This window comes from Talpa occidentalis, unplaced genomic scaffold (genome assembly GCF_014898055.3).
Source record: "Talpa occidentalis isolate TD23 unplaced genomic scaffold, MPIMG_talOcc4v2.1 talOcc4.4, whole genome shotgun sequence".
NCBI lineage: Eukaryota > Metazoa > Chordata > Mammalia > Eulipotyphla > Talpidae > Talpa > Talpa occidentalis.
In genome coordinates, this window is record NW_023604295.1 from 29,319,436 (window position 1) to 29,463,614 (window position 144,179).

Here is a 144,179-nt window from a genome sequence, read left to right on the forward strand (position 1 = left end):
TTTTGTTAGAGGTTTATTTTTCTCATGTCAAAAATATGAAATTATATTGTAAAGGAAGTAGTAAAACCTATATAGCTCAGAGTCTTGTGGATGTACCCACGTGTTCCCACATGCTCAACAGTTATTGAAAGTGTGATTCTCATTTTACCTCTTAATCCAATACTTGGATGTATTCAACAAGGAGCTTAGCCTTCTCCTCAGTTCTGATTTATGAGCAATTGGAGAGAACACATTCTCCTGCAAAAACAAAAAAACAAACAAACAAACAAAAACCCCAAAACTCAAATGCTTATAATTCTGGAATTTATTTTATGACCACAGTGTTTTATGTGGCTCATCCTTTCTAGAATGAAGCAATAATTTCTGATTAATAGACATGAATATACATTTTTAACTTAATTTTTCCTTAAAGGGAATTCGGGAAATACCTATAATGTGTATATATCATTGATATACATTTTTAAGAGGTGTTGTGATATATGATAATAATGAAAACAGATTTTTCTAGATAATGGAGATAGTTTTGATATTGAGAGTAAAGCAACTTTAGCTCTACTTTCCCAGATAATGGGTTGAATTATTATTCTCCTGCTGTATTGTACACAGATTTATTTTATTTTAATTAATTAGTTTTCTTACATCATTGTTCATTTTTGTACAGTATTTGTTTTCTCCCCTGGGTTCTCCCACCACCATAGCACCCATGACCCATCTCCCCCATCCCTTGTGCTCTTCCTTCCCCTATTTTGTCCTCTTCCCCTGCTGTATACCCCAGATCTATGGTCAGCTTGCAAATTTTACAGATTTAAATTTGGGCTTTTGAGTGGAAGATGGAAAGAAAATATATATGTTCGTTGCAGTGTAAATGATCACAAAATAGAAGTTAATCTTTAATTTTTATGGTACTTAAAAAAATTAAGTATATTAGAATTTTATTTAAAAAAAAAAAGGACCTCTTGTTGATTTTCAGGGTCCAGGATTTTAGGACTAAGCAGATCATTTTATGTGGAGAGAAGGAGGCATCAGTAAGGCAAGGCTGACCTGACTTGTGGACAACTCTTCTACTGATTTGAAAAGGAACTTCAAGTTCTTTCAAGAGCTATCAGTGGTATTAGTAATCATAAAATACATTAAAATTATGCTTTACATGGATGTAGTACTCAGATTCCTGTGGTTTTGCATTTGTGTTATTTCTGAATTTAAGAGCACTAGTATACCTTAAACTTTCCATATAGTTGCAAGACTAAAACAAAAAGAAAAAATTGTCTTGAACTAAACAGCCATTCTAACTGAATTTTCATCTTCATCGGGTATTAAAAAGCACTGGTGGATGAATCATGCTTTTTGCATATCATTTCCTTAAGAGATAAAATAAAGATGGTCATTTTTGCTTATTTGGGGGCTTTGTCAAAGAAGCATGCTGTAACAATAGGCCTAACCACTTGGGACCAATCTTACCAAATGGATGTTCTGAGCACACTGTTGATTCAGGCTGAAGCATTCACTCGCTTAGTGATTATCTGGCATTATCTCAGTGGATAATGATTTTAATACTTCATAACACTCATTATGGTATTAGTGGGTTCATATTAATAAGATATTAGTTTGGTTATTCAGGGAATCTAATACATGAAAGCAAAAAAACAAACAAAAAAAAATCACCTTAAAGCTTCTGTCATCCAACAGGGTTTTCGTTTGTTAATATGGTTTTCTCCATGATTCTGTCTCATGATTCTTAGTGTTCATATATCTTGTTCTTTGACATCTTGATCCTTTTGACTGTCATACATTGCATTTAGCTATAGTTGATTCAGAGTAAAATGTTAGATTACCTTATTTTATCTTCTTAGTTTGTTTATGCAAAATGACTTGATCTTAATGCTTATCTTTCATTTTGTGCTGTGCAGATTCATTGTAAAATGTACACTAGATCAAAAAGCAAAATTTTAGCAATAGTATCTTTTATTTGGGACCCAGTGGCTTTCAAAGGTTATGAATTAACAGAAAGTCCTTTAATATACTGTCACCCATCTTGTCCTCATGATGAAGCATGAAAATTGACACAGGAGAGTGTCATGTCAAGGTTTATAAAGGGTCTGTCAATGTGGATAAGGACTTTTACTGTAAAGACTTGGGAAAATTGCCTGAGGAGAAGTCTTCCTTTAAACCATAATGTTTTCCAAAGACTTTTAGACTTCTGAATTTAATCCCAAATCCAGAAGATGTGTGATTTGTATAAATTCCTGAAGGAAAATATAAATCTTCATAGCTCAAGTTAAGAGTACAGCTCTAATAATTAGGTTAAGATGTCTAACACACAGTTATAAATAAAAAGGGACTGGTTCATTCATTCAACAAATAGCTCTTGGGGGTTTGCTATATGCCTAATGCTGGACTAGAAGTTAGGAATAGGGATATTGAAAAAGACAGAGTTCTTTCCTCTGGGAGATTTTTATTTATATAGTTATTTGTCACATGTAATAGCATAGATCTAATTTTCCAATAAGTGATAATTGTAGATTTTACGTCTTTTTCATTCTAGGTACAACATTTCCATAATGAGCACACAATGAATAATTTTGTATGTCAGGAAGTCTGATATAGAAAATAATATTATAAATAACAACTTAAAATTATGAAAGTATGATTCTTTTGTTATCAACTGGGAAAATGAAGAATTGATACTTCTGACAAAATTTTTGGAAGTGCATTAAAAAATGTTTGGTTTAACAAAACCAATTTTAATTACTTTTATTTAACCCTCCAGTTTCTTATTTTACCCATTTCTTCTAATAACAATGGAAAAATACACTCTCAGGGAAATTTGATTTTGTTTCAAGTGACTCATGACAAAGCCTAAGGGGACTTATAAAAAGGATTTACTTTTTCATGTGGGGTTTTTTTTTTTTTTTTTTTTGGCAACTGAATCAAAAACTTTGAAAATGCAGAATGAACAACAAATTCACACCTCTGAGGGCAGAAACATATATGAGCAACTCAGAAATTTTGTTTTTTTATATCTTGTATTTGGTAAAGTACTGATTTGGGGGGAGATTTTAGTGTATGTAAACAACAAACCATTGTTAATGTGTGATTTTACAGAAAATGTAAAACAGATTTTTCAATTTTGAAGTTTTAGGAAAGCAGTCATTTAAATTTTTAACATTAAGTGTGGGACATGTGTAAATGAACCCATGTCATGTTAAGAACCATTGTCATGGAAACTTTAAAAAGTGGGCAAGCGTTCTAAATGTATCTGATAACTCTTGATATTATACTAAGTGCACTTTGAGATCACACTACTGCACTCTAAACAAAGAAAACAGGTATTAATGTTTTCTGTAGCATTTTTCTGTTTTATTTTCAGTTGAAGCATTGAAGACATTAAAAATGTCAAACTGATTCAAGAATGGATCAGAACCTTTCTATACTCCAAAGGGAGCTAGAGAATGAATATAATTCACCCCTGCAAATTTAAAGTTACATATATCAGACATTGGCTCTGGGCCTTTTGCCAGTAGACACAACTGATATTTGAGATGAACTGATGCCACTCGTTACTTCAAGGTAACTGGACAGTTTCTCATAATCCCCAAAACCAGCATAGTAGCCCCAACACAGTACGCCATGTTTGCCAGTGTCTAGAGCACCAAACAACATGATTTGACAATTCTCTGTGAGTCATGGAGATCACGACTTGGCTTTCTACTTGTAACTGAGCCTATAATTTTGAATTTATTTTCCCCCCACTCTGGGGGGAAGATTTTAATATGAATCTTCTGGCAGAGAAGACGTGTATGTATTTCAACAATATTAACTCTCCCAGTGTTCTCAGTTTTAGTCCACACATAAATATGAATACTAATACTCCCCAATTACTGTGGCCTGGAAATCTCCCAAAGTATCTTTCTTAACACCAAAGTAAAGAATAAGTTAGAAGAGTAGCACTGTTTTCCTACAACTACCACCAAATCCATCTTTGCATATATTACAACAGGCCCTTATCTCTGGCACTTAGCCCAAAAGTTTTCTATCTATGACAGAATGATATAACGGTGTATGTCAAAACTCTCAATTAGTGCTAAATCATTCCTTTGACTAAAATTATCATACCGAAGCCTCAGAATTAAATATGTGAAGTTTCATATAGTTTTCCATGTTTTAGATGAAGCAAAAACAACCCAATGGGAAATTTGGGTGATATATGCATGAAAAAATTTTTTGAATAAATCTTCCACATTAGGTATAATAAACATATGTAAGTGAGTTCCAAAATCTAAAATTTAGGTTGCCCTTTCCTATTGGAAATCAGTGGCAATAATGTGGGAATTATGCCACTGGAAAGTATCATTTCTGTGAGCAACCCTGGCTGTCGAATTCTGATCTAGTTGCAACCTGGGCTCAATAGCTTGGAAAATAGCAAACCAGTAATTGTGTGAATCCAATCAGGGAACAAAATCACAGAATATTTCAGTAAGTAAGAAAATGGAGTTGTAAATATCAGCCTTGTTTATTTCCCATTACCACAGCTGGAGGCAAGAAAAGAACATGGGTTAGTATAATACAGTCAGGTAGGAATTATCACACACAATGAGGTTGAAAATTCTAGAGAAAAATATTGGAAAAAGAAAGCACAGCACCTTCATGAAACAAGGTTGGGTGTGGCAACCCTGTCCTATTGCCCCATTTAAAAATCACTCCTAGTTTAAAACAAAATTATTTTGAAACTTATAACAACTTGCCTTTTTCTGCCCAAGAGAAATTATCAGAGCATCTTTGTGAACCAATATTATTTTTTTTTAAATGGATCTCTTCATATGATAAGCCTTGATGATAATTTTTTTCAGAACACTCTAACGCCTGAGCTGTTATTAACAAACAAGGGTGGCTGATGCTCAGAGTAGAACTTTTATATTATTCTGCAAGTAGCTTGGGAACAAATTTGTGTAACAACCCATTATGTGTGCACCATTCACAAATGCTGACATGAGGTAGCCGGCATCAGCCAGTATTGACAGCCAGACTTTGTCTGTAAGGGGAGCTGCCAAAGTGTCCCCTTTGTGAGTGCAGAGCTAAAGGTCTTTCAACATGCACATGGGCCTGTGAACTTCACTTTCCCGCAAATGTCCTTCAAAGCCTATGTTTCTCATACTCCTCCTCTTTATTTTTTCCTCTATTGAAATGACTCTCATTTCCTTTGTGATTCTCACAACATGGACATCTTACATTTACAGAAAAAAAAAAAAAAGCCTAACTTCCATCTTTCTATAAATAATGGCAATGAGAAGTCAATTCCTAAGATGCTTTAAAATCTTAGCCTGACAGCAAGTGTTAATCTTTCAGGAAAAATAAAGTAGTAAGGACCACACTAGGAGGACTTATAAGACCATGTTAAGATGGCAGTAAAGCATATACAAAGAGTACGAATTCATCTTATGATAAGTTTGACAAAAAGTTCCACAAACTTACTTCACATAAACAAAATTTCCTGGTATCCTCTATTCATTGTCATAAAGACTAGAAATCAGAGGAAAGAATGCTTATGTCCAAGGGGTACTCTGCCCATGTTTTGATGCAGCTTTCCTTTTCCAGTTGACTCAGGCTCACAAACTAGATGGAATTCATTAAATTAAATGTAGGTGAGAAGAAATAAAAACAAAGATATGAACAAATCAACAACCAAAACAGGAATCAGGCAGGATAAAAATATTTTCCACATAGACTTTTATACTTGCTAAGATTGAGGTATCAAAGTTCCTCGGAGAAATATACCCAATAGAATGTGCTTTCATGCATGCATTCATGTGTGTGTGCGTGTGTGTATGTATAACTTTTATTTTAAGGAATTGGCTAACATGACTTTGGAGATTCTGCAAGTGCAGAATCTGCAGAGTGGGCTGGCAGATTGGAGAACTAGGATAAAGCTGATGTACATCCCAATTCGAGGGCAATGGCCTTCCTTTATTTTGTCCTTTCTCTGTTCCCTTTTGTCAAAGCTGGTAGTGTTTCTGCTGGAGTGTTTCTTCTTGTTGAGATGGCTGACTAGATCCTTAAGTCACAACTTTAGTCCCTTCGTGGGATGATTTTCCAGTAACACCTTGGTGTTCTCGCTAAACCACGCTTCATTATTTTTTATAACATAGATAAGTTAACTTTCAAATCTAATTTGCCTCCTTTTACCTTAAAATCCCTTCAATTCATCTCTCTCCTTAATTTTACTATAAGCAGTAAGGAAGATACAAGCTGCATCTTCAATACATTTTCTAGAAAGTTCTTCCACTAAATATGCAGATACATCACTCATAAATCCTACCTTCCAAAACACACTAGACCACAATTCAGCCAAATTCTCTGCCACATTTAAAAAGGATTGCTTTTCTTCCAGTATCCAATAAACTGTTCCTCATTTCAGTCTGAGGTCTCACCACTATCATCTTTACGGTGCCATATGTCTGCCAACAATCCTTTCAAGACAATCTAACATGCACCTCAAAGCTCCTCCAGTTTCTACCCATTCCTAGTACCAAAACTACTTGCATGTTTTTAGGTATTTGTTCCAGTAACACCCCATTTCTTAGAATCAAAAATTGTATTCATTTGCTAGGGCTTCCAAAACAAAATGCCACAGATTGGGTGGCTTAAAAAACAAAATTGTATTAATGGTTCTAGAGGTTAGAAATGCAAGATCAAGACACCAGCAAGGTTGGTTTCCTCTAAGGTCTCTCATCTGGGCTTGCAGATGCCCTCTTCTTGCTGCCCTCTCACATGGGCTTTTCTCTGTGAATGTGTACCTCTTACGTCTCTCCAATGTTCTAATCTATTCTTGTAAGCACAATCAGTCAGATTGGATTAGGACCTACTCTAAAGGTTTTTAACTTAATCACCTCTTTAGCAGCTCTATCTCCAAATACAGTTACATTCTGTGGTACTGTGTGTTAGGGATTCCACATATGAATTTGAAGGAAATGTGGTTCATCCATAATAGAGGTTTAGGGGAAAATTTAGTCTAAATTCTTTGCCACCAACATGAGTAGGAAAAATTGGTCAATTGCTCTATTCACTGATGCATTGAAAATAGAACTATTACTGAGGAGAACACAGCCCTTACTAACTTTAAGATTTGGCAGAGCATTGTCTCATGAGCAAGCAATTAAAAAGACTACCTCAGTGGACAAAAAATAGGAGCAAATTGGGGCAATATTAAGAGATTTTTTGTTGTTGTAAACTCTCCAAAAATTTTTGTGGAGTCTGGATGTGTGTGGGAAATGTGAGGCAGAGAAAATGGAATTCTAATTTCATATAGATGTGCTAATATTTGAGAAAATGTCCTGTAAGATGAAATAGTGGGTTAAAGATTCAGGCAAAGAAATGGGTCTCAGTGAGAAAAGGTGACAGATGGAACCTAACCTGGGGGAACAGATTCTTTCTCTCTGGAAGAAAGGCCAAATTTCAAAGATAGGGATTTGTCAAGAAAGAGTGGGGAACCTTAAAGGCACTGATTGAAATCAACAGTTCAGCTCAGTGGACTGAGTAAGATGCCTAAGTGGGAAATTTGGAAAATTCTGTAGATAAGAACCAACATCAAGATGGTAATTCAGGAGACTGGAGAAAGTAAATATGGCTTGAAACTGAAGGAAAAATTCTTTAGTTCAGAAAAAGTATTCATTTTTTAGGAGAAATTGTGTGTGTGTGTGTGTGTGTGTGTGTGTGTGTGTCTGTGTCTAGAGAGAGACAGACAGACAGAGAGAGACAAAGAGAGACAGAGCAGAGAGAGAGAGGAGAGAAGGGAGAAGGGAGAGAGGGACTGACTGGTTGGCTGGGTATGAAGTCATCCTTCAGATAAAAAAGAATATAAATGGCAAGTGATTAGAAGATTGATTAATACTTTGATGTACAATTCCTAAACAAAAGTGCAGAAACCGTAATAATAGTATATTGGTTTTAGCAATCACAAGCCTGTTAAATGCACATTAGTTTATTTCAGTCTTGCTAACTTTTTTGAGATCAGTTGGGTAGATAGCATTCCCTTCAATTTGCATTTGAGGAGACTGAGCATCAAAGAAATGACTTTTTAAATCATAAATTTGATGGTAGAAAGGGTCTCCATGCAGACTAGGTCTTTCGAGGACACACCTAGTACTTGCTCTTCTGCACTCAGCTGTGACTCTTAATTGGACTATACTCTATTGTGACTTATGTCATGCCAGTGTGCTAGAGAGTACATGGGTGTGGTTTTTGGAGGAGAAAAAACTCTTTGCCCATATTCCCCCAATCTTCCACCCACATGCACATTTTTGATCTATGGTAGCAGCAGATTATAACCCCAAATGAGCGGTATTTGAGGAATGGCTTGAGGGTGACTATCTGAGGAGGACTTTCTTTGTCACAGCCACTTTAGTAGAGAATAAATAAATTTATTTTTGACTTGAAGGAAGGTAGAAGTAAGGAGAAGCTGATTCAACTGTCTCAAAGTGATTTACAGTAGATGTATATAAGAGCAAAGTCCATTTTTTGCCTTCATAATAACCATAAAGTACACATGAATAGCCTTAGGGAAATTTTAAATTCAAGGTTCTATTTTCAAATGGAAGTCTTCTTTTCTCAGGGTTCAAAGCTTAGCCCATCAGGACAAAGTCCAATGTCAAGTAATAGGAAGATAGTATTGAAAGTGCAAAATTGTTTTGAAAAATTATTAGAACTTATTTATTTAACCCACATTATCTTGCATCTTTGGAGAAGAAAAAGCATTTTTTGCTTAATTTAGCCCAGAATCAGGTAAAGTTATTGCCATTAAAAAAATGTGTTGAGTCAAGAAGTAGTGAAAATATTTATGTGATACATAGAGCATAGATTAGACTAATAACGTGGAATGAAACACAGGTTCTGCTAATTCTTAAACAGCTGTCTTTATATATTTAGTGGATAACTAGAAATGAAATCAAATCTAATAAAGAATAAACTATCTCGTATTTGTTCATCTTATTGACATGAATGAAAATTACTATACTAATTATAAACAAAATTCATATGGCAATAAAGAAATTAAAAATGTATATGCTTCATATATCTTACACTCATGCATTTCTGCACATTCTGCTATTAATACAAAATTATGACAAGTTAAGTAAGTCAGGGGTCTCAAGACCATGTCCAAGTTGGCTTTAAGAGCTCTTCATTTCTCCATGGTTCTCTTGCCTGCTTTATCAGCAGGTACCCCAAAAGGAAACAGATGGCTCACAAATAGATAATTAAGAGAATTAAATAAAGTATTCACAAACATGTGGACAAATGATATTGAAGAGGCTAGTGAGGATAGCAGCAGTAGGAGACTCATCATCCCTAAGCATGAAAGGACAGTATTAGCAATAAGCAAAATACAATACTTTTACACTTAATATGTCATTTAAGATATGCATGCCATATTAAATGTGTGAAATTCAAACAGACAAATGTTATGAGGGTTTCCATTCCCAGGGATAGCTAAAAAAAAACAAAAAAACAAAACAACAAACATGTACACACATTTTAGTGATGTAACTTTTAGCATTTTACATATAGTTTTAATTTTGCTCATTTCTATCATAGTTGAGTACCTTAACTCTCTTAAATATCACATTTGAAGCCAAAGAGTTCCTCTTTTACATGCCTAATGATTTCCAGCTTTTTATCATTTGAATATAACTTATGAAATATATACATCTTATCACTATCATCAGCCCTTTTATTTTTCCATTTTCAGATATCTACATGAAATTCCAAGTGCAAAATATGATAAAATATTCAAATAATTGAGTAACTCTTAAAAGATGTCAGAACTGCTGAAACTCAGTTCTCTTTAAGTAGGTAATATTACCACATAAAAATAATCATTCACTATCTGAGGAACAAAAGTCCAGATTAAGCATGTGGTCAATGTGTATTGATGGACGATAACACTTGTTGAATCTCAAACATGATAATACCTGAGAATCGCCAATATTTATTACGCAAGTTTACATTAAATTCAAAATAAGTGACCATTCAGTAGCCTGATATTAAAGACTGAAATAGAGATGCTACAAAAATCAAACACAAAAAGGAAACAGTCTAGGTTCATTTTGTGGAGATAAATGAACCACTCTTGAGGGCAGCTTACTAAGCATTCTGTATAAGAATAATTCTTGTTATATCAAAGCAATGTTATTTATTTTGTTTAGATTAAAATAAAACATGTGGGAGAAACTTCAATATTATGTTTCAAAAGTGTCTTTTAGATCTGTGTAAACAATAAATTAATAAGATCAATCACTTAGCAAAGTAAACTCCAGTTATATATAAAGAAATTCAAGCATGTCCCTGGTAATCTCCCTGAATCAATGCATGGGCAGGGAAACCCTCAGTGCATATCCTGACAACATGAGTGTGGCCCCTGTATGCTTCCTGAGCAATTGTGAGGATGGAGATGACCCCAGCAGATGCCCTGCTGACATCAGCATGGCCCCAGTGGATTCCTTCAGCAAGCATGAGAGTGAAGCAGCCCCCAGCAGACATCTCACCAACACCAGCATGACCTCATTGTACTTCTTGAATAAACATGAGGGGGAGTCACCTGAGTAGATGCCCTATTCACATTAGAGCAGGCTCAAAATTTCCTTAATTGGACATGAGAACAGAGCCCAATACCAGCATATGTCCTCCCATGCAGGACCTTAAGGGAACTTTGAATGAGGGCAGACCCACCCAAACAAATATCCTTCAGACATTAGAACAGTTTTGGTGAACTCTGGGGAGGGACATGAAGTGAAACAACAATAGCAGACCCCTTACAGAGAGGATGCCTCCCATTTACTGAAGACCCAACTACAAGTTAGTTATCCCTGACATGCAGTACCATCTACTGGAAAAATAGAAGCTCTATGCTCTTAATTTTTAGGAAAATAATGAGCAGACAAAAAAAAAAAATACACAACAAACACCAACCTGAATCCTCAGGGGAATACAACCACAAAGAATAGATATATAGAATTTAATCCCCAAAACATGGAATATCTGTTCTTCCTAGCAGATACAGAGTTCAGAATTTCCATGAAATGGGAGAAAACAAATTCAAAGAAATGGGAGAAAACACAGAAAAGTCAGCCAAAGACATACAAGAAAACTCAGGAAGACAAATGAGAAAATTAATAAACAGATGGTCAAACTGAAGCTTTAAATACCAAAATAATGGAGAGGGAGTTTGAAAGAGAAGATGAAAAATTCTGGAGAAAATTATGGAAATAGAATAGACCAAATGAAAGACAGAGTCAGTTGATCTTGAAGATGAGAATGCACAAAGAATCCAGGTGGAAGAAGAGGAAAAAGAAGAAAAAAAATTATGAAGAAATACCTCGAGAATTATACAACTCCACAAGGAAGGGCAATATAAGAATATTGGAATAGTGGAAGAGAGAGAGTTGGGAATAAAGAACTTATTTAAAGAAATAAAAGTGAAAAATTTCTCAAGCTTGTGAATGGAATTAAATATACAAGTTTAAGATGTAAAAGAACACTAGAGTACCTCAAAATGAGATCTACACCAAGACACATAGTAGTGAAAGTTTTGAGAGGTCAAGACAAAGAAAGACTATTGAGGCAAATAACCTATAAAAGAACCCCTATCAGGCTAAAATCAGATATCTCTGAAGAAACACTATGGAGAGAATGCAATGATACAATCAAAATACTTAAATACAAAAACTGTCCTCCAAGAGTATTCTATCCTACAGGACTCTCCTTCAGATATGAGGGAGAAATAAGGACTTCCTCAGAAAAGTAGAAACTGATGGCATTTTCAAACACTAGAACTCTTGCCCCCAGGAACTGTTGGGAGGAGCTCTTGTATTTTAAAAAAAAGAAAAATATCCACAAAGAACTGAAAAAGGAAATAGAGCCACTAAATTGAGACAAAATGGCAGCAAAAGATTTTTCATATATCAATAATTACTCTAACTGAACTCACCAATTAAAAAGTACAAGATGTCTGACTAGATTAGGAAACATACTCCAACTTTCTTGTTTCCAGGAAATGCATAAGAGCTCCAAAGATAAGCAGGTGCAAAAAAAGGATTAGAAAAAAAATCTTACAAGTAGATGGGTCTCAAAGGAAGGCAGGGTCTACCATAAATATACAGATAAAATAGATTTCCAGCATTAAAATGTACCAAGAGACAGGTATGGACACTATATAATGATTAAGGGAAAAATATACCAGGAAGGCTAAACACTCATCAAGGGGAAATTCTCTAATGAATGAGCATGATAATACATAAGGTAATAACTATCAAATGTGAAAACAGACATTGGAAAGAACACATTCATGGAGGGGGACCTCAATACCCCACTTTCACCAATGGATAGATCAACCAGACAGAAAAAAAATAAGGATATAGTAGCTTTAAACAAAGAGTTATATCACATGGGCTTCATAGACATGTATAGAGAAATACAGTCCCCAAAAGCTGAATGCACATTTTTCTTAAGTGCATATGGAACGTTTTCCAGGTTTGAACACATAGTTCAAGAAAGGTATCAACAAATTCAAAGTTCCTGTCTTCTAATTCACACATTATACTTTGTTTGATCCATTCTGATATTTATTCTCTCTACTACATTTTTTACATCATCCAATGCATTCTTCAGCTCCATAATTTTTGTTTCCTTTTATAATTTCTATCCTTCTGTTGTATTTCTGATTTTGTTCATGTTTTGTTTTCCTTATTTCATTGAACTATCTTTTTTGTGTTTTTGTGTATTTCTTTGAGGTACCCCACTATTTTAAATTGTTTATTGGGTAAATCATAGAACTCTGCTTTGGGGATATATACTGAAAGACTATTTATGATGTCATGTTTCCTTGATATGTCAAATTCCTTGCAGTTTAGCTTTAATGTCTTCATATTTTAAATAGCAGTCACCTCCTCCAGTCTTTACAAAATGTCCTCTTTATTGTATCTAAACCTATAATTTTTTTCTTCAACAGTGTGCTCGAAATTCTCTAAGATATCTGGATTTACCTATGACCATTCATCATTGGATGATTGTTTAAGATGGCATTTTCTAGGGTCTCCTAAACATGACCAAGAGAGACAAACGTTGGTTCATGGGTAACTACAGGGTCTGCAATAGGGACTAAGGTCTGTAAGTCTATTACCTGACACATGGTTGGGTGAGAATCTTCCTGGCTCCCTTGGTATATGGCATGATTATCACAGCTTGCACAAAGGCGCTTTTGTCCATAAATGAATCTCAAATTATTGGTGAGGGAAATGAAGTATGTCTTACTTAGCCATATTGTCCAGATAAGGTTTTTTAAAGCCCTAGTTACAGGCTGTTATCACTAAAAATATGACATTTAATTTTAATATGATTGAACTTTATCAGTGTCAAATTCAAAAATGTCTTAAATGTTATGATTTTGTAAAGTTTCATTTTTAATCAGGAATTAAACTAATGTGCACAGCTGGAATTAAAATAAAGTGCACACCCAGAATTAAAATAATGTGCACATATTGTGATTTGTTGCTGTATCTTTTAAGTCTATTTAATCTGTAGGTTATCTCTCTAGTCCCCCTCCCACCTTTTTTGTAAGCTGCCTTGCATTTCATTGTTGGAGAAACTGTATTATTTGTCTCAGTTTTCCACAAGAGGCATTTTTTATATGATCAGAATTGTGTATGCTTCTATCAAGAGACTTCTATTTAGCTCTCTCTTTCTGATGTTAACAAGAGTTGATGTGCAGTGCTTATCCATTAATTAAAGATTGCTAAATCTATATTTTAATTCTCTTATTCCTTCTCCATTTATTTGTTCAAGTACCTACAAAAATTTGCCTTCATTTCGTTATTCAGTGGTATAGGTAATTTAGGAAAGACAGGATTCTACCCAAATGCTTGATTCTTCCTAGTGTTTATTTTTATTTTTATTGAGGTAACATTTACATTGTTATTTCTATTTTAGAAGTATTGGATCTCCACTCTCAAGTGTTTTTACCACACCACACCCATCACCAAATCACCCATAATCCACCACCATAGTTCATTCCCAGTGCTTTTTAAGATGAATAGGTCACTACACTTTTCATTTACTTTTTCCAAATCAAAAGGATGCCATACTTGTTTTGTTCTAAGTACTTAGCCATATAAATGTTTCCCTTCTGATAGCTTTCCAAGACACTTACCCATTTTCTTTATAAGAACATGTCCAAATTGGAGATATACCAGTTGATATGAGAGAAAGAATTGTGACTTCAAGAAATACTCTGATGTTAAATTGTTAACCCAAAAATTATGAAAGTCATTTGTAAGAAAAAGGATGAGAAATCACATGAGTATAGAGAGAAGTTCTTAATTGAATAATGTAAAATGTAATCAACATACTGAATAGCAAAATTTTCAATACATATACTAAACTATTACTCCCACTTAGATCTTTAAAAAGTGATTTTGGGATGGAGTGGGTACACGAAATTTGTTATTGGCAGAAGATCTGAAGGTGTTTTTGTTTGAATTGGCATTCTACTTTTTAATTGTCTTACAGAGACAAGCTATTTTTGAGATGGAGCTGTCATTCTCTCCCCCTCCTCATACCTTCAGTTCCCTGTTTGCCAGTATTGTAATAAATAATCAAACAATTTGGTCACTTGAGATGCTTCCTTATCTGAATATTGATTCTCTTTGTCCCATGGTCAGGAAATAGTGTCCTTAGATTTGGAATTTATGGTTAGATTACTCTAACCATCAACTTCAGAACTTGATAATATCCCTATTATCTAATGCATTGTTCAAAAATTTATAGTTTATGCTAGAGGTAGTTTAATACTGTAAATATCTAACAAACAGTAAAGGGGCTATTATTATCCTTTGTCAAATAACATTGTGTTTTTCTGGATAAATCTGTGCTTGTATGTATGTGTGTGCCTTTTCTTTTTTTATGTAAGTTTTTTTTTCCCCCCTAATCTCACCAATCTCCTTACTTCAGGGAACTGTAACTGGTGTCAGACCTTTCAAACTTGCTGAGGCCAGGTACCATTTATATAAACCTTTTAAAGATCCACAGTCCTCTGATGAATGTCTTATGTGCATAAAGGAAAGATAGTTGAGCTTTGTAAAGTCAGTTCTGACATAGAATAAATGCTCAAGAAATATTTATTGATTGAACACAATTTAGAATCTTATTGATTTCTTGATATAACATTTGGAACAACTATAGCTGCAAAAAGTGTCATAATAGACATTCAGTTTTCAAGCAAACAATTCCTTCTGTCTCTTTACTTCTCTACCAACCCCTACCTAACCTCCCCAGTCCATCATCTAAATTCTATCATTCTTTCTTAATAAAAGATACCCACTTAAGGAGAAGAAGAAGAAAAAAAAAACAATGACCAAATGCAATTTGAGTTCTTCCCATCCCTACTGTCAGTTTGGTATTTTGTTAAATGTTACTGCTTTTCACTTTCAAAATGGTTTAGCCAACAGTATTCAATCTACTTTCTACCAGGTAAACTTTGTCCACCCCTTAACCTTTAGGTCATTCCAATCATGTTATTTCTCCCATAATACTAGAAGTAATGGAGTAGGCAGGAAGTGAAAGTAGAAGTTATATAGCTCTGCTTGCCTGTCTTTTGTTTGCTTGTCTCTAACTACTTTAAACTACTTCCTTCTCATCTTTTTAACAATAATACAAAATGGTTCTATCTGAATGGTCCTAGAGCCAGCCCAGACTTTTATAACCTATTATTTTGACCTTTCTCTCATCAGTAATTGTTCAACAATTTGTACCTAAAGAAGACTTATAACGTACAATCCCCATGGAAGATATATTGAAAGTGGCATATGGGATGGCTATGGCAGTTATCACATACCAGGATGTTACAGATCATCCAAATGCAAGTGGCTTAGAACACTAAAATACTTGCATAGTGAATTAATCTGACATTTTAAGAGTGATCTCAGTTTTGTATCTGTTATAAAGGTGTGTCCTCTGATAGGATAGTTCAGTTAAGTAGTTTTAAGTATGCTTGCTATAATGTGAAGAAGTTAACATTAAATAAATAAAGAAAATAAAAACAAAAAAGAAAAGGAAACATAGAAAAGGAAAAGGTAGAGAAGGAAACAGCAACATGAAAACACATTTTTGCATTCATCAGTTGATTGTAAATCACATGCTGTCATTTGCCCTGTGTGGTGATAATGGGGAACAGGCAGCACTGAGCAGCAGAGACAAAGCAGCAGTTACTAAACAAATGATTTCTTTATCTTTATGTTCTTTGAGTGCCTCTTTTGTATTCCCCCTCATATAACCCTTATTGTCATTACCTCCCCTCATAGTAAGAACTTTTATAGTCATTGTGCCTGAAATATTTTTATGAACTTAGTGGACATTCAATAAATATTAATTAGTGGCGTGCCATGTGTTGTGGGCTGTGTGCCTTTCTTGGGTCATAACCCATTAACCTGATTTGAGTCACAGAGACCTTATAGAAAGGTTCAACATGTTTAAAGGCAGCCCTTTAAAGATCTGCCTTTGCTTTCATGATATTGAACACTTAGGAGAATTGCTTTATAGCAGTGAAAAATAATTGAAAGAGCATTTGGTAGGAGAAGGTGAGAGGAATTAAGAAACAGAGCAGTGGATGATGTCCTTTAAAGTCCACTTCTTCTAGCAGAATTTGGGATTGTTCTTTGGGTTAACATCACATACTCTTACCATTCAGCTTTCCTGTATGTTCTTGGCAAGTTCCTCTTAATTCGTTCTATTTGTGTTTGTTGATTATGGTTATTTGCCCCTAGGCAGTGAAAGTTAAAATAAACCAGAAAATTCTCTTTGAGTCTCTAAAGATATATCCACCAGTGGCTGCTCAAGTAGGCTAAGCACCCCAGGGATATGCAAAGTCATCAAGGAGTGGTCCTTCTACTACTAAATTATTTTAATACTATTCTTTATATCACTCTTTTGTTTATATTTTCTTTTGCATATAGCATATAGTAATTGAAGTATATATATTTGAGTTATCATAATCAATAGACAAAAAATTTCGAGACAAGGTAACATAATGTGATGAAATAACATATTAGTGCTGAGATGAGGAGATAATGAAATATGCTTGTTTCAAAATAAGCAATCCCTGGCTCTTGAAACTAGGAAATATTTTAGATTGTATTTATACTCTTGAAGAGAAAGAAAGGTAGGCAAGTAAAGGGATGAATTTCTTTGCTCTCATTCTGGCTGGTTTTGTGCAGGCTTTCCTCCTTTCTTCACAGAGATTGGAATGGTATGGAATGCTTGCACTTTACAAACCAAAAAAGCAATTAAGTTTAGCTAAGATGGGTGTATTATATCTATAAACACGGTCCCTTTGAATATGTAGAAAGTGCTTTTCTTAAGAACTTCCAATCTGAAAGTATTCACAGGCAGGAACCAAGTCATGGTTCCTGTGGGGATTTCAACTCTGAACGCGTTAATGGCACAGTCAAAGCAAGACAATGACAGTTTATTATTCTCAGTGATTGGGCATAGCTTTGAGATGTTTCACCAGAATTATTTACCCCATCATATCAAACTAAGTACAAAAGTAATGAGATTGTAAAATTACTGATAAGATGGAAAAAATAAAAATTTTTGAGAACAGTCAAACAACTAAAAGTGGGAAGATAGTGATGGTTGTTCTTGGGGTGAATCTTGGTGTAGATAAATTATTCAAAGGGGCAGTGATTTACCTAAAAGAGTTTCTATGTGAGTTACAGTAATGAAAGGCAAAATCATTAGGTGGTGCCTAGGAAATAGGTGTCAAACCTTTACAAACAATAAGTTATCAACTCTGTATCTCAAATACACTTGTATTTATTTATTGCTCATAATTTATAAATTCAACTATCATTAGTTAATATCTCAGGGACAATATACTTAAGGCAAAATTATTCATTGATAACAGTGGGTATAAAGTCAGATCTCAAAAAGCCTTTTTGATGATAATTTATTTTTCTGAAAAATGTCAATGTCTTGTCAGATCTGATAAGGTCATCATAAAATTTTTCATTGTAGTATGATTAATGAAATATACTAAAAGTAGGAGAAGTGCCATTTCTGCTGTTTTCTTATTGTTTATATGTGCTTACAAAAGATTCATTTCGATTCACAACACTTTTCGTGACAAAAATAGCCAGGTTTCCATTTAGAGAGGTTATTCCTCAATCAGAAGATATAACCTGGAAATGCACCAAACTGGGCATGCACATTGCAGTAACTTGCAATGTGTCAAAGTGAGAAGGAAGAGAGAGGGTGCAACCATCAATCTCTTCATGCTACAAACTGTCTCTTCTTCTCTCAGGATATGTAAGCCAAGGATATAAGTGTCAATGTTGTATTAAATATTAGTGACTGTTAATTACTTTTTTTATTTTTAAGGAAAAAATATTGTTATTGAAAATTCTAGCAATTTTCTCTGACCTGCAGTGGATCATCTGATGTACTCTAAGAGGTATATACATCTTATTTGGAAAACACCTCAATTTACACGGTCAACATCAATTTCAGACATCTACTTACTTGATATTACTCTATAGAGGGATCATTTGTTCAAGAAATTAAAGGACAAAATGGGGGTAAAAGCTTTTGTAAACCTTTGTGCCAAAGCTTGTTAGAATTTATGCAACATTGAAATGTTTGCATTCTAAATAAAACAATATGAAATACTCTATAAACTTGGGAAGAGTATATCATCCCTAACATATTTTGATATATTTTGATTTAAGAAATTTCAGGCAGCAAGAATTAAGGAAAAGAATTAAGGAAAAGACTGGTTTTAAAGTGATGAAGGACAACTGTATTTCCAACTTGGAAATTCATTATGAATTTCAAGTCTATCAGACTTGGCTGACTATCCTGTTAAATTATATAAATTCTGTATAAAAATATGTGTTTAAAAATGCTGATGAACTAGCAAGATGAGGATTCCCGAGAAGTCAAATACTAAGTGAAAGTAGGAATCCACAGGCAAGCTGAACACATGGAAGATGACTGAAGCTCAATAAACTTGACTTTCAGTTGTTACACTGTGTACAGGTGGATTTAATTAGGAGACCTCTGACATAAGCTAAAGCTTCAAGGGTTGTAGTGTTACAGTAAGGGTAAAAATAGAAAAACCTGAATTCTCTGAAGGAAGTAAGAAAAACAATCTCTTTGAAGTGTTGGTGCTGGGAAGAAGAGAAAGCAAATTGCCCGAGTTTCTTCAACTACCAGTGAGTACTCACCTAATAACCCACAAAACATTGTAGCTGGGTTGGCTAAAAATCCTGAAGCCAGTATTTAGGTTTAAAAGGATATTAGATGAGCCATGTCCAGCTGCCTATGAATTGGAAACAAAAATATCTGGAAAAACTCACCTACAACACAGACCCAAATAATTCCCTTAGATTAAACTTCTGAAAAATATGGACTCATAGTCAAAAATCAAATAATACCTCTGGAAATGAGATATCATAAACTGGAATCAACAGATTCAACTGGCAAAAGTTTCAGGATTGATTGGAATCATTGACACAAATGTAAAATAAATTGTAGGGTAAGGTAAAAGGTATCAGGCTTTTCTGCCCTCCAGCCATCAGGATAGATGAGGGAACCCTGTGATCCTGAATGCATGCCTGATGGCGGGTACCTGAAGTGGATACACCTGCGCTAAGACTGTGCTTTTAAGGGCGGCGTCACAGGGATGCCAGAAGAAGCAGAGAAGCAGCAGAAGCCGAAAGAGAAGAAGCCCAAAGCAGAAGCAGAGAACACCAGAGAGCCCAGATAGAGTGAAGATTTGCTGGGGGCTGGGAGGACTGCCAGCCTCCCAGCCCCCCAGCACCCCTGCCTGCCATATGCCTGGTGTACCCCAATAAAAAACCTGCAAAAACCACTGAGGACTCTGACTCCTCCTTTACCCGGTCTGCATGGGATCAGAAAACCTGCACTGGTCCAGTCCTGCCTTTACATAAATGTTTACATATTTGAAGGAATAAAGGAAGAAGATATGATTAAGTTTTAAAGAGCAAGAAACAAAAAATTACAAACATTTACAAGGAATTAGATATGATAATTAAAATGATAACCTCAATAACGGTATTAAAAGTAGATTAGATATAGCTGAAAACATAATAAAGAATAGGAGGAAAGATTCAATGAAATATGTAGAAGGGAGCATGTGACTATAACAACAAACAAACATGTAGTTAAAATTTCAGAAGAGAAGAGAAAATGTATGGGAGAGGTAATAAATGAAGAAATTAAGGCAGGGCTTTTTTCAGAGATTATGATAAACACATATCTTTTTTTTAATTGAAGTAACATTAGTTTATAATATTATATAGGCTTCAGGCACAAAGCATTATAAATCAACACCTGTATATGCTACATTATGTTCACCACTAAAGATCTAGTTTCGATCCTTCACCATACAACTGACCTATTTTTCCTGATTTACAAGCCCCATGCCCCTTTTCTTCCAGTAACCACTTTCTTATAGTCTAAAACATTTTATTAGTTTTGGAGATACATATTTCTTTATGTGAGATGTCCAGAGAATTCTCAGGATGATAATTAAAATGTCATCAATATCTAGGTCAATATTAATTAAATTATATGACAATGAACACAAAAAGAGGACCCTAAGGGCAGAGGAATTATATATAGATATGAAAAATAGATTGACAGCCAATTTCTCAACAGCACCAATGGAAACCTGAAAACAGTGGAATAATACTGTCAAGGTAATGAGGAAACCTAGAATTATATGCACCACACAATTATTTTCCAGAAACAAGGATGAAAAAAGTAATCTTCAGAGAAATTTATATTGAGTGAGTTTCCCATCTAATGAATGTACTCAGGCAAAAAGAAAGTGATGCCACAACACTAATGATAAAGAACTAATCACAAAAATCTACAAAGAGCTGATGAGACTCAACAAAAACAAAGAAAATAATTGAGTCAAAAAATGGGCAGAAGAGCTAAAAAGAAATTTCTCTGAAGAAGAAATGCAAATGGCCAACAGGCATATGAAAAAATGTTCAACATCACTTGTAATCAGGGAAATGCATATCAAAACTACAATGAGATACCATCTCACACCAGTGAGAATGGCACATATTAAAAAAACTAGCAACAACAAATGTTGGCGAGGTTGTGGAGAAAAAGGAACTCTCCTGCACTGCTGGTGGGAGTGCCAACTGGTCCAACCACTATGGAGAGTTGTGTGGAGATTTCTTGAACTACTAAACATAGAGCTTCCATATAATCCAGCAGTTCCACTCCAAGGTATTTACCCAAATGACACAGAAACATCAATTCCAAAGGGCACCCGCACCCCTATGTTTATAGCAGCACTATTTACAATAGCTAAGCTATGGAAGCAACCCAAATGCCTGAAAATAGATGACTGGATCAAGAAGATGTGGTACATATACACAATGGAATATTACTCAGCAATCAAAAAAGATAAACACATGCAGTTTGCAGCAACATGGATGGAGCTAGAAGGGATCATGCTCAGCAAAATAAGTCAGAAAGAAAAAGAAAAATACCGGATGGTCTCACTCATAGCAGGAATTTAGAAAACCTAAATAAGAGTCCAGGAAAAAGACTAATCAATACAAAGTAAAAATCAAAATCAACAAGCAACTATAAACCAGAGACACACTATGGGAGGGGGGGGTCAGAAAGGGACAGGGAAAGGAAGGACTAGAGTCAAAATAAGGGAGGGGGTGCAATTGTATGGAGAATATAACCATAATGAAAATGCATACATTGTGCAAAGATGAAAAAAGATGTAAGAATTATATCAAATAAAATATTTAAATAAAGAAAAGGTATTAAAAAAAAGAAAGTGATGCCAACTGTGAAGTATGAGATGCAATAAGGAAGAATTTTAAAAGGCAGTAGATAAGTATATTTAAGTGAACACTGAGTATGTCAAGCAAAAATGATCGATTTATGAAATTAAAGTTAGGACAATAAAAACATAAGTTGTGTAAGTTCAAAAGTTGTTGAAATTAGTATCTTATGGTTTATAGTTTGAGATGTGTATATAATAATATTTTATTTAACCACTCATATAGAATAAAATTAGAGATAAAATATATAACTAAATTAGTAGAGGCAAAAATGGAAAGAAAAAATAACTTAATAAAAATCAATAAGGGAAAGCCAAAAATAATATCTAAATAAAGACAAATAGGGCCTCCCTGGTTGCGCAGGTGGTCGAGCGCCGCACTGTAGAGCTGTCCGCAGCCTCTGCAGCAGGGGTTCAATCCCCGCAAGCTGGGGAGAAACCCACATGGCGCGGCAGAGCTCTCCTGTCTCACCTGCTGCTCCCCTCAGCAGTATATTTCATCAGTCTGCCTGTTCTGTTCCCCGCTCTGTCTCTGGTGAATCCTCTCACCCTCCTGCACATCTTGTATAAATAAATAAATCTTAAAAAAAAATAAAGACAAATAAAAAGAACAAATAAATAAGTAAACCCCAAATAAACCCAAATATCTTAGCAATATCAATGAAGTATGTCAATTTATGTATGATTAGTTTTTTTTTTACGAAAAAAGCCCAACCATATGATATTTACAAGATCTATAGAAAGTATAAGTATACAGAAAAGTTGAAAGTAAAGAGATTAAAAATGAAACTCCCCATAAATATTAACCAAAAGTAAGTAGGCAAAATATAGTAATGTCCAGCAAAATTGTCTTTAAAGCAAAGGCAAAACGGCCACTATAGATGACAAGAACTACTTCATTACACCGGCATGTTTAATCAACCAGGAAAATACAATGCTCTTAAATTTGTGTGTATATAATCATGTAGCCTCAAAAATACATAAAGTAAAAAAATTATGAAGCTGCAAGAAATTATGAATAGATCAATCATCATAGATGAGGACATAATGCACTGTTATATGTAATTAATGGTCAGACAAAAATCAGTAAGACTATAGAAATTTAGACAAATGTAAATAACAAGCTATTCCTAATATATATGTGTGTCTATATATAAAATATACATATATATTGTTTTACACACACACATATATATACACATACATATGGTAAAAGTTTAAAAATAAACAAAAAGCTATAAATTCACAGCTCAGTAGGGTTTTTTTCCTGAGTGGGGAGGAAAGGAAGTTATGCTCAGGTTGTGTAGGTGGATCCAGAGATGCTCACTCTACTGATACTCTTAAGTTTATTAAAGCAACAAGTGGCTAGGAATCCATTGGAATCTCTATCAGTCTTTGTTAAATAGGAATATAGGAAAAAAGTAGATTTTTGCCCACAGGGGTTTTACTCTGGAAGTAGAGTTCTTCTGAAAACATTGCTCATTGAATCATGCAGTCTTCAAGAAATAGAATGACCATAAATTTACTCTGGGATCCTCCTGATCTACAGACTTCCAAAGAAGGGCTTTATTTAGGGGTCAAAAATCCTGAGTAATTCAAGTTCCAGCTCTAATGCTGATCAGTGAATGCCATATTGGTAGGAGGGAGTTTACATAAAGATCTAGTAACGCTTCTAATTTTCTTTGTATGAAATAGTATTATGCCCATTTCACAGATAAGGAATCAGAGACTTGCTCAAAATCCATAGCTGTTAAATTGTAGAACTGAAACTTCTACTAAGTCCACCTGATTCCTCTCACCCAAACCCTTCCTAACCCCCTGAATCTTTGCCGTTTCATGTAATATCTTCCCTCTGTACCTCTCAGTAACTTTCCTCATAGAAACTGTTTTTATGAACACAATCCAGAGCAGTAAATCGGGGAGAGAGGAAACTCACTGTTTCTGCAGGAGATGGGCTGCAGCACACACCCATCTGTTGTTTACTGAGCTGAGAGTGCTGATCGGTTCCCAGCAAGCAGTGTCTGCCTCCTGCATTTTGCCTCTCTGGAAGATGTTTCTTGTCCTGCCCCTCACCACCCACTCGCTTCTGTCTGGTTTCTCTTTTGCTGGCCCTTTTCCCATAGCAGTTAATGTTTGCCCTGCAAGTGCCAGAGCATTCATCCTTTCTTCCTTGAATGATGTGCCCATTTGCATATCATGCAAACAGCCCAGCTGCTGGAGTCCCAGTTAGAGTAAATAACGGTCACAGTGTTTATACTGATTCCTCCTGGGGCCTTCTGGAACCTGCTGCACAACTCCAGGGAGAAAATCGTTTAGTTGGAATCTCTGCTCAGATCTTCTGTCATCATGACTGAACAGTTGTGCTAAAAAGCACATATAACCCTTTCCGTGTAAATATGTACTTTAGAGTTTACTGACAGAGAGATGGAGAGCAATGCTCACTCTATTTATAGCTTGTCTAATTCCATTTATTAACCTTTAGATTTAAAATATGATCTCTAATTATACATTTACTTCTTACAAACGATTCAATGAAAATCTCAAGAATATTTGAGATCTCAGTGGAGATTTAAACTGAGCAGATGTGGTGCTTTCTCCCTGGAGAAACACCTCTCCATGTTTTCTCATTTGGACCTAGACTCCAAATTGGGGGTCTTGTGACTGGATTCCCTGCAAAGAGAAGTTCTAAAACCACAGGAAGAATGCATTTCAATTTGGAACCCTTGTCTGCCTCTGGAAATGGGGAACTGACTGTCAGACCTGATATCCATCCTGGCCAGCTTGCCTTCATTTTAGTTCTTCCACCCTGGTACCTTGGGTTTGGACTGTGCTGAAAAGGCAACTGTATTATACAGGCTGCAGTTCAATGAATTTATAAATACTGTGCCTACCAAAACATTTAACACTGAAAAAATTAAGGTAATCTTGGGAACTTCAAAAAGTCACTTTTTACTTCTGGGAGGTAGGTGGCCAGGTAAAATCAAGGCTACTCTGGAAGTCATATGCCCGATGCCAAATGGCATTGTGGTTGTTGTAGACTTTTGATGTGGAAAGAATGAAGAAGTCCAAACTGAGCTTCATAAAATAACTAGGAATTCAGAAAAATCAAGCAGTCTCTGTACTTAGAGTTGCTAATACACAAATCTGAGTATCTCATTATCCCTTACAAAAGTTGAGAAATTATTAGCAGTGGATGAACTGAGCTCAATGACTCTCTGGTATTTGCAGACTACCTGTGCAATCATAGGAGATGGATTAAAGGAAGGACTTGAGAAACAATATAATATGATTATTAAAAGAAGAAAAATGTTGTGACAACAAAAAAGGAAAAGAATGGTAATAACATCTGTGTGGAATAAGTTTCCTCTGTCCTGATTTTGACAAGTGGAAGTGGCTACAGGCTGATTTGCCTGCCTGCCACCTTGGATGTTGTTAAAGCTTCGTTTTGCTGAACAATCAGATGCCCAACTCTATTGCCTGTGGAAAATAAGTGAAGGCAATGCTTCTTCAAGTAATCTTTTCTCTCTATTCACAAATCTTTTAGTACTACCACATAGGGAAACCAAGCAAGAATAGTAAATTCACCAGACAACAGTTGTTGAAGATTGAAAAAAAAATAAAGAATTTACATTTATTATTTTCAAATGAAATCAATTACACTCTTTAAAAATCTAATCAGTTATAACATCATAAGTAAAGAAATGGCAACAAATAAAAAAAAAAACAATTGGTAAACTCACCATGAAATATACCACAAAATTCTGATACCATATGTTTATTTTTTTTAATTTTCTCTATTCCTTTTAATTATTTTTTTCCCTTAGGTATACAATTTATATACCCAACCCCAATACAGAGTTACTTTAGCTGGATCAGTTGAAGCTTTAGAATTATCCAGGAGGGTGCACATGCCTACATAGTCTGTCCTTAACAATTGAACTGCTTGATTTATTGCTCTGAACCAATCAATAGATTTTGTTTTTTTGTGACACCAATCAGAACTGCCTCAGTGGTGCTTGTTTTGAGACTTGTAATTTTGCAATCTAGCCTCGTGTATCTATTTTGCAATTTTTTTAATGCACCAGTTACGATTTATAGTTTCTTAATATGCACATATATGTTTGGATGCATATTTCTATACTTGTTAAGGTTATCTGTGCATTTAAAAATTATTCATTTAATAAATCCCTAAAAATCTGATTATTAGTCATATAGAGTCAGTCTAGGTGAAGTCTTGTAATGAACTGTCAGATTGTAACAGCTACATTGTGCCTGAAAAAACTAATGGAAATGTCAAATTATTTGTACTTTATTGGCACTTATATACTGGTTTATATAACTCACTGCACTAGAATTTTTCTTTTTTACCAACAACTGTTTGAATTGTAAGACTTGAATGTAGAAATTTCAGGTACAAAGAAAGTAAAATTTAACCATGACTCACCAAACTGGTACATAAGGAGCTTCTCCTCATCACTTCCAAACTGCCTCTTCCTAGAGTTTTCATTTCATCCAATATCAACCCCATTCTAGTAGTTCAAGATCTAAAACCTCAGTGTCATTCTTTACTCCTGTTTTTCTCTGCCATCCCATGTCTAATCTGTTAGCGAATTCTCTTGGCAAAACAGATCCAACACTCCTGCACTTTCACCTCCTCCGCTATGACCATTTTGTAGAAATTACTACCATCTCTCACCTACTTTTTGTGAATAACCTTCCAACTTATTTCTCTGCTTCTGCCACTATCTTCCTGATCTCCCTTTTTGATGTGGCACCCATCAAAAATCCATCCTCAAAGAAGAGAGAAATGGTATAATTCAAATTGTATAGTTCAAATCATGTAACTCTGCCACTCATCCTATAGTGGTCCTCCATTTCATTTAAAGGAAAAACCAAAATCTTTCTGATGGTCTACAAATATGCCACTACCACCTCTTTGACCTTGTCTCCCTATTGCCACACTGGTCTAGCAATTCTTTGAACTCCCCAGGCACTCTCCTGTCCCAGGACTTTTGTTCTTTCTATGGTCGCTTTCTGAAATCACTTTCCTTCAATAGTCTCAATGCTAACTCTTTTATTTCCTTCAGGTTTACTCAAAAGTTATTTTGTCAGTGAAATCTTCCCTGGGAACCCTAACTAAAATTTAGGGTTCTCTCAACTGTCATATTCTCCCTCTGCTTAATTTTTCCTCCTTCACAATTATCACTGATATCTCAAATATTTTACTTATTTATAATCCATCTTACCTACTAAATTATAGTTTCCCAGAAGACAATAATTTTTGTTTTGTTCATTACTGTGTCCATTGGTTTGACTAATCTCTGAAGATAGTTGGTACTCAGTATTAGTTGAAGGAAAGAATGAACAAATAGTGAATGAATAACTGATCTCATTCTTATTGTAGTATTGGTGATTTCAACTATTTGAAATCAGATCTTCCTGTCATTAGCTGGTTGCATGAAGTATCAAGTTTCACCTACCCTTATTATATTTGACTAATCCTTCTGATCCTGGGTGACACGTCATTTGATTTTTGCTGTGGCTCTTTGCAGAATCTGCTCTCCTGCACTCAGCAGGATAATGGCTGAGTGACAAGTCTCCAGGGCCGTCAGTTCAGGACAGATCCAACCAACTATTCCTACTTGTTTATCTGATGAAGCAGAGGGAAGGAACAGACCCATCAGGCATGTGACTCAAGACCAGGGAGCAACTCACCTTGCTGTTGTTCTGAAGGCAAGACTGATCTTTCTGTTGCCCCAGATTTTAGCAGAAACACCCAAACCTCATCTATTTCAGTCATACTGCCTAAGGGCACAGCCAATGAGAGAGTGAATTTTAACACCTAAGTTTTGCAGGTTATTCCCATTGTTTTCATACTGGATCTTTTCTTAGCTATCATTAAGATAGAGGAGGATTTTAAAAAGAGGAGGATTCTTTTGAGGAGGGAAAGTTACTTTAACACATCATAGTTAACTTTTAGAATTCTGTCCTAAAGAAATAATGACAAAAAAAAATCCATGAATGGAGAGATTAGTCTCAGCATTTATTATGATGAAAATTAGAAAGCTAATTATTTATAAGAGGAAAATGTTAAGTGGGATATTTTATGACAATTAGATTCGTTGCACAAGTTTCTAAGGCAGGATATTTAAAAGTTTCTTGAGGTGTGATTTACCATATTGGGAACAATAAAGAAAGAAAAGAACATCTTAACCAGTTTATGAACTGCAAGTGCTTTGAGAAAAAAGGCAAAGTAACAGCCTTTAACTGGCCAGCAAACATTCACCATGATAATGATCTGGTCCCAGCCTTGTTAAATATTGTGATTCTATGCAAGAGAACAGTTGATTCATTAATAAGATCTCTACTTCAATAACAAGGTCTTAGACTTACTTATCCTTCTTAGGAAGAAATTGGTGAGAATTAAGCTCCATTTCTGATATATGAATCAGAGAACGGGGAAGGAGGGAGTCCTACATATTAGAGCCCATATAATTTATTGTTCAAACTAGAATGCTTCTGTGAGCAAACAATGACATTATTATTAATAACATATGCCAGAACAACATGTCCAGGTATTAGCAGACATCACATATTGTCATCTCCTGACCTAAGGAATCTGATTTTGCTCAGAGAACACCCTGCAGACTCTCTGGAGCCTGGTATCAAGTGATGTTAACTATCTTGGCCCTTCCTTCCTTCTGGAGAATGTCTAGAGCACTAGAGAATTCTCCTTTGAAGTCAGGCCTGGGACCTTAAGGACAGCTAGGCCAATGGAATCACTTCCTTAATTTCCAATGCACTCAATTTTCCACTTTTATAAGATTGCTGCCTTTAATACAAATAGATGAGAGGGTTGGGAAAATTTAAACTGTTTTGTCTGTTCAGAAATCACCTAAATATCTGAATACTATTAAATTAGTGTTTCTCAAACGTCTTTCTTTGCATGCATAAATCATTGAGCAGGGAGTAGCTTTCACAAAAACCAAATCTTGAGCCGCATCTCAGACTTGGTGGACTGGTTCTTTTTTGGAGAATTCTGAAAGTTTTATATTTTAAGCAAACTCTTCAGGTTATTTAATAAGCAAGTTTGAGAAATGCTATTTTTTTAATTGTGATTAATAATAGGCTTTTATTTTTTATTTATTTATTTTTAAATAAATTTTATTTTTATATTCCCCATAGAATTGCAACCCCCTTATTTTGACCCCAATCCCTCCCCTCCCCGCCCCCCCACCCCCATAGAGTGTCTCTGGTTCATAGTTTTTTTGTTGATTTTGATTTTCACTTTCTTATAGTTATTCATTTTCCTGGTCCCTTATTTAAGTTTTCTAGATTCCTGCTATGAGTGAGGCCATCCGGTATTTTTCTTTTTCTTTCTGGCTTATTTCGCTGAGCATGATCCCTTCCAGCGCTATCCATGTTGCTGCAAATTGCATGTCTTGAAAAATGTAAGGGAGGGTGTGTCTTCAAATATGCAGATAAATATTTTCATATGTATATATATAGATGGATCTAAAGGAAATACAATAAAAGGTTAACATTAACAGAGTGATGATCTCTGAGAGAGGTATTATGTTCTATTGAATTGTCTGTACTTTCTGCAATATTCACAGTGTGTTATAATCAACCATAACAAGAAGCATTATTTTTAAATTATCAGGATATTTCTTAAGCAAATTACAAGCCTGGCTTACTCTTTTTCCTTAATATGTGAGAATATTTTTTTAAAGTTTTTTTTTTTAAGATTTATTTATTTTTATACAAGAGCTGGGGTACAAGCCAGAGGCACAGGAGGGTGAGAGGATTCATGAGAGACAGAGTGGGGAGCAGAACAGGCAGACTGACTGAAATACACTGCTGAGGGGAGTAGCAGGTGAGACAGGAGAGGTCCGCTGCACCATGTGGGTACGTCCCTGACCGGCCAGGAATCGAACCCATGCTGCAGAGGCTGCAGACAGCTTTACAGTGCTGCACTCAACCCACTGCACCACCAGGGAGGCCCTGTAAGTGAGAATATTTTGTATTATGTGGACCAAAGTTGTTTTCCTTAGGTTTCCCCACTCAGGGAACTTCATGTAGATGTGCAATTTGTACCCTGCACAATGCTACAGAGGGCCATTTACCCTGGGTTGTCTTGAATGGCATCTCTTAGAGCTGTGAGTGCACCACTGCCTCATTGCCTGAAAAGTCATTTCTCTTGCATTAATTCTTTACTTAGAGATTATGTGTAGAAAGCAATTATAGATGAATAATAAAATAAGAACTTCATATATACTTGATGATTTATCAAAGCTAATGCATATTTAATTACTTTTATATGAGGAATTAGGGACGATATCACAGATATGAATGAGTCAATGATCATACGGGGAAGATACTTTTATGATGAATTTCAAGTTAAAATACTCTGGTTGCTTTCATAATGGAATTGGTTAAAGCACATTCATTGCCACAAATGATATCCTTAAGCTGCCCAAGGCCTAAGAAAAGAAAATGTGTTGACATAAAAATGTACCTGAAACCTCATTATTTAAATTGCCACCATGTCACCACAATCCTTTCCTTCTCCTGGGTATATTGTGTGGTTTTAGTTTTGTCCATTCAAGTGTATGCATTTTAATTATCTGAAATGAGAAGGAATAAGGGGAACACTTGTTTATTCATTCAAGTAACCAAGACATATATAGAGAACATCTTCTATGTGCTAAGCTCTGGTAGAAGACAGGTAAATCTGACCTGAATCTTGCTATCAAAGTTGTGACAACATAGGAAAAAATAAGACTAGTGTATATAACTAATTAAAATGTATGGAGAAAATAATAAATGGCCCATTATATAGAACTCAAAAGAAGGAGAGATTTACCTACAACTTGGGACAGGTGTAACAGGAACAAGGGGAACATTTCTGAAAGGGAGCCATTGCAAGAGGACCCTTAAAGATTGGATGGATTTGAGGACCATTCTCATTTAGAAGTATGAAATAATCAGTATGGCATGCTTAAGTATGAATAAAGGCCCAGAAGCAGGAGATGTAAAGATGGCATAAATGACTGCACTGGTGGGAATGTAGGGCAGTGTATTGGGAGGCAGAAGCTGAACTGGCAGACTTAAGTCATCTGGCACAGTTAGGAAGAAGCCAAGACTGAAGCATTACTTCCCCATTAAAAAGGTCAATGCTTTCTGTTCATATTTTCAAAAAGGCAGTCAGTTAACTCCAGAAAGCAGATCTTAGGGTCACAGCTGAGCTGCTTACACAACCTCTCAAAGAGCAAAGCCCCATTACCTTCTTGGTCATTGGGCATGAAGGTTAAACATTTTATATTAGGAAGTGAATGTGACATGCAGAAGTGTCCAAAGCTCTGTTTCATTGAGTTATTTTATTATTCATACAAACTTGGTAACATTAAGATTGTATATATGTGTACTGTGTGTATACATAATTGATATAGGTCATTAGGGATATGGAGCAAGATATACCTTTTACACAGATTTTCCTTTGCAGTATACTTTCTGTAAAAGTATCCTACCTATTTATCTGAGAATTATTTTTTTCATTCTCACATCTGCAAAGAGCAAAATGACTTAAATCTGATGTGCATTTGTGTTGTAGTTTTGGTGGTGTTGGTATAATAAGTATTGCTGCTCAATTTACTCATATTTGTAGTGAGTCAAAAAATATGGGTCAACTAATGATGTATGAGTAGATGGTGATTAATGCTGATTCTAAATGTGAGGGGTAGAGGACTGTAAGGACACAAAATAAGGGGTTCTGAATGGAAAAATACAATAGACTTTCAGCTGTCTGGTCATCTGGTAAAGATGACAACTTAACCTTATCTCAGTAACTCTGTAATCAGGAAACCCTGCTCTGAACCCCATTTTTTCCTTGCTAAATTTGTCATCATATTTTACTACATGGAATTAATAAGAGGATAATTAGTCTAAAAGTAAAAGTGCTCTATAATGCAAGCTAGTAATACTAATTCTTGCTGTGATCTATGGAATACCTAATATGCATTGGGTGCTTTAAAGTCATTACTTTAAACCTTCAAAATATCATTTCAAGGTAATATTAACTCTTTAATAGATAAGGAAAAAGATTCAGAGAGGTTAAGTGACTTGCTCAACATCACAAAGCCTGGTAAAATATCTGAATAAAGATTTCTATCCGGGCTTGTTTGACTCTCAAGTCTTTGTTCTTTGGCATTTGAACTTTTTTTCCCCCCCTTGGGCAGAAAAGCGAGTGATTTATTGGCAGATGAGAAGGGCAGGAAAATTCTTTGAGACGAGAGGGGTTCTGAACGGATTGCCTCGAACTGTTTTTGACTTAATTGTTTTCATTAATCACTGAAGTTTCTCTTTGAAAATAAAGTGTTGTTAATAATAGTCATAATAATAACAATATAAAATATTTATTGACTATTATGTGATTTAATAGGGACTTAGCATTTAATAGCCCATTTAATCTTTATAACCCCATGAATAGGTGATATTATTATCTCCATTTTATAGATGAGAAAATTGAGACCCAGAGTGGTTAATTAACTTGCCCAAACTCATACATGACTTTGCTAAAATTCAAGGTCAGACACTTAAGTGATTAAATTATTTAAGACAAATGATTGGAACGCAAGGTGGGTTTTTCTGAATTTCGGTGATATAATAATGCATAAAGTAAGGCTTTTTCTAGTGGGTACCATTCACACAAAGATTAATGTACAATATGTGTTTATATTCCAAAGCCTTGTCAAAACTGTTTCTATTTTGGGCTTATTTTGTCTATCATGAAATGAAGTTCAAGAATATGTCACATTGATGAGCATATCTATACATTTAACTCTACAAAATTCACTCTTATTGTAAGTCTATAATCACAAGAATGGTAAACTGACAAAATGTCTCCTTTTAATTTTGGTCTCAACTTTGAAAGCCGTATAACTACTTTCTTTGCTTATTAATTTTCCAAAAGTGTTTAAGATATGGTAGCTTGTTGAAACAAATCTTTTTAGCAAGATTAATTTTAAAGTTAGACATTATGAGTATCAAATTAAGCTGTCAGCCCGTGAAATGATACTGAGAAAGATGTGTTACAACTGCCCTTCCACCCCCACTCAACCTCTGTAGAGAGTGTAAGTATGAACAGGAATACCATAGGCCAGGAATCACATTTTAGTAATTCTTTTCTAGTTATGTCAGATTTCTAGCATGCTATTAGAGACACATGTGTCATCCTCACCATCAACCAACATATCATTGCTGTTTCAAACTGTTACTAGAGTTGTTGACACAGAATATTGTGTCTGTCGACAGCTCCAATTAGCTGGCGTGTCTGACGGGTGACAGCATGGTCTACTTTTGTTTATGGGGACAGTGGGAGCTGTATCTCCATCTCCCAACCTCCAGTGGCAGACAGATGGATCGAACTATATAATCATCAATGGAAGCATGTGATATTCTGTCTTCACAAACCATCATGCGGAGCAGAACCAACGGCCCCTTTGTCTGCATTTAGAATAACTGCAAGATTATTGTCATCTGTCAAGTTACAAAGGTGAATATATATGTAAAATATATCACATATATATTATATATATACACATATATGTGCATGTGTGTGTGTCTGTATGTGTGTGTAGAACACATCAGATTGGGATATGAGGAAAAATAGAGCAAAGCAAACATAAAAGCCAGTGTCATATTTATTTTTTTATCATGTCAGTATTGAAGATATTTTTGCCTCAGCACTATGTTTAAATTTTAAATTTTTAAGTTTTCTTGTTACATATGACTCATAACTAGCAATTATGTTGCTGGAACCAATTGACTTGATTCATCACTTCATCTCCTATCCTCAGATAACAACTCATTCTTTACATTTCAACTCAAATGCTACTTGCCTGAAAAAACATTCCCAAGACCACCATTACACATATTCACAACGGTATTCTTTCCTTTTTAGTATTTATTACAGTTTGGATTATTCATTGTACAATTATTAGATTAACACCTACTTCTCCATTAGGTTCCATGAGGGCAGAGAACAGGTTGGTGTTGCTTGCCATTGATTCTCTGGTGCCCAGGACAGTGCCTGGTACTCAGCTAGGGCCAATATAGATGTGTTAGGTGAATGCTGTTCAAGTTTACCGATACTGAATCTTTTCAGATAAAGGAAATACTGCTCTTATGGTTTTCTAAGACTAGAACTTCTTAATAGGAAGTGCTTCCTTGCATTTAGTTTATACCTGACAACCTATCTCAGAACTAGAAAAGGTAGGTGGTAGTGGTAGTAGGGCCAAGGGTATGTTCTAAGCAAATGCAATACCATGTGTGAGGTGACTGAATAACTTTATAAGAGTCCAGTTCAATACATGTCAGAATAAAAGGAGAGATTTGAGAAGAGTAAGAGAGAGAGGAAGACTTCCAAACATTGAACCACCTTTAGCTATAGGCCAACCTAAAACTTTGACTTGGAATCCTTGAAGACTTCTTACATTCTTTTCGTGGATGGTAAACATATTAATGTTGGTCTTATCCACACTGTGTCCCAGCACACATGGGAATGAGACTCATTCTCCTGAAACCTGGCTTGACCATGATATCCCACATATCAAGCAAATAGGTGGTATGAAGGAGAAATAAATAGTTGTTGTTTTATGTAACTGAAATCGCAATATTATTTGTTATGGCTGCAGATTGTAGCCTATCCTGACAGATGTAAAAATCTTTACATTATATCAAGTTTTTTATGTACTTTTGCATATAAGACTATAAGGTGAAAAAAACCCACATTTTTACTTCTATATCCCACATTCAATAAGTTGGTTGCCCTTTAGTTGAAACTTGAAACCTTTTTCTGACTAAATGTTTAGAATTTATTCCACTAAAAGCTCATTGAGGGCAGAGGCTATGTATTTTACATTTTTATACCACCCATCAAGTCCTACTCTCTTAACAAATGGCAAGCATTAACTCTTGAGTGAACAGATGACCTCTTAAACATTTCTTTCCCTAGCTGAAGCCTATCAACTAATTTTGCTTTTTTGTATGGGTTCTACTTCCCAAAATTTGCATTTTTGTTCTCCAAATTCTCCTTACTCATTTTGAATTTTAAGAGTCACAAAAGGTCATGGTATGAATACCTACAAACAGCAGGCATGAATATGAGTTAAGTCAGATGTTTTCTTTCCTCTGGATTCAGTTTTGTTACCTTTGCTCAGTCAGACAATTGAGATTTATTATTTGTCAGTTATTCTTCATTTACTTTGGAACTTAGTAGAGACATCTAAGAACTTCTTTTTAGTTTCTAAGATATTTTCATAATTTTCTCATTTGGTCCTACCTAGAAACCTTAGCAAAAATAGATAAGGTAGTAAGTGACTGCAAGTTTCAGAGAGGTCACCTAAGTAGCCAATGGAATTTGTACCACTGAGTCATCAGCAGGAAGTTCTGTTGTGCTAAAATAAGTAAATCATATAAATAATTATCTTGCTCTACTTTACCATCAGCTTGATTTTCTAGAAGGTTGAAGCTACAGCTGCTCTAAACTTAATTCTCATTGACAAGATGATGCTTGTGTAGAACAGAGAATATGTGAGAAAATACATTTTTAGAGTTAAAAATGGTCAAAGAGAAGACTGAGCAAAGTCAAATATATTCTTTACACATTCAGAGTGATCTTCCCCCTAAATCAAAGAAACAACTCGAAGAAATCGCATCATTTTATGAACAGAAACATTAAAAGGAATCATAGCTCAAAGGAGGTACAAGGCTCTGAAAATGTAATTCTGATCATATATTCATGAATAATTCCCATGTGAATAAAGGTAGAAACATCTAAAGAAGCTTTTGTGACTGCCAAGGGGGCTCTCTGATGAGTTTATATTTTAAAAGATTCATAGGAAAGATGGAAGAAGGAAGGTACAGCGATGGGTGAGCTGGTCAGGCAGTGCTATGGACGAGCCCTGGGAGCAGGAAGACTAGATTCCTAGGCTGCTCAGCCATGTGTGGTCATGCATGGGCCATTCCTTGCTCTTGAGAGTGGATCTTCTCTTTCCTAGGCTTAAGATGAAAGATTTATAAATGCTAAACATGCAAAAGAGAGACCCTAAAACAGAAGTTATTCAAATGAAACTACCATAGAATGAGTCAAAGCTAGTAAAAAAAAAAAAAATCTAAATAAGTTTAAAATTGCTTTGAATCAAGAAAAATAAAGAAGAATAAAGCAGAGAACTATGAAGTAAAAGTGGATGGGATGGGTAAACATGTCCTATAAACTGTGGAGAGATACAGAATGTGAAAAGGCCTGGCTCTGATTAATGTTAGCCCCTTCCTTAGGGATTCTTCTTGCTTTGTTATCCAGGATCACTTCTATTTGCCTATAGACTGAGCTAACAAGAAGAATACCCTTCACAATGAGGGGGCAGAACAAACAATGTGAAGAGGAAACAGAGTCAAGAGAGTTGAAGAGAGAAGGCATTAAGTGCCCTTAATCAGAAACCATCTATATTAGTACTGCATCTATATTGAACTGCATCCCTGGACACTGACCTTAAAGATATGATTAAAGAATCAATCTTGCTGCTCACAAGAAACCACAGAGACCAAGAGAAGAGTCAGAAGACAGAAGGACTTATGCCATCAGTTTTCTAAGGAGACAGAAGGCAAATCACTAGTGTGATAAACATAGTGTTGGTCTCTAGCAAAAATAGAGCATATTTTTCAATTGGAGAGTTTGTGAACACATTATAATGAAATCAGCACACATGAAGAGTCAGCACTCTAAGAACAAATTCTAGTTATTCAGCACACACACACAAATACACACATATTATTGAATTGATAAATAGTGGCAGAATCATAGTCAAAGATGTCCTCATGCTCATTCTTGAAACTGTGAGAGTCAGGTTACCTGGCAAAGCTAAATTAAGTTTATAGATGGAATTAAGGCTGCTTATCATCTGAATTTGAATGGGGAGGGATTACCCTAGAGTACCTGGGTGGACCCAATGTAATCTCAAGGAGGAGGGAAGCCAAGAGTCAAGGTCAGAGTGAAGCCCTATATGAAAATCCCCACCAGCCACTGCCACCTTTGGGGACAGAAGGGAGCCACAAGACAAGAAGGGTCACGAAAAGTATTTAGAAAAGGCAAGAAAATAATTCTCCTCTAGATCTTCCAGGAACACCTTACAAACACCTTGATTTTATTATCAGTGAACCCCATTTTGGCCTACTGATCTCCAGAATTATAAAATAATTGATTTGTCTTATTCGAAGCAGAATTTGTGGTCATTTGTTATAGTACCAATAGCAAAGGGAGTCTCTTAACTCCATAATGTTTTCAACAGATTTTTTCCCCAAACTGATGGACAAATGATTAATATTATTTGATGGATTTGCATTTGCTTGAACAGGCAGCCCATGTCATTCTGAGAGAAGCGGCTTTGTGTCTTGCCACAAGACACTGTTCTGGGTTCATTTGCTCATTCACTTATTCAAGTACTTATTGAGCATCTTTTATGTTAATGTCTGAGAATTCAATGGGGAACAAGAAAGCAAGGCCCTTACCCTCAGAGTTTACATTCAAATGAAACAGAGACAAAAAACATAATTTCTAGTACTGATGTGTGCGTTGAAGGAAAACTGTATATATCATTGCTCTTCTAAAAAGTACTGTGAAGTTGATCCTGATCCAATTATTTCATTGAAATTATGGTTATTAAACATGTTAAAGCACATTGCTAAACTCTAGTCCCATTGCATCATGGGCTCCTCAGTGGCAACAAACCTCAGTTGGTACCAATATTGCTGAAATATTAATCACAAATTAGCTATTGCCATGTGCTATATAGATGATATAAACTCATGACAAGAGAGCCCTAAATATTCTCCCTCATCTAGGAATCCATAGGTCTGTTGTTTACAAATGAATTGGATTAAAAACATTATCCAATTATATAAATTTGATGTTTATGCTCTATACATGCAGTAAGTAAATAAGGAAATTCTGTCACCTTTAGAGAATCCTCATTGTTTTTAAATAAAGAGAATGCCATGCATGTGGAGTCCTTGATGATTTGCTCTTTGACTGTGCACTGACTCCTTATAATTCTTGTTTTTTCTTATAGACCTTTTCAAAGCATCTGTTTTGTGACCTCCCTCATCTGCTTCTTTAGCATGATCCTATGAAACTCTTTTCTTTTTCTCAAAATTATGTGGCCATATTGGACTTTTTTCTATGTCTCATACTCACCAAACAATTCTATCTCAGAGCCTTTGCAGCTCTGTTTCCCCTATAAGGAAAAATGTCTTCTCACATTGCTCACCTGACTGATTTCTTGTCAACATTCAGACCTCAGGGAGGCCTTTCCTGAGTTCTCAATCTAAAGTCTCTCTCATCATGCCACAAATGTTTCTATCATACAAGTTCTTAAGCTTGGCTGTGCATCACATCATCTAAGAACTTTTTAAAATACAAATTACTGTGTCAGTTTCTGATTAGTAGGTCTGAGGTAAAGTCTAAGAATTTGCATTTCTAACAGTTTCCCAGGTGATAGTCCAAAAGCCAAACTTTGAGAATAGTTTATCAAATACCAACTTTTACTTTCCTCATTGCACTCATCGCTATTTTCTACAGATATGTTTACTTCTTCATTAGAACGTAGATCCCATGAACACCAAGGATAGTATCAGAATAGTGAAGTTATGAGAATAGCAAATGACTATCTGGCACATAGTTGCCATTGGGTGAATGAACAAATATTGAACAGCTTAAAATATGGAAGGAATTTCCATTAGAATGCGTCTTAGGTTTTGCGGCCGAATTGGAAGATCTATTTTTACTTGTGTTTTTATTAATGGATATTAAAGATTGCCTTGAAAATGTACATTTTAAGCTTTAACTTAAAGCTACTTAAAAGTTAACTTTTGTGACTATAACACATATAACATATAACACATACAACAAAGGGTACCATGATGGTCTTCTGAGGACTCAGGACAAATATAACATTAAACAGGTTAACTTTATAAATATTATATAATAGTGCAGGCATTTCAATAAAAATGTTAAGTTCATTATATTTTAAGGGGGTAGGTTTCAATTTTATTGGGAAAATACCTTTTTTGCTCTTTTTATACTTTTTTCATCTTTCCTTGTCTTACAAGAATACCAAGCATTATGTTTTTGTCCTGACTGTAGACTGACTACATGTCTGTCTTTCTATCCCTGGAGTGTTCCTATCTTTCTCTTTCATTCTGTTATAACTGTGACATTTTTGTTAACATACACTCATCACCAATTGCCTATGACACCTGTGGATACCACATGCAGAATGGAAATCTTTTTAAATGAGCAGCCTGATTAAATAGAATTGATATATGCTAATTATGAGGCATATGCCTTCCAAGTAGGAGAAGCTAGGAAAATTCACTATATATATAAAATAAAATGTGTGTAGGTATGTATATATATAGATATATATATATAGAGAGAGAGAGAGACCCAAAGTAACTGTAAAATTGACTTTCACCAAAGGATATGTTATGTAGATTATGCAGGCATAAATCTAATGAAGTGGAGATTTGGCTTTATCCCCCTGACTTCAACACTGGCTACCCAAGGCCCCAACTCAAAACTTCAGTGGCCCAACTTGACAGTGGTGACAAGATGAACCTGATACCTTCTCACCTCCATCTTATATTGATGAAACATTGCCTTTGGGCAAACTGCAAATATGTATCCTCTGTTCTAAGCAATTTCAGCATGTTGTAGTGTCTGCTGGCTTCTTCATCTCTGAATGAATAGCTTTTGATTGACTAAATTGTAAAGCAAAGTCACAAAATTGTAGGTGTTGTAGTTAGAAATGGCCCTAGAGATTATTACTTTTTAAAGCCTCTCCTTTAAAAGATAAGGATATTGACACCTAGATAAGTAAAGTGATTTTTCCAAGGTCACAGAGTAAGTTAATTGTAGAACTAGGACCATACTCCTGTACCACTAGTGTTCTTTGCCTCTGACACACTTTTCTCCCATCATTCCACATTCCATTTACTATAAGGTGACTTAGAGAAAACCCACTTGACATAAGCTGCCAGCAATTTTTAAAACATGAACATTTGTATACACAAATGTAATACGTTTGTAATCTCATATTTATGTTTAAATTGTATTAGGCTTGTTATAGGCTGAATTGTGCCCCACCTCCAAATTTATATGTTGAAGGCCTGAGTCCTAGTGTGACTATGTTTGGGGATGGGACCTTTCAGGAAGTAATTAAGGTTAAATAAGGTAGAAAGGGTGGGGTCCTTATAAGATAAGGAAAAGGCATCTGTAATACACAAACATAGAAGAAAGGTTATGTGAGGACACAGCAGGAAAGCAGCCACTGAAAGGCAAGGAGAGAGGGCTCAGGAGAAGCCAAACCTTGATCTTGGACTTCCAGCCTTCAGAACTATGAGAAAAAAAATTTCTATTGTTTAGGCTACTCATTCTGTGGTGTTTTGTTATGGCAGCCTTCACCAGCTAATGCAGGACTGGTTCCAGATCAAGTGTTATACCTGGAGAGAGCTTTAGAAATGAGCCCAATAGTTTCCTTGTTTCTACCACTAAGTGCTAGAAATAAAGTGATCACGATTAACCCATAGTGGAACTGGTAAACAACTAGAATTCTAAAACATTCTTAATGAACAAGAAATGTGGTTCTATTTGACTGGACTCACACATCACAAATGAATTGCTGCCACCACAGTAGTGTAACCAGGCAATGGGCCTAAAAAACTGTCACTGTGTCAGAGCCTCTCTCAATGATTCTGCATCCAGTCACTCATCACCACTAGGGCAAACAAAAGGATCTTTGGTATGGCAAAAAAAAAAAAAAAAAGAATAAAGAAAAACCAATTTATTCCAACCAAAAGTAAGAGGGAAGGGAGAACTAGTATGACAGAGGGAGAAGGAGAAGTTCCAATTACTCATCGATGGTATGAGCTACAGGAGCCAGCAGTGTATGACCAAGGTCTGCCACTGCCAAGGACATGGGCTCCTCCCTCTTCTGCCCAGAGTGGGATTTGGGGGTGAGGGTCAACTACCCAGCACTCAGCTACCTTTTGTATCAGCCCTGATGAAAGAGCAAGTCCAAGTACATCACTCCCTATTAAAGGCTCCCCAACTGGCTGCTCTGCTTCATCCCCTTCCAAACAGCCCCTCGATTAGGATGTCATGAGCACAGCCATCGCCCCTCATGCATGGGTGGTGTCCTGGTGTATGGGCAGAGCTCTGCCCTTCTTGTGCAGTGGGGTATTCCAACAACAGGAAGGCCAGATGCCACAGTTCACATCTTAGAACCAATTCCTTCTCCTTTCTTCTTCTTTCTCCGGTCTCTACTACACTGAATTCATTTTACTGTTACATTTTTGTTTTGAGAGGAAAGCATTTTTGTTTTGTGGAGAGAGATAAAGAGGTAGAGGTCCACATTTGACAGGGAGAAACTGTAATTGTGAGTAAAAATGAATGAGCAAAATTTTACTCCAAGTCTGTATTGGAAGATGACTACCACATCAGTGACTTGAATTCATAACATTATCTCTTTCAAATCTTCAGCATATGCACACAATTCATAGTTTAATTGCATGAGTGATTCACCAAAATGAATAGGGTGGGAGAAAGTTTTGAGATGGGGCACAAGTTGGCTGCAGCTTGTAGTCTTGGTTGTGAGTAAAAAGAAGTACTACAATGGCTGAGATTACTTTGAATTGGAGTCTCCATGTGAGTCCCTGTTGCCTACCCCATGAAGTTTTACTCTTTGGTCTGGATTTTGATGCTCCTCTGCTTGTCTGTTCCACCCAGTTCACTTAGAGTTATCTAAAAAGTTCTCTCCAGATCAATTCCACTAATTGGGCTAACCCTTGCTAACCTCCTCCCCAGAAATGCCTTCCTCCTTATCTATGTTCTGCCACCTTTAAAAGCTCACCTTAGGTCCCACCTCTAAGAAAACCATGAAGATATTGAATCCTCTCAATCTTTTCTTTTCCCAAATGCTTTTGCAATTTGTCATTACTACATAATTAGTAGTTTCATTATATACTCTTTGATCCATAAATTGCATGGTTTTTAAAATGTTTTAAGAGATCTAATTGGTTTTATTAAACAATTCACGAATGTGGCAGAATAGCACCAAACTAATAGAAGGGTGCTGCAAATTGTTTTTAACTCTATGTAATGTTGGTATCTACAGTGAGGCAGTCCTACATGCAAGAAAAATTGTGAGTTTTAGAAATAGATTGGAGTTGAAATTCCAGACCCACCACTCAGGAACTGAGGGACTTGACCAAGTTACTTTACTTTTCAAAGTTTCAATTGCTTTGTCTGGTGTATTGATACAGGATAATCGTAACTACTTTTTGTGATCTTGTAAGAATTAAATTAAGTGAGATTATGTATATGGAATGCTTCTTTCATGTATATTAGTATTTTTGATCCATTGTTAAAAACATTAAAAGTCATGGAAACTTTTTAAATTTACAAAGCATTTTTTTTTTAATATTTTATCATAGATGAGCTCATTCCTTTGTGGAATGACTCTGAAGCTCTCTGTGAATAGGAATTAAGTTATCTATGGTTTTTCATACTGAAACAGCCTATGACATACAAAAAAACAATGTCCTAACTGAGGCAGTTTCAAGCAGAAAGCAAGCTGAGACTTCAACTACCCTCTACAGAAGAGAGAAGGAAGCAAGCTACAGTAAAAGGGAATTAGAGAAATGAACAAACTGGATCTTGCAAAATCCTCAGTTTATTCAATACATTGTGCATAGAGTCACCATTTGATCAAGAGCCATACCCTAGCAGGTCTGATCTGGTAGATAGAAAACAGAAATTAGCATCTTAAGGACATTTGTTGCCCCAAATCAGTTGAATGACATCCATATTTAGTCTATCATCCCACTTAAAACAGATACCTTGAAGAAAAGACCCAATAACAGGGTAGGGGCCAACCCATGAAATCTTTAGGAAGGGAATCATCTGGAGTCCAGTCAAGATCTCTGGGGTTGAAGACACATTGCCATTCCCCAGAGAACAGAAAGTTTGACTAAGGTCATGGAGATCACAAAATGTTAGATCTTGGAGGCCAGTTGTGTGCCCAGGCTCTTGGTAGGCAAACCACACAGCAGATCCATGGTAACCAGACTAATTTCAGGTCCTACCAGCTGGTCACCGAGGCCTGTTCTCTTTCTTCTGCTGTATCCCTTTGAAAGCAACTGACCACCTGGTAATCTTGGCTTGAAGTACCAGCCAAAGCAATCAGCAATAGCCTCCGACTCAGGAATGTACCAACTTCTCTCTCACTTACCCTTTTGTTCTCCCTGTATCTCCATGCCTGATAACTCCAACTCTGTTCATATCTCTATTTCTCATTCATCTGTGGATAACTTGCTTGTTTGAATTATCTTTGCAGGCTTAGACCCTCACACATACAAACATGACCCTTGAACCTCTAGACTGTGCACTTAATTTAAAGTAGTGTTTGCTACTTAGAAAAGGAGCTTGCAGCAATTGCCTCTAGTCTTGGCTATGATGCCCTTACCCTCTAAACTATAGCCAGCATTCTGGACAGGCCAAAGCTTGCCCTGCTCTAGTTGGCCCAGAGACCACACAGAGGGTGGGATGAGAGACTGGCTGAACATGCCGTAGAGAACATTACGGACTCCAGCTGGGAGAGCCGGGGCAAGGTCACAACTGACAGACACATAAAAAGCCATCTTGATTCACTTGTTCAGAGACAACCATGAACTTGGGAACAATTATGCTCTTGAGAATGTGGGAGGGAATCATTTTCAGTTTCAGGCTCTTGCCTTGGCTAGTTTCCTTCGTAGCTAAAATAAGCCATCTGCTGAACTCTCTATGCCCACTTGCTTGCTGGAGAAATTGTTTGACTCCCTTCCCACCTGGCTGAAGCTCACAGAGGATACAACTGAAGATGCCCAGGCTCTTTTCTCAGTCTTTCATAAAGAATCAAGAGATTTCAGTATCTGGAAACATGTTTCCTGTCGTATTCCTTAGTCTCTTTGGGAAAACTTTTTGGCATTTTCATTGGTGTCATTTTCTTACTCAGTAAAATGGAAATGGTGTCCTCAGATGAAGAGTAGAGTCAAAAATACACTTATAGATATCTTGAGCCCAAATTTACAATACAATTGAGGTCTACACATGTCCTCACAAATAAAAATTTCAAAGAAATAGGTCCATACAGAATTAAGGTATTACTCGCCTACTGATTTATAGTGAAAATAACTACTTGGTGCTCCCTAGAATGACAACCACATTATCATTCCACACAGAGTGCTTCCAGCACGTTAGAACTGTGTCCCAACGTTTTAAGTCCACAAATTCAAAATAAAAGCCAGAAATTTAAAACAGTACAGCTGGAGAAGGAAAGAATGGGGGAAAGACTCCTCAGCACAAAAACTTCAATGACTCCCTATTCTCCATAGCATTAAATCAGAACTTCTTCCTTAAGCACACAATATCCTTGCCAGTTTCCCCCTTAGGGAATTTTACAGCTTTATCTCTTCACTCTCCTCTCAGGAATTTTTAAATTTCTTTTACTAATACCTCATAGACGGAAAGATGCCCTCCCTGTACTTAAATCACATGTTTAAATGAGTGGTTCATTTCTTGTTAAGATCTTAATACTTCTATATAAACTAGATCAACGGCACTCTCAAACTAGCAATTTCTTCAGAGTGAGACATTCTGGCACAGAGAATATTTTAAGATGTTTTGCATTAAAGAAAGGTCTTGCCCTGGAGCAGAAAGGCAGCTACTCATGAAACCCTGCAAACATACTTTCAGTTGAAGAAAGAAAATCCTGTGAATATCTCTTTCTAAAATTCTCATAGATCTACTCCTTCATACACCAACCTTCCCTCCATTCCAGGGTAAATACTAAAGTATTTAATGAGTTTTTAATTTAAAGTATTTAATGAGTTTTTAAGACCATTATCATATTTGGTTCTGGAAGTCTGTTCCTTCTTCTGAGGGTACAGTCATGAGTATGTGTGTGTCTGTGCATGTGTGTGTATGTGTGAGTGGTTGGTGGGTACAGTTTCATGTATTTGGCCAGGCCCTCATCATCTGTAGAGGCCATATTGCCTGCTGTTACTAATCCTGGGACCTATCCTAATTCTTGGAGTTCTTGCCCCATTTTTCATTGTAGGATAACAAGTATCTTGACTGTAATCTATTAATTGAATAATTGAATAAACTTGTTTCCCTCCAGCGTGAGCATATTGTTTGCACACAGTGTCATCCTGGGCCCTCCAGCTATGGAAGGCCTGCCAGATATGTTTATTAAGCCCCCTGTGCTTGGAAAGAACACAGAAAACTGTCATCTAGAGCAATACAAAAGTGCCTATCTCAGCTGGAGATCTCACTGTTATGAATAAAGGAAGAGTTTGTGGTACAGTTTTGAGATGTAAAGAGAAAAAGCTTCCCTATGGTGCAAATGTGTTGTAACCCTCAGGAGAGAAAAAAATATTGAATTGTTGCTAGCAGTACAATGTAATTATTGAGTTAGCAGCAGCTATGTTTCTAAGCTTCTTAAGGTAAAAATCACATTAATTTGGCCTTCTCCAAAAGACATTCCAGGTTGTTAAATGATAGCGTTGAAACATTTTTCACTAATGAACCTAGCCAATGAACAGTCATTTCCACTGAAGTCAAATACTGGAAAACTTGACAATGAGAAAGAGGATGTGCTACTGGGGAGTCTACCTTTGTTAGCTTGAGGCCACACCACCTCAGGATGTGTTTTCCAAACTCCTGAGCTGTAAGCATTTGACCTATGTGATAAGTGAGTGGGAGGCCTGGCAAAATCACCATGCTGTGCTCAGAAAATTAAGTGAGTCAGAACTTGGCCTCTTTCTGTAGAACAGAACTCCTGATGCCCCCTGTGATGATGGGCATGAACTCTGAGTTTTCCCAGATGTTACCTTCCAGACAAACAAAACACTTGACTCCTGAAAGATGGTGGCATTTGTCCCTTCTCTTTTCCTCAGGCATGAGTAATTTCTGAGTTACTGTAGACCCTGTCCCTTGAATGACACTTCCTCTGCCAGGCTGCAAAAGGAGACTGTGGTGCTCTGCAATCCAAATTCAGATTTGGGTCACCCTCTGGTAGTCAGGTATCACCACACATTATGCACGACGTTGTATTCCTGCAGTTTGGCCCTTCTCCAGAGATCACTGGGGAAAAAAATCTGTGTTTCCTCTTGTTAACACAGGACCCAGCTATGGGAGCCTGGTAGGTTCACTCAGGGTGCCTTGTCTCTTGGATACTACAGGATCATTTTCTTGGCAACCAGGTCAAACTCCTTTGTAGCTTCCTCTTCCTTACTCTACTGGGTGGGGTCAGAGCAATGTACTCAGCAAAGAGGATTAGTAGGTAAGGAAATAAGGTTGAGGATCCCTTGATCCTTTGCTTCGGTATCAACATACAAATGAATTCAAGGAGGGAGTAGTGTAATAGGAAAGAGCAGACCAGGAAGCCACATTGCACTTCATTCAAATTCCTTAGATGTGAGCAAGTCACTTATCCTCTCTGAGCCTCAATTTCAACATCTATAAACTGAGTTTAAACATACCTGATTTGAGAGGATTAGATGTAATATGCAAAGACTCGAATCCTATCTGGCAAAAAACAGAAGCAATGATTCTAGTTATTGCTGTTTTTTTGTTTTGTTTTGTTTTGTTTTTAAATTTTTTTAGTACCTGAAAGACCCAAAAAAGTGAATCCAGGGCTCCCTGGTGATGCAGGCGTTAAGTCTCAATGCGACATGAGTTCGATCTCCAGCCAAGGTGCTAAACCACGTGACGCAGACTGTAGCTCCCACTGTTCCCTTCAGCAGTGTATTTCAGTAAATCTGCCTGCTCTGCTCCCCACTCCGTCTCGGTGAATCCTCTCAACCCCCTCACCTCTGGCCTAGACCCCAGTTTTTGTATGCATAAATTTATTTATTTATTTTAAAGAGTGAATCCAGTTTGCAAGTGTGCTTACTTTGTAAGGAGGTTCATGGGCACATATTTTGGGAAAGTTCTACCTTAGTCTGGAACAATTAGAACCTTGTTTTTAAAGTTCTTGTCTGCAGCGTGGCGTGCTTCTGACACTTCACAGAGCATGAGTCAGCAGACTGAATATTCAACTGACCTTGAGCTTAAAATCGAGGAGTGAAGCTCATGCCAGATCCTTCTCTGGCCTTGAGCTGCCCTTTTTTTTTTTTTTTTTTAACGTAAAAAAAAAAAAAGCTTAGTGGTAAAATTTTTAAAGTGCTTTCAAAATATGAAGCCTAACACCAACTTTAGACGGAATGTTTTTACTGGGGAGGTGACCTGTATTTTTAAGTCATTCCTTTGGGCAAAAGGAAGGAGTGATCCAGAGGGCTAAGAGATGTTAGGAGAAAGAGGAAGAATGGCAAAGGAATAAGTCTTCCATTTATGAAATCAACTTGTTCAGAACTCCAGAAAATTGAATTTCTACAATCAGCAATTTTCCTAAAGGTAGAGAATCTCTTCAGATCTTCTGATAGATGCACTATTTTGGTATTTCAGTACTATATCATATATTCTTAGAAGGCAGCACTCTGAATAACATTAACTGACTGTACAATGTGAGGCAGACCATTTGAAGACATTGCCTATTTATTGATCTCACTGGCCCTGCAGGGATGTAGAGGAACATCCCTATTTTAATGATGGACAAACTGTGTTTTAGAGAGGTGAAATGATCTGGTCACTTTCACACAGCTCCTGATGTTTTACTCCAAATTATGATCTTTCCTCAATATCACACCGCCTTTATTAGAGCACAAAGGCAAGTATTTATCCTCCTTACATCTTGGTGGGAGCTTCCCAGCATGCTTTGCAGCATGGAGTGTAACAATAGTCCACCCTCAAGGGAACAAAAGCTGGGAGAACTGTGTTATGTACCTTGGTATTATTTGCGTGGCCAAATAAAGCTATCTCAATACAGATGTAACCTTCGATAATTTATTGATGTAAAAGTGGCCTCAGGTACCAGGTTTTTGGCAGCTGTTACACTGTGAGAGTACACTGTAGAACATGGCATCCATGAATTTTTTATGTAGAGAAGAAATGGAAAAATACACCTTTCAGTATATCAGTTCCCAGCCCTGATCTTCATTACTGAAATATGAATCGAATCCCATCTTTGAATTTGATCAACCAAAACTGCAAACTGAGAGCTCCCGAAATTGGGTTTCAGCAGTGAAGTGATTTGAGTCCTAATTTCTGTTGAGCAATCAGCTGTTTATGTCAGCCCATCCTGTAGTGGTGGGTTAATGACCTCAGTGATATGTTGGAAGCGACAGACATAACTGTCAATAGCATTGGCTTGGCCCTTTATCCTTCAGCGGCAGATAAATAGAGCCCCATTCAGTCGTTTCTTTGTGTAGGGATTTGTTGGAGTTTTATTTATGCAGATTTGGAAGCAGTTGGAGATCATCAACATCCAATACACCCTCTGTCAAATATTTCTCTTCCATTGTTGGGTTATTAAAATATGGGTTGGGAGGTTGGGGGATTCTGTCCTTTTTAGAAGCAAATACTTAAAAAATAATCAAAAGAGTATTTTAAATTTGTATTTATTTTAAAAAGTATCCAGGGTACCTCTGAACAGTAAATTTTTTTATCTCCAGCCCATCCTCAAAACTGAAAACCAATCCTCCATTTCTCAAGGACTTACCTCTTCTTCATCTGAAGATCAGTAGTTACATGATTTGGATCCACCGAGGAAGGGAGAATGATATCAGTTCAAAAGTATTGGATACCTGTGGAGCGCTTTGCAAAATATTGCAGGATTTTCTGGGCTTTCTATAGAACTACACAGAAGTATTGCTGAGTACTTTGCAATATGAATTCCTGCAATTTGCAGGATTTTGCCATGCTTTTCAGGTGATCATACTAGGTAAGTGCTTCCTTTTTATCTCGATTGGTTGATTTTGTGCTTTCATTCTATTATTGTATTTAAGTTTTGCATACTTGGGGGTTTACTTTTTTTTTTTTTTGACTGATCTTTATTCCCATCACCTCTGATGAGCACCTGACTCAGCCTAGCTATATCTTTAATTGATGTTCTCTTTAACTCTCTGTGCTAAATTGTAATTCCACCATCTAGCTAAAGAGATACAGTTTAATCAATGTACAAGTTACTCTACTTATTTAAAGTAAATGCCTTTCAAACTTTGTAAACACCATTAGGGGAAACACGGATGGTTTAAAATAAGGTAAGTGATTTATGTTTCCTCAAATCAAGCCCTTAAACTCATTTAACTAATGAAATACCTATATGACCTTAGAAAACTTCTTTTTGTGGAAAGTATGCTTCTGTTTTCAGAATTCTATAATTAAGCAAGATTTCTTTATGACAGATTGAAACCTGCACCCTTGTTGGCAGCTGTGAAATCTTCAAGTAATACCCTAAGGTTCTAAATTTAGAATGCTAAGACATCTCTCCTCCCATAATATTTGCTACAATCTAAAATGCATTTATTAAAAGGGAGTAGCTTAATTAACATGACATGTAACATTTGAGAACTAAAACTCTATAGCTTTTTAATTCAGACAAATAAGTAAAGGGAGTAACAAATAATTACTGAATTTTATAAATAAACCAAAATCTTTTATTTAACTTCTAGAACTACCTAACTTGTAGCCAGAAATAAATGCTGATCATGGGAGAATAAAGCTAATCACTTTTCATTTCTAAGTGATAAGCCCCTGAAATTTCCCCTGGCCCACCCCAATGAGAAAGTGATAACTTTCTATCCTACTTTTTTGTGACCAAGTTTTTAAAACTAGCTGGGAGAGTCAGAATTAAAGTTCAAGTCTTCTGCACCTTGTTTGAATGCTCTGTTTCAGCACTGATATGTAACCAAATAAGTTAAACATGAATAATCTATTCATTTTAGAAAAAGAGTGAAAACATGTCCTCTTTCTTACCAATTGGGGAGCTTGATTTATGTGCTGTAGAGCACTGGAGTAGCAGATGGATCAGGAGTAATAAAACTTCAAGTTGTTAAAAAAAAATCATGAATTATCAGTCTCCTTTTGTGAAAGAAACACGGAATGAATTTTTCCCAGGAGATCTAAAGTCAATATTCATTTCTCTTGCTCTCATAAATTTACTGATACTGGTCAGATAATTGGTACAAATTTCTTTATTCAGAAATATAGTTATTTAACTGTAGGGTTCCTCTAAATGTAAGAATCCTCAGTGAAGTTAAACTATTGTTTGATTTAAAAAAAAATCCATACTCACAGAAAATATCTCCTTATCATCTTCATCATTATTAGCATGTACAGCTACAGTTTCACTGCCTGGCACATGCAATGCCTGACAAATTTTGTTAAAAGAACGAACGAACGATAAAGTGTAAGTGCTGCAGTTATCTTTGGTGTTTTCTACTTTTGTTTAAATGCTTTTCTAAAAATCACTTTGTGCTCTTCAAAATATACTAAGGATAAAGATTTTGCTTCTGACAAGACCTGAAATGGAAACATAGAAAAGCTACCCACTGAGTCTGGGGAAGGAGCATAGCAGATCCTACTCCTAGCATTACCCCCAACTCCACCCCCTTTTTAGGAATAACTCTCCAGGATATTTGTGAGGGGGGTCACCTTCCTGAACCCCTCTTTTCCTGGCCATGCTTTCTCTAGCCTGGGATGCTGAATAAAAAGATGGGTGGAAGTGGTGGAGCATATACAATCTGATTGAGATTTCATTAACTTATGTTCATTGTGCCACTTAATTGTGGTCTCAGGCCATCTCTATAAATGTGTTTTCCTAAAAAAAAAAAAAAATCTATATCCAGCAGCCTCAAACTCCCACCATTAGTCAAAATTTGAGTTAAGTCACTGAAAAGCTCTCTTTTAAATGTCAATATAATCATAACAATAATTACCATTTGATGAATGCCTACACAGGGGCAGACTAGGTGCTTTACATATATTACATCTTTAATCCCCAAGTCTGTCATTCAAAGTCTGTATTATTATCCTTATTCTAAAGATAAGGATACGCAACTTGCCCCAGGCCACACAGCTAGTAAGTCCCAGGGCCAAGGCTTGGATCCATGTCTCTGTGTTTCTGGAGACTTTTTTTTTTTTTTTTTAATTTTATTTTTATATTCCCCATACAATTACAACCCCCTGAGACTTTTTTTTTTTTCTGTAAGATAAAGTTAAGAATGCATGAGACAATACTCATCAGTGACACCAAGGCCATGTTGCTATAAAAACAATGCATGTCCTAAAATATTGTCACTAGAAAAGATGCCACAAGATAGACACTTATGCAAGTATAAAAACTTGACTTCATTTCCTCCATAGTTTTACTTCAAATCCAAGGTTTTGCCTCCCTATTTCCCCCACTCTGTATTTGGCATTCTTTGGCTTGCCAGGGTGGAATTGGCTCTTTTTTGTTTACTCCATCTACTGTCCTTCATTCAAATGGATGTTTTGCTATAGAACCAAAGTCTAAGAATTCCAGCAGCAGCGAGTGGACAAAGAAGGAATAGGCAATCACACCTGTCAGGCAGTCACAGAAGAATGACCCCAGCTGAGCCTGTTGTGTTGTGTGCCAGCACATTCCCCTCCCAGGCGAGCCTGGTCCAGGTAACCAGGACACCAGGCTTCTGTGCTGTGATTCAATGTAGGGGTTAGGGTTTCCCACCAAACTTGTATCAGATTTCACAAGTATGATCAGAGCACTCCTGTATCCCAGGAAGGGTGAGATCATTTGTTTGAAAGCATTTTGCAACTTTTTCCACTTGGTGATGGAAGGTTACTGAGGATTGTAGCCTGGGTACTCATAGATCCCCAGACCTGCCTCTGGATCTTTGCACATACTGTTTGTGTTTTCTCTCTCTCGATTAAATTAATGTCTGCATATTCTTCAGGACCTGGCTTAGTTGTTACCTCCTCTGACCCGCAAAAATGGATTTAATGATTTCCCATATGTTCCCATAGCAACCCTGTCCTTTTTGCAGTAGTTATCATTAATCTGAAAATGGCATTTTAAGTGATCTTTCTCTCCTAGAAGGCTAAGTTAACTGAAGGCAGGGAGTTGAAACACTATTCTAATAAAGATGGATTCTTGGGCCTCCCCAGTGGCACAGTGGGTTGAGGGCAGCACTGTGAAGTTTGTCTGTAGCCTCTGCAGAGCCGGTTCGATTCCCGGCCGGTCAGGGACATACCCACATGGCAGGACAGACCTCTCCTGTCTTGCCTGCTGCTCCCCTCAATAATGTACTTCGGTCAGTCTGCCCATTCTGCTCTCTGCTCTGTCTCTGGTGAATTCTCTCAACCTCCCCACGCCTCTGGCCTTTACCCCAGTTCTTATATAAAAATAAATAAATCTCCAAAAAAAAAAAAAATAAAAGATGGACTCTGAAATTAGGCAAAACTAGTTTTATAGCTTGGCTTTAAGTCCTTTACCTACTTTATTTTGGGTAAAATTACTTTGGAATAAAGAACCAACTAGAGTTTTAGTTTCTTCATTATCAAGATTGTGAGAATAACAAAAACTATCTTGTTGAGCTGTTTTGTGGATTAACTGCAATAATGAATCTAAAGTACTTCAATCTGTGCTTGGTATATAATATGTGCAATTAAGGGTACAGATATTCTATTAATTGTTGTACCAAATTTTTACCATAGCACCTGCTTAGTAAATATATTTGGAATTCAGTTGTATTAGAACAATTGAAAAAGACAGAATAATTGAATACGTTTAATATAAAGTTCCACCACTGGATCTTAGAGGGCCTCAGATAATTTGTTGTCTTCTTTTGTGCTGCTATGAATAGTTGATAATTGCTTGTTTAGTGCTAAATCCCCCATCCTCCCCATGCAACATCAACAGTTCCCTGCTTTTTGTTTTAATTTAGCGGGAGAACATGGAGCAAAACATATATGTTACAAGTGAAGATAAACCCAAGGTCCAGGAAGGTACTGAAAGACACACTAATGAGCCCACCGTCCTCACAAGATGTCAACTAAACTGCAAACTCCAAGAGACAATGAATTATAATTTTAGTTTGCTATGACATTGCTAACATACTGTGTAGGCCTGACATATAGTATGTAGGCAATAATTGTTTGCTGAATGAAGTAGCAGACACACCAGAAAGGTTTGAATTGGCCCAATTTCTTTAGGAACCATTGAGCCCTGTAACTCACCAGTTTGGTTAATTTTTCAAACACTTTGCTTACATTTGCATTAGTAATGTGTAAAGAGATGGAGAGAGGACTTTTTCTTACAGAGCTTGTATTTATCTTTCTCAACTCTTTAAAGATTTGCTCTTGTTTTATTATTTTCAGGATTTTATGAACATATTTATGTTAACCATTCTATTTGTGATTTATAGATTTTATTCATATTTTAGCCCATCTAGACTGAAATGTTTAAAAAATTTCAGTTTGGCATGTATAACATACCAGCACATTTCAAATATATTAGTTCAGTCCACTAATAGGATACCTATACCTGTAATTCAGGCACTGTATAAAACACTGAGAATACTGAGACCATTCTCTGGTCTAATCACAATTTTCCTTGAGATCAACTAGTGATCTGAACTTCCCTCTGGGTGCAGTACATTTTAGGATAAGATCATAACTTGTTTCTGGTTTTCCTAATCACTTGCAGATGCCAGATTTGTACTGGCCGTTTGGATGCTTCTGTATGGCTTTCTTGCTCTAACGCTTCTCCCCATGAACATGATCCTCTTCACTGGGCAAAATGGACCCTGGTCCTCTAGCTGCTACAAGGGGAGGCAGCATTATCTCAAGAATCTCAGGTTTTCAACCCACACGGTTATGAGACCAGAATTTTCTCTTTCTAAACATCCAGGGGCCCTGTCCTTGCTCTATTTCTGCATGATGCTGTGGAGAATATTGCATTTGGAGTCAAGAGACTGAGGTTCCAAAGTTAATTCTGCTGTATCTTAATTGCATGGCTTTGGCATTTAGACTCATGTGGTCCTTTATCTGAAAATGAGGTTAAACTTAACTTACTAGTTTTCAGTAAATATTAAGAACTACTACTCATAAAATACCTCATAAATGGAAAAGTGCTCATAAATGTAAGTTATTATTCATTACCATCTGCAATGTCATTTACAGATTTTACATGAACATACTGAGCTATACAATCTTATAGAAACACAGAGTTGAGTGACCAGAGTTTAAATTTTCCAATCTCTCAGTGAGAACTTGACTTAATGATATGTATTTGCTCAAAGATTAACGAAGCTGACTGTACAAAAGGAATGTCAGTTTCTTGAAGGCAAAAACCCCTCATTTTTATGGGTTTATAGTTGGCAATGAAGGAATATTAAAGAAACAAAAGAGAAACCTTAGTCAATGATTTTATTTGGTCTTTCCCAGCTTGTGCTGTAGCTGAACTAGAAAGAATAAAGAATGTTCTCTCTCAGCAATTCAGCCTATAAATGTGTAATTCAATGAACATTTATTGTATGTTTGCTTTGTGGTACTATGCTATTTATCTAGCTATAGTTTTCCAGTTGTTAAATTAGGACTTTTGTATTTATTAATTCAAAAGCACCAAATTCTCAGTCTTTAAAGCCAAAATACAAAGTTAAAAATACCAATCTAGATATGCAAAATGAACAAGATGGAATCCCTGTATTCAAGGCATTAACAATTTATTTGGGATGAGAGATAAGTAAACAACTTACTATAACACAAGCCAAAATAAACAAAAAGATAAAACTTCCAAAGCCTCAATATTATTTCATATAATAAGATGTGTCTGTGACTAAGCAAAATGAGGATGTACATTTCTGGCTAAAAGTGAGACTCTGTGGGTAGGTTCAAAAGATGTGTTTGACAGAAGTGTTGTAGGCCCACTTAGGGGAACAGGGTGATGTGTGGTGTTAACACACTTTGAGAGTCACTTATGGAGTGCTCTCATTGTGCAAAAAGAGAGGTCGACTTTATTCCATGATTGATGGTGACTTAAAGAGGTTGGAAGAAGCATTATATCCTCCAGGGAAAAGCAACTCTGGGGGCAATTTGAAGACTGGATCTAAAAGGTAAGATGAAATGTCAGTGGTGTGAAATTATGAGATGAGAAAGATGATTATACATTAGCAAGGTCAGAAGAGTGCTGGTGTTATTTGTGGTTCTCATATTGAGGATTGGTGGACCAGGCTGATGGTTATCACATCAGCATTTTCTTCCTATGCCTCCATTTTGAACCAGGTCAAACTACACGGTGCTTTATAGAGGTATAGAAAATATAAATCTTCTTTTTTCCTAAAGATTTATTTATTTATGTATACAAGAACTGGGGTATAAGCCAGAGGTGCAGGGGATGAGAGGATTCACCAGAGACAGAGTGGGGAACAGAACAGGCAGATCTACTGAAATACACTGCTGAGGGGAGCAGCAGGCAAGACAGGAGAGGTCTGCTGCGCTATGGCCAACGGGGTGCTGCAGTGGCTGGTGATAGCTTGATAGTGCTGTCTTTAACCCCTGCACCACCAGGGAGACCTGAAAATATAAATCTTTTATTTCAATAGGCTCATTTTAAAGAGGTTGACTTAAAGTGAGAAATGTTGAAATATTGGGTTGTCGACATAGAAAACATACGTCATGACTTTTCTGACAACCCAATATAACCAATTTAAAAATCAAAGGGGCTATTTTGAAGAAGTGGGAGAGCAACTGACATATATGTGCATTAGGTGATGGGGGAGGGACGTGTGTGTGAATGCGTGAATGTGGACATGAGCAGTCAATATTTTTCTCTAGAGACGGGGACTGTAAAGATGCCGATGATGACAAAATACAAATTAGTAGGTAGAACTCTAGAGAATTTAATACCTACATTATCCACAATTGATATTTAATATGGAGTAAAGTCTGTTATTTAGTTTTGTTTTTTTTTATTGAGGTACCATTGTTTTACATCCTGTTAGTGTTTTGACAGTGCAGGATTTCTCCCTCAGATGTAGTCACTGTAGTTTTCCCACAATCAAAGCACCCATAGTCCTCCACCATGGTCCATTGTGTTAGATCTGAGCAATCCAGAGGGAAGAGGAAGGGAGGGCTGAGAAGTTGCTTATTTTTATCTTTTCATAATATTCTGTACATTAGAGAAAACCTTATAATAAATATATAGTTAAACTGTATGTTTCTATAACATTTATTTCAGAAAACAAAATAAAGAAAGAATTATTCGGATATTATCAATCAATCCCATAAATAGTGCTCCTGAAGTTCTTTTAATTGTTTTTGTTTCATTTTTCAACAATCATCGCTATCCTAGGTATGAAAATAAATACATAAAAGAGTTGATATCTCATAGTTGAAATATTTAAATCAAATACCTGATACTTGATTTGTTTAACTATAGGTCTTCAGCTGTGGAGGTCAGGAGTGTGTTTTCTTGCTTACAATGACCTATTTTCTATTCTTTAAACTGCAGTTCAAACCCCACTCACTCCAGGAAGCTTCCTGATTGCCCAAAGCAGAATGCTTCTTGTGTTCTGGGCTGCTTTCAGAGCAAAGTTCTGGGCTTCAACCTTGCCTGGGGCTACCATCTACTTTCAGGCAGAGAGATACACATCAGACTACAATTAGTTCACTGTTCTCAGAAATCCATGGCTGAATGGAACATCCTGAATATTATCACTGGTCAGAGAGGACCATCAACAAGAAAATCAAAGTAGTATACCCAGCACCAAGGCTTGGCAGTACCTTTTTGGGACTTGGATTGTATGCAGTATTATGAAAAGATAGTACAACACCTTATTTTTAATGACAAAGAGAAGATTATAGAAATTGTTGATAAAAGTTATTTTAAATTGCTACAGTCCCATTCCATGTGACTCGGTAATAGTGGTCATTAGAACTGAATGCACAATAATGGAACAGAAGGGAGCCTAGGTCTGTTAGTTACTATTTCAGATTTTAAGAATGTCATTTGAATCTCATCTTTTCCTATCTATGAGCAGGAGATGATGTCTCACTCACAAAGTTGTGAGGGAGCCAATGGAATAACACACATAAAGCACTAAGAATTTACCCAGAACATAGTAAATTCCTGAATACCTAGCAAGTATTAGTTATGAAAAAATGTTTTGAAAATAGGATAGCCCATTAATAATGGTTAATCAACCCATAACCATTATTAAATGTGCTAACTATTCAGCATAAACTGTTAATACTACATACTGGTAAGTATACAATGGTCATGATCTATATATGACTATAATATTATTGTTTTTATTCTATGTATTTGTTTACATTATGCATAGGCAATTCCCTAAATCTTTGGTTTCTCTTTTCTTATTAGGATGGCAGAGATGTTGACTAGTTTAAAAATGATAAAATTCATGAACACTTGTTATTTTAAAGGGATCCTATAGATAGGGTATTTCTCTCCAAAGTGTAAAATAGTTATTATCTTACTTATTGCTCTTTTACATACTGCTCATTTGTAATATACTCTGCCCATAATCCTCAGAACAAAGCATTATGGGCAGCATAATGCAGTTGTTATAGAGCAACCCCGATATTAAACGGGTTCCTGGCTGTGGGTCTTCACCCGCGCACTTTAAAGGGACTTATGAATACTCTACTACAGACACACGCAAAAGGGTTAATAAAAGGTTTATTTACAAGAGAAAAAGAAATAAGGAAAATGTACAACTCAGGGAGAAAATAGGGAAATAAAGTCTTTAATGCGTCCTACCCGATCCGACGACCTGGAAACCCAAAGTCACTCTCAGAGCTAGACGGACGCCGCGAGCTGGCCGAGGGCCCCAAAATGGAGAGCGCCCCAAAGCCCACATGTCTGCCTTTTGTATCCACCTGGCTGCTTAACCCCACCCTCAGGTCCCAGCCACCTTCCCTTGGGTGGTGATGGGATGTAGAGTTCCCAGTGTCTTTGGCTTTGGCCTGGGGTGGGGGTGGAGTCCACAAAGCCTGTATGGAATTTGCTTTGGGGCAGCCTTTTCCCCCTAACACTGGGGTGGGGGTGGAGTCCACAAAGCCTGTATGGAATTAGCTTTGGGACAGCCTTTTTCCCCTAACACATCCAGGCACACCCCTTTTCTGTCTGGGGTACCATCAGTACCCATTCTCTCTGAGCATAGTGTTGCTTTTAGTCCTGTGCAACAGAGACTTGTTCTGATTCTGTCAACTCTGTGTGGCCCCCAGGCCAACTGAGCTTGGCTCATTTTTAGGTTTTGTCAATTGCTTTGTCTGAAAAATGTAAATGGAAAGAGGGATGGGTACAGTGGAAATTTGGGGGAGGGTGAGAAGGAAAGACAATAGACATAAGTGAAGTAATTGCCCTAAATTACACACTCTCTGCTAAATGGCCATGAGGAAGGATCTGAGTGAAAACCTAGACTGTGGTGCTGGGGGTGGGGGAAAGGGTGGGTGGGGGGGTCTGTCTAAAAGGTGGGGGGGTTCCTGTGCACATGGAACAAGGGGGCGGGGCTCCCTGGCTCTGCTACAGCTGGCAGGAAATGCTCCCCTAAAATCCCCAGGGGTTATTTTTCTGAAGATAAATTGTTTGAGGGTCTCTAAATTGAAATTTTTAGGGAATAGAGGGGGAGTTAATTTGACAAATTTATTCCCTCTACCCTTAGTTGAGTAAGGGCAACTGACACCTTGTTCATATTGAGGGTGTGCCAGTTAAACAGAAAGATACATTTCCTGTTGTTGTTGTTGTTGTTATTTTTTGTTTTTATCAATAAATAGTTTGGTATTCCTCAATCCCCAGAAAGATACATTTTTAAATAGTGTGAACTTGTACAAAATTCCATTAAATGCTTTTCCCCCATTGTTAGAAGAAAGATGCTTTTTCTACAAGACATCTCCTTTTACTTTTGTTCCAAGATCATATCTGTTAGTAATGACTTTCCGGTATGATAAAGGAAAGACATAGTTGGTCTTCACTTGAGTGAATTGTGAGATGTGCACTTCAGTTTTACAACAAAGTAGAACTAATCCCAATTCTGACAAAACCCCCAATTTGAGGAGTAAGAAACACTGGAGATGGCAGGGGTTTGAAGACTGACAGGCCTCTGGTTGAATCTGTCCTCAGCCAATCACTGTACGAGCTTGTGCTCCAGGTCTCACTTACTTTGCCTTTAAATGGGCATAAAGCAATAGTATTCATATCAACTAATTTAAAGTGCTAAATCCTATGTCTAACTCATAAGAGGCACTTAATAAGTATTCCTTACTATCTAAAGAGTGAAATTGGCATGAACTTTGTTGAAATAAATATGTCGCATCACTGGAATCTCAAACATAATGCAGGCATTTCTTAAAATGTGGAAAACCCAGGCTGATTCTGCACAGAAGAGCTTGGAACACACAGTCAGGATATCTTTACAACCTGTTTAGCTTTTTTAGGTGATGAGAGGGATTTTGTTGGCAAATTCGATAATATAGGAAGTGTAGTCCTTTGTTTCCGCTACCTAGTTTGGATTCCTGACAAGATCATCCCAGTCAAAACCTGAGTGCAGCACAAAGCAGGTCTAATTCTGAAGAAACCGTGCAGTCCCTTTAACCTGCACAAAAATATTTCAAGGGTAACTAGAAAGTGCGTAAGAGGATTCAGATGTTCCGTGACACACATTTAAAATTCTTCTATTTCCAAATGAGAGCACCATAATATGCAGAAGCAAAGTGCATCAAAAAGATGAGGGTCCTTTGAGGCAGGCGTTTGGAGAGCTGTGTAAGTATTATTTGAAAAATAATCCTCAAAGAAGGATCAGGAGAAGAAAGCATGTAAGTGAGGGGCATAGAGGCTGAGGCTCTGTATTTGCAAATGAGACCGCAATAGGAACTTGACCTGCTCGGGTAATTTTACCAGATTCTAAACCCTGAGTCGAGTACCCTGTTACCCATGCCTCTTACTCAAAGTCTGTGCAAATGCGTTCCCTTCCACATAGTGCAAAACACCAGGGAGCCATGAGCCTGCTTTCTGCCTGCAGGGCTCGTGGATGGAGGGTTAGGAGCCTCTTTCCTGCAGGTGTTCGTCTGATGGGGTATTCTGCAGAATGACCTACCGATCAGGCTCACTCAGTCCACTCAGAAAGTAAATGCCTGCAAGATTACTGCTGAAATAATAGTAGAAGTACTGCCAAATTGTAAGCCAAAAAAGGGCAATACTAATAATAGTAATAATAATAATAATAATTTCTTATTCAAGGAGAACCCACTCTGTACCAAGGACCACTTGACTTTATATATTATTTTGGATTTTGAAACAACTCTGTAAAGAGATATCTATTATTGGTCTCCTTTTATAGATGAGGAAACTGAGGCTCATCAGTTAGTGACTTGATGAGTTCATAGCTAGCTAGTGATGAAACTTTAATTTGAAGTCAGATTCAACCTGCTGCAAAGTCCCTGTGGACTGTATGAACCTAAGACAAAAATAACAACAAAAGAACAAACCATACTTACAATAATAGGTTTTTGCCTCTGACCCCCAAAAGTTTTCTTTGCATTGTAAGGCTCAACTGGCCTAAGAACTATCCCTGACTTAAAAAAAAAAAAAAACTTAAATGGGCCTAATCATTTTTTCCTAATTTTCTGACACAGCCCAACTCTCTTCAGAATAGACTTGAAAAGCAGTATAATCTATCTCTAATCTGCCATTCTTTTACTTCTCCCTAAATGATATTTAATATTTTATTTCCTTCAAAAGCTATTTTCCTTTGTTAACTCCAGAAGTAAGAGTGTGTTAGTTAGGTTGTAGGCTAAGTTGTTGCAGCAAGGTATCTGTGATAAATAATGGCATAAATAAGAGAGAAGTTTTTTTCTCTCTCTTCTAACAGGTCACACCTGAGGCTAGCTCAGCTGTCCTCAACCCCTGTTTCCTTGGTTGTTAGAGCTGCCATCACTTCCCAAGAAACAGGGATGATGCAAGGGGAAATGCAAGGCAAGTGGATACACCTTTAGGGAGATGACCGGGAATTGCACCCATTGAACCGGCTCTTATCCTGTTGGCCTGAATGCAGCGTCAGAAGCATATGTAGTTGCAAGGGGGTATGGGAATTGTGGACAAGAGGTCTTCTATTAACTAAACAGAAAAGCAAGAGAGTAGACAAGTTGCTAACAAATAGGTACAAGTAGCTGACTGTCACACAATCTGTTTCTAGTTTGGTCAACAGACTGTTTCTCACTATTTTTGAGGTGCTGGAAGTATTAATTATTAAGTCTTCAATGTTCCTCTTCTTTATAGTGAGTTGAATGCCAGGAATCTTGAAAGTAAGCAAATAAAATTAAAACAATCTAATGATCAAGTTTGTGGGTCTCTGGGACACTTTGACCTCTTTACCTGTAAAATTTTCATCGTTAGACTTGCATTAAGCTGGTTTGTTGGATTGCCTATTAAAAGTACAGCTGTTGGGGAGAATTGTTTCTAAAGAGAAGCCAATCATTACATTGGTTTCCCAACTTGGATGATGCTTTGGTAATATTAAGCTTCATACCATGAATCAGGGATTTGTTTAAAAATTGTAGAATAAAATTACTGGCAGTGATCTTATCCAACTCCATATATTAACAGTTGAGAAAACTGAAGCTCAAAGTCATTAAATAACTTCTCCAAAGTAACAGAGCTGGCTAATGGCAAAGTATTTTGTGAAATGGTTGCATTTGTAGTTGCACCTATTCAAGACTAATGAAGTGAATGAGTGAATGAATGAATGAATAGTAAACAACTATGAAAGGTAGAACAAGAAGTCATTAAGAAGACTGTAACAAAGAAATTGTCATTGACAAGTAAACAGCTGGTAGATTTAAAAGGACATGAGGCAATCATACTTAAATTTTGAGATTTAGGTTTTAAATGGGACACCCTAAACTAGCCATTTATATTTAATTTTCCCTGGGAACTGTTTTGGCTTTGCCTATAAACACATTATGATGACAGCATGCAGGTTCCCTGTTCTGAAGCTCTGCTTATTCCAGAATTCAATCAGGTTAGGTCAGACACCTTGAAAACCATGAGCAGAGTCTTCAAAAGAAACCTAGCACAACTCTTTGAAAATGTATTTTTCCTATTATTAAGACAGGGCACTGTCTTGCTGAGCTGTTTTTCCCTGTATCTCGACAAGTGTTTCATGAGTCACCTATGCTCAGCCTGACAGCGGAATGGTTCAGAAGGTCACAGCCTTTTTCCTGGCTCTAAAAGCCCTCACATTTCTGGAATGAAGGGCATTGTTTCACTGGTAGGAAGCTAATTAGGTTAAGAGATACATTAATGAGCTTTGCTGTAGTCTATACACAGTAAATAAAGAAAAGAAAGGATAACAAGGAAAAGAAAGTCAAAATACATAATGAAAGCCTTAGAAAGTTGAGTATTCACACATAAAACTATCTGAAGAAAACCAGAAAGAAAAATTAATTTGCTTCTTCAGTCCTTAGAGCACAGATTTCCAGCCTTGGTTTTGTGGCACTCCAGGATGTCCCCAATTATCTCAACAAATGTCATGAAATGTTCCAAAGAATTCTCAAAATGAAATTAGTTTTATTTCATTTAAAAATAGATGGCCAGTAGCTCTTTCAAGAGGAAGGGAGTCAAATGAGCAATTGGCTGCCACCAGCTAAAAAGTTTTCGAAGCCCCAGGTTAGGAATGATGAAAGCTGATATGCTTTTGGAATGGAATTTTTTATACTTCTCTAGACATTTTTATCTTCCAAATCCTTGAGATTTTTTAAAAAAGATTTATTTATTTATACAAGAACTGGGGTACAGAACAGAGGCACAGGAGGGTGAGAGGGTTCACCAGAGACAGAGCAGGAGCAGAACAGCCAAATGGACCAAAAACACTGCTGAGGGGAGCAGTGGGCGAGACAGGAGAGGTCTGACGCACCATGTGGGTATCTCCTTGGCTGGCAGGGAATCAAACCCACGCTGTACAGACTGCGGATAGCTCCACAGTGCTGCGCTCAACCTGCTGGCTACCAGGGAGGCCTGAGATTTCTTTTAAAAAAATACAATAATAAAATGATAATGATGATAATAATAATAATAATAATAATAATAATGGCACTTTTTAGATGCTTACTTCATAAACTGAACATGTAGTGTTATGGAAAGCATTGATGGAGCAAGAGGTTGGGAATCAGATGCTCTTTCTTCTGGTCTGGCTACTTTGTGGAAGAATGTAAGTTTCTTCTACACAATGAGATTGATAGTACTGACCTCTTAGAGGTACTATGGCATGAAATGAGATCACCTAAGTAGCACAGTGACCGCCTCTTCATATCTACTGTGACAGGAATAACTTTCTTACTGCCTTCTGACTTTTGAGATAGAAGAGCAAGCTGATATAAATCTCCCTGATGGAGATTGGTATGATAACATTGGCCCAAGTGTGGGTAATGCCTCCTGTGGAGACAAGCAGAGATCATACTTGGCTTTGCATCTATTTAACAGTGCCTGTGGCAGGAGAGGTGTAAGCCTGAAAAAGCTGTTTTCTGCTCATTCCTATTAGTGAATTGGGATAGCAACCTTTGCATGCCTCTGACATATTTGTACTGTACTTTTTTAAAAGTTGCAGAAAAGCTTCTGTAGTCAAGTCTCAGATTTTTTTGTTGAGATTTAGGCAGCAACAAGAAAGGGAAGAAGTGTTTTTCCTTGGACAGGTGATTATTTTTCTCTGCCTTTTCTTTATTTTTCTATTAAGGCAACATTGGTTTACATTATTGTTGATATTTTTGAAGTATAAAATTCCCTCCACTCAGGTAGTCTCACTGTAGTGCACACATCACCAATTCACCCATAGTCAACCATCATAGTTTATAGTTCTCCCTTCCCTCTTTGTTTTCACTGATACCCCACTATCTCCCCTTGCCTCAATGCTTCAGCTCCATAGTCAGCTTTAAGGTTTAGCAGCTTTTTAAGGTTTTCTTTATCTGACATTTAGTTTGGTTTCTCTATATTCCACATACAAGTGACATTATCTGGTAATTATCTTTCTCCTTCTGACTTATTTTGCTCAGCATTATCCCTTTCAACTCCATTCATGTTGCTGCAAATGGCATGAATTTATCTTTTTTATCCCTGAGTAATATTCCATTGTTTATATATACCACATCTTCTTGATCCACACATCTTTTTTGAGGCACTTAGGTTGTTCCCATAGTTTGGCTATTGTAAATAGCACTGCAACAAGCACGGGAGTGCAAGTTTCCTTTTGAATTAGTATTTTTGAACTTTTGGGATAGATGCCTAGGAGTGGAATTACTGGGTCATATGGCAGATCCATTTTTAATATTTTGAGACACCTCCAAAATGTTTTCCATGGTGGTTGGACCAGTCTGTCTTCCCATAGCCACATCCTCGACAACTTTTATTGTTTATAGTCTTTTCAATATTGACTGTTCTTACAGATGTGAAGGGGTATCTCATTGTGGTGTTGATTTGCATTCCCCTGGTAATAGTGATGATGACCATTTTTTCATGGACTTGTTTGCTGTCTGTGTGTCTTCTTTGGAGAAGTATCTGTTTAGTTCTTTGGGCAGATTTTTACAACATGAGAGCATCCCAAAGGAAATTTGAAGGCAATATTACTCAGTTCCTTTCCTTAAGGAATAAGAAATATGTGGCCAGGAAAGTTGAAGTGGCTTATCCAAAATCACTCTGCAAGTTAGGGTGCTGTTGTCTCCCATTCAACCACACTGCTCTCCTGTATCTTATGGGGTGTATAAAATTCAGAATTGGAAGAATTGAACTTTATCGGTCTCAGCATGCACCCCTGCTATGATTTTCAACTGAGAGAGATAGGTCATCTAATTTTCAAATGGAGAAATTGAGTGGGTAAAGCCTTCTGCCTAACAACACAGAAACTTCAAGAAATGGATTTTGTTTTCAGGTGAGCCTTTAAGTCGTGGTGAGTAGAGAGCTGTCATGAGACAGAAGCATAAAAATAATAAATATAAGTCAAGAATTAAAGCATAAGTGAATCATTGGTCGTAGGTAAAACTCCATTCACCCTTTATTTAAAATCTGACTATTCTGGGAGGAGTTCATGGTAGAACTTTAACAGGCATAGAAATTCAAGTCCATGGCAGAAACTGAGTAGAGCTAAGGTACTAATTAATATTATTCATAACTTACTTGCTTAGAAAATGTGTACATTTTCATTCATATTATTTTATAAATGTTGGCCAAAACAATCTATTTAAGAGTAATGTAAGTGCCATAAATATTTACCTCCCTACCCCTTGTCATGGAATGGAAGCTCAGATTTGAAAAGACCATTTAGTTCTACCTCTTACTCAAAGCAAAAATCCTCTCCCCAGCATTCCAGTCAGCCAGTCTCTGCTTGGCCACACTCATTAACGCAGTAATGCCTGCTCACATAAACTATCTCTAATGGAAAAGAATGCTCAAAAACGGACTTGGAAAAAGAAAGTGTGCATGTACACCTTAAAGACATGTTTTTCCCAATCAAGATCTATTGAATAATAATAAAAATAACATCTTCAGTTCAAGTCTACACACCAGGCACTCTGGAGGATTTCTCCTCCCAGATGCTGTTTACATGTCAGACAAGAGGCCGGGCTGCTGGTGGCCTTTTAGCTGTGTTCAGCATAAATACAGCAGTGTGGGCAAAACAAACAGCAGAAAAACAGAGGCGAATGCAAACAAACAGACTTTGGCTGCACATTTCTGAGGAAAATGCCCCAGGTATGGAAGTGCCTGAAAGGTTAAAAAGTCACATGTCAAACACGTATGTCTGCTCTCCTTAAAAGGGTAATTGTCACAGGTGTTGGAGTAAATTTACTCTTCCAGGAAGAAGCTCTAGTCTTCTTTAACCTGTACGCTCTGTTAATCAAGATGTGGCTGTGCACATCCGCTTGCTGAAACTGAATAGTTTGTTCAGTTCAATATTTTGCCACACTGCAGCCACAATGTCGTCCATCAGCCTAACTCTTGCACATCTCTGAGAAGCTGCATCATCTACATCCTGAAGATGTAGCAGTTTAACATTTTGCAGTATGTGGCTGCAGGCATTATTAAGAATTGGTAACCAAAAGAAGTATTTAAGTTTATACTTTGAACCTCTTGAAGACTAGGATAATTTTTTTAATGTCCTTAGCTAATTTACCTCTCAGCACTCTAAGTGTTGTTTGAGTTTTTAGCAATACCATAGGGTGTCTTGTAGCAATGTTTCTGGATTGTATTCTGAAGCAATTCACAATTCACAACATGGCCTAGTTATTATGTGCCTAGTGCTAGCATATAAATATAGATAAAAGTAATCTCTGGTCTGGAAGACTATGGCAAAGGTGGAAATCAAGAGATGAAAACAAAATTGTATTTCTTCTTCTCTTTAAAAAAATCATATACTCTAAAGTAGATTATGGGAATATTTACCATAATACTCCATGTTCCTTCAAACACACTAACACTAAATAGCTTTATGTATTATATTAACTGCTTTTGTTTCTATTTATATAAGAAAATAGACTTGTGATCGAATGTGGCTTTACTGTTTCTAGCTGTGTCTCTGAGCAAACCTCTTTAACATTGTTGAATCTATAAAGTGGAGTTTGTAATTGTTAACCTTGGAGGCTGGCAAGACTCTAATGTACATGGAGCTACCGTTCAGGGAACCAAAAACAGGTGTTTAGTAAATGGTAACTGTTATTATACTTTATGTTTTAATACTGAGACATGTCCAGCTTCAAGTCCAAAGCATTTGAAAATAAATCATATTTCAGATAACTTTTGGTCATATAAATAGGTCCATTTGGAATTTTTCAAATGTTTTACTATGTCATCATGCCATAATTTTTCAATCATGTAAATATGCAAAGGGACATAGATAACATGTATGTTATAAAATCTATAAAACATGTGAACTAGGCTTTCAAGTTAGAGGATGAAAACATCACAAACAGCACTAAATCTTTTTTGAGATATTTTAATATTAAATATTAGCATTTACTATAAAGTTTATTTATTTTATTACTGAATTTATAATTCTCAAAATTACAGATCAGGGTTTTAATACAGTATTTGTGAGAATGGTAAAAGAAGTAGCAGGAAGAGTGAAATACCTGGGTATGGGGTGGAGGAATTATAAGGAGAGAGACTGTGGCTTTTCTATAACATTAACATTTAATTATGCCCTGAACCATTTATGGGGAGTTTTGGCTGAATCCATTGTCTCTGTGGGAACCATTTTTTTCTCTACAGTTTCATAAAATAAAATAAAATTGCATTTAGTAGCATTTTGTAAATTTAAGTACACCAGGGGAAATTGCCTTATTTTGCATTACTTAGTTACCTGAAAAACACAATGCTAGAAACTAATATTTTTACAAAAGACTGACATTAATGATCGGTTATACTTCCCTTAAGAACTTAATAATCTTTGATGAATAAAAAATTCTCTTTTAAAGAAAAAAATAAGAAAATATTTTAGAAAGAAAACAACAATTGACAGAGGACTCTTGCCCTGTCTAGTAACCCCAAATGACCATCATAAATCACCAATTAGCGTCTGCACAAGTATCTGTCACAGAAGAGAGTTCCAGGGGAGATACAGACTAGATATGTTCAAGGAAAACAGAAATGGCACATCAAACAAGCTTCTCATGCAAGGTTGAGAGATGCCAAAGTGAAAAACATGAAGTATAAAAAAGCTGAAGAAAAAAACATGAATTAAAAAAAAGGCTGGAGTAAAAAGCATGAAGTAAGAGAAGGCTAAAGTGAAAAATATAACGTTGGAAAGAAGATTGATATCTTATTTCATTTTAATGTTAAAAATGAAACAATTTGAATGTGACAAGGCATATGTTTGCTTTTTGGTTGCCTATTGTGGCTGCTAATTAAAATTTTTGTCTTTAGATATCCTCCTGTTTTATACAACTTTTATGAAATGTTTTTTCACTTTGTTTTGTTTTTATGATTCCAACACACTTACAAATAGCTGTGATTTACTCTTTCTTACACCTTAAGCTTAGGAACCCTGAGAGCGCAGGTTCTGTGTGGGATAAATGGTAAACAGCGGCGGGCCTGCGCGGCAATAATACCAGATGTTCATATGCCAGGTTTGGGAACACTGAAACCAAAAAAGATTTCCTGTGGAAATGTGCCCTCGGAAGGCAGAAGGAGCTGAGGACTGGTGGGGGTATTGTTTCTGCTTCTTATCTTTTTTTTTTTTTTTTCTCCTTCTTATCTTAAGCATTCCCCATTTCATTGTTTTGATAAGGAAATGGAACTACAGCTGGAAGTCTTCTTTACTATTATTATTATTGGTGGTGTTGCAGTAACACTGGTTTGCAACACTGTATATGATTAAGGGAATAGCTTCACACCTTCCTCAGATGTACAAAGCATCAGCAATGGATAGAGAATTCTTAATGTATTTATTTTTTCTTAGAAATCCCTTCTTGTACTGCCTCTCCTGATCATCCACTCCCCATCCACACTCCACAACACACTCACACGTTGCTCCTCTGTGTGGCCTACCACATTGCCTCGCGAGCTTGGTATCCTGAAGGGGGTGTGTAAAATTGAAAACAAACATTTTCACAAGGTGTTTACAGCCTTAACAAAGTAAACTAGGCCCTCCAGGTGTCCTTGATGGTAGGAACAAAGGCCTGTGGTGCAGCAAAGAGACCTGGATTTTGAATTACAAGAAACTAAATTTGAATCCCTGCTCCAGGTTCAAGAGCTGTGTGAACTTGGGACATCACTTTCTCTGAGTTTGGGTTTCCACATGAAGAAGTTGGGGGAGTTCTATTTTTTTAGTTACTTTCCATACTTAAGAAAAAATGTCTTAAATGCCCAGAAACCAAAGAATAGAATTTCATTTTATAGAGTCGGAATTGCCTCGGATAATTTTTTCCCTCTTTATTTTGAATAATTAAAAGTTACATTTAAAAACAAGCAAAAATAAAAAAAAATTGCCTTTAGACTTCTCTTTAAAGAAGCCAAAGACAATGATGCTATTTGTTTTCTCTTCAGAGTAAAGAAATGTTTATTTCCTTATTACTCTAAGATCATTCAATTTCCAAGCATTTAATAATACATTCTCCTAAACCACAGTGGTTATAAACGTGGACCATTATTAATTATATCATGCATTTTAGTTTACAAACCTTGCTTTCGTGCCTTATGTCAGGCTGCTCCCGTTCTATTAGCTAGGTAAGGAGTGCCCCAGCCACCCCATCAGCTAGTGGGGAAATTGAGACTCAGAGTGGCTGTGATTTGGCCAAGGCTGCAGAGACCCAGAGAACCGGGACCTGAACTCAGACATCTCCTAGGGTGTGAACCCATATAAATGCTAATGTGATTAAAATTATTTACTTCAAAGCTAGTTTATACATAAAATGACATTTCACCTAAATCAAGTCAAGACATTGATTTACAGATTGAAGTTTAGATGCCTTGAACTTATAAAATGGTTCAACTGGCCATTATTAAGTGAAGAGACTCACATATCATTCAAAGGTTGGGAATGTCCCTTGACAAATAATATAGGTCGAAATAAAAAAGTCATAGGAAAAAAAAAAACAAAAAAGGAGTAAAGCACAGTTCTTCAGAATTTTGGAGCCATTGTCTCTGAATGAAAAATCTAGATGCAGGGATGTGAGAGAGGATACCTTGGACTTGAGCTATGCAGGACTAGGTGGAAATCCTGGTTCTTACAAATCCACTGATACATCTACTAAAGGCTCTGTTTAGTCATCTACTAAAGTGGAGTTAATATAAACATTTAACTTGCCAGGTTGTTTGTAAGCATTAGAAATAAATATATAAAGAACATGTTATATTGTGCTTGACAAAAATCAGCACTTAATACATGGTAGCTATTGTTAATAGGTTTTGTTTCCTTTAAAATTGTTGCTGGGTCTATTTTGTGGTATGTTGTATTATTTAATATAAGAAATCTAATGTAAGTACAGGAGGAGTTCTATCAGTGGAAGGACTGTTGGACTAGATCATCTATGAGCTATCGTGTAACTCTGCTCCTATTAATATAATTTATATTTTCCAACATGTCCTGCCTATTAAAGATACAGATTATGGTAGTGTAATAGAGACTACTCACTTCATGCATGTGATCTGTTATCTGCATATGTGTGTGTCTTGCCAACAACTTTTAAAATCAAAACTGCCCACAAGCATAAAGAAAATAAATTATTAAAGTGAATTTAAAAAACATAAATCTTCCTTTTACAAAAGTGGATAAATAAAATGAGTGTAACGAAAGAACATACTGGCCTTCCTTCATTAAAAACAGTGTTAGAAGAGAACTGGCACTGATAACAATAGGATAACAATGATAACTGATAACAATAGGGTAACACTGATAACAATGCTCATTTCTAAAGCATCTACTGCACGCAGAATAAGTAGGTAGCAAATTGCAGGTAGCAATTGTAGGTAGCAATAAGGAAACTTGACAGTATCTTCAGGATATTGGAGATTGTGACTCATGATAGTGCCAGGCAGGAGTGGGACATTCTGCACACTGTGTGCAGCCATGGTGCCCATGAAAGAGGGCAAGAACTTCTAAGAGGCAGGTGGGTATGTTTTGGAAACTATGTGGTGATTAACATCGTAGGACATGAATCTCTCTCCTATTCATCCTGGATGACTTTTCCAAGTCACAGTCTTTCTCAGGTCGCAGTTTCGCCAACTATGAAAAAGAAATGCTAAAATAATCTCCTTCCAAGTCTACCACCCAATGCACAGATATGGCTTTCAGTTATTTTTTTATAATTTGCCTGAACTCATTGGTTTCTCCTAAATCCATATACTCCTACAGGTGTGTCATTTATTAATTCTTTTTCTTTTTACCCCCACAAAACAACTTCACATCTATTGTTTAGCCTGGATACTTTGGAACATCATACATTTGCATGAAAATCTGAAGTGACTCATAAATATTTCCTAATTTTTAATTGTTTAGTTGCAGAATTTACTCCATCAATTTTCCAATGTTTAAATAGTATTAGAAATAGTATTAGAAAATCAAAACTTTCCACTGAAGAGTGACATTAAAGAAAATCTTTTTTTCCAATTGTGTTTTAATTTCCTATTAACCAACACTGTAATTTTCAGTTTCAAAGCGATCCTTCTCCTATGAATGAAACTGAAGAGTGGGTGTTAGAGATCCAATTACTATGTAGTTAAACACATAAATCCCATGTCTACATGAGATTTTGAACTCTTGACTTGGTCCTTTTCCTGCTTTCTAATGACTCCTAAGGAGAGTGATATATTAAGGAAAAATTCCAATATTGGACAGATATCTTAGAAAGAAAAATGGGAAGAATAAAGGTGGAAAAAAAGTACCAGGCAACAGGGGTAAAAAAAAAAAAAGTCTCTATAAATGTGACAGACATAAAAGAAAGTGAAGGAAAGTTAAAAATTACCATAGGGCAGCAGGACACCTGCTAAAGAACCTACGCTGCCGGTCACAGCTGGAAAGAAAAATGAAAGAGATGCAAACAACTGTCCTGCAAGCATGAAATCATTCTTTTGTCTTTTTTTTCTTATGAACAATTACAGTATGCAAAAATTAAGGGGGGCATCTCAAAGTATTGGGATGAAAATTTCAGCAGGCTCTGCATATAAATAGCAGAAGCATGGAAGTGTGCCTCTTTGAAAACAGGCCGTGTTTGGGAGCTCCCAGCGCATTGAAGAAAGTGGTAATTAATGCATAGTGAGTGACTTTGAATGAAAGATGAATAGGGGGCATAACAATGGGTAGGCTTTTTCTTTCTTTCCTTTTTTTCTTTTTCTTTCTTTCTTTCCCTCTCTCTCTCCCTCTCTCTCCCTCTCTCCCTCTCTCTCCCTCTCTTTCTCTCTTTTTTTTAGGTTAAAGCATTGAAGAAAGAAAGCTGTTAAAAGATGGCAACTGTGAGGCTACAACTTCAATGTCTGTCTTGCATGGCTTTCCTTTCCAGGCTGTGGTGGGAGTTTGTTTTGTATTGCCTTCCTATCACAATGGAGTTAATTTGCACCGATTTCATTTTTGTGCGTGATCCTCAATGTTTTCCTTTCCGCTGGATTTTTTTTTAAAAATATTATTTTGGCAGGGCTTGGTCCTTTGATGATCCTTTTGAGCAAATGGTTTGCCCAAAGTTCAGATAGTGCTGGCTCCGTCTTCTTTTTCATTTACAACATCAAGAGGATTACAGAGAATAACTTTGTTGCCCAACATCAATGATATATCTTCAGGCTACTAGAAAGGTAGTTCTCAGAAAGTGTGTCTTCTAATAGTTTAGAACCTCCACAGGCTTCAGATAAAACAAGTATTAAATACAGAAAGCTCACAAGGAGACCAAGGAAGGTTAAACTCACACAACCTCCTTCATCTCAAACACCTGAAATATATCTTTTTTTTTTTTTTTTTTTTTTTGGGCTGTCGAAGTGTGATCATGGTGAAGATAGCAGTAAGATCTTATATAACAGAAGACAGAAAAAGACAGAGAAGGAATCACGTGGAGATGCACACACACACACACACACATTAGTGAGAGAACACAAAAACAATCCTGCCAAAAGGCAAGTCATTTATAACGGGCCAAAAATTAAACAGAGAATTCGAAGAAGATAGCAGAAACAGGTGCTCACAGCGCAAATTTTCTTTTAGTGAAACCATCTGCCATAAACCAAAATTTAGTTTTAAGGAATTTTGAGGAATTCTCATGACCTTCACATTTAGGAAAGTTCAGAGGATTTCCCCAATGGGGCAGGTAAACTTCCCTGTGTCCACGCCACCCTTTCAGCTGTCCTGGGCATTTCGATGTAGATGATTCCCTCACTACTTCCAGTCCTGTCACTTTCTCTGCTCCTTCTCTGTGAACTAGCTTCTCTCATCTTTTGTTTGCAAAATCTGTGAACAGCTCTAAGGATCCTAGGGTGTACTAGTACCATGACTGGGGAAACTGAGCATCCTGGAAGCGGTAAAATCTCCATGTCACAGAGTCATATTCATTTCAAATGAGTCCATTTTACTGGCTATACTACTGAATATGATTTTGACTTTATACCTTTACATGGTCCTTATACAAATAAATCTGAATCCACAACAATTCCTTGGCGAGATTATAAGCAATAATGCCCTCTTCCTAGATGGGTACTTAGCTACATCAATGATGGCTTCTCCAGAAATAGGACAACTTTAACCATTACAAGTAATTTTACAAACTGAAGTTTAATAATACTATATTTTTGATACATTAAAAACAAAAAGGATTTGAAATTGTGCATAGTGTGATAATTTGATGTGTATATCTGTGATCTGTGAATTTTATCTTTATATCTGTGATTATTCGTAGGTATGTGTGTGTGTTGCCAACAATATTTGAAATAGAACCTGCCCATGAGCATACACAAAATAAATTATAAAAAAATTATGCACCAAATAATTCACAGCTCTTATCTCTGGGATGATGAATGGTGCTTCTTTTCCTATTTGTAAAAAGATTAACATGACTATCAAGTCACGAAAAGACATGGAGGAATCTTAACTGCGTGTTGCTAAGTGAAAGAAGTCAGCCTGAAATGCCTGTATGACTAATATGACATTCTGGAAAAGCCAAAACTATCAAAACAATAAAAAGATTAGTGGTTGCCAGGAGTTTGGGGAAAGGGAGGGAGGTATGAATAGGTGGAGCACAGGAGATTCTTAGGGTGTTGAAACTATTTTGTATATTATAAGGATGAACACATGACACCATGCATTTACAAAAACCATAAAACAGTCCAACATGGAGAGAATCCTCATGTAAACTGAAGTCTTTATTTAATATCAATATTGTATTATTAGTATCAATATTGCTTCATCAATTAGGACAAATGTACCACACTAATACAAAATGTTAATAGGAAAAACTGCACTGAGGGGTGAGGAGCTACATGGGAATTCTGTATTATTTGCTCAATTTTCTCCAAACCAAAAACTGCTCTAAAAAATAAAATCTATTAATTTAACAAAACCGAGTGTGGTATATTTTGTGATAAAAAGAAAAGCATTCTCAAAGTAACTCCCAATATTTCTTTAGTGCTCAAATCAAGTGCTCAAATCCGCCATTAAGTTTACTCTGGTCTTTCAGGGCACGTGCTCTCTTACAGCTGAAGCTCATAATGAGGCTCCAGGACCCACAGAGGCCACAGCCCTTTGAGGAACAGTGTTCCACCCAAGGGCAGGACCTGTGCCAGACCTGTCCCCTCCTCCCAGCACACTATCTGCTGTAGAGAAGATTCTCGAACAAGGCAAGGGTGCAGATAAATACATGAGTCCATGGAAAAAGGCAAAAATGAACAAATACATAGCAAAATCTACAGAGATTGCACATTATCCATATTTTGAAAATATTAGTTCCACCTTTGAAAGAGTCATCTACTTGTGCAGGATTTATGATGATTTGGGCTCTTCAAGGGGAAAATTACTTATATAATTGGTCTTTCTCATAATATCTCTGTTAAGTGATACCAGTTAAAAACGTTAGTGCTTTAAAGCTTGGATAATCACCAGTAGCTTACCAAATATATGGCTCTTTTTTTATTAGCATGATTTTACTAGAGCCATTGTAAAAGCTTTTTCTCCAATTTTCCCCTAAATATATAATCCAGAGCTTTCAACACGCATAAAAGTGCTAAAAAAAATCATTTAACCTCTTTGAATTATTTGTAATGTCATAATTTAAGCAATTAAAAGTCACATCTTTATTCTTCATTTAATTTTTGGATTTCAATGACATTTTGAAAATACAGTTCGACACACCCACATCATTTCTAGAAGTTATACATGTAAAGAATCTGAATTTTATAGGAGGAATCAATGGGAAATAGAACAAAGAAATAACTTTGTTATTTTTTTTAAAAAGCATATCTTATATACCACAGTCCTTAAATAGCCTATTTTTTTTTCAGAAGAAAAAACATTATTAAGTGCATTACTGCCTCAGTTCCTCTGTCATAATTAATTTATATACTCTTAAACATAAGATACATAGTGTTGGCTGCAAAGATGGCCCAGCATTTTGGACTCTTTTCATTATTTTGCTTCTAGTAGCACTTAAAGTCTCTGGTGTCTTACCTCTACTGAGACCTGGCATTTCTTTGTGTTGGAGAGGCAATTTAATCCATTTTTACTGCCTGCAAACAGACTTTCAAACAAAACCTCAAACTCTTTGAATGTGCCCCAAGGATTCCACCATACCTATAATCCTCCACTCTCTTCTGGGGCTGTGGAGGGTGGTGACAGGAATAGAGCTGGCACCAACTAGGGAGCCTCATTAGTGTTTGTGATTTTGATTTCTGTTACCATTTTGCTCTGTGGACGTTTCAAAGTTGGTGCAATAACTATCCTCACATCTCACTGCACTCCTCCCTCAAGGTCCCCGAATTCAAGCCACCCGGAATGATCTGGAGCAGTGTCTCCAGACCATGGAGGAAGTGAGCAGACATGCATTCTCTCATGGAGTCGGGGGGTTCTGATTGTGAAGAGATGAATGTTCAATATCTGGATGTTGCCAGTTTGAGCAAACAACAGAAAACCAGCTCTGCCATGATGATCATCCTGAATTCTACACAGTTATTAATACCTCTGGGCATAAAGAGGAGGGACATGTGTGCCAGGCCATACAGAATCTTGGACAAAAATGAATTAGGATGGAGAGATTAAAATGAAAATGATATGAGTTGTCTCTGTGGGAAATCATACTTCATGCTTGGGAAAATAGTTCATTCTGAACGTGGTCATCTGAAATGTTGAGACCAGTGGATTAGAAGGAACCACAGGCAAAGAACATTTTTACAAATAACTGTCACATGACAGGCAAGTGATCTCTAACTCTTGCAACCATCTTGACATCATTATTCCATTTTATGGAAGGTTAAATGTGTTCCACCTTCTTTGTTCAAACCGGGCCTGTCTGATCCAGGTCTGCTTTTAACTGCTATACAGACTAACTTCTTTTTTTTTTTTTAAGATTTATTTATTTATACAAGCACTGGGTACAGTCAGAAGCACAGGAGGGTGAGAGAATTCACCAGAGCTAGAGCGGGGAACAGAACAGCCAGATTGACAAAGTACACTCCGAGGGGAGCAGCAGGTGGCAGGAGAGGTCTGTGCGCCATGTGGGACCCTCACCAGTGGCCGGGGATCAAATCGGTGCTGCAGAGGCTGCGGGCAGCTTCACAGCCCAGTGCTCAACCACTAAGCCACCAGGGAGGCCCCAGACTGATGGGAGTTTGCAGGTACTGGGATAAGTTCTAAGATATCTTTTCCACCTCTCTTGTACACCCTCCCCTTCTCTGTTGAACTTGTGATTGGCTGTTAATTTTAAATGTAGGGAACATTTTTAAAGTAACAAAAATGTAAATACTTAATACTTATAGATGCAATTTATTTCCCTATTTATGAAAAAACATGTAACAAAAGCATTGCTCAAATATATCCTTTCAGAACTATTGAATCTTCTATTTGTTAATGTATAGACTTAGTTGACTAAAAGTTTTTTTTTTACCATTGCTACTTCTATCAAATGCACATAACCCAGAAAACCAGGAGAATGGAAGTCATCTAAAAGGAAAGGGTTCATAATACCATGGAAAGAGCAGAGCCTTCACACCAGCAAGCTCTTGGTTTGAATCCTGATGCCCCTGATGCTGAGTGTATAACAATTACTTATCTCTCTGAGTGTCACTCAAGCATATTAATGTGGAAACACATTGATATCTTTTACACACACTTCATTTTATTTATCAGTAGTAGAGTCAGGTGGGTGAGCCTATATATTGGACCAAAAACACATTGTTCACAAGCAAGACATGAACACAAGACCTTTAGTAGATGTGGCAACATTGGTCTGAGCCAACACTCAACTTTTTGTATGTCAATTTCCATGTTTGTAAATAAGATGTTTGTGTATGTGTGCATGCTGTAAGGGTGTAGAGGTAAGAGAAATAAGTAAAATTGCTTTGCTGATATTTATGATTCAAATTCAAGGAAAACATTTATGTAACTTTCAAGATTCAGGTTTGTAGAAGTAAGCCAGATTCTAATCCTTTAAGAAGAACGAGACTGGATCTATATAAATAGTAGCACCACCATGAAACTGTAGTGTAGTCAGTCATAAGTCTACTCAATTAATGTATATTTAGAAACTTTCTAAGAGTCATTTTCTTTCCTCAACTTTTAAACCTATCACATTTTACATTAGTCTCTCTCAAGAGACTTAGGAGTATGTGAATTTTTCATATACATTATAAGTGCATATATATGGTTTCTTTATGGCAGAAACGTGTTATGGTGATTTTTAGAATTTTACCTCCTACATAGGAATAGTAATCCTAACAGTTCATGAATGCTCACCAAGTCCCAAACTTTGTCTTCACAACTTGCTATGGACTATCCCAATCTACAGGTAAACCCATTTTATAAATGGGGCAGCTGAGGCATGGGGACTTTAGCCTTACTGCCTAAAGTCAAAGAACAGCAAAGTGGTGGTTTGAATTGAATCCAAAATTGAATCCAAGTAGACACTTTCAACCACTTTGCTCTCTAGTCTCCTTGAAAAGTTCTAAGAAAATATTTAGAAATAAATGAAATAATGGACACAAGAGTTTCTATCTAGGACAAGGAATCTGTTCCTCTTAAAGTCCTCTACTTTCCTTTTCAAAATTAACAAAATTGAGTTGATTTTAATTTTATTCTTTTCTCCTTTTGAGAAAGCATTTCCCTTTAGGACATCACGAATGTGATAAGATGATCAGGAATCCAGCAGAAACTCTCACTGTCTCTCCACAACTGGGAGCAGGATTGTGTTTGCAATTGGGAAATGCCAGTTCCACCCGTCTTCTCTGCTTTGGCATCATTATTGCTCCTCAAGAGAATAAACCCGAGAATGGGGAAGAGAGCAAGCAACAGGAAATGGGCCTACCTGTTGTCTTCAGTGATGCTATGTAGTCTGTATAAAATTATACATCATTAAATCATTTTTTACATTAACAACCTTTTACTGACAGCTTTCCATCTAAGCATGGAACATTTTTATCACTTTCTAATAAATATTTTTGGAAAGTGCTTTAGTCGTCAAAGTTTCTCACAAGAGACACAACATTTGGAGTCCACATTGCCCTTGTATGTTTCAGCCACTCATTGTTTTGCCGGTGCCTGAATCTTGTATTCTATCATAGATAATACAAAGTGAAATGAAGCTTGTCTCACTATTGGGACAAGATAACTTAAAAGGCTAGTGGCCTGTGTTTAGTACAACTTCTTAAAAATATAAGTGACAACACGAATTGCTGTTCTTCACATTTCTCTACTAAATTATTTTGGAATATTTAACCCATTCAACAAGAAAAGTTAGAAAGGCAATTTCAGACCAGATTACCAGTGGAAAAACATTTGTCAGGGCTGCTTTCACTGGCAATATACTTTAATGAGATGGCATTGAGAGAAGATGGTTAAAAGAACAAAGTCAGGTTTGTTGTGAGGCCATCAGTAACCCAAGAGGCTGTACTGCTCGGGGGCAGAGGCTGTGGAAAGGGTAATTGCAGGGAGTGCCAATCACACGTACACACTACACAGAAACAACTGGCCATTGACAGTCCACACCCACGATGGAGGAGCACATAGGCAGTGAGGAAGGGAAACAGCAGATATTTCAGAATTTATTTCTGTCTCCCTTTCAATGGCATTATATGTACTCCATCACTAGGAGAAAAGTAACGGGGGGAAATGGTGGCAGGAGCAAGGGAGATTACAGACAGAACTATAAAATGAAAAACAAAAAGAGGCCAATCTCATTTCAGTTTGGTTGAGCTCATGCAAGTCACAAATTTTGATTTGGTTTAGCAGTTCCAACTGGGAATTTTTGAAGGTCAATTATTCACAAAAATCTGGTGAAAGGACATCCAGAGATATGGACAAGGAACCCCTGGAGTCAGGACTGGACCATAAATCTGCTTCAACATTTATAGAGCAAGTTCTAAGTCAGTACCTAGAAGGTCATGGGAATTAAGGACTCCACTGCCATTGTCAGTGGTAGACTTTTCACTTCCTCCCAGGGACCTGGAAAGATTGCAGTAAAATGCAAAAGTCATATTACATTACAAGAGGGATTAAGATGAAACACTTGGAGTCTAAGAGCTAAAAGACAAATGAGCAGGGTGAAGTGACCATCTTTCAGATAGATGCCATTAATATGCTTGATACAAAGGAAGAGAGAATAGAGGGAGAAACTGAAGAAGCGCTTTCAACTGCTCTGGGGTTGGAGTCATTATGTGACAACGAAAACCTCCTTTAAATCAAGCCACTGAGCAGGAAAAGTTGGGAGTTGTTCTAGTGGCAAGAATACTCCAGAAATAGGATAAAGTTCCAATACTTATTAGGGCTTAAACGGAGATAACAAGGAATAATTTTGATGAGGACAATCATAGGTGATTGATTTTTTTTTAAGACAAAATCCTCTGATCTTGATTACACACTTTGGTATAGAAACCTTATTCCCTTTTCAGAAAGCTTAACCCCTCTGAATAAATTCAGCTCGTGTTTCAAATTAAGTTATAATTCTATTTGTGTAATTTGAATTCAAATTAAACATAAAATAATAATTTATGTTCTCAGTGCTCAGGGACTGTAGCATAATTTTATTTCTCCATTGTGTTGGTATGGTGCCTTTCACCTAGAAGGTGATCAATAAATATATTGACTCAATTGGTGCTTGTGATTCTTTTCAATATCTAATTGTTGAAGGCATGGAATCTACCATTGACCTGACTTGACAGTAATCTTGTAGTTTCATACATCCTAGGTACATTTCTCATCTTATTTTAATTTCACCTAGGATTTTACTTTTCCTCCTCCTATTCCTCATTTTTGCGGTCCCCATTCTTGTACCTCTCCAACAGCTCTCCTTTTGGTTTCCTTTGCATATCTTCCCCTTTAACTTCCAAAACCTTTATATTTGATTTTTATTTCTGATAAGAGAAAAGGCTGAAATAGAATCACCACAATGGCTGTGTGTGGGCATCCTTGTAACTGTTGCTGTTTTTCTAAATACCTGATGACATCAAAATCATTCAATGCTGCTGCTATTTGGTGGCCTATATATTCTGATGGGCTACAAATCCTCATCTCCACCCCAGAGTGGCTTCTCTGAGATTGTAATCAAAATATCCTACTAGAAAACGGTACCTGAATATACCATAGGTAATTCAAAAACCAGTTTCTATTGATCTACTAAAACTTTTATATTCCTCTCTTGAAGAAAAGTCCAACTTTTATGTGGTTACCCAGGGCTAGAAATTAAAAATAATTTTAGACTTCTCCCCCCACACCACTGAGGTTATTCACTAGACTCCTAGATGTCTTGTCCATACCTTATACTGCGCAGAGCCCAGCCTCTTACAATTTTCTTCCTATACTATCACAGGAGTTCCCTTTCTGAATAGCTAAGTTTCTCACTTTCTATCTCCAATGCAGCTTCAAATCTCCTTCAAGATGATTGCTCTAAAACAAAACTAGAGACTTGACCAACTAAAAGGGGATAACTTCATTGCTAAGAGGGGAAATCCTAGGACCCAATCCAAACCCAAAGCAGGTTGCTGTGTGTGTTTTTTCCTTGATATGACACAATTGTACCCACAGCCTTATCTTCTAGCCCTATTTAAACCAGTTGATTTGGATTTCCTGACACTTGCACCCAAAATAGACAGCTGACAGTTCTTTGTAATCATTGTACATATAGAATAAAAATGAAACCTTCTCTCCCTAAAGGGACAAATTAACTCTCCTCCTTTTATCGCCACAGTCCCCCAGCCCAGCCCAGCTTCATGCTTTACAATTCAGGTTTCTCCCTTCATTCAAAATACCACTCTTCTTCAATTCTCCTCTATAAGTTCTTCTTAGATATTTTAATGCTGAAATAATTCTTATTTATTTATTTATTCATACAAGCACTGGGTACAGTCAGAAGCGCGGGAGGGTGAGAGAATTCACCAGAGCCAGAGCAGGGAACAGAACAGGCAGATCAACCGAAGTACACTGCTGAGGGGAGCAGCGGGCCTCAGGAGAGGTCTGCGCGCCATGTGGGACCCTCGCCGGTGGGCAGGGATCGAACCAGCGCTGCAGAGGCTGCGGGCAGCTTCGCAGCCCAGCACTCAACCCTGCGCCACCTGGGGAGGCCCCCCTCTTATTTTGACTCTAGTCCTTCCTTTCCGTACCCCTCCCTCCCCCCCCGCCCCCGTAGTGTGTCTCTGGTTTATAGTTGCTTGTTGATTTTGATTTTTACTTTGTATTGATTAGTCTTTTTCCTGGTCTCTAAATAAGGTTTTCTAAATTCCTGCTATGAGTGAGACCATCCGTTATTTTTCTTTTTCTTTCTGACTTATGAAATAAGCATTTTAAAATGTCCTGGGCTCCATAGGACCACTTATGAGGGCACCCCAATCAATGACTTATACCATTCATGGAGCTAGATACATATTACAGCATTTTAGTGAAAAGCATGACCAGAAAGAATTTAGGAGAAACTTCTCTAGTTGTCAGGAGACCCCCCTGAACTCTTAAACCCTCATTTCAAGAAAAACAGGAATGAATGGTGTTCTGAAGTGAGAAAACACTGGATAAATATCTGATCAGGTCAAATAAAAAGAAATCTCAGCGTCCCCTTGTGTATATAACAAGGGGGGTGGATAGGAGAAAGAAGTTCCATCCTTCATATAATAAAATCAGAGAACCTATAGCTTTAGAATATTACCATAGAATAAATGTATATGAAAAATACTCCACTAATATTTTCTAAATAATGAATGATTTCTCTTCATTTTCTACCTTTTCAAACCATTACATTTATTTACTTGATTTCTACACTGAAAATTTTAATAAAAATTCATCTCAGAATGCAGTATTAAAATAACTTTTTGTGCAGAGAACAGAGGTACACATGTTTTCAATCTTCCTTGCAAAGAAAGGCAGCGTAGAAGCAGTAGCCTGGATTAAATACTTCTTCAGTATGCTAGATCCCTGGTATGGATTATGTAATTTGAATCTCACAGCTTTATTACTGGGACATGGATAGTATTGATGAGGGCAATTTCTTTTCCTTAAGCGTCCTCTACCCATACCCTGTACAGATCAAGTCTCAAAGGATTTCTACAATTTAAGGAAGGAAAAGATTTTAGTAGTTAACACTTTATCCAAGAGTGGAATGATGGGTTTGAAATCCAACTCTACCCTTGACCAGCTGTGTGACTTTGGGTATGTTGCTGAACAGGCCTGAGCCTTGATTTATCACATCATAAGGTAATAGAACCCACATTCTAATATTACTGTGATGATAAAATGAATTGATATTTGAAATGAACTTAGAAGAGTACATGGCACTTTATAAGTGCTACAATGTTAGTTAACAAAATTAATAAAATATTCCCCCCAATCATCTTTCAATAAAATGTCTGCAATAAAATAACAAGGCAATTCCCCCAGTGCAATCAGCATTTAAATCTAAGATTTCCAGGTCTCTCTTGTAAAAATATTATCAAACTCATGAATCACACTAAGTGTTTACCTCTCTTTGAAAATTGTACCAGGATAACTGGCAAAAGTCTCAGTCATTGGGGAAATTTTCAAAGAGTGTAATCACTGGTAACTCTCTTTATTATTCTCTGAAATTTGAAATCCAAATATCCTCTAAAAGACTCTAACTTGTGTAGTGAGTTTTTGTAAAAGAAAATGTATCCCCCCCCAATTATTTAAATGATTTATCATTTGCCTATATAGAGCAAGGATGTTGCATGAGGATTTTGTAGTCATTTCCAGACCCCCCAGGAAAGAGTTTATCAACTAGCGATATCTCCTATGAGCACAGGATAAACAGTGACAGGAGGCAAACCTCTGACAGACCTGTCAGGGAAGGAAACAGAAACCCAGAGAAAGGGAATGACTTGTTCAACATCACACAAGGGCCAGGTCAAGAGCATGAACCAGGATCAGTGGTGGAATACCTGTGTGTTAAAGGTGGTGAACTTAAAGAGCACATGTAAATTTTGTCAACTATTTCCCCAGAGTTAGCCTTTGCTATAAGTCAGGCTTCATGAAAAGGAAAACAGTTTATATCTTGAATTAAGGCTGACATATCCAGGTATCTGCAAACTAATACAAAAAACAAACAGCATAATTAAAGGTAGACTCACCCAGTAAGATTGTGTGGGGATGGCAGAAAAAAATGATCCAGAGTTTCACCCCAGGAAGCCTGGGTGACAAGTATGGCAATGACTCACCCAGAATGCAAAGACAAGAATGAAGAATAACAAGCAAGAAATGCTGGCCAATATCTTGTCAGTGAGAAAAGCCATGCATAATTGCAAACTTGTCATTGGAGCTACAGAAAACAAACTGGTGCTGCAGGATCTGGTCCCCGGGTGATCCTTCTGTTACTACAGATGCCCTCCAAACATTCAAAGTCTGAATGGAGACATGCACACAATTTCATCTCCCCCTGGTGGATCTCAAACAATTTGGGAAATGATAGGATAAGTTTATGCCAATATTTAGATATTAGCAACAGTATTTTCTGATAATGAGGTGTCACTTCTGGAAGAATTAGGGAGGACTTTCTGCTTAAGTTGCTGAAATGCCACTGCTTTTCAAAGAACATGGAGTATAAATGCATTCTCTTACAAGAGACAGACTTTGTTTAGCTACAAAGAAGCAGAGTGAAATTCAAATTTAAGTCAAACAGCTTCCTTAAAAGGCTACAGCAGATAATGGTGAGCTCAAGTTGTCATTAATCAGTTTTATATCGGCTATCATGACACAGGGAATAGTTTTCTGTAATCATTGGGTTGTTCTGGTTTTTTGAACTCTGTGGCTTCTGTAGATGAACGCAAATACAGGTATTTGGTAAGCGCGGGCACAACAGACAAAAGGTCCAGGAGAAGAAGTGGTTTCAGGAGCTCCATTGGCACCTCTGATTGTTCCTGGGAAGTCATGAATCAACCACAAGAACGTGGTCACCCAGCAGTGTGACAGCAAGGGGAGAGCACAAATCAGCAAGTCAAAGCATCAGGGTTCCTGGCCTAGCTCTTGATACCTTTAGCTGAGTGACCCTGGACAAGTCACCCTTTGTTTCTCTAACAAACTTGCAAATGAGACTAGCATAATCTATTTCACCAGATTGTTTTGAAACCCAAATAAGAAAACTATGTGTAAAAATGCACCATACCCAAGGGGATATATAGTGTATATTTTATAAAAATTAATTAAATGTGAATCTAAAGATATTTTATTTTCATTTTGAATTTGTTACTGTCTAGTGAATCCCTTAAGTTGTCTTCCCCCAGTGTACTTTCTGGCTTGGGAATTTTCTGTAATCAAACTCAAGCGCAGTTTCTACATGCCAAGAAAGACTTAGTTCTATAATGTTAATGACCACCTCCAAATTTAATTGACATGAGTTCAGATTGATGTGCCAAGTAATCTGAAAGAAGATGTCTCTGTTTGCACAGTTAGCCAAATGGCAAGATTTGTTTCATCATTAGAAAATAATAATGAGACTAAATCATTCTGTCACCTGCTTCAAAAACATTTCAAACATCTAATCTCAGATCTTTTAAAGCTGAATGTAAACTTTTTCGTCATTATATTTTTCTTTAGTTTTTTTGTTGTAGAACTACGTTTAAAAAATTAAAATAACACATCAGTTAAATACCTCCAAGTCCCATTCAATAAAAGTAAACGCTGACATGTTCATGAAGCCAAAACTTTTAGTTGGGTATGTGAAAACATACAGATATTTTGCACAAAGTGAAATTATATTGAACTTGAAATATATTGAACTATTTTACATGAAGTGAAAATTATCTTGTGACTGGTGACTGTGGGCATTTGCCTTTATAGCCCTCACTTAAGAGTGGCTGTGGGTAAGACACTAGAAAATGACTAGAAAATGACGAGACCTTCTGAATCCAGCTTGCATATTTTCTTGTGAAATGAGTTCACATAAAATTTAAAAGTAGGAGTATCCATCTGAGGAGGAGCAGTGAGCTTGGCAAGCTGGAGAATAAGCTGGGCTGAGCAGGCCAGGTTAGGTTTCTTGGAAGACTAGGGCCATGTGCTGTGTAAGGTTGAGGCAGGAAAAGAATTTCCAAACCAAATGGCAAGGTGGACGGTTGGAGTCATTTGGAAAGAAGATTTAAAGACAGGGGAAGGGAAAAGAGAGAATTCAGTTTCCTCTCACATGCCAGGCATGGGGCTGGTCTCAAGCAACTCCACATGCAATTTCCATCACCATTCTTAGACGTAGGTGCTGTGGCCTCTGATTAACAAATAAACTGGGACTTAGGCCAGTCACTAGCAGCATACCCAATGAATGTCAGGGCTGGGATCTAAGTCCTGGTCGCTAAATCAAAAGCCTCAACCCCTTCTGCAACATGGATGGCGGTGGCAAGAGAGAAGGTGAAATGAAGCTAAACAGCATATACAAGATGTCTAACAAACAGGAGTTGCTCAGGAAAATTTATTCTCTCTTCCAAATTTATATTTTCTGCTATGAAATGTTTGTGCATCTGAAATTAGGCACATGTGGAAAAAGGGAAGCTTTTCCTTTATACTTATTACCAAATATGAGATTATATAGTAGTATTCCAATCAATATTTGCAAAGTTGGAAGATAAAACTGTTACTGGATAAAATATGACATACTTGAATTAAAAAAGAAAAAAGAAGATGTGGTATATATACACAATGAAATACTATTCAGCAATCAAAAAAGAAACACCATTTGCAGCAACATGGATGGCACTAGAAGGGATTATGCTCAGTGAAATAAGAAGGAAAAAGAAACATATTGGATGGTTTCACTTAGAGGAGGAATACAGGTGAACCAAATAAGGGATCAGGGGGAAATAATAACAAAAAAAAATTGGCAGGTAACTATAAATCAGAGATATTCTGCAAGGGAGGAGGAGGGAGAGGGATCAGAACAGGGGAGAGAGGCACACAGGGGACTAAGGCAATGGTGCAAGGGTGAACTCGTGGTGGGAATTCTATGGGGACTACCTGAGAGTAGAAAGCAAACATTGTACAAACTGAACAATGATCTAAAATACATAAAAACAAGTTATATTAAAAAAAATAAAGAATAGAAAAAAGAATCCACTGTGAGTCTATTTGCTTATTGGTAGTGTTTGAGGGTCTTTACTCTTTTAAGTCATAAGCATGACAGAAGAATCCTGGATAGCCAGTCTTCTTGTCACAGCACCCCAATAGGTATTTAAATTTCCAGTGAGTCAGAAACATGAGTTGAAATTCCTCTGAAATCTATGGTGAGAAAGTACTGATGTCAGCTCCTGCTAAGCTCCCTGCTAAGCACTCCGTTGATTGTAATTAATCAGGGAAGTTTGCTCACTGCCATGTCCTGCAGGTCAGTCAGGTTCTTGTGCAATGGTTGGAAGAAGAGCTCTTGACCCATAGCTATGACAGAGTGATCAACAATAATACTCACCCAGGAGCATGGTCTGCTTTATTCATGACGGTATCCCAGAACTGCAGAGAGACCCTGGGACCCAGGAGATCTCCACGAGTAATTGATGAATGAAAAAAAGGACAAACTAAAACCAGTGGAGCTTTGAGTTTTGGTCTCATATCTGCCACTAACAGACATATGTCAACAAGCAAGTATTCAACCTCCCTGGTCTTAGTTTTGTTGTTAACGAAATGAGAATGTTGAACATGGTGATTTCCAATGCCCTTTCAACTCTGAGCCTTCTTGCTTTCCTTATACTAAATCCCACTTGAAAGAATGTACTCCCTAAGGGTCTTGTATTTTTCTTTACACACTCCCTTGGCAACATTTCCTGGTGAAGATTCTTTAATGTGAGTTTCTTTCTTTTTAACTCTCCCTTGTTAAATAAACTTACAAGTATACTAACTGTTATTATGGCTCCAGAAACTCAAGCAAAATACTTGTATTGCTGATTAATAAAACAATGTTAAGTACAGTAAAAGAACAAACTTTTGGAGGGGATTCTAGCTCCAGAATAATTGTCTGGAATTCTATCAATAAAGGTAATGAATTTCATTCCATAACAGTTTAAGTATACATATCTTGAGAAGACAAAAATATTGAAAATTCATACTAAAGTGTGCACAACTGAAAGCAACTTCTTTATTTGGGTAGGTTTATATTATGGGTTAGAGAGAGGGGAGGAAGAAGAGGAGGAAGTGCTTAAAAACCCAAGGTACCTGGATAGGGAAAAGTGTAATAAAGGTGATCTTTGTATAAGACAAAATAAATATGATCTACTGAGGGTCTGTCTTTTGTACAAACTTCTGAAAAGGAGAATTTACTGATAAGTGGCAAAATTCTTAAGGAACTGGGAATTTTTTTTTAAATTTTTTTGTCTTGGTCTTTCCTTTTCTTTCTTATAGGATTGTTTTTCTTTGAAATTACTGGTAAATGAACTCCTGTTACTTAGCATTGCAACAGGGTTTTTAAAAAATACACTTTGGGCTTCCCTGGTGCCGCAGCAGGTTGAGCGCAGTGCTATGGAGCTGTTCACAGCCTCTGTACCATGGGTTCGATTCCTGGCCAGCCAGGGAGTTTCCCACATGGTGCAGAACTCTCCTGTAGCACCCACTGCTCCTCTCAGCAGTGTATTTCCTCAGGCTGCCTGTTCTGTTCCCCGCTCTGTCTCTGGAAAATCTTCTCACCCTCCCGTGCCTTTGGCCTGTACCCCAGCTCTTGTATAAAAAAATAAAAAGAAAAAAAAGAAAAACAATACGCTTTGGAAGCCATAATCTAAAAACATTTCCTCACAGCAACTATTAGTGGTTAAACTGCTAACTGAATAGCACTTAATAGAAAGTGCTATGTCCCTACTGAGCATATATGAGTCTTAACTGTAACTAGCAAACCCTTGAGTTCCATCTTTTTAAGTCAATAACTCTAAAATGATTTTCTCCTCAAGTTTAAATGATCTTAGGTAGAGAACTGATTTAGGGCCAGAGAATCCACTTTTTTAATCTTTAAAATATTGTGATTCTACAAATCATTGATTTTAAAGAACACCTGTACCCCTATGTTTATTGCAGCACTATTTATAATAGGTAAAATCTGAAAACAACCCAAATGCCCAAAAACAGATGACTGGATCAAGATGTGGCATATATACAAAATGGAATATTATTCAGCTATCAAAAAAGATAAACTCATGCCATTCACAGCAACATGGATGGAACTAGAAGGAATTATGCTCAGTGAAATAAGCCAGAAGGAAAAAGAAAAATATCGGAATGTTATAAAAATAGGGGAACCAAATAAGACATAAGTGTAAAAAAATAATAACAGTACAAAACACAACAAAGCAAAAATGGACAATTATAAACCAGAGACATCCTGCAGGGGAGGAGGAGGGAGAGGGATCAGAGGGAGGGAAGGAGGAGCACAGGGGACTGAGGTGATGGTGCATGGGTGCATTGGTAAAGGAAACTCTATGGGGACTACACCTGAGGGGAAGCAAATATTGTTTAAAAATGAACAATGATGTAAAAAATAAAAAATATATAAAAATAATAAAAATTAAATTAAATTAAAAATATGCAACATGAGGGGGCGGAGCAACATGGCGGCGAGGAGACGCTGCGAGTAAGATCTCCCATTAAAAAAAGTTAATAGGGAGGAAAAGCGGCAGGTCCCAGTGAGAATCGGGACACGGAAGATAAACGGGTGACTCCAGCGAACTGCCCGAAGAAGAAAGTGGCCATAAAAGAGGACTAGAAGGGAGGGAAGCGCAGAACCCTGCTCCCCTCCCCCGCCCACAGAGGCGGCACTCTCCGACCGGCAGAGAGGAGGAAAACAACAAACCAAAACGGCCAACAAGAACAAACGACGCAGCAAGCGGGACTGGAGTGGAAAGGAACTATTGCAGCCACCACACCCCGTGAACGGGAGCTGAGGCGAACCCTGCAGGATCCGCCGCGGAGGTGAGCCAACAGCTCCGGGCGCCATTAGAGAAGAACAAAGACCCCGGGAGACGCGCACACAGCCCGGGCTGCCGGTAAGCTGGCGCGGAAACGCGGCGCGCTTGGCGCACTTGAAAAGCAAGTGCAGACCGGGATCGCGGCTGCCCAGGTCCCCGCGCCTGTGACCTAGGCTTGGGAGACGACCTAGGCTTGCGGGGAGACGCGCGGAGGTCCTCACTGAGGTGAAGGTCCCTCCCTGAGTAAGCAGGAACCAGGCGCCCAGGCACGGGAGCCGTGCAAAAGGCGCCATTCCCGCGCCACTGAACTGGGCTACAGCCCGCGTCCTGGAACTGAGGGCTTTGGAACTGAGACCCGGGGCACGAAATTAGGGGCGTGGGTTCCCCACGACGGTGGGGCACAAGGCAGACACAGCACCCCAAAGCCGTTGAGGTGTACCCTACCATCCCCGCTCTGCTCCCTGTCCCACGGGGTGGAAAATCAGCTCCCCAAGGGCTCCAGGAGAGATCTCTGGCGCCACCGAGCGACTTGAAGCCAGCACAGGCTCCTGAAGGAGCTAGTGGCCAGCTGGGGAGTTAGCCCACACCGGGCCCCTTCCGAACAAGTAGTCTGAGCCCACAGGGAGAGCGAGCACCCACAGCCGGGGCAGACCAGGTGCACAGAAGAGTGTGCCTGAGACTGGACGCGCAGGGAGTGTGTCCCACATCACCATTTTAGAACAGGGACATTTCTTCAGTAAAGACTACCTGCAGAAGGCTCCCTCAGGAGCCAGAGGTGAGCAGGGGAAGTTCGCCCACGCCAGACCCCCTCTGGCCTGCAGTCCAAGCCCAGAGGGGGAACAGGAACCCACCGCTGGGGCAGACCAGGGGCACAGGGGAGTGTGTCCCACATCGGCATTTTAGGACAGGGACCTTTCTCCAATAAAGACTGCTTGAAACTGACAGATGACTCCTGGAGGAACCAGAGGGGAGCAGAGAAGCCCACCCAAGATGCCGGCCAGTCCCAACAACACAGTGTCCCAACGCATACGGCAAATTAGAAAACAGACAGTAGGGAGGAGAAGAACCACACGCAACCTAGCAACTCTCCAGAGAAAAAGCACACCACAAAAGAAAACCAGCCCCCAGATTGCAACGACAGTAACTTGGAAGAACTTCTGAGCCTTCCAGAAAGAGAATTTAAAATTGCCGTGATTAAAAAACTGACAGAAGTCATAAAGGAAAACAATGATAAGGGAAAATTAATCAACAATCAGAAGAATGAAATTGAGTCCCTAAAGAGGGAAGTAAAAGAAATGCAGGAGATCAAAGAATTAGTGGAAGAACTAAAGAATTCTGGGAAAAGCAATGAAAGCAGAATTGATGAAATGGAAGAACGAATAAGTGCTCTTGAAGACACAGAAATAAAAAGAACCAAAACAGAAAAGGAAAGAGAAGTACGAAGGAAAAAGAATGAAGAAAGACTTCGGGAACTATCTGACTCCATGAGGAAAGGAAATATAAGAGTTATAGGAATACCAGAAGGAGAGGAGAGAGAAGTAGGAACAGAGAAAATATTCAAAGAGAAAATTGAAGAGAACTTCCCAAATGTGAAGAAGGAGCTGAAAATTGATATACAAGAAGCAAGAAGAACACCAAACTTCCACGACGAAAGGAAAAATACAGCAAGACACATAATAGTAAAGCTCCCTAGAATCCAGGAAAAGGAAAAAATAATGAAGCTGGCAAGAGGGAAGAAACAGATAACATTCAAAGGAAAGCAATCAGGCTGACATCAGACTTCTCCGAAGAAACACTACGGGCAAGGAGAGAGTGGAGGGACATAGTCAACAGACTCCAAGAAAACAGATGCCAACAAGAATACTCTATCCCGCAAAGCTCTCCTTCCTCTTTGAAGAAAGAATATGGACCTTCCCAGACAAACAGAAACTCCGGAATTTCATTGCAACTAAACCCCCACTCCAAAAAATACTAAAAGGAGTCCTAAAGCCAGAACCTCAGAGGGACGAATAACAATGAAAGAAGGCCAAAAAAAAAAAAGTTATTAAAAGAATAAATAAACAAAATCAAAGGAAAGACAAACACAATGGCAAATACAGATGTTAACATATCAATATTAACTCTAAATGTAAATGGACTAAACTCTTCAATAAAAAGACACAGAGTTGCAGCCTGGATTAAGAAACAAAACCCAACCTTTTGCTGTCTCCAGGAAACACATTTAGCTACAAAAGATAAAAATAGGCTCAAAGTTAAAGGTTGGAAAACAATCCTACAAGCAAATGGACCAAAAAAGAAAGCAGGAACAGCTATACTTATATCAGATAAAACAGATTTCAAACTCAAAAAGATAAAAAGAGACCCCAATGGTCACTACATTATGATCAAGGGGACAATACTTCAAGAAGAAATAACACTCATTAACATATACTCACCAAACGAAGGAGCACCAAAATATATCAGACAACTGTTGTCCTCTCTGAAAACAGACATCGGAGAAAACACATACGTAGTGGGAGACTTCAACACACCACTATCAACAATGGATAGATCAACAAGACAAAAAATAAGTAAAGAAACCAAAGCTCTAAATAAGGACCTAGAGCAATTGGGCTTAACAGACATCTATAGAACACTAAACCCCAAAAAAACGGAGTACACATTTTTCTCAAGCGCACACGGATCATTCTCCAGGATTGATCACATACTGGGGCACAAGACAAACATCAACAGATACAACAAGATTGAAATCATATCAACCATCTTTTCTGACCATGAAGGCATCAAACTAGAAATAAACCGTAAAAAGAAGGCAAGGAACTTTCCTACCTCATGGAGATTAAAAGCCACACTACTGGAAGACCACTGGACTAATGAGGAGATCAAAGAAGAAATTAAAAAATTCTTTGAATTGAATGACAAGGAGGACACCAATATCCTAAATGTATGGGATGCAGCAAAAGCAGTAATAAGAGGAAAATATATAGCAATAGAAGCTCACATCAAGAAACAAGAAAGAACTCAAAGAAACAACCTAATCTCGAAGCTCAAAGATCTAGAAAAGAACAACAAAAACCCCAAAACCAGTAGAAGAAAAGAAATAATAAAAACCAAAGCAGAAATAAATGAAATTGAAACTAAAAAAAACAATCCAAAAGATCAATGAAACCAAGAGCTGGTTCTTTGGAAAAATCAATAAAATAGACAAACCCCTAGCCAGGCTCACAAAGGAAAAAAGGGAGAAAGCACAAATAAACAGGATCATCAATGAAAGAGGAGAAATCACAACGGACACAGCAGAAATCAAAAGAATAATCAGTAACTACTATGAACAGTTATATGGAAACAAGTTCAACAATCTAGAGGAGATGGACAAATTCCTACAACTATACAATCACCCAAAGCTAGATAAAGAAGAAATAGAACACCTAAACAGACCAATTACAATTAGCGAAATTGAAATGGTAATCAAAAACCTCCCCAAAAACAAAAGCCCAGGACCTGATGGATTTACAAATGAATTCTACCAAACATTCAGAGACGAATTAGTGCCTATCCTTCACAAACTCTTCCAAAAAATGAGAAGGAAGGGACAATACCAAACACGTTCTATGAAGCCAACATTATACTAATACCAAAACCGAACAAGGACTACACAAAAAAGGAAAACTACAGGCCAATCTCCCTAATGAACACTGATGCAAAAATCCTCAATAAAATTTTAGCTATCAGAATCCAACAATGTATCCATAAGATAATTCACCACGACCAAGTAGGATTCATTCCAGGGACACAAGGATGGTTTAACATCCGAAAATCAATCAACGTTATCCAACACATCAACAAAAAGAAACATAAAAACCATATGATAATATCAATAGATGCTGAGAAAGCTTTTGACAAAGTGCAACACCCATTCATGATAAAAGCCCTTGAAATTCTTGGGATACAAGGAACATACCTTAACATCATAAAGGCCATCTATGACAAGCCAACAGCCAGTATCATTCTCAATGGTGAAAAGCTGAAAGCAATTCCATTAAGATCTGGAACAAGACAAGGATGTCCACTCTCACCACTGCTTTTCAATATAATACTGGATGTCCTAGCCAGGGCAATAAGACAAGAGAAAGACATCCAAGGAATCCAAATAGGAAAAGAAGAAGTCAAACTATCACTATTTGCAGACGATATGATATTATACATAGAGAACCCCAAAAACTCCACAGAAAAGCTAATTCAACTCATCAATCAGTTCAGTAAAGTGGCAGGATACAAAATCAACACGCAAAAGTCAGTAGCCTTCCTATACACAAACAATAAATCTGAAGAAGAAGAAATAAAAAAAACCATCCCTTTTGTTATTGAAACAAAAAAAATCAAATATTTGGGAATAAATCTAACAAAAGAGGTAAAGGACCTATACAAAGAAAACTATAAAACACTGTTAAAAGAAATAGAAGAAGACACAAAGAAATGGAGAGATATCCCCTGCTCATGGATTGGAAGAATAAACATTATTAAAATGGCCATCCTTCCAAAAGCAATATACAGATTCAATGCTATTCCAATCAAAATTTCAATGTCATTCTTCAAAGAAATAGAACAATTATTGATGAAATTCATATGGAATCACAAAAAACCCCAATAGCCAAAGCTCTCCTGAAAAAAAAAGGGAATGGAGGCATTACACTCCCAGACTTCAAACTATACTACAAAGCCATAATCATCAAAACTGCATGGTATTGGAACAAGAACAGACCTACAGACCAATGGAATCGAGTAGAAAATCCAGAAATAAACCCACAGATTTATGGTCAACTAATCTTTGACAAAGGAGCAAAGACTATGCATTGGAGCAAAGAAAGTTTGTTCAATAAATGGTGCTGGGAAAACTGGGTCGCTACATGCAAAAGAATGAAGCTTGACCACTACCTCACACCATACACAAAAATCAACTCAAAATGGATTAAAGAACTAGACATAAGACCTGAAACCATAAAATATATAGAAGGAAATATAGGCGAAACACTACGTGATTTGCACATCAAAGACATCTTTACAGACACATCACCCAAAGCAGTGATAGTGAAGGCGAAGATAAACAGCTGGGACTACATCAAATTAAAGAGCTTCTGCACAGCAAAAGAGACAATAACAAAAACAAAGAGAAACCCCACCAACTGGGAGAACATTTTTGCACCCAACACTAATGATAAAGGACTGATCACAAAAATCTGCAAAGAGCTGATGAGACTCAACAACAACAAAGAAAATAATCCAGTCAAAAAATGGGCAGAAGAGCTAAAAAGAAACTTCTCTGAAGAGGAATTGCAAATGGCCAACAGGCATCTGAAAAATGTTCAACATCACTTGTCATCAGGGAAATGCAAATCAAAACTACCATGAGATACCATCTTACACCAGTGAGAATGGCACATATTAAAAAAACTAGCAACAACAAATGTTGGCGAGGGTGTGGAGAAAAAGGAACTCTTCTGCACTGTTGGTGGGAGTGCAAACTGGTCCAACCACTGTGGAAAGCTGTGTGGAGATTTCTGGACCTACTAAACATAGAGCTTCCATATGATCCAGCAATTCCACTCCTAGGTATTTACCCAAAGGACACAGAAACATCAATTCCAAAGAACACCTGCACCCCTATGTTTATAGCAGCACTGTTTACAATAGCTAAGCTTTGGAAACAACCCAAATGCCCAAAAATAGATGACTGGATCAAGAAGATGTGGTACATATATACCATGGAATATTACTCAGCATTCAAAAAAGATAAACACATGCAATTTGCAGCAACATGGATGGCACTGGAAGGGATCATGCTCAGCGAAATAAGCCAAAAAGAAAAAGAAAATACCGGATGGTCTCACTCATAGCAGGAATCTAGAAAACTTAAATAAGGGACCAGGAAAATGAATAACTATAAGAAAGTGAAAATCAAAATCAACAAAAAACTATGAACCAGAGACACTTTTTGGGGGGTGGGGGGCGGGAGGGGAAGGATTGGGGTCAGAATGGGGCGTTTGCAATTGTATGGTGGAATATAAAAATAAAATTTATTATTTAAAAAAAAATAAATAAAAAAAATAAAAAAAAAAAAAAAAAAAAAAAAAGCTACAGGAAACTGAGGATATTTGGGAGGCAAGAAGAAGGCAGAGAGAAAATTCCGTATATATTTTAACCCTAAAAATGAATTTATAAGATTATCACTTGTCAGTTTATACTATTTTCGTGATTGTTTAAAACGGAAGATGAACGATTATGACAGACTTAAAACTTTCAAAATTGACAATATAGGGAGTTTTGTAGAGTTTCCAGTACCGAAATCTCAAATCAGCTGATTATCCAACAGAAATGGCTGGATTTTAAAAGACCCATAGATAGATCATTCTGGAAGACCCCACCACACATAACAGAGACTACTAAAAAGAATTGTGTGGCCAGATTAGGTCCTGCCAAATGTCTGTAATTACCAGCAACACAGAGGTGCTATTTTGTTATTCCATGTATTCCCACAGGAGGCCTGAGAGCCATGTTAAGTTCTAGTGTACATGCCAACTTATAATGGGCAAAGAACCTTTTAAAAAAATTTATAGTTTTACAAGTAGGTTGATTTTTAGAATTCTCATACACCACGAGACAAAAACAAAATTTTAGTGAATACCTAAAACTGACATGTTTTTCAATATATCAATGTTGATTTTGAAAACAAAATTCAACATTGTAAAAGTTTTCTGTTTCGGAATTTATTGTTGTAAGATTAAACTCTTTCAGAATATTTTTTAAAAAAGAAGAAACTATTAAAATAACTATTTCACTTTCAAAAAAAAAAAAAAATAAATAAATAATTCAAAATGTATACTCCATATTTTTCTGTGATTACAGTAACATGCCAGTATATATTTTTTGCAAACATGGGTTCAGGTTTTCATGGTTTGACATTTTTTACTTATTTTGATTATATTTCCACATTATAAATATATATCTCATTTTTTGTTTTACAGAATATATTGTTCAATTCCATAATATGAATTACTCATAGTTTGATTAATAATTCCCTTTTGACTATAACTGTACACTTAGATTCTTCTGATAAACATTTAAGATATTTCCTTTGTTATTACAAGCAATGCTCAAATAAACATTTTACAATTTTTTGATGATTCATTGTACATTTGTATAGGAGTATTCAATCTCAACTCTCAGAAGCAGTATTATTAGATCAAAGGGCACATGCGTATTTGCTGTTCTTCTTCCTATTAACAATTTCCAAACAGTCTTTCTTGAATTATCTGTTTTTTCACCCCTTTGCCAACTCTAGGTATTTTAAACTCTAGGTATTTTCAAATTTCTAAATATTTCGTGGGTGAAAAATGCTCTTATTATTGCTATACATTGTATTTCTTATTTTGTGAAATGGGTTTAGTATTATTCTGTATGTTTGTTGGCAATTAGTATTCCTCTTTCTATGAACTCTTTCATATATTTCACCAGTTTTCAGTTGAGTCATTTATTTTTCTTTTTTTATGTTACCCCTCCCTAAAACTCATTTGTATATTAAGAAAACTAGCCCTTTGTCTATCATAGATACTACAAAATTTTTGACTGATTGTTTTGTAAAACTACACAATAAGTAAAATTTATTATATCTACATGAAACTGTACAATATTTGTCTTTCTCCAATTTATTTTGCTTAGCATGATCCCTTCCAGTTGCATCCATGTCAGTTGCAAATGACAAGTATTCTTTTTTTTTTTTTTTCACTGCTAGGTAATATCCTCTTAATACACTGATCTGTCCGTAGGCACTTGGGTTATTTCTCTAACTTGGTTATTGTAAATAATGTTGTGATGATCATAGGAGCTCATATTTCCTTTGAATTAATGTTTTTGTATTCTTTGGGTAGATGCCTAGGCGTGGAATTGTTGGATCATATGGTTGATCTATTTTTAATTTTGAGAAACCTCCACACGGTTTTCTACAAAGGCTGGACCAGTCTACCTTCCCACCAAGAGCATGTGAGTGTTCCTTTTACTCCACAATCTCATCACCGGTTGTTTGGTTTTTGTTGTTTTAACTTCTTGGTATGGACCAAACTCACAGCTGTGAGATGAGACCTCATTGTGGTTTCAATTTTCATTTTCTTGATAATGAGCATTTCTTCATGTCCCTCTTGCCCATCTGTATGTCTTCTTTGGAGAGTGTCTATATAGCTCTTCTATTTTTTTATTGGATTATTGGTTTTCTTTTTCTGGTTTGAGTGAGATCCCCTTGTCAGATGTATGGTGTGCAAATATTTTCTTTCATTTGGTAGGGTCACTATTTGTATGCACAGAGGAAAAAAAAAATCATTAAAAACAAGTCTTTAATTTTTTAATCAAAGTTCTGGTAGCCCAATTCTAGAAGAAATTCTTATTTTTGAGGGGTATTTATCTGAAGAAGCAAATATATAAGGTTACTATCCCATTTGTCTCCAAAGGTGACATTCAGTGGAAGAGGGTATTAATTTATTCACCATATTCCTAAGACTTTGGATGGCAGTCAAAATGGAGGAAAATTCTAGCTTACAGAGGAGTTTCCAAAAATCAGAGCTAATCAATATGCGGTGAGTTGACTCAAGAGAGGCTGAGTTCCCCATCGTTGGAGATAGCCAAGCAGAGATGGTACTATTATGAAGGAAATTCCTACAACAGTTGGGAGATAGGGCTAGAAGTTACCAATGACTTTCTTAACTTTAAGAGACTTTGATTTTTCATACTACAGTCTTAACCAGTTTGCTGCATTCCAAGAAATTTAACCAACCTAAAATTTCCCGAGTCAGATCCTAAGAGGGTGGAGTCTAGACTCCATTCATGTATTTACAGCACTGCCCTATGGGTTTTATCTCTTTTTACTATATAAATCTTTAAGACTGGATTCACCTAGGACTTAACTTATACGAAATATTTTACTTTACTAAGGACACATGAAACAGAGGGTGTTAAAATCCAAAACTGCTTGGCATTTTCCTTAAGAAATCAGATGACAAAGCTGAACAGCCAACAGGTTTTGCACGTTGTTACTTGTCTCTGCAAGTTATTGCTTTCAAATAGGATAAATCAAAAAGTGTGAAGCTTTATTGAAGAAGTTTTGTCCAAAGTTGTTACTACTGACCTGCAAACCTGCATTTCTTTTCTGCCTCCAAAACCTTGAAACATTCACAGAAGGGGGAAAAAAAAAAGAGTAAAAGAGAAAGTAATAACTATAGTAGCCTTGGTTGCTATTATCTTCATTTGAAAGAAATGATATTGTTTGCAAAAGGTCCAAGGGTGTGGAGCTAAACCACAATTCTAGATAGCTCAGCAAGGCTTACCAGAAAGCAGAGAGTGAGCTGCTTTGTTCCAGGGCTTCATGGAAAGGAATCATTTCACAGCTCATATGGATTCTGCAAAGGCCTCAAGCTAGGAAGTGTAAGGTGACCTGCGGGAGGTGTGCAAGGGTCACTCGAATGATATGCGGTCTCTTCAGGCTGTTGGATTACACTTGTGAGCTCTTAAAATGTGATTGCCACTCTGACCTGCTTGCCACTCAAGTCCAGGGATCTTAGGCAATAGGAAAGAGATTCCAAACCAACCCACACTCCCGAGGCACCATGCCTTTTTTTTTTTTTTTTTTTTGTCAATCCAAAATTCAAGCAGAAAAGACTAGCCATTCTCTGAAAATTTTGAGACACTTGAGTGTATCGTAGCCAAGTTTTATACAACAGAATCTCCTTTTGGAAGTAGATAGAGGCTTTAATCACCTTCAGCAGCCTAGAAAATCAACTAGGTTGGCTTCATGGAATTTCCAGAAGCTCATTCAGACCTTTGGATGACATTTTCTTTTATATATATATATATATATATATATATATATATATACACCACAGATGCAGTTGTTAGGCACAGTCAGGATTATAGCAAATCCCCTTTAAAATACTTTTAAGCAGGGAAACCATGGAGGTCTGATACCATGCAGAAGATATGGGCCACCTTAGACCCACAGAGCTGATCTATAAGATTTGTTTGATAACTTCTTTTCCAGAAAAGCAAGGTTAATGTAATGTTGGAAATCTCATTGGCTGATTCTTAGAATTCAGCACAAGATCCCAGGGGTTCTATTTCCTGTCTCCTTTCTTTTAAGTTTTACCCCCGAACTTTCAGTTCTTCGCTTGTGAAATGGATAACATTACTCTCTCTGCTGTACTACTGTATAAGGGTAATAGGAGAAACTAATAAAATAATTTATTTGAAAATACTCTTCAGAACATCAAAGCACCTTTCAAATATAGAATAGTATTACTTAGCACCTGGATTTACTTGTTGAAGTCTTTTGTTGTGGTGGTTTGTTTTGTTTATTTTTACTTGCTTTCACAAAACAGGCAGTGGTCTAAGGAATAAATAACTTCTTGAATTCTGTTCATCCTTAAAATATGACTTTTTTATGGAAAGAAAAACTAGTCTCGTGATTTTTTAGCCATACTTAAATGTAATAAATAGGTATGTAAGGCCAGTGCATTTCTCAGAATTTAATTATGAAGACTGTGAAATGTATGAGTTGGTTCAAAATATTTCCTAAGAGATGCTTTCAACTTAAAAAAAATGCTGTGTTTACATAAAAAATATTGCTTGAATTCCTGCCACCTCCCTAACATTACCAGCTGTTTCAAATGTGCAGGCAAAATTAGAAATTACCTTAGGAAGAAACCTCAATAGCTCATCATCAGATTAACTGACTTACTGATTCCCACCACCTTTACTTGGTATTTAGAATATTTCTTCATCTTGATTTTGAGTATAAATTATAGTCATAGCATTGAAAAAAAAATTAGCCCTAGGAAGAATTTCAAATAATCCAGTTTATCCTCTCATTTTATAGAAGAAAACCTCAAGCCTCAGAGATGGTAAGTAATTTGAATAAAGACACACAGCTAGCCTATGTGGAAGAGAGTTTAAGACTCACCTTTTCTGGCTTGCAGCCCATTGCGTGTTCCACCCCATGCTACCTTAGCCCAGGGTAAGAAATATTTAATCGAGGGCTAATGATGAAAGACAATGAAGACATATTGTATTTCTTCTTTGGATTTCTTCACATATCACTGCAGCACCTAGGAACTCAGATAATTATACTGTGAGGAGACAAGTGACAGGAGAGCAAAACACCTCCTCTAATTCCTAGCCCTCAGTCAAATGCAGAGGATGTGGCAAATTGCTACCTGTAGGCTTCTGGAAGCAGGCGGGAGAAGTGCATTACTTGTGCAAAGAAACAGTCTTGGCAGCTCCCTTTGTGAAATATAAATCTAAGATTTGGGTGGGTTTTGGGGTTGGGGCTTTGAGAGGGAAAGCTCTTGGCCTCAGGTGTTGGGCTCAAAATAGTCTTTCCCCAGTTCCTATCAAATTAACTTGAACTACGAACAAGTACCTCAGCTGCACAGCAGAGCCGGATGGGGAACGTGAGGTTGATCCTCTGTTACTTAAACTCTTCAGGTCTTCTATTATCTGATTCAGCTTCCCTCTCTATAATGAAGATCAAATTATATCCAGGATTCTGGTTTGCTGAAAAGAGAGAGAGATCATAGGGACATATCATTTTACAGAGGACAATACCAGCAATTTCTGAATGAATCTGGCAGCTAAGCCCAGCAATTATTTGGACCAGCAATCACCGGTTCTTTGGAGATGGACTGAGCTAGCAGGTTTTAGAGAGGAGCAAACTGTGGTGGCATCCAGTCTCTAGGTAGCAGAGATCATTGGTTCTCACTGTTCACTCCAGCACACTCTATTGAGTCATAATATTTTCCTAAAATTCCAACATGCTACCATGAAAAGAAAAAAAAATTCAAATCGCTAAGTTCAAAAAAAAGTTAATTTTCAACTGAAAGCCATTCATAGAAAACCCATCTTCCCAGAACAAGAATCCATTAGAACATTTTCTACCTTGAGATGTTTGGAAAATTTTGTTTATAAGATGCAAATGTGTTTTTTTTTAATTATCAAGAAATTTGGTGCCAGTTAGAAGAAAAGGGTTAGTGAAATAGCTAATTCAAACCAGATGCCTAGAGAAAACGAGTTCATTGTTCTTTCCTCAACAATATTTCAGGACTGTAAGTGTCTGTGTTGCCCTGTGCAGAGATGAAATGCAGTCAACAGATAAAAATAAAGGTGGCTCTTCTTCCATGTTTGTTAGCCTTCCCTGATGGTTCAAGCTCTTTAGGGAGGTAATGGACTGCACTGGAAGGTCCCCATGTTGGAGCTGTTTATAAAGAGGAAGGGATAAAGGTGAGAAGGGACAATGCAATGTGGACCTCTCAATGCCACTGAAGAATCTTCAAAAACCCTTTCCTCTCTCATTAATAAACACATCTCTATGTCCATAGCTTTTGTAATTGAAAAATTCAGGATTCTTAGCAATACATATTCAACATCTATTTAAATACAACAAAGGGGAGAAAAATGAGACCCAAGACAATAACTTTAGAAAAGGAGGTTTAGACAAGAAGTTAGAATAGATAAATAGGTAGACAGACAGACAGATGGACATAGATGAAAAATCTTATCCTTACCTCCACATTTTCAAGGGAATTTTCTAAAATGATTCCAAGTTGTAAATAACTACTGAGCATTCAGTCCCACTGTCTTCAGCTGGTTATGGCCTTGAGGCTGGGGTGTTCCCCAAGCCTGAAAACTGGCATAATCACATTTTACTGCAATAGAAGTAGTTGATGTAGGCAACCAAGTCTTTTGCCATGTTTCTACAAAGCAGTGTAAATGTTAGTAGGTCACAATGGAACAGACAAAGAGAATTTGACAAGCAATCTGTTTATTCTGCAGATTATAAAGCTGCTTTCAGGGTCACATGTACTCAGTAACACACACTCAGCCAAGAGAAAGAAGTCATCACTTTGTACAGACAGAATAGGAGCTTTCAGACAATTGTGAGAGCAAAGGCGAGTGTCCCCACTCGAGGTGGTGACAGAAAGTAGAAGTTCTGTTTCAAAGACCAGCACTGCAAATACAAAGCACAAAATTGGTATGGGGGAAAAAAACAAAGATAGGTCAAAGGTGGGGAAAATAGCCTTCAACATTTAAACCACTTAATATATAAATGGGAGCAAAACCAAAGAAAAGGAAACTGCAGTAACATAGGCCATTGTACAGATGTCATCTATAAAATTGTATGCACCCAAGAAATGTTGAAAATATCCAAAATGCACCTTTGATCTTGAATGTATATGCTTAGTTGAAATTTTATTAAGATTTTGTGAAATGTCACCAAATAACTGACATTTCAGGGACACTTTATATTTCCCTGTCTCTCTCTGTCCCTCTGCCCCTCTCCATGTTATGCCTCTCCCCACAAGCTGCTCCTTCTGGCTGGAAAACTTGCCCTCTTCTGATTTATGAACTCCCTCTCAATTCAATTGTCACTTCCTCTTCAGAGAGCTTTACTTGATTCCCATTTTTCCCTGGGTAGCTGTCACTTTACTTCATAGAACTTGCCATGTTTTGTAATACATTTTCATTCATGTGTTTGCTTAGTGTGGGACCCCAATTTATGTTCCTGAACCAGGGACCTGATCTACCATGTTTCATTCTTGGTTGCCAGTGTCCTTCATGGTATCTGAAAGAATGTTTTGACAAATCCATGAATGTCTGAATAAGATCAGAATGATGATGTTAGGAAGGTCCTTGGTATTAAGGGTAAATGCTACTTTCTCCTTCTGTACCCAGCAGTACATGATGCTCTACAACAAGAGTGTAGAGTTCAGTTGGTAAGCTTTTCTCACTATTTCAGTGATTTCTAAGGGTCAAAACAATCCAATATTTCTCAATTCTTTGATTCTCAGATGAACCTACATAACTCAGATTGCTGTACTATAACATACTCCCCTGGCAAAACATTAGAGTTAAGAATGACTAAAAGAGACAATTACTTTACAGTTGTTTTCATCTAGCTACTGAAACACACTGTTTTGCTTTCAGAGAAAGCCTTTTTTTTAATTGAAGTATCATATAAGCAGGCAAATATGCAAAAGTCTCTAAACATAGAGCTGCCTCTTGGTACTTTCAAAGAAGCAGTTTAATTGAGGACCCTCTTAACCATTCAGAAATTGGCTCTGGGATCCCTTCTTCCCAGTACTTGCCATAACTGAAAGCTTAGATTTATTTTGTGACGTTTTTTAAGCTCTGCCTCTCCCAAATAGACTGTAAGCTGCTTGAGTGTAGTAATAGTGCCTGCTTTGTTTCCACTTCCCTAACACAAAGAGAAGAAGTTCGAAGGACTAATGAATGAATGAAAGAATTAAAATTACATTCTCCCTACACCTGGCTTATCACCACCTTGATGAGTATCTTTGAATAAGTCAATTTGTCTTCCTTCTACTCATTTTCTCATGTGAGAAAATGATGTTATTTCAAACTTTCCTTAAAATTGATTTCAAGAATCAAATAGCATAAAAAAGACATGAATCTCTGAAATGGATGAAATTCCATTAAAATGAAAGCTACTGTGCAAGGAAATACACTTGCCTGGGACTGTAGATATAAGCAATGGAGCAAGAACAGACCTTAGATCAAGTGTGAAAGCAAATATGGAGCTAAAACAGTGAAGGGACTGAAGTTAAATACTGACCTCAGGAATTTCAGTTCATCAGTCTCATTCATCAGGAGTTCTCTTTGCAGAGGGATTGCATATATAAACTAAGGGAAAACAGGAAGAAATGTGGAAATTTCAGGTAACACTGAATTGCCACTCCAGGACTACTGGGAAGAGAAAGACCATCATAGTCTTCATGGGTAGGAGGTCAAGGTGACATACTGAGTCCAACCAGCTCAATCTTATTCCTTCAGTTTGAAGTTGACATGAGATTGTACTAGATGATATCCTGGACACCACCCAGACTGGGCATTAAGAGACCAAATTAAAAATTTTTAATCAAGTGAATGGCAAACTCAAAGAGAAAAATTACATGGGGGGGGGCATCCGAAGTCATAATTATTTAATAATTTAAAATTATAATAAAATAGTATTATATATTATCTAATACATATTAGAAGCTTTACATATGCTATCTTTATCATCAGCTTTGTAAAATAGGTGTCTCTATTTTACATATGAGGAAACTAAGACTCAGAAAAGTCAAGCAACTTGATGAAACAGCTATGTGGCAGAGCTGGAATTCAAATATGGGGCTGCTTGACTTCAAATATCATGCTCTTTCTACTCTATCTCTTCAAACAAGGCTCTAGCTGGACATCAAAGCACCAGGACCAGCTAGATAATTTTCAATCCTCAGGTATAGGGTACCATGCTAAATTTTTTTAAAGAATTTTAATACAAGAAGAATATTCCAATAAGCCAAAGAGGAGGTACTTCTACACGTAGAACCCCAAATGTAGAGAGAGTAGGTCTGTGAAGGTGGTACTGCAAAACATACAAGGTAGGATAAAAAAAGCCAAATAAATAAGAGCTATTCATCTGTTGCCAGTTCTGAGGATCCCACAGAAATTCCTGTGCTTGGAACTTTGACTAAGGAAACAGTAATCATGGTGATGAGACAGGGTGAAGGACAATGACATGGAAGACACAGGGGGAAGGGTCACGGAAGTAAAACAGCTTATCCAAAAGCAGTCTCAACAGCAAATGAAATCATTCTGGTAGAATGCTAGTCAAACTGATCAAAGTTTTTGGGCTCTGAGAATACAATTTTGGGAGAAGATGGATATAAAAACCTTTAACTGAAATCAGACATGTTACTCCAGAAAATTTGGAAAACAGAGAATTACAGTGGAAAAGATCACTCATAATCCCACCACTCATTGATAACATTGCTAATTTTAACTTTTGCTACATGTACTTTCAAACTGTATTATGTATTGAGATACACACATAATTTTTCAAGCAGGAAAACCCTTTCAATACATTCACTTTTTCCTTGCTAAATATTATTCGTGATTTTTCAAAAACAGCTTCACTGTAGGTCAGCAAATACGTCAAGTTTCTTTGGGGGTGGAATTTATTAATAATGTTAATATAAATTTATTGTTTACACACACATACCAATATATTATTTATTACTGCTGTTGCTCACAACACATTTTCATTTGGTGTGATATTTTTTACTTCCACTCTCAGGAAAAACCACAGAAAGTATTAATGACAGAGTAACAGAACCGGACAGATCACCTTTTCCTTGTTCCTAACACTTCACCTGCACGTCTTTTATGGCACTTAACACCCTTTACCTTCTTGTTATTTATGCTGTAACTGGATACCCCTCAAGGGAAAGGGCACGTGAGACTCATCGCTGTGTCCCCTGGGGCCTTGTCCACATTAGGTACTCCATAAATGTTTATGCGATAGCTGAACAAGTTCCTCAAGACTTGTAGCCCAAGTCTAATTCCAGTCTCCTGCCAACTTTCCTCCATAATTGATGTGACATTTCCTTCTCAGCTGAGGGATTGAAGTTCGGGGATGTGTCCTAAGGGAGTCAATTAGTTCCTTTGATGCATCTACTACCAGGTGACCAGAAGTGGGTCTTTTGAGAAATTTAGCAGGAAAAGTGGTTTAGGATTTCCTAGATAGGTACAGAAGAACTATGAAGCTGAGGCTTATCCTAGAGTCTATGATCTCCAGAATGACTTGATGTTTTACCCTTAAAATTGATTACACTTTTTATTTTCAGACAAGTATTGCCAACATAAAGGCATTACTAAGCTTACTTCTCTATACCATGAAACATCATAAAAAGGAAAAAAGAGGATCATAAGCACAAATGGCATGTTTTTTCTTTGACAAACTTTGTTTGGCCTATTTCTACCCTTCTCAAAAGACTGCCTTGGGCTTTCCCTACATTAGCCTTAAAATATTTTCAGGTGTTCTGATCTGTCAAAAAAAAGTGTTTAACCATATTATATCTCTTCGAAGTAATAATAATTTCTTTCAATCAATTCTCATGAATGGTCTATATGAATATTCAATCACCAGTGGTGGAGGATTTATGGATGCCTCGGTGGTAGGCATAGAGAGGTAACCTACATTTGAAAAGGTGTGAACATATACCTCTGAGCCCTATACAGTCTTGTATACCAATATGACTGCAATAAAAAAATAATACAATTCAAAACACAGAAAAATAAATGTTGATTAATTTTAATAAAATCTCTGTATTGGCCTCCTAACAGGTGATAAGGTCCCTGCTTCTTGCAAAGTGATGAAATAGGTCAGTAAGCCAACACCTGATGGGATAACCTCTGCCCCAGATAGTCACAATAAACTCACTTCAGCTCTTCTTGAATGAATGAGAAAGTTGCTCCATCTTTTGCAAATTAATGTGTTAAAGCTAAACAAGTTTGCACCATTTGCTAAAAGGAAAAAATAAATCCACCCAATACAACAAAGAAAAGTAATTAAACAAATCAGATCTCTGTGCATATACACTTATCCATTTAATAGATCTTGGATGAATGGGAAGTGACATGCATGTCTACTCCTGTAGGCTTGGAGCTCTTTTTGCCCAACAAGGGAAGTGCTGGTTCAGAACTAGGGTCAGAGCCTATGAGGGAATCCTAGAGGGTAAAAAAAAAAAAAAAAAAAAAAAAAAAAAAAATCAATTTAGTCAAACCCCATAGTTCTAGTTCTTGGTTACGTTTTTCCTCTTAATTCTGAACTTTCCCTTCCCCCAAATATCCACATTGAAGAGACATTCATACTGTAAGGAAAATAGTTGGGAAAGATATAGCTTTGAATTTTATCTCAACTATTTGTTAGCCTTGGGTTTTGGGTAAATCACTTGACCTCTGAGCATCCATAAATGTGGAAGTAGCCAACATATAGTAAACATGAAGAATAGAGGGATATTAATTCAAATCTTCCTCTACTCACAGCTCTTCAGGTACCTTTCTTTTTCTTACTCCTTTTCCAAATAAACCTGTCCTTTTAAAATGTTAAAAACAAAACAAAACAGATCTTCTTCCACTTATGATGGGGATATGTTAGCTGGCAGAACAAAGGGTGCTGTGGAACCCCCAAATGTTGCCCTGTCTAAATAGGTTCCACCAACACCACATAAAGACAAAACATACTTTTAATGCATAAGATTTCCAATAGAAAAGAACTTTAATAGAAGTAGTTTGCAATGGAGAGACTAGAAGAAGGGACTCTAGATTCCAATAAAACATCCAAAGTTACCCATCCCCATGTTGGTAAATGCCCAGCCAAATAGGGTTAGGAGCAGGAGCAATGAAGCTGAAATTTGCCACAAATCTAAGGTACCTTCTGACTGGGAACTATAAGAAAGGAGCAGAAGGGGCTGGGCAAGTTTGGAAGGAAAGTAGCAAAATCAAAGTACAAGTCAAGATCAAGGCCATTATTAGCCTCCCCACAGATCTCTCACCCACATCTCATCTTGGTGCGTCCTTCCAGGTATCCCAAGTCCCTGGTGCAACTCCAAGGCTGAGAAACAAGCATCGCTTCTTCTTCACATGTCTCTCTGCTCCATGTGTCTTCTACAAGTCTTCTCTCCCCGGTCCTCTCCCACGTCCTTTCTAGCTTTGGCACACCTATCAGCTCCACCCTTCCCTAGGTGGGGCAGGGAACCTGGAACCTCCCCTTTCTATGGAGATTACACTGTAACAGTTACATCCCAATGAACCCATCATACCTTTTGAATATTGTTAAGTAGAAAATGCATGTAATATATCTGGCCGACTGACTGAGCATCATAGTTTGTAGCTTAACCTAGCTTAAATGTACTCAAAACACTTACATTAGCCTACAGTTGGTCAGAGTCATCTAACACAAAGCCTGTTTCATAATAAAATGTTGAATAACCCTCTTAACTTACAAGATATTTTACTGAAAGTGAAAACAGAACAGCTGTATGGGTCCTCACCGTTAACATATATAGCTGAGCGCATACAGGGCCTGCAGAATATTTCAAACATTGAACAAAAAGTAACTGCTGGATGATGTGGGTGCTATAACAATAGGGTCATCAATTTCTCTCCTAATGAAGCTCAGGAATAGCTGGTAGAAGGTTATTTACCCTTGTGATCCTGTGGCTGTAAAATGGGAATAAAAATAGTACCTTCCTCATAGAGTTGTGAAGGTTAACTATTTTAATCTACATAAAATGCTTAGAATAATTTCAATTCTTAGTACAATGGTTAGATAGCTGTTGCTAGTAGAAGTCATAACAGTGTAGATAGGGGCTGATAGCTTTAATAGTCTATGTACAATCACAGTTGCAGATACTTCTGGTCATACTTCATTACCTCTGGTTAATTCCATTGGGATTTGAAAGCATTTGTTGAGTAATGGCATCAACATTTGTTGAGTAGCTTTAATGTGTCAAACAAATTTGAAGAACACTGGAAACATTGGCTCATTTAATTCTCACTATAATTCAAGGTACTATTATTGGCTTCATTTTGTAGAGAGGGCAACTAAGTTACAAGGAGAGTAAGTGGCTTGTCCAAGAGTAAATAGCTAACAAGAGGGCTGGCTCCACGCCCACAGACTAACTCTCAACTGATAAGACAAATCCAACCATGGTCATTGGTGAAATTTATTGGGCCATGATTTCCTTCTGTGACTAGCCAACATCTATCCAATACTATTCGTACTTCAAATGCCAGTTGTATATAATTGCAAGGTGTTCTTATTAAAAAAAAATTCACAAAAATGACTAGGATTTGCCAGTGAAGAGCACAGTATTTTGAGTATTTGGCTGAGCATTTTTCTCTGGCCTCTGTGTTGGGATTAGAGGCAGTGCTCCTGTTTGCATTAGCCAGAGAAGGACTGTGAACTATTATCTTACCTTGTTATCTGAGCTGCTGGTGCACAAGGAAGTTTCCTTTGCTAATGGTTGAACTGCTCTTCAGATAAAGGCCTCCCCTGGATCTCCACAGCACTAATTAATCAGCTGTTAAAACAGTAGTTGATAAAGACAGGCTTACTTAAAGTTCGAATTGCCTGCAATATGAGATAACCAGTGAGTCCCTTTTGGCAGTAAGATATGAAAACAGGAGAATGATCTCTTATCAAAGTGAACATGGCACTCAAATGAAAAATGTGGTTCAGAAAATAGAGCAACGTTCAAATTGGGGGGCAAAACATATAATTATTTCTTTTAACCTGTGTGGAAAAATTGAAAAAGGTCCAAACACAGGCACAGAAACACATGTTAAGTACCGAACCATAATCCACATGGACACCTCCGTGTTAAGGTGGGCAAGTAGAGCTAGAGCAGATTTCATGAATGTCATTGTACATGAGTGGGTGATATGTGGCCACCATTTCCCTTTTTTTTTAATGATTTATTTATTTATTTATACAAGCATTGGGTAGAGTCAGAAGCACAGGAGGGTGAGAAAATTCACCAGAGCCAGAGCAGGGAACAGAACAGGCATACTGACGAAGTACACTGCTGAGGGGAGCAGTGGGCATGGCAGGAGAGGTCTGCTTGCCATGTGGGAACCCAGCCAGCGGCGGGGGATTGAATGGGCGCTGCAGAGGCTGCGGGCAGCTTAACAGCCCAGCGCTCAACCGCTGTGCCACCAGGGGAGGCCCGCCATTTCCCTTTGATGACCCCTTACATACTAACACTGATCATTTTCATAATTAGATTAAAATTGGATTTTCTCAGAATCAAAGCCCATGTTTTAAGAAATTGTTTATTAATCATCTGAAAGAAAAAAAACAACAGGAGTATGGTTGATGAATGGAAATAGGCATCCTTGAGACAATGCTTAGATGAAATGGAGAAATAGAGCATGTTAATCAGTGTGGATGTTGATCAGAGGGTTCCATTGGGCTTAATGGAGAAAAAAGCTCTAACTGGTATGAATGTGGAGGGAAGGACAATTGCTTCTCCTGGGAATGAGGTTTAGGAAGGGTAGAAATATAAAGTGTGATGCAGAGACCTAATACCTGCAGAAACCCAAACTGAAGGTGTTTATATACTGTGTCCAGAATGGAAAGACCTTAAATACAAATACTTAAATTTTATTTTCTGAAGAACCAAAAACAAATATAATTATCTAGAGCATTGGGAAAAGAGGAAACTATGGTTGAATAATCCATAAATTTTTGAATTGGCCATAAATATGTAGTGAATGAATATATAAACCTTCCCAGATTTATTACAAACTTAGAAAACAAACTATAATACAGAGACGTGACTTCCTAAGCAATGCTTGTTTTAACACTATTGCTAACATTTTAATTTACTCAATGTCATAAACTTAACTCAGCGAGATGGAAAAATCAGTGGGATTTGGAGTCTGGCAACCTGATTAGGAAGGATTTTTTAAAATGGAAACTGGCAACCTGATTTTATGGAATAATAATTATTATAAAAATCATTGATGTCAATTTGAGTAAATAATCTCTCTGAGGCTCAATTTTCTCACCTGTAAAAATGATTGAGCAGAATGGGGAGATCACCAAGCTGTATTACCACTAATGTCTCATTTAAATCTTATACCCTATAATTCTAGATTTCACCATGAGTCATTTATACCCAGATACTATATACAGTTGTCAAGTTCAAGCAACAAACCCAAGAGCACCCTCAAAGGCTTCTAGATACATAGGTTCCATGAAAACAGTGTTAGCTAAGAGATAAAACTACAAATGTGGAAGGCTTCCTGAAACCCTTTTGCAAATTTTGATCTTAAAGATACAATGGTAATTTGTAATAATTAAAGAATGTTTAGACAAAATTCCATCTACCTACATACTTTTATAACATCAGCACAATGGGAATTTCCACATCAGTAACTCCATTTTGAGTGCTAGAAATAGCCTTCTGCCTTCTGGAAGCTCTTCCCTTCTTCCACTTGGAATGTATGTACATTACCACCACAGTACTCAAGTGATTTATAAAACAGAATGGAAATCAGTCATTATTAGACTTATTTTAGAATGTGACAGTTCAGGAAGTAGCAAGTGCATATGGCTAATGAGGTTGGTATGTGTTCAATGGTTAGCTGGGTTCTATGAATCAGAACATCCTCAGTGCCCTGTGCAACCTCGGGCATGCCATTCCACTCGATATGAGTCACATTCCTCTCACATGAGATGCAAATAACAATATTCCAGCCGCCACCATCACATGCTGCTGGCAGTGACTCAGGTGTATGAATTCAGGATACTATTATTACACTACAGGATGGTTTTTTTTTACAACCCAATAAAGAATCAATCACTGGTGAGAAATAAATGAGGGCTCTAAATATCCTTTAATTAGTTACTAAGAAGTAACTTTTAAGAAGCAGGTTTTCAAGATTATGTCTCCAAAATTGGTAATAGAGAACCTGTAAAGTGGGGTAAAATGCCTAAAAAACAGTTAATAAGAAAAAAAAAGCAATGAACTTTCAGTATAGGCCATGCTAGGCACTGTACACCGGTTTACAGTCTCGCCTCTAATTCACACAAGCTCTTTGAGGGAAATAATTAGACCTGTTTTACAGATGAGTAAATAAAATGAGGCAAAGAGGTTAAATAATTTGCCCAAGGTCATGCAACTAAGAAGTTGCAGAGTTGAATTTAACCCAGATGGGATGGCTTTTAGTCACTATGTGAGGTCCAGGAAAAAAAATACAAACTTTCCCATGAGTCCATGGCTCACAAGTGGCCGACGTAGCAGCCAAAAGCAATGTTCCTCAGGCAGAGCCCTCATGTTACCAGCATCCTTAGCTCAGAGATGTCTCTCCTCCCTAGTGAGAGGAGCAGAGACTGTGTCACTCCCCTCTCACTGTGGGTGTTCCCTCTCCTCCCCAGCGGACAGTTGAAGGGAAGCTGTGACTGTCTCCTCATTTTTCTTCCATGGTAAGTCAAGGAGAACCTGAGAGAATTGTGACAAGCTAACTCCAAATGATGAAGAGAAGGACGTAGAAAGTGTAAGGAGAAAAGAGCAGTCCCAGGGCAGGAAATGAAGAACAGGAATTGGGTTCCGTCAGAACGCCCCCATCATCTCTGCGTCTCATCTTTCTCAGACCACTGAGTCTGCCAGAACAGAGTGTCATGCCTGACATGTCCCAGGTGTGTAGAAATGTCCTTCTCCCGCCCTGCCTCCCTGGCCCACATGGCACAGGGCCTGAGACTTCACATGTGAGCCCATCTGGATTTTTAATATGTCCACGAGTGCTATAGATGGCACCTCTGCCAGGAAGTTAAAGATTTCAAGCCTTAAACTAAATCACACCCCCCTCCATTTTTATTCCTGCCAAACACCTGTTGATAATCTCTGGTAGTGAGCCCCCTTCTAGTCCCATCCATTTTTAATTTTCACTTATATTTGTACATAGAAGACTCTCACTTAAACGCCATGCTGTGTTTTGTTGCTTGTGATACATGCTAATATTCAAGAAATGCCATTGGCCCTGTAAGGTAGCTGTGAGCAATTGTCTTGAGCAATTCATTATCTTTCCTGGACTGCTCACGACTTCTCAAGGCCTAAAAAGTGAAATGCTTTCTTCTTAAATTCACTGTGCAGATTCCACCCATTCACTAATTAAATACCAAAGCAATCTGCCCCGATCAAGCTACAGACACAAGCCATACTTGCCTGGATTAGTTTCTGGGTTCAGATCTCTTAGAAGGATTTTCTTTGCATTATTTGCTACATTTTTGTTCCCAGGGCTCAACAACAAGTGATGAGTGAAGCCAGATCTTCACACGATGCCCTGAATCTGGCTGATGTCTTCTTGTTCCCAAGCGCCTGCTTAAACAAAAGGCCTGAGCTCCCTGGCCTTCCACACCTCCACAGCGGCATGCTTTTCTAATTGGTTTGGGTTTGTGTGCATGTGCACGTGTGTATCTGCTTATGCTTCAATAAAATATTTGCTTGTTTTCCTTTTTTGTTTGTTTGTTTTTACTACCATTTAAGTGCTTAACTCAGAAAGAAAAGAGAACCGAGGTACACGATTTATGTCAGACTAGAGGGGAAAGAGGACTTAGAGAGGTCCTATTGAGAACAAAAGCCTTTTGTCATAAAGGTGTCTTAATATTAGTGTAATGACTTCAGAGTATGAGATAAGGCAAGGAAAGGTAAGATGGGGTGAGATAAGATAAAAGCAGGTGGCAACATCAATAAGAAATACAGTCTTAGAATATAAAAGGTGAATACATTAAAAATGTTGATTCTGAAGAGAAACTGTAAATTTAGCCCGAGCTCAATGTTATTCTAATCTATTCTACAGAAATTCAATAGCTGACTCTATAATCTCCAGAAAGACTTGTTCTTCAGAATGCTGCTGGAGGAAGCTTGAGTTTGGAATCACTGATATTGCCGACTGTAAACGGGGTTGCTCCTACTGGTTAAAAATGCACTAATTTCCGTTTGGAGAAGCATTAATTCTTCCAAATGATGTGTCCTTCCCACTAAATGCTTTTTCCCAGTTGGGTCGATAAGTTGTAAAAGCAAAATCACCCCAGCAATGAGAGATGTGTATGCCCGAAATTCTGATACTGTTTTCCTTTCTTTGGGGAAGAAGTATAAATGACAAAGTAAAATGTTCTCTTAAAGTCTATTGATGTAATTATTTCCATTTTTTTGTTTCAGTGCTTATCTTGGACATAATTTAGAGCTGGGTTATCTAGTGCCCCCCCTCCCTCACCCAAATTCACAACTAAGGACACTGAGACCCTGGGGAAGGCAGGACTTCCTGAGGACCAGATGTTGCTGTCAGAACTGGAACCCAGCTCCCAGACCAGAAAAGGTTCTTTGAACACACTGTCTACCATGCCTTTGGATTGTTATTATTAATCGTGACAGTTTTGTCTTTTGAACATGTTATACTCCAAAGTGCTGCCCAGAACACTAAGGATACATTTGTCCTTTATTCCACATAAAACTTTTCAAAGTGAAAGAATTTGGATTTGCATGAGATTAGAAGAGAGGAGTCACTTGCAAAAATGATTGGCACAAATTCCTCTGTGGCTAGTCTTAGAGTCTTATGAGTTTAATTCTAAATTCACTGCTTTCTGCTTCCACTTTTCCAATTAAGTCTAAATACTCAATGGGTAAGGATCGAGCTAAACTCAAAACTCCACCAAGTCTTCAGAGAACATCAGAGGGGAAAGAGTAAGAGTTGAACAGAAAGCAAAGGTAAACCTCTCCAAGTGATTTCCTTTTTCTTTCCTTTTCATTAGTTTAATATACAGGCTTACCTTAATACAAATTTCCTTCTGCGTGTCATTCATTTTGTCATTTGTTTTCTTACTGGCAAGTGAAGGAAAGAGGACTTCAGGGAAAGCAGAACAGCCCTTCTGAAGAAAAAGGAATTTCTGTTCTTCGCGATGAAGAAAGTCTTGGACTGGAAGTTGGTAGCATTTAAATTTCAAATTGTTACTTTTTCCGACCCTCTTTAGTTTTACAGCTTACTTGGCTTCCTAAATTACAACTGTGGTTCTAGGAAGCCTTCAAAAATGGAAAAGCAAAGCCAATCCAATTTCCAAATCTGTATTTAGCTGTAGAAAACATGAAGTCATATTTGCAGACAGAAAAAAAATCCACAACCAGAGGTTGCCTTCTGAACACTGCTTATGGAACCAATCACTCCCAAAGCTCCCTGAAAGAAAAAAAAAAGGGAAGAAAACATGAAAGCAGAGTATTTACTCATCAATACCTGAAAAATTTACTAACTGTAGAAGCAGATTTAAATGGTAAAACACATCTAAAGAATTACAAATTCTCAAGGAAAATCGAAAGGATTTTTGGAAATCCGAGGAATTGACAGTAAGTAAGAACCAAGATAATCTCAGCTACATTTAAAACAATCCATTAAATGGGAAATGGAGAGTCCACAGTGATCAGTGAAAGGCATGAGGTATGGTGTTAGAGGGGCATAGATTCTAATCCTGGTTCTAATCCACTGAAGACCTGCTGATTTTAGAAAGATTCCTTTAACTTTCTAAGTCTGTTTTCTCATTTTTAAAATGGAGATGAGATAGCTAATAACATTTTGCAAACCGGTTAATTATGAGGATTACATTTTCAGTCTTATAGGTAAAGCCCATTGTAAATTATAATTCACCATGAACTTCTTACAATTAGTATCATCATCTTCTTTATCATTAATCAATAATACATGGTCCTTCCAGAAGGCTGGGTGGGCTCCTAGACATGTTGGCAGTTAGAGAAGTATGACAGCCAGACTTGTTTCTCATTCAGAGTTAATTCAGGTGTGGCTACGTTAAGAAACCGGAATGGTGACTTCTAGGTTCTGTAGAATTAAGAGTGTGATATCCCAAAATCATAAGAGTTCAGAGATCATTTTATAAGATGATCAATTATAAGGAATATACTAACACATATGGAGAACCCACAATGGGCCAGAGTCTACAAAAAAATTCACACAAATCAAAGAACTACATTTTATATCTGATACCTTAGCAAACATTGCAGGTGACCTTGGACAAGTTCCTTAGGCTCTTTGGACAAGCGCATTCATAGTTAAATGTAGAAAAGTGTTAATAGTCTGTGCAATCTCATAGGGTATATAATTATTGAAGTGTGTGCCTAGCACAATACTTATCTCACAGAGTGATCACTCAATAAACATTTATTGAATAAATGAAAGCATAATAAGGCAGTCACAGATAAGTACAAGCACAAAAAAATGTGAATTATAAAGGAGTTAACTGTGAATAATATCAAAAGAAATTTGTGAGTTGTATAAATGTTGAGGATTGTGATATCTTGTTAATGAATTAATCCCTTTGTCATTAGGAAAGCTTTTCTTTATCCCTTTTATAGAATTTGCTCCAAAATCAGTTGATATTAATATTGCCCTCTAGTTCTCTTTTGATTAGTGTTAGCAGGGTATAGCTTTTTAAAATATTTTTCATTTAATCTATTTTTGTCTTTATATTTAAAATATATTGTAAGCAGCATGAAGTTGTCTTGCTTTTAAAAAATCCAACTTATTTATTTCTACCTTTTATTTATTTATTTTGGTTTCCAAATGTATACAAAAGCTTTATTTACACTATACTATAGTCTATTAGGTGTGCAATAACATGTCAAACAGTGTACATACCCTAATTAAAAAATATTACGAAAAAATACTAACCTTCATCTGAACTGTTGGGAAAAATGTTGTCAATGGTCTTGCTGAACACACAGTTGCCACAAACCTTCAATTTGTAAAAGAAAAATTTCAATATAGAACATTTGATCATTAATAGGTCTGATTTTAAATCTATCATCACATTGTTTATTTTCTAGTGGTTCTATTTGTTCGTTGTTTCCTTTTTCCACAGCTCTACCTTCTTTTGGGTTAATTAAATCTTATTTAGGATTCCATTTCATCTCTTTTGCTGCTGACATTTTGTCTACAACTCTTCATTTTTATATTTTAGTTGTTGCTTTAAATTTTCACGTACCACCTGAGGTATAGCGTATGACCTTACAGTAACTTACTTCCATTTCTCTCTCAACTTTTGTGTCGGTGTTGTCATATATTTTAACTTTACATGTTATAAATCCACACTGTTATTGTGCTTAAATACTTATCTTTTAAGCATAATGAAATAACAAGAAAAAACGACACTCTTACCCATGCTGTTGTCACTAGCCCTCATGCCTTTGTGTAGATGCATATTTCCATGTAGTATCATTTTCCTTCGGTCTGATAAATTCCTTTGATGTTTCTTTGAATATGGCTCTGCTTGTGATGAATTTTTTCAGCTTTTGAATGTCTGAAAAAGCTTTTGTTTTGCCTTTGTTTTTGAAACATATTTTAATCAGATATACAATCCTAGTTTAACAGTTTTTTTCTTCCAGGACTTTAAAGATGTTGCTTTTACATTGTCTTTTTCGCCTGCCTGTTTTTCCCTTTTATTTGAGCAAGTTAACTATGATTTGCCTTTGGCAGTTTATTTCATACATCTCCTACTTGGGACTCATTGAGCTTCTTAGATCTATGTTTTCTATTTTTTCCAAATTTTTGGAAAATTTTCAGGCATTATCTTATATATTTTATATTTACTTTTTTTGTCATTTTTTTCTATCTTCAGTTCCTTTCCTTCAGTGAATGTAAGTGTACTAGGCTTCTTAAATTTGTCACAATTTCCAGACACACAACTCTAGGTTTTTTTTTTTTAATAAGAGAAAATCCTTTGTCCTATACACCTCCCAGAAGGTCATCTTCAAAAAAATAGACTTGATATTTACTTCTCTTACTCAGAAAAAGAAAAATTGGAACACAGAAAACTGTATGACTTAATGTGGGTTATTCAGAACCAGAAGGAAACATTTAGTCTTCCTTTCATCCATATTCTTCTGCCCTTACTAGTCTCAATTTTAATATGTTAAAATGAATCAATACAAATCATCATTTTCATATGAAATGTTTTTATAAAGGATTCTTGGAATAGAATCTGATACAAAATCAAAGACTAAGAAATCAACTGTATGATTATTCCATTCTTTAAAGGTTATAATTAATTTAATATTTTATCACTCTAAGGAAGCTTTTGTATTCCCTGACGTCAAACAGTCATATATTTAAAGCTAGAGGATTTTCATTATTTCTGTGTTTCAAATGATGCTGCATATTTGAAGTTTGACTAGACCTCTTATTAGCTTTGTTATAATAGCATAAGTTCTCTCTTTTTAAAATGGGAATACAGTCTGTTTCTCCAATTCTTTCCCATCCTCTACTGTCCCCTCTTTCCAATTTTTTTTAAACTCCAGGTATTAAACACTACAAATATATCAATTTTTCAATTTCTCTGGGATTCAGGATTTATGTAGTTGAGTCTTTCAACCTAATGTGATTTTTAAGATTGTTTTATTCTCGCTTTCTCCGCACACCAGCAAGTATGTCTATTTTTCAGCTAATGATACCTACAAAATATGACCAGTTTCAGAACTATTTCCAACTTCTTTGTTTTGTCTTGTATTTCTATTGTGGCACTAATTACTAGCAATATGATTAATGCACTACTTACTGGTGGCTTTGTTCCTTTTGTTTTTCTGATAATGCTAATTAATCCAATTTTGAAAAAAATACTTTCATTTCTGCTCACACATGCCAGATTACAGGTGCTTTTGAAATCACTTTTTCCCTTTTGGGTTTTAAATTAAAGTGAAAAGTAAGAGTTGACCAATTAGTGATATGGCTGGAAATACTCTTATCAAAGTTATTCATCAGGGAAGACCTAGGACTGGTAATTGCTCAGCAGTAGGAAAGTTCCTATTCACTAAAAAGTTATTTTACCCTTTACTTACTTCTTAGTTATTATGGGCGGTGGATAGAGTGGGGCGTGGGGGTTTTATTACTTAGATTTTGGGTACAGCAGTCAATATTTCCAAGTGGAAGTATGGCTTAGGATGATGGTGTGAAATACAAGCACCAATCAGATTTAAACCAGGACCCACTTGCAGGTTCCTATCAAAATGCATGTCTTCTTGCAGTTATGTCATCAAACATTCACCAGCATAGATTTAGGAGGTTCAGTCTAAACATGTAGTTGTTACTTGCTATTCTGTTTAGTTTGTGTCTGCAGCATTATTTTCTTTACTGATTAAAAGCATTCAATGGTACGCCTCCATTAATCTTCTCTCAGCACTTTTTATGGACTCCGATAAAATATACTTACATAAATATTAAAATCTCAGTGGCACCTAGTTTTCCCAGAAATGATATTTGTCTTAAGAAACATTATTTGAAAATTTCATTCCATCTCTCCTTTAAAAAAAACAATCTTATAGGGCTAATATTTAGTTACTTTTTTTTTTATAGAGGAAAACAATCTCTCATAACTTCAGAATTATTGCATAATAGCTACTTTATTATTCATGTTTTTGTATTCAGTTTACAGAATTGTATATTGTGTATATATTTTTAAAAGTTTTAACAGAAAGTTAGAACATTTATGTTCCATGTGGAATAGGGAAAATGAGTGCTGATTTCCTCATTTCAGATTAATCATTTACCACGCATTACATCCATTTTGATCATACATGCTCTAATCTTTAATTTGTGTTTCTTATAGAAGGACAAGGAGGGTTTTCAGAATGCCTCGGAGAACTGCAGCAGAGCAGGTCACTCTTCCCCCACCTTTATTATTTGTTGATTGGCTTTCTCTCTTCTCCCAAATAAAGTGGCAGGCTTGAAATATATATCAACTCTCGCATTCAGCAGAGGTAAGTTAAAAAGGGACACACTGCAAATAGTTAAATATTTCTGTTGAAATTCAAGGTTGTGCTTTTAATTTTTAAAATTAACTTTGAAATTGAATTCATTTCAACAAAAGGCAGGAGACTTGGTGAAGTCCCCACCCCCTTCAAAATTGGATTAAAGTGCTAATTGTTTTATTTGAAATATCACTTTCAACTAATTAATTCATTTTGCCCTTGACTGAATTGATTGGAAACCCCAAAAGATCTTTAGGGAAAGAAAGAGAGAGCTGTGTGCCTTGACCTTCCCTTACTCCCAATCACATCTTTATTTACTATATTAAAACATGAAGCTCTGCTATAAAACAAAAGGTGGAAAAATTATGTAGATTGAGGGAATAGTTTCCCCAAGTGATAAGCAGTCTAATAGGTTTTCTTTTTTAATAAGATAAAGTTTGTGTTTTTGGATGACTCCAAAGAAACCACAATTACTTTAATCTAGACTTTCTTTAACCAAGCACCACTTCTTCACTTGCTTTCCAATCTTCCTTGTCTCAGAATCCATGATGATCAATAGCAGTCAAATAAATTCACCTCTTTATTGTATAATAATTTGGTGTTGTACCATGAAAAATTTGTGTTGTTTTACTTTTTAAAGTCAGGTAGAAAGATATATAGATCCAGGTGAGATACCCTATATTTTTAGCAGCTTTTCTCACTGTAAGTTTAAGTTATAGTGTAGAACTCATCCAATATCAGTTCTCTATTTTCATGAGACTCTTTCAACGAATTTTCAAAAGCAGTTAAATATTTACAGCAGCAGGTGTTATGCCTTTTTTTTCAAAGGTATAAAGGAAATTCTGTTAGGTCAGTAAAATGCCCTTCAAAGCATATTGGAAATCCCAGATGAGATGTTATCATACCAGGGCCAAGAGTATTTGTTAAAGTGTTTTGTTAGTATTTGCATAACTTTCTTTGTCACAGTTCATTTTAATTTTCATTAATATTTGATCAGAACTTTGATTCCTTTTTTAGCTCCTTGCCACATATAACACATAAAATCTGTTTCATAAAATAAGTCTTTTACTAGTATTGCTAGGCGTAATGGTTTGTCTTCCTATTTTACAATTTATATTTAATGGTTAATATCAACAAACATGCCACCTAAGGATTAAATATATTTGCCCTGAGTTCTAGAATAGTCCCTTGCTACTTACAGTAACATAACTGAGCATTTTGGCAGTCGTTCCATGTAGTGTAAATTCAGCACTATTTGTGCTACACACACAAGGAAATGATATCTTTAAAAACTGAAAACTACTGTTTAATGAGCACTTGCTATATGCCAACCTCTTTGCCAAGGGCTATACAAATACAGTTTCACTTCATCAGTATATCAATGATCTAAGGGAGGTATTAAAGCAATCTTATTTTACAGATGAGGAAACTGAGGTTCAGCAAGGTTAAGTCAAGGTTACACATATTTGTCAGATACCAAAATACCTGAAAACTGATTTTTCTCTAATTCTGGAGTAAGGCCACTTACTTTTTAAGGAAGCTATTGGTTTATTACAAATTCAGTTAGAAATGTTCAAACAAGGGGCTTGTCTTGGAATCTCTGTTAAGTATGTTTATAGAAATTTCCAGAAGACAAAAAGGATGAAAAGTATAGATTGTCTATAGTCTGATTACAGTATCCTGGAACAATCAAGAAATTCTATCAACTCAAGTTTTTTAAAAAGGGAGGAAGGAAAAGAAGAAAGAAAGAACCAAGGAATACAGAGAAGAGAAAGAAATCCATCAAACAATATAGTGAACAATATATTCATTAAAACAATGTCTTGAGGATCATCAATGAAAGAGGAGAAATCACAACGGACACAGCAGAAATCAAAAGAATAATCAGTAACTACTATGAACAGTTATATGGAAACAAGTTTAACAATCTAGAGGAGATGGACAAATTCCTACAACTCTACAATCACCCAAAGCTAGATAAAGAAGAAATAGAACACCTAAACAGACCAATTACAATTAGCGAAATTGAAATGGTAATCAAAAACCTCCCCAAAAACAAAAGCCCAGGACCTGATGGATTTACAAATGAATTCTACCAAACATTCAGAGACGAATTAGTGCCTATCCTTCACAAACTCTTCCAAAAAATTGAGAAGGAAGGGACAATACCAAACACGTTTTATGAAGCCAACATTACACTAATACCAAAACCGAACAAGGACAACACAAAAAAGGAAAACTACAGGCCAATCTCCCTAATGAACACTGATGCAAAAATCCTCAATAAAATTTTAGCTTTCAGAATCCAACAATGTATCCATAAGATAATTCACCACGACCAAGTTGGATTCATTCCAGGGGCACAAGGATGGTTTAACATCCGAAAATCAATCAACGTTATCCAACACATCAACAAAAAGAAATATAAAAACCATATGATAATATCAATAGATGCTGAGAAAGCTTTCGACAAAGTGCAACACCCATTCATGATAAAAGCCCTTGAAATTCTGGGGATACAAGGAACATACCTCAACATCATAAAGGCCATCTATGACAAGCCAACAGCCAGTATCATTCTCAATGGTGAAAAGCTGAAAGCAATTCCATTAAGATCTGGAACAAGACAAGGATGTCCACTCTCACCATTGCTTTTCAATATAATACTGGAAGTCCTAGCCAGGGCAATAAGACAAGAGAAAGACATCCAAGGAATCCAAATAGGAAAAGAAGAAGTCAAACTATCACTATTTGCAGACGATATGATATTATACATAGAGAACCCCAAAAACTCCACAGAAAAGCTAATTCAACTCATCAATCAGTTAAGTAAAGTGGCAGGATACAAAATCAACACGCAAAAGTCAGTAGCCTTCCTATACACAAACAATAAATCTGAAGAAGAAGAAATCAAAAAGACCATCCCTTTTGTTATTGAAACAAAAAAAATCAAATATTTGGGAATAAATCTAACAAAAGAGGTAAAGGACCTATACAAAGAAAACTATAAAACACTGTTAAAGGAAATAGAAGAAGACACAAAGAAATGGAGAGACGTCCCCTGCTCATGGATTGGAAGAATAAACATTATTAAAATGGCCATCCTACCAAAAGCAATATACAGATTCAATGCTATTCCAATCAAAATTTCAATGTCATTCTTCAAAGAAATAGAACAATTATTGATGAAATTCATATGGAATCACCAAAAACCCCGAATAGCCAAAGCTCTCCTGAAAAAAAAAGAAGGGAATGGAGGCATCAGACTCCCAGACTTCAAACTATACTACAAAGCCATAATCATCAAAACTGCATGGTATTGGAACAAGAACAGACATACAGACCAATGGAATCGAATAGAAAATCCAGAAATAAACCCACAGATTTATGGTCAACTAATCTTTGACAAAGGAGCAAAGAATATGCATTGGAGCAAAGAAAGTTTGTTCAATAAATGGTGCTGGGAAAACTGGGTCGCTACATGCAAAAGAATGAAGCTTGACCACCACCTCACACCATACACAAAAATCAACTCAAAATGGATTAAAGAACTAGACATAAGACCTGAAACCATAAAATATATAGAAGGAAATATAGGCGAAACACTACGTGATTTGCACATCAAAGACATCTTTACAGACACATCACCCAAAGCAGTGATAGTGAAGGCAAAGATAAACAGCTGGGACTACATCAAATTAAAGAGCTTTTGCACAGCAAAAGAGACAATAACAAAAACAAAGAGAAACCCCACCAACTGGGAGAACATTTTTGCACCCAACACTAATGATAAAGGACTGATCACAAAAATCTGCAAAGAGCTGATGAGACTCAACAACAACAAAGAAAATAATCCAGTCAAAAAAATGGGCAGAAGAGCTTAAAAGAAACTTCTCTGAAGAGGAAATGCAAATGGCCAACAGGCATATGAAAAAATGTTCAACATCACTTGTCATCAGGGAAATGCAAATCAAAACTACCATGAGATACCATCTTACACCAGTGAGAATGGCACATATTAAAAAAACTAGCAACAACAAATGTTGGCGAGGGTGTGGAGAAAAAGGAACTCTTCTGCACTGTTGGTGGGAGTGCAAACTGGTCCAACCACTGTGGAAAGCTGTATGGAGATTTCTGGACCTACTAAACATAGAGCTTCCATATGATCCAGCAATTCCACTCCTAGGTATTTACCCAAAGGACACAGAAACATCAATTCCAAAGAACACCTGCACCCCTATGTTTATAGCAGCACTGTTTACAATAGCTAAGCTTTGGAAACAACCCAAATGCCCAAAAATAGATGACTGGATCAAGAAGATGTGGTACATATATACCATGGAATATTACTCAGCATTCAAAAAAGATAAACACATGCAATTTGCAGCAACATGGATGGCGCTGGAAGGGATCATGCTCAGCGAAATAAGCCAAAAAGAAAAAGAAAAATACCGGATGGTCTCACTCATAGCAGGAATCTAGAAAACTTAAATAAGGGACCAGGAAAATGAATAACTATAAGAAAGTGAAAATCAAAATCAACAAAAAACTATGAACCAGAGACACTTTTAGGGGGGCGGGGTGGGAGGGGAGGGATTGGGGTCAGAATGGGGGGGCTGCAATTGTATGGGGAATATAACAAAAAAATTTATTAAAAAAAAAAAAAAAAAACCTATAAAAAAAAAAAAAAAAAAAAAAAACAATGTCTTGAAGACCGGGGTTAAACAAAACAAGTGTGGGAAGAGCACAAGGGACTATGGTGATGGTACACGGGTGAATTGATAGTGGGAATTTCACGGGGACTATAACCAAGATGAGAAAGCATACATTGTACAAAAATGAAGGATGATGTAAAAATATATAAAATAAAAGTAAAAATAAATAAATAAATCTTATAAAAATAAAGACTGGATTAGAAAGAAAAGCAAAACAGTGGTGAATAAACTGCTTATTTTCTTCCAGTAGTTATGGAAAAATACAGGCTACAGGAAAAGAGAGTTACTATGACCTTCAACGACTTATTTTCCTCATTAATAAAATGATGATAACACTATATATTTTATAAGGTAAACATGCCTTGAGAAACAGTATATGTCATGGTCATCCGAACAAGTGAAAAAAGAAAATTGCCATACTCTTATCATGTGTATATGTATGTGTATATATTCATGCATCATAATTTTATATACAAATATATTTGTGTATATACTACTCTTCTGACATCAATACTTTATGCTTGGATTGATCCTGAGGTATCAGAGGAGTGCAGGTCTCACACAGGTACGGAGTGATCCTGAGGGAGCCGGGAGACAGTATCTTGGGATTGAATAGCCACCATGACCTGTTTGCAAGTTTATCTATCATAAGGCACTGCCGCTTTTTTGTGCTTGGCTTGGGAATCGTGGATTACAGTATTTAGTTTTAGCTACAATATCCTGCACAGGATGAACTAAAGGCTTAAAAAGATTCCTACAATGAAACTACACATTGAAATTAACATTAATAATGGTAATAAATAAAAATTGACAAAACTGACACTTCTTTCCCTAATATGAGCTCATTGATAACCACATTGAGTCAAGAGCTATGACAATCTATTTAAGCTTAAATATCATTACTAGCAAGCATAAAAATAAGATGAATTTAGAGCTAAGATCTTTGAATCTTAATCTGATAAGCTCATATTTTCATAGAACACAAAACATTCAATTATATTTTTCTCATTAAAATGTTATTATTTTAATTTGATTGAGAGAAACAAATTATTGGGGCTGTGAGACTAAAGTAGTTATTTAAAATAATGTTTGTTTCCTATTCATCTGCTTCTTCTAAAGTTCCTAGATTTTTGCACATTTCATAATGTATGTAATATAGTAGATTTGCAGTAAATGTATATAATAAGTGAAAATGTATATTTTGAAAGTACATGTTACAAATTATGATACTTTTGAGGTATATGATCAGAAAGTCTGACAACTACTTGTCTCAAGGATTGAATATAAAAATATGTATAAAGTCCCAGGAACAGCACTTGTCATCAGTTGTTGTCAATCTAACACACCGAGGGGATTCTACTATGATGACTATCATTGGGCACTAAGATATATTTTTAATTCATTTCAATTTATAACAAAACATTATGACAACCCCATTCATTATGGGATATTTACATGAGAACTGAGGGTGCCTAAAGTGGCCCAAGGGCTAACCCAGCTTTTCATTCTTCCCAAGAGAATGGAACAACCCCCAGTAATTCAATACGTTTGAAGCATTTTTTTCTAACTTTGGCAGGGCATTTCTTCTTCAGGGAAGTGATTGCAATCTCATTTTCAGGATCCCAAGAAGTGGATAATATAAAGTAAAAATATAATATAAACATGCTTAGATAAACCAAGGACACTCTAATTCAGAGAAATTTGGCTTTTGGCAATGAAAACATTTAAGTGTATATAGCAATCTGAGTGAAATGACTATCTCAGAATGAATTAAAAATATGATTTATTGATGCTACATTTTCTCAGACTTAGTTGTGAAAAAAAAAGCAATAATAGTTAGTGTGGCCTTCATTTTTTTTAAAGGATTTGTTTATTTATGCATTTAAGAGCTGACGTGCAGGCCAGAGATGCAGGGGGCGGGGGAATGGTCAGAGGATTCACCAGAGACAGAGTGTGGAGCAGAACTGGAGATTTACTGAAATACACTGCTGAAGGGACCAGCGGGTGAGACAAGAGAGGTCTGTTGCTGTGCCATGTTGACCTCCCTGACAGGGGATCAAATTCATGCTGCAGTGGCTGTGGATAGCTTCATAGTGCTGTGTCTTAACCCCTTACACCACCAGGGAGGCCCCGCAGCCTCCATTTTTGGATGGTTGGTATCAATACAGGATTAGAGCAGATATTTACCTTTGACATGGGTTTCGGTAGCTTTGTCAGAGGGACTTTTCATTCAAAGGCCTGGTACCTTGTGGGGGACAGACTGCTGAAGGGAGGTACATTTAGAACTGTGTGCTTCAACTCAAATCTTGAAATGTTATATTGAATTTTTTGTGTTTGCTAGGCATTCAAATCTGTAACCTGTTAAGAAAATCAGCAACCTTGTTTCTTCTCTTTTCCACTGCTTATTTTTTCCTGAACCTATGTGTATTTAGAAGAAAGTCAATAAAAAAAAGAAAAGAAAAGAAAAGAAAAAGAAAAATACCTGCTTGGAAAATTAATTTGACCCTTACACTTACTCTGAGGAATCAAATTATAGATAAGAGTTGGGAGAGACTGGCTAATGTTCCTTCATCTTGCTGTCTGTCTTTCCTGGAATCTCCTTTCCATTTACTGGAATGTTAAAGAAAATACCTAGGCCCATGTGTAGTGAATTCATTGAAATGCCACATGCTTTCAACTGTACAACACGAAGCTAAGACCCTCTATTTTGTTGGTGATTTAAGGAAGCCAAAATGATTTTACCAGTAAAATTCTTGAAGGTGATATTTCAAACAAAGAGCTGAAAAGTTGGTACCTAGAACAAAAGGATTTTATCTTGCGGTTTCTTGAGCAGTATTTATTCAAAATCATAATTCACCCATCGTTTCTAAACACACACACGCACACACACGCGCACACACACACACACACACAGAGAGAGAGAGAGAGAGAGAGACAGCAGCCCCTCTCCCCATCCAAACGCCTGAGCTGCTGTGTGATTAAATTCTGCCTTGCTACTTTTTCAGTTCTGATTTCCTGGCCCTGTGAGAACATCCAGCCATTTAAGGGAGTGTCACTCAAGTTTATCCTTTTAATCGGAGCCCTTAGAAGAAATGCCAGTTTGTTTTTGGAGACAGTTAATCTGACGGAAGTAAATTCAAGTTTTGGCAAAGATCTGTGGTAAGATAGAGTGAAAAGCTGCCAAACAGTATTATTAGAAGAAAAAAAAGGCACGACCTCCCCAAGTCAAATGCCAAGCACACCTACATCAGTTTCAATCAAGCCGTAGAAAAATAAGATATTTTTAGATAGAGTAAGCCTCAGTGCTTCTTTGCCCCAAGGGCTGTTTTATTACAGCAAAAAGAGCTTGTAATCACTTTTCCATGAGATTCATATAATTTAAAATGAAATGAGCTTTTATAAAAATTATGCTTTAAAATAAACCTAAACAGTTAGTCCTCTACCTCGCCCCATTGACCTCGGAAGCTTCTGTCGGTTCTCACTTGGCTTCATTGCTAACTCCTCTTCCTCCACGTGACTCTCCAGACTTGCCCTCAGTTCTGTAGATGTACCTCCATATGGATTTGCTAAACCCGGTTATACTGGTTGGATTATTTTAACACTGTTGAACTGATGGTTGAACTGAGACCCAGCAGGAGCTTGTGGCATCCTAATGCATCTCTGTGGAACAAACCAAAGATGCCATTTTCAGCTTTGTTTATGAATGGTATTGTGGAGATTCTCTCATTTAACATCCCCTTCCTACAGATGAAGAGACTGAGGTTCAGAGTGACCTTGATGGGCCCACATCACACAAACATATTAAATGTTAAGAATAAAGCATGGATTGAAGTCCAAGGCTAGCTCATGGCTTTTTCTAGTTCACCCTTCTGGGCTATCTTTTTGTTTATATAGGAAAAATGGTAGTGCTAGTACAAGGAGTGTAAAGTCCTGTAGCCTCTTCATTATTCTCATCATCCACTGACAAGTCACAGGAGTCCTGATATCATACTGTGACTCATAATTTCTCTCTACCTGGAAAACCAAAGCAAGGTCTGCCATAGGCATCTTATTACCGACTATCATGATTTACCCTGGATCATGGAATGAGGGTGGGGAAGGAAGTTCTCAGTAACACCTTCCCCCTCAAGGAGGTGGAGTGAGATTATAGGACATGGGATTCCTTTAATTCCATGTTATAACTGAATCTATAATTGAAACTATATGAAACTACTATAGTCAATCATTTTTGACCTTCAAAAACATAATAAAAATATAAAAATTATAAAAAATCTCACTTAGTTCAGCTTAATTTTATTGAGCTGCAAATATGTGTAGGAACTCTGCCAAGTGCTAATCAATGGATCAACCCTTCAAATGGCCTGAGTTCAATGTTACAGGTCTTCCTATATTTATTTAATTTTTTAAAAAGATTTCTTTCTTTATTTTTTTATACAAGAACCGGGTACACGCCAGAGGTGTGGAGGGGGATGAGAGGATTCACCAGAGACAGAGCAGGGAACAGAAAAGGCAGATTGATGAAATACACTGCTGAGGGGAGCAGTGGGCAAGACAGGAAAGGTCTGCTTTGCCATGTGGGATTCTCGCAGGCAGGCCGGGATCGAACCCGCGCTGCAGAGGCTGCGGACAGCTTCACAGTGCAGGCACTCAACCACCTGTGCCACCAGGGAGGCCAAGGTCCTCCTATATTTATAAGACAACGAAGGCTCAGAGAAAGGATATGATTTACTTAAGGCCATAGGGCAAAATGTCAAGACTACAGAGGCTGGCCAACTTGATGTTACTACATTTCTACCATGTTTTCTCCTATGGAGAAAAAGGAGCACATTCTGCTGCTTACTTCTTCCCTGTTCTCCATTTCCTTTCTCTGTACTCTTTCCCTCTCTGGGCAACAAGTGCTCTTGTGCAGGATTCTCTCATGGAGTCTATGACGCTCCTCTCGCTCACCCTGTACTACCCCTCAAGCCAACACTGGGAGCCCTGTCTCCCTCTGCTCTTATCACTCTCCCTTGGATCTAGTTCCTGTCCTATCAGCCCTACCTGTGCAGTTACCTGCCTTCCTCCAGAGAGCAGTCCGTTATTCTCTAGCATCATTTCTTCCCAGGAGGAGTTTTAAAGATCCTATACTTACCAATCCAGCAATCAAAAATGATAAACTCATGCAATTTGCAGCAACATGGATAGAGCTGGAAGGGATCATGCTCAGCAAAATAAGCCAGAAAGAAAAAGAAAAGTACCGGATGGTCTCACTCATAGCAGGAATTTAGAAAAGCCAAATAAGGGATCAAGAAAAAGACTAATTATATTAAAGTAAAAATTAAAATCAACAAGCAACTATAAATCAGAGACACACTATGGGGGGAGAAGAGAGTAAGATCAAAACAAGGGGGGATGGGAATTGTATGAGGACTATAACCACGATGAAAATGCATACATTGTGCAAAAATGAAGAATGATGTAAAAAATATATAAAATTTAGGGGAAAAAATTCCAGGCACCTGTGGGAAGGGACTCCAAAGATCAAGGTTTCCAGGACTCACTACCAGTCAAGGTACTGGTCACACCAAGACAGTATAAGCTTGTCTAGGAGTGCCTAAAATAAGATTACTGAAAAGGATCTAGGTGATTTATGAATGTCAATGGAAATGATATTGCATTTATTTATCATAATATTTTTTGAGGTAATCTTGGTTTACAACACTGTATATGATTTGTAGATATAGGCTCATATCTCTTTGGATACATGTTAGCACACCACATCCGTCACCAAAGAATTAACAGTCCTTCACCATAGTCCATTGGGCCCTCCCGACTTTGCTCCCATCCCTTAACTTTCCCCTCTGGTTGTCTCAATTATACAGTCAGATTTTTAGGCCTTGTTTTGGTTTCATTTTGTCTGTTCCATTGCTTTGTTTCTATATATTATACATATAAATGAAATCATCCTGTATTTTTGCCTTTTCTCTTAATTTATTTCACTGGACATAATCCTTTCTGATTCCACCTATGTTGTCCCAAATGGTAAGATTTCATCTTTTTTGTAGCAGTGTAATATTCAATTTTTTTATATATACATTTTCTTTATCCACTCCTTTGTTGTTGAACTTTCACATTGTTTCCGTACTTTTGGCTATTGCAAATGGTGCTGCCACAAACATAGGAGTGCAAATATTCTTTTGAATTAGTGTTTTTGTATTTGTATTTGTCATTTAGATACCTGGGAATGGAATTGATGATCATATAGTGGATCCATTTTTAATACTTTGAAAGATGTCTATATTGTTTTCAGTAGGTGCTGGACCAGTCCATATTCCTATCAACTGTATGTAAGTGTTTCTCTTTTTTTCACCATCATTTGCTGTTTCTTCACCAGATATCCGGAGTTGTCTATGGCATCAAATAGTTGTGAATTCCTGGCCCAGTGGTTAGAGGGGCAGTAAATTGCATTTATATCTAAATGCTGACTCCACCCCTTGCCAGCTAAGGCCCTGGGAAACACTTTCTCCATATTTTAAACCTCAATTTTCCTAATTGCTAAAAGTGGGACAAAAACAAGTCTCATTGGTTTGTGTAAGAATCAAATGAAATTATCCATGTAATGCACAGAGCACTGTGCACATCCCAGACTAAGGGCTCAATTATATAGTCCTTATTATTATTAGGAGTACTTCCTTCCCTTGGGGGTTAACACTGCCCCACATGGCCCTCCATGGCTCAGAGTTGGCCCAGAGAACTTGTATACGTATATGTATATGTACACATTCCTAGTACCTAGTGATCTCTGGGTCCTTCCAGGTACACACAGAGCCTCTTGGAACATGGCCCTCCCAGAAGCACAGGGTTCATCATTTATTTCCATCCAAGCTTTTGGTCATGAATAAGCAAGGACTGATTGATTTCCTCAAAGATCATTTCTTGAACACACCACCTATGGCAGCAATTTTCTCCAGAGAAGGAAAGATTCTTTCTTACAAGCTTTTTTTGGGGAGTTTTTATTTCATAATGAAACTTCTATGTTTCAACTGTTCCAACTATGTACCAGATATTTTCTGTTTATTATCTCATGTAAAGTACTCAATGACCCCATGGAAGATGGGGTTTCCCCCCACATTTTGCAGTGAAGGAGCAAGGTGGAGTTAATAACTTTCTTAAGGTCACACAGTTTTTATAAGTTTCAAAGTTGGGTTTAGATGTCAAAGTCAATGGAGTTTACTTTTTATTTTTTTTTAACCATGTAGTCCTATACCCATGCTTTTTAATAATACATGCCTTTCAGTTAAATTTCAGGGCATAGAGGTGAAGAAGAAAGGTGCTGATCAAGCCTATGCTGGGAAACATAACAGGAACTTAATGTTTTAGAAAGCGATTCAAAAGGGCTAATAATAAATATGATGTAGCCATTATTTTTGGTGAGCAATTAGAATAACATTATCTTGACAGAACTGAATTCCCATTAATGGAAGGAAGAAGAGTACTTCAGAATTTGGCACATCTTTGCCTTCATGTTTGAAATAGGCACTAGAAACAATGGTCTCCTAAAAACTTCTAAAGCTCACTTAATGTTAGAAATTTGTTCATGGATATACACAGCTATTCTTTGGCACTCTTTTTGTAGAATGCTTTAATGTCCAATTTCAGAGCATCCACACACTCATACATTACAAAAAATTGATTCAAGTGAGTGTAAAAGGCCATCTGAAATCCACAAGACTTGTGACTTGGCCCACTGAGCCATGGATTGCCTTTCATAAGGATGTGTTTGTGGAACTGTATGTGTGTGTGCACACACCCATGTAGTGATGCTACAAATACAGATCTATTTGTGCACATGTATGTACACACACACTTTTGCATTTATTGTAAACTTGCTGGTGGAATTGCTTCATGGATTAATTCATTAAACATATGTTGGGTAGCATACCCCATGTGCACCTTTTCTAGACAACTGTATGGGATTCAGAGAATGCTTAGATGCAGTCTATGAAGAGGTAAGTAGTCAGAGAAAAAATGAAATGCTAAACACCAAACTGAAAAGTACATCTAGTTACTCTGTGGCAGATGAGTAGTTAGGTTTAGAGAAAGAAAACTACTAGTACTCATGGCCTCACATGGTCACTTGACAAAAGGCCATGCCTTAAGTTACTATAATTACCACCACCTGCTGAGCTCTCACCATGGTACAGAGAGTTCCTGGGCATTGCCTCTGGCTCACATCGCTATTTCTGAAATGAGAAAATAGACAGCATGGGACTGACCCGAGAATGTGTTGCCGAGAAGGATAGAGGCGCTTGTACACCTAGTTCTGCGGGATGCAAATTCCTCCCATTCCTCATGCCATCCACGGCTTCCTTCCTTCCTCACTTGTGTCAGAGAAAAGACAAAGTTTTTTGTAATGGAACAAGCCCAGACTCACTGCCAGTGCTACACCTGCCTTTCCTGCGGTCCCCACCAGACACACACCAACCACAATGAGACACAACCCAAGCACACAGAGCTGAAAGATGGAGGGGGCTGGGCTGTTGGGGAGGGTGGTAGAACACAGAAATTTCTGACTGGGAATACACTGACCTTGGAGAGGCTGGTGGGCATTGTAGAGCAGCTCCAGCTATGCCAGGGCTTTGCCCTGTACAGGCAAGATTGTTGGGGACCAACTTTACTGTGGATCCACCACACACATGTTCTTATTGTCCCAGAAGAGACTCAGGCTCAATTAAAAGAAAATAAGTGATAGGGTCTTTTTACAGGATCTCCAGGGCTATGATGGAGGACTAGAGACTAGAGACCTGTCTACCAAAAAGGAGCTAGAAAGCTTCTGCTACCTGTTTTCACACACACCTCACAGTATGTGCTCTGTGTTAGGACATATCTGGATATACAGATGTATGTCCTACATGTATTTTAGGGATATGAGTGGTTGGCATTATCAGAGGACTAATTATAAAAAAATTTTGGTAAATTTTTGGTGTTAATTGGTTTTAAGAAATAATTTATGACTTATGTTATCAAAATCAATGTAATGTTAATTTTCCATAGCTAAAATACTTGTTTATGTGCCTTTAATTTATTTTACCAGTCATATGTCACTTTTTTCCTTTTTTAAAGTAGGAGAAGTTGATTTTTTAAAAGTTTTATTTTATTTATTTGTGCATACAAGAACTGGGGTGTAGGGCCTCCTTGGTGGCCACTGCAGCACGAGTTCAATCCCTGGCTAGGGTGGGGACCCATATGGTGCAACAGACCTCTCCTCTCCAGTGTCTTGCCCACTGGTCCCCTCAGCAGTATATTTCAGTAGATCTGCTTGTTCTGCTCCCCACTCTCTGTGGTGAATCCTCTCACCCCTATACCTCTGGCTTACACCCCAGTTCTTGTATGCATAAAAAATTAATCTTTAAAAAAAAAAAAGAGCTGAGGTGTAGGCCAGAGTGGCAGAGTGAGAGGATTCACCAGTGACAGAATAGGGGACACAACAGGCAGATTGACTGAAATACACTGCTGAGGGGAGCAGCAGTTGACACAGGAGAAATCTGCTGTACCATGTGAGTTAGCTCCTTGGTTGGGGATTGAACTCATGCCGCAGTGGCTGGTGATAACTTGATAGTGTTGAGATTCTAAACCCTGGGCCACAAGGGAGACCTGGGAAGTTGACTTTTTAAGAGAAATATAATTGGTGTCCTTCATATTAAATGATTATTGTTTGGTGCTCTGCGGCCTCACAAAACGCTTAGTAATCTACTATAACATTTCACATCATAAAATGAAGATATTCAAGAAATTTGTTTAGGGGGCCAGTCAAGGAGTGGCAGCACCTCCTGACCACCACAATGTGGGGGTGTTAGAGCTGAACAATAGCCATGAGGGGAGCACCAGGTAGTCTCCCTTCTCTACCCCTTCCTCCCTCTGCAACTCCTCCGCAGTCTGATTCCCCGCTAAAATGAAGCACCAGGCTTTTATCTTTTTTTAAAGATTTATTTATTTATGCATACAAGAAGTGGGATACAGGGCAGAGGCATGGGAGGCAGGTGAGAGGATTCACCAAGGACAGAGCAGGGAACAGAACAGGCAGATCGAAGGAAATGCACTGCTGAGGGGGGCAGTGGGTGAGACAGGAGAGGTCTGCTGCATCATGTGGGTCACCTCCCTGGCCGGGGATTGAACTCGTGCTGCAGGGGCTGCAGATAGTTTTACAGTGTTGCTTCTTAACCCCTTGCACCCCTTGCACCCCTTGCATCAGGGAGGCTCCAGGCTTTTACTTTTTAAATAAAATTTTTATATTAGAATGACTTTTAAAAAATTGTGCAGATAGTACCAATTTCCTGTATATTCTGCAACCACTTTCCTGTATTAGTGGCATGTTATATTCTTTCTAATTGTTTATAATTAATGAGCTGAACAGATCCATGATTTTGAAAGATAGTGCAGAGTGTAATCAGATTTCCATCATTTTTACCTAACGAATTTTGACTTCCCAGGATTCCACCCTAGACATGGCACTGTATTTGCTGGTTGTGGCCCTTAGCTGCTCCTGACTGTCAGTTTCTCAGACTTCCTAGTTTTAATACCTGAATAGTTTTGAGTAGTACTGCTTAAACAGTTTGTAAAATTTCCCTCACTAGAGATTTGTTTGATGCTTTACTCATAATTCGACTGCTGTTATGAGTTTGGGGGCGGAAGACCACGGATGTAAAGTGACATTGTCTTCACATAATGCATTGTTTTTCAACTAAGAGAATTATTCTTTATTTTGAAAACAAATAGGTGAAAGCAGGGTTTAACTTTCTTTTTTGTTAGCAGTTTGTTTCTTTTTTCTTTTTCTTTTAACGTGTCATCTTTTCTTTAAACATGCATAAAACAGCTGGAACGTAGTAGGTACCAGTAAAGGACAGATTCTTCCCTTCCTCTCATCCCCACGTCACTTTAGTAATCAGAAAAAAATCTGCATATGAACTATGTTTACTGTTTTCTCCTTCTTCTCTTCTAGGAAAGGAATGATACAGATGGAAAGCAGGTTTGTGAAGAAAGTGGAAACTTAGGTTTTTGCTAATCATATTCAGAGGCAATTTCCTGAATATAAGTGGTCCCTGTGCTGGATGTTTGCTCTTCTGGGACCTCTCTCACCCTGGCTGGTGTCGTCAAAAGTACTCTCATGGCCCATCTACTGGACAGCGTCTTTGTTGATTATGTTCTTTTTTTTCTTAAAGATTTATTTATTTATATAAGCGCTGGGGTGCAGACCAGAGGCACGGGAGGGTGAGAGAATTCACCAGAGACAGAGCGGGGAACAGAACAGGCAGACTGACGAAATACACTGCTGAGGGGAGCAGCGGGCAAGACAGGAGAGATCTGCCACATCGTGTGGGTATTTCTGTGGCCAGCCGGGATCGAACCCACACTACAGAGACTGAAGACAGCTTCACAGCACAGTGCACAACCCGCTGTGCCACCAGGGAGGCCCCTGATTATGTTCTTGTGGGAGTTGGTCAATGGAGTGCCAGGGGGGCCTCAACAGACAGGAAAGTGAGCTGGAAGGATTTGCTCCATGCTGTTGCTCTCCATGCCACTACACTTCCTGGGGCCTTCTAGCCCTCCCCACCTCCCAGTGGGCTCAGGATGTTGACATTCCTCCACCATTCCTTCAAGGATCTGTACTTTCCATTGGCTTCTACAAATTCTAGATATAAACTTGTATTACCCCTTTATTTATGCTTTTGGACTTCCCAGGACTTCCCAAGACCTTGACTGATACATCTGTATAAATTGGATACAGAAGAGAACCAAAGGGCTTCTGACAGGTCAGGGGGCAAAGTGGCATCAAGACCTAATAGTGTGGGGCCTCCCCTGGTGGCGCAGCGGTTGAGCGCTGGGCTGCGAAGCTGCCCGCAGCCTCTGCAGCACCAGTTCGATCCCTGGCTGCCGGGGAAGGGTCCCACATAGCGCGACAGACTTCTCCTGCCGCCCGCTGCTCCCCTCAGCAGTGTATTTTGTTGGTCTGCCTGTTCTGTTCCCTGCTCTGGCTCTGGTGAATCCTCTCACCCTCCTGCGCTTCTGACTGTACCCAGTGCTTGTATAAATAAATAAATAAATCTTAAAAAAAAAAAAAAAGACCAAATAGTGTGGTTTCCTATGTGTAGAGAATGAGTCACCGTATGAGACACATCTACGCCACGGCTCTCTGTCTCTCTAGTGCTCTTCCCAAGACCTTTGCAAGTTTATACATTTATTTTAATGATGCTGCATCACACCAATGCATTTTTGGAATTGTAGAAACTTTATCTGCAAATTATCTTTAGAGACACTTTAACTTATAGTGTTTCCTCCTCTCTTCACCTACCTGGGTTCTGAATTACTTTTGACTATTTCCAAAAGTCAAATTCCATGTCTAAGAGCAAAGATTTTACTAATGATATTTAGAACAACAAACCATAGGCTTTGAGGAAAATTTGGGGGGAAAAAGAATATTAAGATACAGAGAGAGTTCTAGATGTGTCTGGCCATGGCAACAGATTGAATCAGTATAGAGTATAAATAGGTGGGCTGGATTCATTTGCATATAGATTTTGCTGTGTTTGTGTAAAATCTGTCATTAGACTATAATAGCAGGTTCTGGAGTCTGACTAACTATGTTGAAATTCTGGTTACGTGACCTAGTATCTGTGTGACCTTAAGCAAGTTACTTAACCTTCTCTGTTTAGAATTTTTCATTTGGAAATTGTAGTCAGTAATGGTACAAATGCATAAGATTGTTTTCATCATTAGAATAATTAGCAAATATAAAGAAATTTAAATGGTGGTAAACATAGGAAGGAACCAAATATTAATTTTACTATTATGTACTATTTTGTGACATAAAATAGTTTTTAATTAATGGCCATCAATTTTCAGAAAATGTATGCATAGTAGTTTTACTGCACTATTTTTCAATCCTGTTTCCTTATTTAAGTGATGGTTATTACTTTCATTAGGCACTGCTACCATATAAAAGTCAGCTATATTCAGAGATTAGCAAAGTAAAGAAATATATTTTTCTTTATATTTATTTTTTGTTTGTATAGGAAAAAACTATATTTTTCTTTAAAGATTTATTTTATTTATTTATGCATACAAGAACCGGGGTGTAGATCAGAGGTGCAGGGGGTAAAAGGATTCACCAGAGACAGGGTGGGGAGCAGAACAAGCAGAATGACTGAAATACACCACTGAGGGGAGCAGTAGGTGAGACAGGAGAGATCTGCTGGGCCATGTGGGTTAGCTCCCTGGTGGTGGATCAAACTCATGCTACAGTGGGCCGCAGTGGCTGCACAGTGACTGGTGCTCAGACTTTAACCCCTGTGCCACCAGGAAGCCCACTGTATTTTTCTTGAAAGAGAAAGAGTCTCTGATGATAAGTTTCTGAAGATACTAAAATAAATAAGGAAATTTGAGAGCTAATTCGCCAGTTATTAGTGGCCCCTCATCCTCTACATGGCCCCAACAGAGAGAGAAAAGGGAAGAAGACTATCACAGGAGTGTATTTTTCAATAAAATTGGAATAATACATTCAAAATTATTTTTCCTTCTGTTGTCATTTTTGAAGTCTGTGGGTTTGGAGTGCAGGGTCCTTGGGCTCATTCTGGGAATGGTTTTGTTACAGGGCAGGGAGGGGGCAGCCCAGACCCCGCAAACCTGCCTGCTCTAAATAGGTTCTGCATCCGCCGCATCAACACAAAACATATGAGACTTTAATGGGAACGAAGTTTAATACAATTAGAAAAAATACAGGAAAGGCAAAGAATATAGTTTCTAAATCAAGCACCCAAAGTTACCCGTCCCCTCGTGGGTAAAAGTCCACCCAAGCAGGATTGGCCCAGAACAAGGCCCCAAAGCCTGTCACAAGTCTAAAGCACCTTCCAGTGGGGACCCACAGAAAAGGATCAGAAACAACCAGACAAGTCTGGAAGGAAAAGAGCAAAATCAAAATCAAGGCAAAAATTGCCATTGTCACCTCCCCATGGGTCTCTCACCCACATCTGTGTCATCCAGTCCACGACCAAAAGGCAAGTGTAGTTTCACGTGTCTCTCGGCTCCATGTGCCTCCTCCAGGTCTCCTTCTTGCTCCCCATCCTGCTGCCTTCCTTAGTCTTCTCTGCAGCTTCTTCTCCTCTCTGCTCAGCTCCACCCTCCTTTTGGGTGGGGCAGGATATCTGGAACCTCCCCCTTTCCTGGGGACCACCATGTTACAGTTTCACCAGAGCTCCCATTTCAGCAACATGTGGCCGGCAAGATTCCCTGGTGAGTTTCTCCACAAGACATATACATTAGTTATATTTAAAGAGCAGGTTTATTAGGGAAGGGATAAAACAGTTAAAGACACTTGTAGAGACACAAGTGGGCAGGAAGAGCTGCCCCAGAAGGGACAGGTTTGCCAAGAGAGGCCTGCATGGTTGCAAGCGGGCGGCCTTGACAGTCCCGGGCAGGCAGGGAGGCTGCTGCCCTGCAGAGGGAGAGGGTTGGTGAAAAGAGGCACCTGCATAGTCACAGGTGGGCAGTGGGATTCCTGCCCTGAGCCTGTGCAGACACTGAACTGATACAGTCTTCTTCTGTTTGGGAGGGGTCACTCTTTGTGAGCTGTCAGTTGGTTGCTGATTTTGGATAACTATGCAGAATCAGAAAAGGACCAGAGATTCCACAATGGGCTTAATCTCCATATCTTTACCTTCGGATTTGCCCTCTGATACCTGCTTGGATGTTATGCTTTGTAATCTAGGCGTCTGTGCCTAAAGATACTAGTCTGAGCCTCAGGATACTAATTTCCGCAGCTGTGTCGTCTGCACCTAAGGATCTTCGTTTCCATAGCTGTGTCAATGGCTATGTCAATCCCTTCTACCCCCACCTCCTTGTGTGAGCCAGGTGTCTGGTCTTGTGGTGCACTTCCTTCTCAGTTTTGTTTTTTTTTCCTATTCTTGTCTTCCATCACTTCCAAAAAATTGCAAATTAACACATTTTCTAATTACTCAGTGACAACTTTTATGTCTTAATTTCTAAATTGCATTACATTCTTGGAATATAAATTTATTTATGACTTTTCACATAATATATATCTTTATTCTTTCTCATTCATTTATTCATTTTTATTAAAGTTACATTAATTTACAACACTGTGTGTAATTCAGAGGCATAGAGTCGCACCTCCTCAGATCCCTGTTACCACATCACAGTTACACACAGTCTTCCGCCAAAAGGCACCCACAGTCAAAGTCCATTGTGCCCCCTCCCCACTTCGCTTTTCCCTCTTGCTCCCTGTCTTGAAGTTTAATTCCACAGTCAAATTTCTTCTTTAATATATACATACAACTACAAATGTGAATCTTTTAAACTTTTGTACAGTCCAATTAAGTTGGCTGGATCTACTGAGTAACCCCATGAACTAATGAAGTAAGCATTTGCCCCTGCTGGGAAGTGGAAGGCTTCCAGGACTTCCAAGCATACACCTGCAGGATTGGTGATTCACCTCTGAGTCACTCAGCAAGAGTTAGCAGGGAGAAGCCAGTCGAGATGCAAAGGGTGCACTTGGCTGCTGGTTCTCCTCTGTGCTCTCAGAATGATGACATTAATGACACTTCCAAACAGCTCACCCAGTCACAAAGTGGGAGATTTCAAAATCCGTGTGGCAGCTGATTTCCTAATAGGATGCATTAAACAGGACATTGCATGTTTTATGGGCTGGGGTTGATTAGACCATAAGACTTAAAATATGTAGCTAAAGTGGTTGAAAAATAAGCCTTGGAAGTTCAGATCAAAGCATTACAGGGGGGTGATTAGATAAATAAAAAGTTTAAGCCTAACTGAGCAAATAATTGCACATCCCCTGAAAAGCTCGGTTCACAGGGATTGATCAAATGTGAGTCACTCCAGGCACAGATGTCTTTCTAAGAATATTCCTTTTAATTTTTTTTAATATACATCAAAAGAAAAAAAAATCTGGGTACTGACCAGCAAATACTCTTGTTTGTATAAGAAAAGCCTCTTTAAGATACTGACAAAAAATACATCCCTTATTGTTTAAAAAGGCCAGTTTTTTTTTTCCTTTCTCTTCCTTCTCAGTCTGCAGTGAAAGGTTTTTTTGCCTCTTTAACACAGACTAATAAAGCCTCCACTAAAAAAAAGTCTAAAATATTTCTGGTGCCCTATCTTGTCCATTATGACATTGAAGTCAGATGCAGGTTTATTTAAAAGCACGTACTATTATCTTTCTAAAGAAAAATATGTCAGTAGGGAAGAGTCATCCTTGTCTAGTAAGAAAAACTAAAACACTTTTGCAAAATGTACTTGTGCAGAAACAGATTATCTCATTTAATCCTCCTGACAATGCTCAGAAGCAGACTTTCATATTCCTAGTTTGTATGGGAGGAAATGGAGGCATGTGTGGATGAGATAATTTGCCTCAAGTCATAAGGTTGAGGAATGGCATCCTGGAGTGTGAGGCCTGGTCTAACTCCAGACCCTGCACAGCAGGGAGCACTTCTGTCTGATAGTCGTTCTTTAGTGGCCTCAGGACACTGCCACTGCACTTCAATTTTCAGTCATTTCCATCCCCTGGTCGTGTCTGTTTCCTTTGAGAAACTATTAGGTAAAACTCTTTTTGACTACTGTTTATTCTAATGTTTCTGCAGCAGGTTGTGTTCATGTTTCAGTTCCTCTCTGATAGCAAGTGTAGGGAAACAGACTAGCACAAAACAACCGATCCCTCAGGGAGTGAGACTCACTGGGCTATGTGACTTTGAGAAGGTGGCTAGAATCTCTGTGCCTCAGTTTCCTCATGAATATATAGTAGACTCATAGGGGACTAGGTAGCCAGTCAGTATACCCTAACAATATGTCAGAACTAAACAAAACTAAAATGCCTTAGACTGGGTGGCTGAAACAACAAAAATTTATTCCTCACAGTTTTGGAGCCTGGGAAAGATCAAGATGCTGGTCTGTTAAGTTCATAATGAAGGCTTTCTTTTTGGCTTGTAGACAGTCACCTCTTGCATCTTCAGATGGTGGAGAGGGTGAAAGCAAACTTTCTGACTTCTTTTTATCAGTGCATTAATTCCATCATAAGGACTCTACCTCGGAAGTCCATGTCATTATCTCCCCAAAGCCCCCATCTGCAAATACCTTCACCCTGGAGCTTAGGGCTCCTGCATATGAATTTGTGGTGAATGCAAACATTCAGTCTATTATTGGCACTGTCTGTAAAGCAATTGGCAAGCACTTCATAAATGTTAGCCATCGCAATTGCTACTGGGTACCAAAAGTAAGGAAATAGAGGGCATTATATTAAAGTGTCCATGCTGATGAATATAAAGAGACAAACACTGTGCTAGATGCTGGGATACAAATAAAATCAAATAAGGTCTCTTCTTTCAAGAAGCTCTGGGTCTCCTGCACCCTTTGGAAGAATATTCTCCAGAAGATCCCACCCTTGCTTCTCATGCACCATCCTCTGTTTTGCAAGGGAGGTGACCAGCTAGGGGGAAGAATCCATAACAGCACAGTTTTTTTGCACGACTGTGCCAACCTCAGGACAGAAAGCTGCCAAACAATGTCCAAATTCTGTTTTGCTTACTGGCTCCAACTTTGAGCAAGTCATTTAACCTTACTCAATTCAACTTTCTCCTCAATGGAGCACTGCAAACATTCATTCTTTCATTCATTTATCTTATAAATATAAATGTATTTATTATCATTGCAACAAAGAAATGGTGCCCGCCTTACAACTTGGAGTGGTACTCCCGGAGTACACAAGGAAAAGCTATGCAGAGCTTGGGACTGCCATCCTTGGGTCCTTGGGGTAAATAGGTAACATGATTGCGATCATATCAATATATCATAGGATGCAACAACAGTAGCTCTAATGTGAATAAATGCAAAATAAACTAGCTATAGTTACCCCTTGCAAGTACCAGGTAAATGTTCTTAAAACAAACAAAACAAAACCAAGCACAGTTTCTCCTTGCAGCGAGAGTGCTCAAGAAGAAAGGCCTTGTACTATCAACACATTTATCTGCAACAAAAGGTCAGGGCTCCATAAATAGTTATAATACCCTTAGGATGTAAGTATAAACAAACTTACAAACAAAGTGGCTAAGTGCCACAGACATCTGTCATCATCCCCTGGAATCTACCAGCTGTGGGTCCTGCAAGTTTTGGTGTTAAAATGTAATATGTTCTAGCACTAAAGATGAAGCAGACAATAAATGCCAAGTTTTTCCACAGTGCTATTTAGGTTTTCATTGATTAGTTTAGAAATTGCCCACATGTATAAAACAAAACCAGAACAAACTCTACAAGTCTCAGACAGGGCTAGTTGCTTCTCCCCTAGGGCAGTTTTCCATATTGCTTTGTTTCATGGAAATGCAAACTCAAAGGGACCATTTAAGAGTGATATATGCTCTCTTTTTCCCTCTAAATTTACATTTAAACATCAATGAACATTAATGGAGAAAGCAAGCGACTACAGCACAGTATTTTTCAAGGTCGACTATCTGTCTTAGAATCAGGTGAGGTTATTGTTCTAAATGTGGACTCCAAATCAGCCATACCATCCCACTATGGGTGGGGCTCTGGAATCTTTGGTCAGCTCGCTTCCCAGGATGAGGACCTCTGATTAAAGGGGATAAAATTCTCCGGATTTATTTAGCCTTCAAACAATAGTTGTCAATTTTGAAATAAAACAAAACAATAATAGACTGATGTTAAATTGACAGATGAGATATATCCTTTTTTTTTACTTTAAGGAATAGCAAACTCCAATATTAAAACAGAACAAATGAGCCTTTTATGCTAGAAGTTTTCTAAGCTTGGCAAAGTATTAGGGACCACTTAATAATTAAAAAAAGAATAATTGTGTGTCTATATGCTAAAGTCATGTAGACCAAAATGTTAAATATGTCCTTTCACAGAATCACTGATTACCTCTCTTTGATATACAAAAAGTTAGAAAATAACAATCTTCAGTACTCAGAAAGATCCATTGCGCATAACCAGGATTGAGCATCCATAACCAGGATTGAGCACCACAGGGCACTATCTTAGCTCTGGATGTATAAAAATACACCACACCCATTTCCACTCTCCAGCTCACTAGCATAGCGGCCTTTAAACAATTCAGGCTCTCAAATTTCTGTGAGAGTCTGAATCTCTGAAAAATGTCCACATGTACCAACCCTTGATTTTGAGTAAATGAAACAGAATCCCTGAGGCACAAGTCTTGGGGTAAAACCAGCTTTTTCCCATCACCTGAGCAACTGTGCTGGGCACTTTGTTGGTGCCTTCTGTCACACCAGCACATACAGCCTGAGGGCCGACTAGCACAGGTTACTCTAAAGACATGGTGGAATGCCCGTTGCCTCAGGGAATGCATCTCCACTGCAGCTGCAATAACAAGGTCAAGGTTGGAAGTGCCAGAGCAAGCTCCCTGCAGCAGAGGAAAACCCCAAGTCCCTAGACTCCTGGCCTGGTGCTACTAGGAAGAGCTTGAGCCCCCCTGGGGCAGCTCTGATGCTATGGATTTCAGACGCCACAGGCAGAGAGGCCGATGGAGTGCCAGGTCAACATGGCAGCTCCCAGTGGAGCCCACCACAACTGGGACTGTTGTGCCAATGCTGCTTTAGGCTTTACACACACACCCCTTTGCATTGTTACAAACTTAACACAGTGCTATAGGTCAGTACACAAAACAGTGCCAACTTGGGGGACAGGTCACTGTCTGTGTATTCTCACTTGTGAACTAACAACTGTTCAGACCACTCAGATTCAGGGAAAATAATAACGTTGGGGTCTATTTAACAAACAGGAGACTGGGAAAACTAAGCTTCTATGTCTACAAGTGGTCGGCTGTCTCTTTCCAGATAGTTTCCTCATTCTCCACTATTCTCAAATAAAAGGACACTCATGAAAAAAGATACTGTATTGTCAACGAGGACCTGGAGATGGTAACATACCAGCAAGCACTGGGCCAGGTCCCAATTCAGGTGGGGCTGCTGAGGTGATCCCACAGTGGCCCACAGCAATAATCTGAAGGCCAGGATTACACTGAAGGTGGTGTCAGATGATCAAAAGCACAATTCTAAAAGGTGACCAGATACCAAGCGCCGGTCATGTCAACAGTGTTGAGGCAGCACTGGCCAGTACTGCCAGTTATCACCAGTCAGTATCAGACATAACAATGCTAACAACACTTTGTGAGTTACTGGTATGAACCAATCGCACAACACCTATTTGAAACATCAGGCCTAGGCCTATGGTGCTCCTGGCAGGCAGTGCCAGAGGTAAGACAAGAGGCAGGTACTGCTACCTGGTCTCTGCAAAGGTCCTTGACTTCTTT

General features: G+C 37.4%; 1 long non-coding RNA gene and 1 pseudogene across 2 annotated transcripts; both read left to right on the forward strand.

The window, feature by feature from the left end:
• Nucleotides 1-24,622: 24,622 nt before the first annotated feature.
• Nucleotides 24,623-25,258, forward strand: LOC119258063 (ADP-ribosylation factor-like protein 4A; annotated as a pseudogene).
• A 7,947-nt stretch (nucleotides 25,259-33,205) lies between these two features.
• On the forward strand, nucleotides 33,206-96,876 carry LOC119256768 (uncharacterized). 2 transcript variants are annotated; one of them, XR_008553819.1, is made up of 3 exons: nucleotides 33,206-33,437; nucleotides 48,593-48,861; nucleotides 96,855-96,876. It is a non-coding gene; the product is annotated as an uncharacterized LOC119256768 (long non-coding RNA). The 2 variants fall into 2 exon arrangements; XR_005127883.2 differs by lacking the exon at nucleotides 96,855-96,876 and adding an exon at nucleotides 52,844-53,214.
• The last annotated feature ends 47,303 nt before the right edge of the window (nucleotides 96,877-144,179 follow it).